General features: G+C 33.0%; 9 protein-coding genes and 1 pseudogene across 17 annotated transcripts; 4 read left to right on the plus strand and 6 right to left on the minus strand.

Annotated features, from left to right (window-relative positions):
* Positions 1 to 27800: 27800 nt before the first annotated feature.
* On the minus strand, positions 27801 to 31742 carry LOC114417727. Its single transcript, XM_028382803.1, has 3 exons — positions 31102 to 31742; positions 28364 to 29344; positions 27801 to 28288 (listed from the first exon to the last, which is right to left on the minus strand). The coding sequence occupies exons 1-2, from the start codon at positions 31128 to 31130 to the stop codon at positions 28723 to 28725; spliced, it is 651 nt and encodes a 216-aa protein (XP_028238604.1). The 5' UTR covers positions 31131 to 31742; the 3' UTR covers positions 27801 to 28288; positions 28364 to 28722.
* Positions 31743 to 31847: 105 nt separating this feature from the next.
* On the minus strand, positions 31848 to 32561 carry LOC114417843. Its single transcript, XM_028382874.1, has 2 exons — positions 32359 to 32561; positions 31848 to 32279 (listed from the first exon to the last, which is right to left on the minus strand). Exons 1-2 carry the CDS (start codon positions 32482 to 32484, stop codon positions 31986 to 31988), a joined length of 420 nt encoding a protein of 139 aa, XP_028238675.1. The 5' UTR covers positions 32485 to 32561; the 3' UTR covers positions 31848 to 31985.
* A 346-nt stretch (positions 32562 to 32907) lies between these two features.
* On the minus strand, positions 32908 to 44097 carry LOC114418789 (protein PIN-LIKES 3-like). 7 transcript variants are annotated; one of them, XR_003668096.1, is made up of 12 exons: positions 43354 to 44093; positions 42911 to 43096; positions 40233 to 40312; positions 40026 to 40150; positions 39231 to 39352; positions 38165 to 38410; positions 37501 to 37584; positions 36744 to 36844; positions 35369 to 35421; positions 35091 to 35276; positions 34556 to 34685; positions 33318 to 33448 (listed from the first exon to the last, which is right to left on the minus strand). XR_003668096.1 is itself a non-coding variant. In XM_028384298.1 (11 exons), exons 2-11 carry the CDS (start codon positions 43043 to 43045, stop codon positions 33324 to 33326), a joined length of 1257 nt encoding a protein of 418 aa, XP_028240099.1. In that variant the 5' UTR covers positions 43046 to 43103; positions 43394 to 44094; the 3' UTR covers positions 32916 to 33323. The 7 variants fall into 7 exon arrangements, 6 of the variants coding, with proteins under 6 accessions (XP_028240102.1, XP_028240103.1, XP_028240099.1 ...); XM_028384298.1 differs by lacking the exon at positions 34556 to 34685 and having other exon boundaries at positions 32916 to 33448; positions 42911 to 43103; positions 43394 to 44094; XM_028384296.1 differs by lacking the exon at positions 34556 to 34685 and having other exon boundaries at positions 32916 to 33448; positions 43354 to 44094.
* A 7586-nt stretch (positions 44098 to 51683) lies between these two features.
* LOC114418763 (protein prenyltransferase alpha subunit repeat-containing protein 1-B-like) lies at positions 51684 to 61403 on the plus strand. Of its 3 annotated transcripts, none has more exons than XM_028384267.1 (11): positions 51684 to 51784; positions 52192 to 52307; positions 52689 to 53078; positions 53507 to 53617; positions 53766 to 53856; positions 54330 to 54398; positions 55089 to 55166; positions 55327 to 55416; positions 56583 to 56633; positions 56914 to 57147; positions 61302 to 61403. In XM_028384267.1, the coding sequence occupies exons 2-11, from the start codon at positions 52225 to 52227 to the stop codon at positions 61332 to 61334; spliced, it is 1230 nt and encodes a 409-aa protein (XP_028240068.1). In that variant the 5' UTR covers positions 51684 to 51784; positions 52192 to 52224; the 3' UTR covers positions 61335 to 61403. The 3 variants fall into 3 exon arrangements, with proteins under 3 accessions (XP_028240068.1, XP_028240066.1, XP_028240067.1); XM_028384265.1 differs by lacking the exon at positions 61302 to 61403 and adding an exon at positions 57240 to 58063; XM_028384266.1 differs by lacking the exon at positions 61302 to 61403 and adding an exon at positions 57240 to 58063 and having other exon boundaries at positions 52196 to 52307.
* Positions 58156 to 66023, minus strand: LOC114418762 (plasma membrane ATPase 1-like). Its single transcript, XM_028384263.1, has 21 exons — positions 65970 to 66023; positions 65212 to 65331; positions 65014 to 65112; positions 64185 to 64322; positions 63909 to 64043; positions 63311 to 63490; positions 62979 to 63185; positions 62723 to 62842; positions 62183 to 62302; positions 61821 to 61943; positions 61626 to 61730; positions 61399 to 61543; positions 60557 to 60718; positions 60237 to 60475; positions 60118 to 60150; positions 59810 to 59891; positions 59541 to 59701; positions 59261 to 59461; positions 58971 to 59153; positions 58592 to 58770; positions 58156 to 58489 (listed from the first exon to the last, which is right to left on the minus strand). Exons 1-21 carry the CDS (start codon positions 66021 to 66023, stop codon positions 58393 to 58395), a joined length of 2883 nt encoding a protein of 960 aa, XP_028240064.1. The 3' UTR covers positions 58156 to 58392.
* A 14665-nt stretch (positions 66024 to 80688) lies between these two features.
* Positions 80689 to 83448, minus strand: LOC114420364 (annotated as a pseudogene).
* A 9726-nt stretch (positions 83449 to 93174) lies between these two features.
* LOC114417659 (ethylene-responsive transcription factor 14-like) lies at positions 93175 to 93934 on the minus strand. Its single transcript, XM_028382759.1, has one exon. The coding sequence runs from the start codon at positions 93926 to 93928 to the stop codon at positions 93386 to 93388; it is 543 nt and encodes a 180-aa protein (XP_028238560.1). The 5' UTR covers positions 93929 to 93934; the 3' UTR covers positions 93175 to 93385.
* Positions 93935 to 101776: 7842 nt separating this feature from the next.
* Positions 101777 to 105075, plus strand: LOC114419094 (protein ALP1-like). Its single transcript, XM_028384695.1, has 3 exons — positions 101777 to 104049; positions 104127 to 104352; positions 104440 to 105075. The coding sequence occupies exons 1-3, from the start codon at positions 103513 to 103515 to the stop codon at positions 104931 to 104933; spliced, it is 1257 nt and encodes a 418-aa protein (XP_028240496.1). The 5' UTR covers positions 101777 to 103512; the 3' UTR covers positions 104934 to 105075.
* An 80-nt stretch (positions 105076 to 105155) lies between these two features.
* On the plus strand, positions 105156 to 106220 carry LOC114419095. The gene is made up of 2 exons (XM_028384696.1): positions 105156 to 105523; positions 105602 to 106220. The coding sequence occupies exons 1-2, from the start codon at positions 105200 to 105202 to the stop codon at positions 106115 to 106117; spliced, it is 840 nt and encodes a 279-aa protein (XP_028240497.1). The 5' UTR covers positions 105156 to 105199; the 3' UTR covers positions 106118 to 106220.
* A 2848-nt stretch (positions 106221 to 109068) lies between these two features.
* Positions 109069 to 110054, plus strand: LOC114419396 (ethylene-responsive transcription factor 2-like). Its single transcript, XM_028385045.1, has one exon. It carries the CDS (start codon positions 109281 to 109283, stop codon positions 109896 to 109898), a length of 618 nt encoding a protein of 205 aa, XP_028240846.1. The 5' UTR covers positions 109069 to 109280; the 3' UTR covers positions 109899 to 110054.
* The last annotated feature ends 34125 nt before the right edge of the window (positions 110055 to 144179 follow it).

The raw sequence follows: 144179 nt of genomic DNA on the forward strand, positions 1-144179 counted from the left end.
TTAGAACTCGAGATCCCACCTTTATCCATAGTTTTTGCATAAGGTGCATGTGGTTCAACCACCTTTTTCGATCTTTACAATTTTGTTCCCAGCGATAGCCTCCTTTCCACGTTCCTTTTGTGGATTCCTCCCCTCAATTGTATTACGCACATTCATAACTACCTTATCCTTATTCTCCCTCCTAATCATAGGCATCGTGCTTTGATTTGGATTAAGTGGCTTCCTTTGAAACTGACAACCCTGATCACATAGGCAATCAAATCTTATGCCATTATTATTCTAATCATTACTGATCACACTAGCACCCCACCCCGTCTTCCCCTCATTTCAACCTCCATTTAAAGCCTTCCTTGTATCCCACGCAGTATTCGCTCTATATCTCCCCCATTCGATACCTACCCTCCTTTCTTGCCCTTCTTCACAATCATCCATGGCCTATACAGATCCTCACCCTCCTTGATTCCCACAATATTCTGATTGCATGCAATCTCAGGAATTTATGGAGAATCCTGAGCAGGGATGACATCATCTATTTCCTATGCTTGTTCTCCATCCCCAGCAGCCGCCATGTTGGCCTCTAGTGGAGTGGAAACCTCTATAGCCACAAGTTTTGTAGTGTGATTCTCAATTACCACACATTGATCTTGCTTATGCCCATACTTCCCGCATCTAAAGAAAATTGCATGAAGTCGTTAGTACTCCAACTTGATAACATGCCTAAGACATTGATCTGAGACACTAGCTTCCTCCCATGATTTAGTTCTACACAAATCATTGCAAATTTGCCCTCTTAGTGAATTAAAGTGAGCTTATCAATCTTTAACACAGTGCTTAGTTTGTTTCCTGCCCTCTATAGAAACCTATCATTGTATAACTTGAGAGGTAAACTGTAGGCTTGGTCCAGTCAGCTATGTCGACCTGTTCAATTTTGTGCAATTTTGTTCATTCTGTTTAATTTTGTTACTAACTAACTAATTGTTTGCTATTTCTTAGAAATGTTAGTTAAGTCTAGTTGTCCATAAATAGACTTTATTTTGTATAGATTAAAGTAGATTGTAATGTGGATTTATATTCATGAATAAAGAAACAGTGTTGAAGTGTTGGCTCATAACTAGATATGCGTGTGTTATCCATCATTACTCTGATCTTCATATTCTTCTCTCTCAGAATTCACAACAAATTGGTGCGGTGAACGCAGACCGATCATCCATGGCATCTGCAAAGTATGAAGTCGAGAAATTCACAGGACAAAATGATTTCGGTCTTTGGCGATTAAAAATGAAGGCTCTTCTTATGCATCAAGGTCTAGAAGATGCTCTGAATGGTGAAACCAATCTTGATGTGAAGATGGAAGGTAAAGACAAGAAGATCTAGCTCGACAAAGCACATAGTGCCATCATCTTGAGTCTGGGAGACAATGTGCTTCAACAAGTCTCCAAAGAAAAGATTGAAGCTGGAATTTGGTCAAAGCTTGAAGACTTATACATGACCAAATCTCTGGTAAATTGCCTTAAGCAAGCATTGTATTCATTTAAGATGCAAGACAATAAAATAGTAGAAGAACAAGTATATGTCTTTAATAAATTGATTCTTGATCTTGAAAACATTGATGTTACTATTGAGGATGAAGATCAAGCATTACTGTTATTGCCTGCTCTACCTAAGACCTTTACTCATTTCAAAGAAACACTTCTCTATGGAAGAGATTCTCTCACTCTTGTTGAAGCCCAATCAGCCTTGAACTCTAAGGAATTAAATGAAAGAAATGAACAAAGGCCTTATGTACATGGGGAGGGACTCCTAAACAAAGGCCATACTAGGAGATTTTGTCCTGATAGACAGAAAGAAAACAGGCAAGATCAATCTAAAGAACCTGGAAATGGTGCTCTAGTTGAAGATGGTTATGAGTCAGCTGAGGCTTTAATGGTGTCTCATGAAAACACTATGACAAAATGGATCTTGGACTCTGGGTGTTCATTCCATATGACTCTGAACAAGTCTTAGTTTGAGGAGCTTGATGAACAAGTTGGTGGTTCAATCCTACTTGGAAACAACAAGTCCTGTAAGATCACTTGACTTGGGTCTGTGAGGTTTAAGCTTCATGATGGTGTTGAGAGAGTCATCAAGAATGTAAGGCTTGTCCTAGATTTGAAGAGAAATTTGATTTCTCTGAGTGATTTTGACAAACAAGGTTATGTGTTCAAAGGGGAGAATGGAGTTCTAAAGGGCTCTTTGATATTCATGAAAGGGATACAAAAGAATGGCATGTATTCTCTAATTGGAGAAGTGGTAATGGGATCAGTTGCTGCAGTTTCTGTCAAAAGGTTGTCAAAGACTAAACTATGACACAGAAGGTTGGGACATGTGAATGAGAGGGGGTTGATTGAACTGGAAAAATACAGCTTGCTTTGTGGAGATAAGGTGGAGAAACTTGACTTTTGTGAACACTGTGTTTATGGCAAAGCTTGCAAGGACAAGTTTGGTACTGGACAACAGAGAACTAAAGGTACTCTGGACTACATCCATGCTGATTTATGGGGTCCATCTCGAACTCCATCTCACTCAGGTGTCAGGTATTTTCTATCAATGGTAGATGACTATTCTAGGAAGTTATGGATTTTCATTTTGAAAACTAAAGATGAGGTGCAAGATTATTTTAAAAACTGGAAAACATTGATAGAAAACCAAACATGAAAAAAGATTAAAAGATTCAGGACAGATAATGGACTTGAATTTTGTTCAGATTTTTTCATTAACTATTGTAGGAAGGCTAGAATAGCAAGGCACAAGACAATAGTAAAAAAACCACAACATAATGGTTTGGCTGAGATATTTAACTGAACCATTCTTGAGAAAGTGAGGTGTATATTGTTGAGTGTTAATTTGTCAAAATCTTTCTGGGTTGAAGCAGCCATGACTGGTTGTTACTTAATCAATAGGTGCCCCTCAGCAGCTATAAACATGAAAACACCATAAGAGGTATGGTCAGGGCATCCTCCAAATTATGATAGACTTAGGGTGTTTGGATGTGTTGCTTATGCTCACATAAGGCAAGACACATTGGAACCTAGAGCTATCAAGTGTATGTTTCTAGGATATCCTCAAGGTTTTAAGGGGTACAGATTGTGGTGTCTAGAGCCAGGACACAAAAGATGCATTATAAGTCATGATGTTATTTTTAATGAGTCTGAAATGGTTTATAAAACAAAGGCAACTGCAGAAGATAAGGTGGTCCATGCTAGCTCAGAAAAGGATAGCATTGAGGTGGAGCCCAATGAAGAAAACCAAATAGATCAATCTGAAATTTGGCATAGAGAAGAATCTAATATTCAACCTCATACTGATGATGATGATGGGGAAGAAGGTGAGGAGGGTTATTTGTTGGCTCGAGATTGTAGAAGCAAGCTTCATGATGATGAATCAAGTTGATTCAAGTAGTTTTGATGATGACAAAGATGATGACAAAAAACCCAAAGAATGATTTCAAGATTAAGTCAAAAAGTTCAAGATCAAGTTAAATTTCAAGTTTCATGAGAAGAAATCAAGAAGATTCAAGAATCAAGAGAAGCTTGATATCAAGATTCAAGAGAAGATGAATTCAAGATTCAAGAGAAGAAATCAAGAAGACTTCACAGGGGAAGTATTGAAAAGATTTTTCAAAAAACAAACATAGCACAATTTTGTTTTTCAAAAGAGTTTTTCTCAAAATTTTCTAAGTTACCAAAGTTTTTACTCTCTGGTAATCGATTACCAGTTTCCTGTAATCGATTACCAGTAGCAAAGTTTGATTTCAAAAGCTTTTAACTGAATTTGCAACATTCCAATTGATTTTTAAATGGTGTAATCGATTACAATATATTGGTAATCGATTACTAGTGTATTTGAACGTTGAAATTCAAATTCAATTGTGAAGAGTTACATCTTTTCATAAAATGCTTTGTGTAATCGATTACATGGTTTTGGTAATCGATTACCAGTGACAAGTTTTGAATAAAAATCAAGAGATGTAACTCTTCCAATGGTTTTCAGGTTTTTCTCAAGGTTATAACTCTTCCAATGGTTTTTCTTGACCAGACATGAAGAGTCTATAAAAGCAAGCCCTTGACTTGCATTTCAATAACTTTTAAGATATACTTTTACAACCTTTGAATCTCTTTGAAAATCTTTTTGAACTTCTTCTTCTTCTTCTTTTGCCAAAAGCTTTCTAAGTTTTCTGGTTTCCGAACCTTGTTCTTTCACAGAAAACAAAAGTATGCTATTCATCTTTTTATTCTCTTCTCCCTTTGCCAAAAATAATTCGACAAGAACTAACCACCTGAATTCTTTTTGTGTCTCTCTTCTCCCTTTTCCAAAAGAACAAAGGACTAACCGCCTGAATTCTTTTGTGTCTCCCTTCTCCCTTTTCAAAGAATTCAAAACGACATAGTCTGAGAATTCTTTTGATTCTTCCCTTTCCCTTAAACAAAAGATTTCAAAGGATTAACCGCCTGAGATATCTTTTGTTTCCCTTTCACAAAGTTTCAAAGGACTAACCGCCTGAGAACTTTGTCTTAACACATTGGAGGGTACATCCTTTGTGGTACAAGTAGAGGGTACATCTACTTGGGTTGTTGTAATTGAGAACAAGAGAGGGTACATCTCTTGTCGATCAGTTCAAGTGGAGGGTACATCCACTTGGTTGTTCAAAGAGAACAAGGGAGGGTACATCCCTTATGGATCTTTGCTTATAAAGGCTTTTACAAGGTGGAAAAGAAATCTCAAGGATAGCAGGTCGCTTGGGGATTGGATGTAGGCACGGGTTGTTGCTGAACCAGTATAAAATTCTTGTGTTTGTCTTCTTCTTCCCTACACTCTTTAATTTCCGCTGTGCACTTTAATTATCGCTTTTACTTTTGGTTAAGTTTCTATTTTTGTTCTTTACTTTCTTAACATTATAGTAAAAGCCTAATTGAATTCAGTAACATTAAGAAGGATATATTTTTAATTAGTAAAGGTTCATTAATAATTAATTCAACCCCCCTTCTTAATTATTCCGAGGTCACTTGATCCAACAAAGATAGAACCAGAAGGCAAGGCAAACCCCCTGAGAAGTATGGTTATGCAAATTTGATGGCATTCTCTCTTGTTGCAACTAGTGTGGTTATGAATGATGAACCAAACTGTTACAAAGTTGTCATTGATTGCAAAGAGAAGGATAAATGGCTTATGGTCATGGATGAAGAGATGAAGTCTCTCCATGATAACCATACTTGGGACCTGACAAAGAGACCTGCAGGGTCAAAGTTAGTCAACTGTAAGTGGATTTTCAAGAGGAAACAATGCATTCCTAGAGTTGAACAAGGAAGATTCAAAGCTAGGTTAGTAGCTCGAGGCTTCACTCAGAGGGAAGGAATTGATTACAATGATGTATTCTCTCCAGTGGTGAAGCACAGGTCCATAAGAATTCTTCTATCAATGGTTACCAAGTTTGATCTAGAATTGGAGCAAATGAATGTTAAAATTGCCTTCTGTCGCAACCTATCCTTCAGCGGGAGGGCAACGCGTGACTCGCGGGTGCGTGTTCCAAGAAAGGAATACGCGCGGAGTTGCCACCAACGTTTATTTGAGGAAAACGTCAGAAAAACTGGAAAAGACGTGATCTATGAACTTTAAGTGAAAGGTTCGGGAGTTGTATTTACGCACGGTGAAGGTATTAGCACCCCTCGCGTCCGTCACAAGAGATGACAACCTTTAATTAAATGTGCAAACATGACTTCAATTTTTATGTTCCCTTTTACGTCTTTATTTCTTTTTGTACTTTTTATACTTTTTATCTTTTTGCGATCGACGAGGGGGTTTCCCTTGCTCCTACGTATTCCTTAATTGCGATAAGGAAATCAGACCTACGTAGTTCTTTGTGAATAAAGTGTTTGGTTAAGTTGTCTTTATCCTTTTTGCAAGACATGTTTTTATTGAATGAAAGGTCATTTAAGGCGTCGGACCATTAAACAAACTTTCGATTCTTTTGAAAAGAGAGAAGACATTAAGACATTGGACCATTTAATGTTCTCTTTATTTTTGAAAGAGGTAATATAGCTACATGTTGATTTTAGCCCTTTTTGAAATTTACACTTAACTAATAAAAGCGGGAAAGACCATTTCAAGGCGTTGGACCTTTGAAAATGGCTTTTTCAGGTGATAAGAAAAGTTTTGGTTTTTGATTTTAGCCTTAGTTTCACTTTGGTTATTAGCCGGTTCGATTAAGAAAGAAAAATCCCAAAGAGAAACGTCCGATTGATTTTTTTTGCTTATTTTACTAAAAGATATTTTTTATTATTATATTATTATTTTACCTCTTTTTGGTTTCCAACGTGGTTACGGCATGACCGAACGATCGGATTTCATTTTAAACGAAATTAACGGATATTACAATTCAAAAGATCGGTGGAAATTTTTTTTTTTTATTTAGGCGAGAAAATGACTTAAGCAAATGACTTAAGCACGTCAAAAGGGGGTACGGAAAGTAAATAAAACGAAAATAAAAAGCACGTAAAAACAAATGGGGACCACCACGGGTACATAGAATGAATTGAAAAGCTCGATTTGGAAACTTACCCGTTGAAGACCGAAGAACGATGACGAACGAACGAAGAATGTTGAATAACGGCTGAAGATCTTCGCGAAAATCCCCACGGAAACGTTATGAAAACCTTACGGAAGCGCCTCGACTCGAATTTTCTTCACGGAACCAATTTTTTTCACTAATTTCAAGTGATTCTTGAATTACCAGGAGGGCTGAACAAAATTCTTCTTCATTTCTCCCCCTATTTATAGCAAAATGGGGGAGATTCTTGCCACCCAGCTCGCCCAGGCGAGCAAGGTGACTTCCTCTAGAAGCAACTGCCTTCTGGAGGAATCTTCTGGAGGGCCCAAGTGGGCCTGGTTGCTATTTGCACCCCCATTTATGCTAAATACACCCCTGCCTTTTTTTGGTGATTCTTTTTTCGTAAAGTTACGGAAACTTACGAATTTCGTAACGATACCTGTTTTCTTTCCGTAATGTCATGGAACCTTGCGGATTACATAATCATCCCCTTTTTGACTTACGAAATGTTACGGAACCTCACGAATTGTGCAACGATGCTTCCTTTTGAGTTCCGGCATGTCACGGAACTTCACGAATTGTGCAATGATACTTCCTTTTGAGTTCCGGCATGTCACAAAACTTCACAAATTGTCTGACGATGGGTGCCAAGTACCTCAAAATGGTTAAATGAAAGTTGCATGCCACCAAGCAAAGGTCCCCAGACGAAATTAGGGTATGACACCTTCCTGTATGGAGAACTGGAAGAAATTATTTACATGAGACAACCTGAGGGATTTATAATAGAAGGAAAGGAAGACTTTGTGTGTAAATTGAACAAATCCCTATATGGTCTAAAACAATCTCCCAGACAATGGAATAAGAGATTTGATGATTTCATGTCAAGAATTAAGTTCAACAGAAGTAAGTATGATAGTTGTGTTTACTTCAAATTCATCACACCTAATACCTTTGTTTTCTTACTATTGTATGTTGATGATATCTTGCTAACAAGCAATGATAAGAGTGAGTTAACAAAGCTAAAGGTTGAACTTAAAAGGGAGTTTGAAATGAAAGATTTAGGTGCTACCAGTAAGATTTTGGGAATTGAGATCAAAAGGGACAGAACAAGAAGTACTTGTTCCTATCTCAAGAGTCATACTTAAAGAAAGTATTGGATAGGTTTGGAATGTCTGGAGCTAAGCCAGTAACCTTACCTATATCCCAACAATTCAAACTGAGCAATGATCAAGCACCTAGCTCAGAAAGAGACAAGGAATTTATGGCTAAAATTCCTTATGCAAATGCAATAGGCTCTTTGATGTATGCCATGGTGTATACTCTACCTGATATAGCATACTCAGTGAGTTTGGTGAGTATATTCATGTCAAATCCAAGGAAGGTGCATTGGCAATCCTTGAAGTGGATTCTGAGATACATCAAAGGTTCACTTGGGAAGGGTCTGGCTTATGGCAGAGCTGATAAGAACAGTTACAGTTCAGCTGCCATAGAAGGGCTTGTGGACTTTGATTATGTTGGCTGCCTTGACACTAGGAAATCACTCACTGGATATAACTTTAATGCATTCGGTACAGCTATCAGCTAGAAAGTAAGCCTGCAAAAGGTGGTGGCTTTATCCACTACAGAGGGAGAGTATATTGCACTGATAGAGGCTATAAAGGAAGCTCTTTGGCTGAGAGGAATAGCTCAAGAACTCAAGCTTTAAGATCAAATCATTACAATACATTGCGATAATCAAAGTGCAATACACTTGTCCAAAAATAAAGTCTATCATGAGAGAACCAAGCATGTGGACATCAAGCTACATTTTGTTAGAGAAGTCATCTCAGAATGAGCTGTAACTATTCATAAAGTTGCTACCGAAGATAACCCATCTAACATGATCACTAAAGTGTTACCAAGCAACAAGTTCTATTACTATTTGGATCTAATTCAACTCAAGTGATCTTTGTCCATTGTTCTTTCAAAAATTAGCAGCCACGCTGTTGATCCTTCAAAAATTCATAGCTACTGAACCAAGGTGGAGATTTGTAGGCTTGGTCCAATCAGTTATGCTGACCTGTTCAATTTTGTGCAATTCTGTTCATTCTGTTTAATACTGTTACTAACTAACTAATTGTTTGCTATTTCTTAGCAATTTTATGTAAGTCCAGTTGTCTATAAATAGACTTTATTTTGTATAGATTAAAGCAAATTGTAATGTGGATTTATATTCATCATTAAAAAAGCAGTGTTAAAGTGTTAGCTCATAACTAGATCTGTGTGCGTTATCCATCATTACTCTGATCTTCATATTCTTCTCTCTCATAATTCACAACATAAACCTAGAATATGAATCCACGTAGCAATCCTCCTTACCTTTATGGTCGTAACCGTAAAGAATGAATGCCAACGCTAAACCACAATGTACTGGCTAGCGATCAAATAAGGCATGTTTATAATCTTCCTTCCACTGCATACTGGAGCAGGAAAAAATCGTGAGGCATATCCACTATTTTAACTACTCCCACTCTCACCAATTCACATTGGATCTTATTCTCAATCATTCTAAAACTTATTTGTTTCCCCAACACATTAATAACTAGTGAGTTCTTCCATGATTCACACCACTGCTCAAACTCCACCTGAGTCACGAGGTATAGTTGGGCATGGGTCAAGCTCCCCTTCATCCTCCACCCTAGCTTCCAACGATTTTGCATATTTCTCCTCCAATACTTCCATCTTCTTCAAGAGACTCTGATAATAAGTGAATACTCTATCCCCTTCTGTCATCAGAAGGTTCTCCACATATGACTTTACATTATTAATTTCATCCCCTTTTGGTGTCTTGTCTACTTTCTCCTCAATAGTCCCTTCATTCTCCACACCATGGGAATCCTCCATACTCCCATCCACGACTATGTCATTGTCCTTTGTTTTGACCTTCTTAGAACTACGTTTCAGATGGTCATCCTCCTCTGACATAATCCTTCCAAAAAATAGTTATTTTTTAAAAAAACTAGTTTCTTTTAGCAGCTTTTGTTATTATGAAGTTCATTTAAAAGTTGAAAATGCTATCATCTCTATTTCAATTATCATTGTTTATTGGATTTCATGCTTAATCAAATCATAAAAAGATTTATCTTATATCTTTCTTTTTTAAGAAAAAAATGATTTATCTTATGTAAATATTATGCTCTATTAAATTTTAATTATTATATAATCAGTGTTTATTTCTAACCTTTTCTAAATTATAAAATTAATAATAATCTTATTTTTTAGTAAATTACATTGGCTTTTCTTGATATTTTTTCATATTTCACATAATTCCTTTTTTTAACTGTACAACAAACTCTCTTATATATAAGAGTACACAATGTAACATTTTTTTAATGAAGGGATTCGAGTAATGTATAAGGGACATTGGCGTGATATTTTTCAAACAATTAAGGCGGTTAATGTATGGATAAAAAATAATATTGTGTGCAATATGGAAACATTTCAAGTAGCACCGGTGTAATTTATTTTATCTTTTTTGAAACAAATTTTGTCTAAATATTATATTTTTTTTATCAAATTTTATTTATTATTCAATCAGTTTTTATTTTCCTTGGGCTTTGTTAAACGCTACTAGTGAACCTCCTTTATTGTCATTAACTTAAAATTTAAAAACACAATGAGATGAGTCAGTGTAATCACAGATCATTATATTAGCAACATGCAAAGGTATCAAACGCATAAAAGAAGGGAATTTTTTTATATTCCATATATGACATTTTGGTATTTTACTTTTATAAATAAAATCTCGAATCATTTATATATGTATATATGGTTGGGCCCCCTTTTGGTTTGAGTCTTAGTCTGCCCTTGTCTATACATGAAACTAAAACCCCAAAAAAGAAAAAGAAGAATGCAGCTTTAAGTTTGATGCTTGCTCTATCTACTATTTGTTTAAGAAGAAGATCCACCCTAGAAGTCATTTGCTCCCCACTTACATCGAGTATGGGATCATCACAAGCATGAACCACACGTGCAACATGCATGGGTAAGTTTACCAAAACAAACATGCAAATACAAATAATCCAAAACAATTTATTGAAGAAAAAGAGAATACTAAATTTAAGTTATATGCTTTGGAAATACTTTTCTAACCAGTTAGAAATTTATAATAAAACTCAATTCATACGCTTATCTCAAAACCCAATTCATTTAATAGACATTTTATTGTTCATCAATAAATGTCAATATACATCCACATTAGATCATTCATCTCAATTAATATATCTAATATAACCTTAAAACATATTCCTCAAACCATCAACAACAATATAGTTCCATCACCATTCATCATCATGAGTCATAAACATCGTAGATCACATAAAATTACAATTGACATCAACTAACACAAATTCTCATCATACTTAATCATCACAACTAACAAACATTGATAGCTAACCAAACCAAGGTCGCCACTACTAACATACACCAGCAGCCAACTAGGTCGCACCAGACATAAACATTGATTATATTCCATAGAGTTTCAACATAATATGAGCGGTCCCCCATGAGCCTCATCCCCTAACTTAGTATTCACACTCTGGCTATTCAAGGAGTCTCTTGGGTTAACCCTACGAAGAAAGTGTAGTTTTATCAAATATAGACAAGTGTGAGTATTGACTTACCTTTATAGGTTTGCAAGATCATACATTTATAGGGATTCACCCATTTGTCTATTCTGTAGGCCCCTTTTTGTTAGCCACCATGAAAACCTCCAACACTAGGTTGAGAGTGTTGAATTCACATCCCTGATTATTTTAATTATGACAAACCATTAGCAATGTAAATATATTCATTCTGATATACTCAAAAAGGTTCAAAACAACTGTTAGAGTTGACAACTCAAAAGAATTCTTAAAGCTCATCAGAATGATGAAGTTTTCTTTCCTTTGAGTAATTAGTTCTTGGCAAGATATTGAACAATAAGGCCTCACATAGAAGATTCGCCAAAGGCTACATGAAGAACATCTTGAATCAGAATTAAGTTATGGTAAAGTCTACATCGAAATGGTGAAGACTTGACTCTGACTTTTTGAACACCAGAATGTTTCATAATGACTTAGAAAGCATCACTTGGACAACATCCGAATCACTTTCCATATGTTGCCACATTCACTTAAGGCACATAAAAAAGGGAAAGCTATATGCATAAAAAGATGCAAATTTGTTGAATGTTGAACATGTCCATGAGAAGCATTGATGTGAAGCATTAGAATGAAAGACTAAGGTATACCACTCAACCTGACCTTGGATAGAACACTAACACACCAATAACTAAATTTCTACTAAGTCTTTCTAAAGTAATTAACTTTAGAATATTTGAAGCTATGAATAAGTGTTAAGAGTGACAAAGCTGAACTACACCAGGATGAGATATCAATTTGAACTTCATCAAAAGAATTCATTGAGTATGGATTCATTCTCAGTAAACATGAGAATGAATATTCTGATGGTTCTCAAAATGCTCATAAAAAAGGTCCCCCAGAATGGTACTGCATGTTGTCATTTTATGGCATTTGTAAAGCGCACCTACTTACTCTAGAAGCTTGCCAGTTGTGTGGAGCCCACCTCAATAGTCTTCTTGGGATATATTTGAAGCATTTTCGAAAGGCATGTAGAACAAGTTTAAGCATTACCAAAATAGTATAGCAAAAAAAAATATCTTTGAGTGAGAAATCTGTATTTTAGCTTCAACCCTCTCTTTGAGAGTAAACTGCTTTTGAATTGAACTTGAAAAGTCTATAATATCTTAGATAGAAATGTGAAATTAAATTCATGAGTAGAATCCCTCATTATGAGATGAAAATCTATATTCTATGTAGTTAAACAAAAATCCATTTTCCTATAAAAGTCCAATAGTAGTTGGCAAAGGTGAAACCCATTGGTATAGTTGGTCTAGTCGAGGCTAGGATTGAAGTCCAATAGGGAATTGACAATTTGTTGAAACCCAATGGTTGCTAGTCTAGTTGTTAGTGAAATCTTATCTTTAAGGGTGAGGGTTACTCGTAGCCCAAGGTTAAGGTGAATCAATATAAAAACCTATATGCACTCCTCCTTCTTCTTACTCTTTACTCGTAGCCCAAGTTTACACAGATCTAAAAACTACTTTTGATCAAAATACAAAATCGGTTAACCTTTCATCTTAACAACTAAACTAAACTTTTTTTAATCAAAAGGTGTTAAGTAAACAACTGCCTTTGAAACAAAATTTTTAATCTGCAAAAGAACTTTTTCCAGAACCGTTTGCATTTTCATTCTAAGCAACTTGAATTTCCATTCTAAGTTCAGAACAATTCTTTACTTTGAACTAGTTCATTCTAAACTATCATCAAAAACCTTTTTGTTTCAAAGGAAGCTTTAAAAATTTTCAGCATTCCAATTCAACCCTTTTTCTTGTGATATTTTTGTCACTTCAGAAAGTCCACTTAACACCCTCAACTTACGTGCCTACTCATATGTTTGTGCATAAATTGTGCACCCACCATGTACTAACAACAATAACAATACATTTTAGTGCACACACCATGTACCAACAACAACAACACAATAACAACTCATTCCTTATACACCAAAAGAGTCAATTAAACTTGTTGGGAAATAGTTTCAATCTCTCTTACATGACTTTAGAAGTTAAAACATAGGGGTGGTACTTGGAAAGATACCCACTAGGCGAGACCCCCAGGTTGCTTTAATGAGATAGAGTTTTGCCATGAAACTCATCCTCCCATGTATATCATTCTCAACAACAAAAATCTTTCCAATGCTTATAGTTAGCTCATCTCCACACATAGGAACAATTCCCATACAAGAATAACAAGTATCACCATCATCTCAAGAACATAGACATCTCAACCACAACATAATATATTTAATCAATAACATGTTGCATTTAGATAATTCATTTACATAATTTTCAATTCATTCAAATTTGCCTTCTCAAGATATGACATTTCAACAATCACCCAATCATTTCAACAATAAAATACTTATCTTATAGATAAAACTATCACATTTATTTCAACATTTATAAGATTCATAAATTTTCTACATTCATCTTTTTAAGGTAATATCTCAAACAAGAGAGTAATCCACATAAAAGTAACTTTATTTCTTCTATACAATTCATAAAATATTTATATACACATTTGAAATTGATTTGGAAACTCTTGAGAAAACATTCAAGGTAAAATGAAACATGATGTCTTAATTTAGCTTAAGCTAGAAAATTTAGCTCAGCCATAAATTAGCTAAGCTAAAAATTTTAGCTCAACCATAATTTAGCTTAGCAAAAAATTTTAGCTTGAGCTAAATTCATGCAGACCCAAATCTAACGAAAATTAGCTGAAGCTAAAAATTTTAGCTTAGCCAAAACTGCGAAATCTACAACATTCTTTTTCTACGAATCTAAGCTTTTGACTCCATTAATGACTACCCAAGCATCCAAACTCGTAATAAACATATCAATACTCACCAACAAAAGAAGAACATAAAACCACCATAAGGAAAGAAAAAGGGTTAAGTTTCCCTTACCTAAAACTTTGAGATTTCCATGAGAAGGAGATGAAAGAAAGAAACTTTGTGGATTTTTTAGTGATCTTGCTTCAACTATAGGAGGCACCTAAACCAACATCATAATAAGCTTCAGAAATAACAATAATCAGACTAGAAATGAGGTTGAATAGTATATATGTTAATCAAAGATAATGAGTTTTCAAACGTTTATCACAGGTTCATATGTGTGTGTGTGTGTGTGTGTGTGTGTGTGAGTTAAGTCATCCAGTAAAAAGAAATGAGTTCTGATAAAAAAAGTTTAACCATCCACTAATTATGTAAAATAAGGTTCTAGAATGGTTTTTCAAGCGAACATTTGGTTTGAAAACAATGACAGAAAGCACTGAGGGAATGTTTAGTAAAATCGTTAAGAAGAAACTTCGAAACACTTGATTTAATTATAAAGGTTCACTCAAACAAAACTATGTCCAATTCTTCTTTACACAATCATAAAGGGGTCTACTAATCAAAACTTGATTACAAAGCAAGTATTTTGTCCTGCAACTTTTGGCTATACAAGTATTCTTCTAGCCACTTCTAGCACTAACTTAGACTTCTTCTGAATTTTTTTTAAAAAGGTATTGTTTAACACTGAGTCTCTCCTTGTTTTCACAAACAATAGTTTGAATGAATACAAGTATACAATAATACTCAATGAGTGGATAAGCAATAAAGAACAAATACAAGATAACTTTGCTTAGCAAAGAATAAACAATAAAAGCTTAAATGAATCGTCCAATAATTTCTGCACAGTTTTGCTTCAAAGTTATTCTCGTTTTCTCGTAATTTTTCGCTAACATGTTTTTGGGTAGAGTCTCCCTTTTATAGACTTTAGTGAAGGATCTGTTATGAGATTAGTGTTGAGTCCTTGAAATGACCATTGTCTCACACTTAGGTATAAGGCTACATGCCATGCTTTGATTTAAGAGGCAAAGAATAAAAGTATAGACAACTGCATGTGCTAATCGTACTCAATGAAAGCGACCCTTAAGGAATATTCTGTGTAGACCTTCTATTCTCTTCTATTTTGTCCTTTTCTTAAATTTGAATGTTAACAATTCAAATAAAGAAAAGCAAACTGAAATTTCAAGAGAGAGAATACATGTACTTCCTTTTTCAATTGGCATAACTTTTCTGTACTACATTGGATGCAAATTATGTATGAAACTTATACCAATTGGATGTGAGTGTTGTGCATACTCATTGTATAACATTGGTTGGTGTAAAAGGGTGGATGTCGATTAATAATTTACAAAGTATTTTTGTTTTGGGAGTGACGATATATGTGAATAATAGTTAATTTCTTTAATAACATTGATCTTGTCCACTTATCATAAACCTATTAATATATCAACAATTTATACTCTTTGTTAATCATCAAAATCTATGGTAGGTATGAATGGTCTTCCGTACCTAACAGCTTCAATCAAGATTTCATCCACCCACCAATAAGTTAGTCAAAACTATTAGAGAGCTTCTTGAGAGGGAAAGAAAGAGACCAAGGGAGAAGAGAAGTGTCGCTTACCCACTAGGAATATAATAAAGAAATTATGAAGAAGGAAAAAGGGTTTCTAGTGGTGTAAAAATCCCAAACTCCCTTATGGTATGAAGGTGGTTTTCTTGAGAAGAAAAAGAATGAAGGGGATGAGAGGAAGATTGAGCTTCTAATGATTTTGAAGCTTGGAGTTGTCTTGGAATTTTCTTTTTGCACGTATGTTTTCTCCTAACTACACCCCTTTCTACAATTAAAGCTCACTTACAAAACCCAACACCATCTCAACCCACAAATTAAGCCAATGATGAAAATATATTAATAACACTATGGCACATAGCAAAAACAAACTATTTATTAATTCTTTTATAATTATCATGAATTAAAATTTAATATTCTCTTACGGTACTGTTAGGGGTGTTAGAGTGTTTTTCTAAGTACAAGAATCAAAAGAAGCAAAAAAACATAATATTAAGGTTATGTTAAAATGACAATCCTAACATAAAGACTTACAAGATGGAAACTACACCAGAATGTAGCTTGTTGAAGTTAGATGTTCCACAAAAATATGAAGAGAAAATCATCGAAGGCACGTTGTTTTGATCAAAAGTGCAAAAGTAATTATGAACGGTTTTGTGATGGAAAGCACGAAGATGTAGGTGGCAGAATCTAGGATAACTAATTCAAAGTATGTTGTACACTTGTATAGATCTTATAATTTGACCGTTGGATTGAAATAGGCACATTGGTCGACATTTTTCCTTGGTTGCGAAGATCATAGAAACCTTTACACCAACACGCCACACAAGGAAAATAGCTACCGGTTACTAGGACAATGTGTATGTCCAAACCCATTTCTTAATGCAATTTATTGTTCATGTAATTTCTCTCTTTGGTTAATTTACGGGTTTCATGCAATCTCTTCTCCCTTCATTTCTTCTCCAAACTTTTATACTTTTTCCAATCTTTATTTCTTCTCTAAACTCAAACTTACTTATTTCTTGTTCTTTACTTTTCTGCAACTTTTATTTTATTTTGTACTTTCAATTTTCATTTCAAGTACCTTACATTTATGTTATTTTAATTATTGATTGTGTTTCAATTTAATTTACTTTCAAAAGCCTTTTGCATTACAAATTTGTTACTTTCCTTACTTTTACAATTTTACTTACCAGCCAATTTATACATTTCTATTTGTCTAAGAATATTCGTATTATCCAAAACTATAGAATTGTTTGGAAATCACTTTTATAACTATACTTAAAACCAGTATCTTTTGATTATTAAAAACAACTTTGGTTACAAAGACTAACCATCAAAATGAATACTTTCGAATGTGGTACAATAATATATGATTATGTTAAAATCTTATATGTATTAGATTGGTCTTATGATTTCTTTAATTGAAAGTTATATCAACTGCTAGTTTGAATAAAAAGAACTTACAGTTATGATTCTACCACACTAAATAAAATAAGTTGTTTGAGATTGATAAGAATCAAGTGTGGAAACAATGATAAATTACATTTCGATCATTTAACAAATTATCATCATAAACAAGTATATATTGAGCACTTAATCATGCATTACGAAAATCATAGTGTTACAAAAAATATATTTTAGTTTTTTTTTATATGAGGAGTGATCAAATTACATCAGTGTAACTTAGTCAACTGTTACACTATTTATATAACTTGATATAAAATGTGATTTTATAGATCTAGCCATTGAATTATATCTACATACTACCAAAATTGTCTATGTCAAATTTTGTCAGAATCAAACAACAACAAGAAGGTAATCAAATTATCCATATTTTAGTATATTTTAAAATATTTATATTACGCTGATTTTAATTTATGTGGACAATGTAGCAAGTGATTTTGGATTAATATAAAATTTTGTATATGTAATCTACAAGAAATGAACTTTCAACCCAATGGTGAGTTTTAAGAAAACATTATCTAGTTCAAAGTTATAAAATGATGTAATAATTGTCAACTTTACACCGGTATATCTTGATTCCTCCTCTTTTTATATTATAAATAATTAAATATTTATGAACTTTATTATTATTGTTGTTGTTGTTGTTGTTATTTAAAAAAATGTTAGAAACACACTCTCATTGATGAAAATTTATTGAAATGACAAAATTTGGTGAGTCTCACATCATATATAATGACACTCTTTCTCTCTCTTGATTTTATAGTTTTTAATAAATTTTAACCAAATAGAGAGAAAGTGTTTGAAAAAGTGTGCCAAAAGTGTGTTCCCAATACTCCTCTTACTATAATCATAATAAATTTTAAATGTGTTTATGATATTTTGAATATTTATTATAATAATATTTAACTATTGTTAAGATATACTCCATTTCGAAATAAGGATAGCAAATGTTTGATGGTTACTGTATATTTTTTGAAAATAATTTTTTGAAACATATATCCAAATATTAATTATCATATGGGAATATTTTTGGGGAAAAAATATAAAATAAAGGTATACTTAGTAATGGAGGAGGAATATTTATTAATTTCCTTTTGCTTAGTTTTTTTTTAATTGATTAGGCTTTAGAATACAATTCAAAATAGATGCATGAGACATGAAAAAAAAAATCAAACATTTAGTATTTGATCCTAAGCCTTTTACTTAAGTAGTATGTGCATTGTGTAACACAGTACTATGAACACCCAATTTTGGGTTTGACTTTTTTAATTTAAATTAATTTATCTTTTATTTTGTAAAATTTAAAATAAAAAGAACACACTAAAAGATATATTGAATAGAGTTTTTGTACAAACTTAAAAACTTTTTTGAAAAGGATTTTGCGAATGTGAGTTTAAAAACTAGTTCATAAATCTTGTGTTTTAAAATAAAAACATGAGAGGACAAAAAATGTTAGAACAATTATAAAAACACTTGTTTAATTTTTATATTCATTTACTCAATCTGAATTATGTCTAATTTTTCTTCAACCTAAGAAAGGTCTACTAATCAATAGATGATTATGATAAGTATTCTATCACTGTCACTTTTATCTTATAACAAGTATTCTCTAGTCCACTTTTAACACATTCACAATCTCACCTTAAGATTGCTAAACCCCCAAATAATCTCATTTCATTAAGTCACTTTTGTAATTCTCAAACAACAAAGTTTGAAATATTTATACAAAAGTCAACTCTCAAAAAGAGAAAAAAGAAAATACAATGCAATACAAAATAACTTTGCTAAGCACGGGATTAAACCTTTAGGATTAGAGTTAATTGTTCAAAGATGAGATTAAACCTTTAGGATTAGAGTTAATTGTTCAAAGATGAGAGTTGTGTATATCAAAAAACTGTTCAGGACTTGGTTTTCTCATAATTGTTCTATATCTTCAAAGCTTCAATATTTTATGTATAGGTTTCTATGGATATAACCATTGTAGGGATCAAAGCCTTGAAATATTCTTGTCTAGACAGCTTTTCTGCTTGCTACGTCGGCATGTAATAAGAGAGAGAAAGACAAAAGGTACAATCCTTTTTTTAGTAGCGTTTACCTTATCCCACTACTACAAAAATAGTTTGCACATAAAATATTTTGATTATGCCTTTGGCTTACCTTAAAAACAAATACTTGAAATCCAAATGAAGACATATTTTCAAAAAGGCGACAAACATTTTAACAGAATCATCCTCGATCAGAACACATGTGTATATTCATTTTGTCATACGAAATAAAACTTAGCGTAAGTATAAATTAGAGCTTTAAGTTTTCTTTATCTTTTTGGACTAAAAGCAACATAGCACATTGGATACTAGTTTTCATAAAATATTTTGGACGCAATTCACTTAATAGCGTGTTGGACGCTATATTTGTTTTAGAAAATATTGTACTAAGTCCAATTTTATCACATTGGACACATGCTCATATAAAATTGCTTTTGCATTGAAGTTAAAAAGTACAATATATACCTTCATCTGTATTGGATTGATTATTTGCGCACCCTTGTATTTGATAGTCCCAAAATAATCAATTATTAATAGCGTGTGGTCAAGTAATCAATTATTTTTTTCCATAATTGATTATTGTGTTCTTCAAGTTAATTTTCACATTTTCTTAAGTTTTTGAAATTTACTATTTAGGCCTTTTAAGACATGTTTTAGTTTCGAAAACTTGGATCACTGAATTTGGTACCTTGTCGTCATTCAAGAGTTATTCTACCCATATAAGCACACACATCACTCGAATAGAATGGGGAAATGAGCATAAGCATATTTTGTCTACCATCCCACAAGGCAAATTAGTGTTCATCGCAGGCTCTACTGGGACTAGTAAAATCTTATTGCTTGAGGAAATTCAAAAATTGCTAAAACAAATTACCAATATGTGGTTTTGTCATACAATAAGATCCAATTTGTTTGGACTGGTTAGGTTTGGCCCATTACCTTGAGGCCAAACCTGCACCTCTACAATTTATGGCCTCATATTCTGGGCTTGTCATGGGGGAATTTTCTGCTATAATGGAATGAGTGCTGCTAGGTGCACCCAACATTTTTGCTGGTGCACCCAGCACTTAAGGGGAAAAGACATTTGTACCCCTGGCTTAATTATTTAAAAATAAACGATTCATTCTCGTCTCTCCCCCTCCCTCCCGTGTTCTGCTTCTTCTTCCTCACCATTTTTTCTTCTTCTTTCTTACTGAAGCTTTTGGTCTCCTTCCTCACCCCTCACCTCACATCACCTTCGTTCTTCTTCCTTTTAGTCTAGGCTGGTCTCAAAAAAGCTTAACCCACGGTCCTCATCATCCACAGCGCATTTGTTCCCGACATTCCTACATCGTCGTTGTCTTCTTCGTCGGCGTTTCATTTTGCGACCACGCCACCGTGGGTGTTGACTATCCCAACCAAGTTGACGGTGGTGTTGCTGCCTCCGCGCGTTGGCATTGGCGAGGTAAGCATCGTTGCGCTGAGGTCGTCGGCGTCATTTGCAGCAATGGAAGTTATGGATCAAGTTGATCCGTAAACTCAACTTGATCCGTAAGCTTCTTTCGGATCATGTCGGATCAACTTGATCCGTAAACTTTGTTTAGACACTTTATGGATCAACTTGATCCATAAAATTGAAATTTATATATTAATTTATATTAACAGTCAATATTAATTTTTTAAAATGCTAAATATTAGATAAATTGTGAGAAAATTGAAATTTATATATTAAATTTTAAATGAGGACAATTTTAAAAAACCTTGGATCATTTTAAAATTGAAATTTAATTAGTAGTTAGAAAAAATCATTAAGAAAAGCCTTGACTCATTCGAGGACACTGGTGAGTAGTTAGAATGGTTAAGAAAATCCTTGGCTCATTTTGGTAATGCATCCACCTCCTGATTATAGACATTTGATAAAATTGTTATTTGATAAATTTTAATTAATTATTTTTAAAAATAATTACATATCATAAACAATAATATGTTAGCCCTTTTAATTATGAAGTTATACCAAGCAATTTCGTGCATTTCACTCCCCTCCCTTCGTACCATATAGCATGGCACTTAAGATTTTATAGAATTTTAAAAGACAACTCTTTTTAAGGATAAAGTTAAGGGTGTATTTGGTTTACAGGAGAAAAATAAATAAGACAGAAATAGAAGAAATTGTTTTGAATTAAAGTAGAGAGATGTGCATCCCACAAAACAAAGTACAAACTTTCCCTTGTACATTATTTCTTTCCTTTCAAACAAATGCACCCTAAACTATCCTATCTTGAAACAAAATATTATTGGTTAGAGTAGTAGTGGACTGAATCTATTAAGTAAGGTTTATATTATGGTTTTTTGCTCCATGCCTTGGAAAGACAATTTAAGATTTTTATATAGTTTTGAGCTTTCGTAAACACACGCCTAAGAGCTTGAAGTTGGTCTTCTTAGAGTATACTTAACTTTGTTATTTATGTAATATTTAGCATTTAAAAAAAATAAGATTGAACGTGAACGTTACGGATCAAGTTGATCCGTAAGGTTCTTTCGGATCATGTTGATCTGAAAGAACCTTACGGATCAAGAGTGTGTAGCACAGTTTACGGATCAACTTGATCCGTAAACTGTCTAAACAACGTTTACGGATCAAGTTGATCCATAAGCTGTCTGCATATGCATTTTAAAAATTGTTAAATCTGAATTTGGTGTGTTTTTGTTTCTGAAATTTGCAACTTACTTCATCAAGGCTATTTCTTTGTCACAAGGTATTCGTTTGAACTCTGAACAACGTGAGTACTTTATATATTCGATGAATTTTTTTTTCAACGTTTAGTATTACTTTGGTAGAAGAGTAAATATTACCTATAATTTGGATCATTATTATTAGATTGTTGTCACAATTTGTTTTGACCTTAGTCACAATTTGGTTGTAAATAATGAGATATTGACATATAGATAAATAATATATATTGATTAGCATGAATTATGATTATATATAGATATATCTTCTTTCAGGGAAATGAATGAATGAGAAATTAATAAAATATTGTTTTCCTTTTATTTTTTTTTATAGTTTTTAATAGTGTTTTTCTTAGGAGTAGATTAGCATAGTTTTTTGCTCTCTATCAAGTCACTAATACTAAATGTTGCATTTTGCTTTGTTCTTCACGCATGTACATTATTTATGGTATTATACAGGGGATAATCTGACCAAATTAAGGTGGTAATTGTGAGCATTCCACTAGCCACAATAATCGAATCTTCGGATTCCTAGATAATTATTGATTTCTTGCACCCTTGGGAACAAAGTTACAACTATTGGTTTACGTAATTGATGATTAGAGATATTTTCCAAACATATAATGATGACAATTTTCTTGATTTAAAAAATTCCAAAAGATACCTAGTGCTTGTCTGAAATTATCCAAATATTGGCATAACTATTGGCTCACATTTGTTGCAATTGCTCATCACTATTGGTTCCTTTTGTGTTCCCATTTGCCCATCCTTTGTTTTTCACCCTGTCATTCCTTATGCATGCCACCCCATGACACCTCTGCCTTGCTGCACTTAAAAAACTCCTCCCCATGACACCCTCTCATTCCATCTTTCTCATATTCAGTCACTCAACCATGCTTTCAATGATTTTAATCATTCTCATTTGTCATCTGACTTTGGTGGGTTTGTGAGACTCACGCATGTCAACTTGTATGATTCTAACTTTGAAGGGAATATTCCTTCCCAAATCTCTCACCTTTCCAAATCAGTGTCACTTATAAGCAATGCATATATCTTAATTTCAAAGTGAATATCCTTTTTCTACCAAGTAGTGCCTGAAAAGATAATGCCTATATGCGTTAGACCAATGAAATTTGAGAGAATGAAATCAGTGATGGAATTTGCGGTACTCATTTGCAGATCATGGTTAGGACTAGAGGATTAGGTCATGCCTTAGGTCACGTTACTGGCAGAGGTGTGGGCAGAGGAGATCATGATGATTCTGATGATGCTCCGTAGCGTCGACGGTCTACCGCATCCGCATGGAGGCAACGAGTACCTATGATTACGGTGCACGATGAGTCAGTACTTCCTGCGCCAGATGTAGAGGCTGACGTATTTTCGGATGACCCGATGGCACCAGCTGATGTAAAGGACACTGGGGCAGACATTCCTACAGACACGGGCGCTCAGGCTACTAACGATGAGCATGAGGGATTTCCGGGTGGTCCGGGCGACCCATCCGTGCTGACCCAGTATGCGGATCACATTGCTTGCAGCGTATAGACGGGAGAGGTATTTATAATATTTATTTTTAGTTACTTGTTAATTATACTTTATGATTGAAATTAGTTTTCCTTTAAATGATGATTTTAACGAATTTTGTGTTACTTTATACTTCAATTCAGGAGCGTCCTGAGTTGAAGTTATCCTCTCACGGGAGGAAGGTCCATAGTTTAGGCAGGCCTGTCCTTGCCATTGAGGGACTAGTTGCTGGGATAGGACTAAGTCCTCTGATCGCATGTTCGATAGACACTGGCGATCGGGGACTTTTGTCCTCGTTTGTCGAGCGGTGACACCGGGAGACGTCTAGTTTCCATCTCCCTGTGGGAGAGGTGACGATCACGCTAGACAACGTCTCATCACTTCTGCATTTGCCCGTGGTTGGCGACTTGCACGCCTTTCAACCCTTGCACGTGGATGATGCGATTCAGATGTTGGTGGACTTATTGATGGTCTCTGCAGAGGCTACCAGGGTTGAGACAGGGTAGTGTCATGGACCGTACGTACTCTTGCAATGGGTACGTCATATCTACGAGCGTCGATGCCAGGCAGGTCACTGGACAGCTGCGGCTCGCACGTATCTTCTTCATCTTCTGGGTTGTACTCTGTTAGCAAACAGAGTGCAACCAATTTTCATGTTGTGTATTTGGAGGCCCTTCGTGACCTCAGTCAGACCGGGAGGTACGCCTGGGGAGTAGCTGCACTGGTGCATATATACGTCCAGCTGAACGATGCCTCTATCAGCAGCAGCCGACAACTTGGCGGTTACATCACACTGCTGCAGGTAACAAACATGTTTTTCATTTGTTGAGGTTCAACAATGTTTAACTTTAAATTTTGTTAGACTTTCATTATTAATGTTTATCATTTTGATGTTACCTCTGTAGTGCTGGATATACAAGCACTTTCCCTCAATCGTGGAGTCCACTGCTGATCAGGACAACGACAAGGATTCACCGCGTGCCTGTAGGTGGATTGCAACAAAGAAGACCGTGAAGAGCATACGTACATCGGCGTACAGGGAGCGCCTGAACCGACTCTGGATTCCGAATGTCTGTTGGATCCCATATAGGGAGCATCAACCAGTCTGGGACTTCCATTTGATTTCAAGCTATTCCGGTCTCCTGCGCTGGGGGCCCGTTGCTGTGTATTACCGACCAGAGAGGGTCATGCGGCAGTTTGGATACACCCAGACCATTCTTGCTCTGCCTGTCAATTCATGGGTGTCGTATGATGATATACACGACAGGTGGATGCACTACTCGGATCATATGGTTCCAACAGGTGAGGTGTGCGTTATGCCAGGTTAGTGTGTCAACGACTACATGGACTGGTTCTTCCGCATCTCGCATCCTTTCATAACACCAGACCAGGCATCAGATCCTCTGCCAGATGGTCATGCTCCGCAGCCCTGAGTCGTCCCTCAGGCCCCACAGACAGATATCCCACACGTGCCGGAGCCAGGAGCACCGTCGACATCTGTGAGACCCGCTGTGGAGGAGCCTAGACATGCAGTGGTAAGTAATACTAATAATTTACATCATTTACGTCAATATTTTCATAATAATTTGTGTGATCTATTTGTTTTGTATTTAACAAGAAGTTTGCCATGGGATTGCTGAGAGAGGTTGGAGCGTCATCTGAGCCTAAGGGTGGTCACGCCAGGCTCATCGACACATGAGCTGATCGAAGAATGCCTCAGGATGGCCAAGAGTGTCACACAAGACTAGCTAGTATATGTTAGGTCTCGACGCAGGCGGTGCACGGATCAGACGTAGTTTATTTACATATTTTATATTGATATTCGATGTATATACAGATATTGTACTTGAACCCATTTCATTAGTAATGTTGGTTTTATTTATTTCCATTAGTAATGTTAGTTTTATTTATTTTCATTGATTGTGTATTCCCTTTGCCTAATCTAGCTTATAAAATTTTATAATCTTATTCTATCAAATTAAAAAAAATGTTTTTTTTTTTTAATTTATCTCCTCAGATAAAAATCCGTATTTATATTTTATAATTTTATAATTAGGCGTAAGATTTATATTTTATTTTAAGAGACTAAAAAATATTTTCTTTTAATAAAATATGTGGTGCTGAGAGAGAATGTTTAATTAGAGTGCAGGAAGCATGATGTAGTTATCTAAGTATCAATGCTTAAATATTTTATGTGGGTCAATATATTTGTACCTTTAAGAAATGCTAGGATATCAAAACATAAGGTTGAAAGATTATGTGTGGGGTTTGTATTAATAACTTTTTTAAAAATTATTGGCTAAGAGTGATAATTTGTTCAAGTTGTCAAGAGTAAAAATAATGACGGGTTATAGTGAGATTTATTTAAGATGTTTAAAGAGTAAAAAGTAGATATTTCTAGTTAAAAAATGTTATAACACACACTTTTGAACACAACTTTTTCATTGGATTAAATTTATTAAGAACCACAAAATCTTGAGTCTTACAACTAATTTAATGAATCTAATTTTGAATTATTTGTGGAAAGGGTGTAGAAAAGAAAAAATTAAACAAAAAATGGAAATTGAAATAAAGAAGTTGAAAACATGGAAACACATGCTTAAAAAACTTCCAATTAAAAAAAATTATAATTTTATTCTACCAAATTAAAAAACTGTATTTTTTAATTTCTCTCCTCAGATAAAAATCCGTATTTGTATTTTATAATTTTATAATTAGGCATAACATTTATATTTTATTTTAAGAGACTAAAAAATAAAACCTTCTAATTTGAGAGACTAAAAAATAAAACCTTCTCATTTGAAGCATTATACAACATATTAAATTAATAATTGACTCATATAATTTATTTATTTTCTTCATTTCCATATTTTGCATCAGAGTTAAATGTAATTTGTTAAATATTTTTAATTAGTTCAACATTAAATTATTTTTAATTGATGACAAAATGTATTTTAATTAAATTTTAATTTTATAGTAGTTTCTTTAAAAAGAATGAACTACTCGAGTTTAAATAATTAATTGTTATTTTTCGGTTGTTGTAGTTGTTTTTTTTATATTTAAAATAAAATTGCAAGACCGACAAAAAAGTAAAAGTAGTAGAAATCAAATTTAACAGAGAACGACAAGTCATCTTCCATTTCCAGAAAAAAAAATGATTATACGATACATGAATTCAAACAATACATTAACTTCAACATAGTCGAACGAAATTAAATTTGCATCAAATACTACAACTAACTCACGCTAATTTTGCGACAAGGACAACTCGTTTTCCATTTCCGGTACAGGTTTACTGAAAACAGCTAAAATTTCTATTGGCCCAATCTTTTTCCAGTAGTTAGACTCAATCAACACCTTCATCACATCATCGTTGGTTTTGAGTTCAATTATTTCGAATTTTATAACTTTTTTTGAATACTCATGGTGACTTAGTTTTCGAAATAACTATCGCCTTACCATTTGTGTTTCATGAATACCATAAGGGGAAATCCCAGTAGGCGCAACTTGCTTGATCAAATCCTTCAATTCATCCATGGTACATCCAGTGGGAATGTCAAACTTTTTGAGATTTTTTCCTGTGAACGAGGTAACCAACAAACTCATTTTGGCATGATATGATCCACCTCCCATTGTAATATAGCAAGGCATCATGAGTAGGGGTCATAGTAGCTTGAAGTAAGTTTAAAATATCACCTGGGGTTCTAGCAATGCTACATAATAACTCAATCGGACCAACAAATGAAAATTCATGATTACACATTAACATTGTGTTAACATCAGCATCATCTTTCAGTTGCATACACTGAAACGGAAATTGATTACCTACATATGTGAAAGGCTGCTGGTAGTAAATTTTATCCAAAAATTGCTTGTCGGTTAGCTTAAGGGTATTGTGTATTCTGATTTTTAACGTTTGAAAATCTCACCCATTAGGTACTCGAATGGGAACTGGAGTGGAAGCTTGAAAGGAAACACCATTCTTGTTATGAACAATGGATCCATTTGGAAAAATAAAACCTAATGTGGAGTTCACAATTGTCTGACTGCTTGTCTCTCCCAAGAATGCCATAGTTTTTTGTAAGAGTTGGGTTACGACTGAAACTTGTGGTTTTTTATAGTGTTAGGTTGTGTCATATATATAGATGAGTTTTAATATCAATGTTGCATTTTATAAAGATTAAAAATACGCATGCACATGCTTTCTGTATGTGTTGTCAACTACACCAATGGCGTGACATGCTTTAGCTTGCATTAAATCTGCATGTGTAGTCATGTTGTGCAAGGTCCTTTCACGCGCTTTATGTTAATGCAGACAACAATTTATCATACACATTGTTTCACAATGTGTTGTCAACTCAGACAACAATATATCATACATGCTTTTTTAGAATTAAGTAATAATTTTGTTGTGGACGAAACAAGTAAATGGGAATATCCAATTCAAAATGATCAGCCATTATAAATTACATGTTCAATCATCATTTATGTAAATATAGTCTCTCTTGAACATCACGAAGCTCTTGTAATGTTGCATTCTGCTAATATATGGATTTGGCCACGGCTTCGCCTGAGGATGACAATTGCTAGACCATAACAATGCTACAGGCGGTAAGGGACAATGTTCTTTTAAATAAAAAATGTTAACTCAATCCTACAAAACTCATTGCATAAATATATAAAAAAAAACACTTCATATCTACAATGTACCTCAACAAGATGATTGGCATACACATGACCGATACAAATTATATGATGCAATGAAGAATTTGCTAGCGGTTGACTTCTAAGAGGAAAGAACGTCGTGCTTTGTTGTTTACACAAGGATACAACGATTACGTTATACCTTGATGCAATGACATGTCACATGTCCGTTATATCCATCCACTTATTTGTAGTCACCTGAATGAAACAAATATACACATCAAAATTAATTTCAAAGATAACTCTTAAAAATCAAATACATAAATTACATACCTTGGTTAACCCATCAACAAGTAGTGGCATCCTTAATTCCTCAAAATTCCTAAAATCTCTCCATGCCACCAAAGAGCTTGATATAGTCTTCTGAGAATTTGGCAAGTTTTTTTAAGCAGATGGTTGCAGACCATCGACCAAGAGTCTTGACCCATACCTAATAAACCGGCAACCGACTGATATCCACAGTTACCATCAACTTTGACATCAACAATCTTATCAATGAAGTCGTGCATAAATGGTTGAAACTGGTCCAACATGGGCATTATCGTTCTTCGATTCGGTTGCTCAGAGGATGATGCAGTACGCCTCACCGACGAATTGCTATTTTGCATAGATTCAAAGGCATCTACATACTCCTAGTAAGATGGATCACGCTTTGTTGACCTTGGGTTCCTGCTCATAGCTTTCTTCGGTGCCCCCTTTGTGTAAACCTTTGCTGGAGGAGGACACATTGAATTCTGATCAGGGTATGCAATATCCCAAAGTTTAGTCTTCTGAGTAAACTTGCCACAAACATCAAGTTCTTCGAATCTTTTGGATATTGCTTCCATTACTTCATTGATGCTCACCTCGGGCTCAAATAACCCTTGGTCTGAAAAACTGAGTCTCCTCCAGAACATATGGATTGAATCCAGTGGGATGCAGCCACTAATATATTTGGATAGCTCACAAGCACAAGGAAGACTAAGCATTGTTCTCACCACACAACCACAACTTGAGGGATTCTTGCCAGCATAGTCAACACGCTCTAATTTAGCAGTAATCTGATTTAAAGCATACCTTGAAACCATTCCAAGAAGCCTCCTGTATAAGGTTTTTTTGAACACACGTCCAACGACATGTGTACTTGTTTCAAATGATGTTTTAATCTCCGTGTGCTGCAACGTAATCATGTTGTTCATGGCATCCCACACACTGCATAAGTTTCCAAGGCTATTTTGTAACAATCTTTTTAAAGACGAGTGAGCAGATTCAACCCTACATTTCAAATACACAAATAAAAATAAACATATACAATAATACAATTCCATCTATTCATCAATGTAGAAGCAAGCTTCATGATGAATCAAGATTGATTCAAGGAGTTTGGATGATAACAAAGATGATGACAAAAAGCTCAAAAGTCAAGATCACTTCATGATAACAAAGATGACAACATTCAAGAATGAGTTCAAGATTGAGTCAAGAACACTTCAAGGATCAAGAGCAAATTTGATTTCAAGAATCAAGATTCAAGATTCAAGAATCAAGAATAATCAAGATCAAGATTCAAGACTCAAGAATCAAGAGAAGACTTAATCAAGATAAGTATGAAAAGGTTTTTTCAAAAACTGAGTAGCACATGGATTTTTCTCAAAACATGTTTACCAAAGAGTTTTTACTCTCTGGTAATCGATTACCATATTATTGTAATCGATTACCAGTAGCAAAATGGATTTGAAAAAGTTTTCAAATGAATTTACAACGTTCCAATTGATTTCAAAAAGTTGTAATCGATTACAATGTTTTGGTAATCGATTATCAGTGCCTTTGAACGTTGAAATTCAAATTCAAATGTGAAGAGTCACATCCTTTCACATAAAAGCTTTGTGTAATCAATTACACTGATTTGGTAATCGATTACCAGTGATTGTTTCTGAATAAATCAAAAGATGTAACTCTTCAAATGGTTTTTTATTTTTTCAAATTGGTTTTAAGTTCTTCTAAAAGTCATAACTCTTCTAAATGATTCTCTTGACCAGACATGAAGAGTCTATAAAAGCAAGGCTTTGTTTTGCATTTTCAATCAATCTTTCTATCAATCCAATTAATCTTATACAATCTTTTACAAGCCTTGAATCTCTTTGAACTTCTTCTTCTTCTTTGTGCCAAAATCTTTCCAAAGTTTTCTGGTTTCCTAAACCTTGAAAACTTGTGCTATTCATTCTTTTTCATCTCTTCTCCCTTTGCCAAAAAGAATTCGCCAAAGACTAACCGCCTGAATTCTTTTTGTGTCTCTCTTCTCCCTTTTCCAAAAGAACAAAGGACTAACCGCCTGAATTCTTTTGTGTCTCCCTTCTCCCTTGTCAAAGAATTCAAAACAACACAGTCTGAGAATTCTTTTGATTCTTCCCTTTCCCTTATACAAAAGTTTTCAAAGGACTAACCACCTGAGAATTCTTTTGTATCCCCATTCACAAAGTATCAAAGGTTTAACCGCCTGAGATATTTGTCTTAATACATTGGAGGGTACATCCTTTGTGGTACAAGCAGAGGGTACATCTACTTGGGTTGTTGACTGAGAACAAGAGAGGGTACATCTCTTGTGGATCAATTTTAGTGGAGGGTACATCCACTAGGTTGAAAGAGAACCAGGGAGGGTACATCCCTTGTGGATCTTTGCTTGTAAAATGATTTTTACAAGGTTGAAAGAAATCTCAAGGACCGCAGGTCGCTTGAGGACTGGATGTAGGCACGAGTATTGTCGAACCAGTATAAAAACTCTTGTGTGTTTGTCTCCTTCTTCCCTACTCTTTTACTTTCCGCTGTGTATTTTAATTCATGCTTTTACTTTTGGTTAAGTTTCTTTTCTGTTCTTCATTTGCTTAACAACATAGTAAAAGCCTTAGAAGAGTAAACTTTTAATTAGTAAAGATTTAGGAATAATTAATTCAACCCCCCCCCCCTTCTTAATTATTCTGAGGCCACTTGATCCAACAATCAACATTAATAGAAATAGTTCAACAGTTTCATACCTGTTTGTTGTTGTGTTTCCTAAGTGCATCACCTTATTAGTCTAGGCGGAAACAAATTTTTCCTTGTGTGGCATTATCCATGTTTCCTTGACATAGTCAACAAACATTGGCCAAGGTGCGCAAGCCATTTTGAACTTCTTCAGGCATTCATTAAACTACTGTTCTGAAGGACAATCAGCCAGACATCCCCAGCAATCCATGACATAATCCCAAGCATTTTTTTGGGCAATTAGTGATTTACATTTGGCCTTCACATTCTTGTTTATGTGAAAGCTGCACAACAAATTTCTACATTCATGGAATACATCCTTCACTACATTCATCAATGTTTGGTCTCTATCAGTGACAATAACTCCAGGGAGGGCATGACGCTTTAAAAAAAGGCCTCGGAAGAGTTGTAAAGCCCATACCAAATTATTAACGCGTTCACCCTCCACATATGCAAAACTGGCAGAGAATGTCATCCCAGTCGGTGTCACCCCAACAAAATCGAGCAGTGGGAGTCTGTACCGGTTTGTTTTGTAAGTGCTGTCTATCAAAAATACCAAATTACATGCGCTGACTAACTTCACTACATCAGGGTGACACCAAAAGATATCACGAACCACGTCTTCATCCTTTATTCTGTGCCAATGAATATACTGATCACGTTCAAGAAGTTTCATCAGATGTTGCATTTCAAGATCGCTTCCTCTTATGGAAGAACGAAATGCACTTCTTGCATTGTATATTTGTTTAATGGTCTTACAGCTACTGGCATTGTGTTCCTTCAGAGTTAGCAGAATGTTTCTTGGCTTCACCATGGACTTCGTCATATCAGCAATAAGTGTTTTTTTAGCTTTAGTCAATCGCCCCACATATGAATGTCCAACTAATGACTTGGCCTATTCATGATTATGCACTCCATAAATCAACTTCACCATCCAGCTTTCTCCTCCAACCACTGGCTTGCAATGAAGCTTGAAGGGACACCCACATTTCTTAGTCTCAGTGTCTCTTCTGATAAATTCTTTTTTCCTACACCTATACTCGCCACTCCTTTCACAGTCAATTAACATAAACGTAGTCCTTCCTCTACTACCTGTGTTGGTGTCCGACCTTAAAATCACCTCCACAAATCCGTTTTCATGAGCAACGAATCGAGCCCACCACAAAACATCATCTCGGCACTCAAACACCTACAAAGAAATCCACATAAGTTAAGTTTTCTACCAGTATTCATTTTATTAAATCTGTGACAAACATTAACATTATAACCTGAGAAGTATTGAACGCATCGAAACAATCAACATGTGGTTCATTCGCACCACATGCTTCTTCATTTTCATAATCCATATCCGCTTGTTCAGACATTATTTCATACATCCACTCATCTTCGTCCATCTAACCAACTCAAACAAAAAATGGTCATACAAACAAATTAATAAGTTTTAAAAAATGGAAACTGAATTCAAAAAACATCACATTTTAAAAATAGTTACTCTTCTTACGGATCAAGTTGATCAGTAAGTCACTTACGGATCAAGTTGATCCGTAAGTCTCTTACAGATCAACTTGATTCGTAAGTAATCTGTACGCCCACGACACAGCCACCACCTTTTGTGTATCTCATTTGTCGTCGCCGACCACCGCAACGCACCTTCACCTTCACCGCACCTAATCGTTCACAACAAACCAACGAACCCGAGACAATGCCGCACGAAAACCACAAAAATAGAGAAAAGCAACGAAAAAAAATGGTAGATGTGTGAAGCGTAGGAAAAAAAAAGCTTTTATAAGGAAAAAAAACCAAGGGCATTTTTTGCCATTTATAATTTTTGTTGGGTGCACCAGCAAAAATGCTGGTGCACCTAGTAGCACTCTAATGGAATGCACACATTAATAATATATGATGATCTTAGTAAACAAGTTGTGGCATATCAACAAATGTCATTATTGTTACCCAACCACCAGGCGATATTTTCTATTTACATTCCCGTCTCTCAGAAAGAGCCACAAAATGATAGGACTAGACGGGTGCAGGTAGCTTGACCGCCTTGTCAGTCATATGCACACAATTAAGCAACATAAACAACTTAAAATTGTCACCTCATCAAGGGAGACTCTTATCAAAACCAAAATATTAAACATAATAAAATCTTAAGTCAAAACAACTTATTCATCTTGTCTAGCTCTTCATAAGCAAGTCAAAGGAAAAATATAAGGCAATAAAATTTAGGTAACTATAGTACAAGCCATATGAAGAATGTACACCAAAGAGTAAGAGACACTGCAGCACAAGAATAAGTTGCCAGCATAATAATTGAGCATTCACCCCTTCCGTTTCCAAACAATTGAGTAGATGTGCCTGACACAACCATATATCATTCCAGTTAAATAAATTATACAATACAAGTGGTTCAAAATTTATTTGTAAGACAGTGAACTGAAATTTGAATATTAAGTGGACCATAATTATCATAATGCAAAAAGGTTCAATTGAGATCATGGTTGACATTGTATTTTAGGCCTCTCTTGATTAGGTTAATCATGATTTAAAGAGGTTTTGAGAAATAAAAAGAAATTCCACACAGGAAAATTAAAAGTAAAAAAAAAATCTGCAAAAGTTAATTAGAAGAATTTCTACTTTTACCAAAAGATAACAAAAAAAACTGTCAAACACTATGTAAGAATAAATTTTATTTTGTATATGATTAATATTGTATGATAATGTCATCATTCATACAAAAATACATGTGTACTCATGAAATTTAAGTGCATGAATACTATTAATGGATGTGTGTGTGGACAAATACAGGTATATGTAGAAGGCATCATTCACGTAAAAAAACGTGTACACTATTTTTTTTTCTCTCATGAAATGTCAAATTAAGAAGTGTTAGTAATACACTTTATTATGGGCAGCAAAAAAATTTCTAAGTATTTAATATAATTATATACTCAAGACTCAAATTCAAACTATTAGTTAAACTGAAACAATCTTATATTAGTTGATCCATGTGTTTGGTAATTCATTAATATTTATGAAAAACTATAAAATCACCAGGGAAGTTCATTAAATAAGAAGTGGAAGTTATAAAATTTTATGATTTTTTGAAAACCTTTTGTTATGCAAAACTTCTCTTTACGATTTTTAATTTCATGAAAAGTAGATATACCTTAGGATGTCACCATCATCTAATATTCGTACATTTTCTTTCGTATTCATTTCAGGAGGTAATTATATATATTATATATACTTTCTCCAAATAATCAATTTGATGAATGTATTTTTTTTCTTGGTTAGAAATCATGGGTATTTTTTAGTGTCATTGACCTAAGAAAATTTTTCGCATAATAGAAATCGAACACAAATTCTCCTGTTAAATAGATTATTTTCATACATTTAAACGCAATAGGAATCAATTTGATGTAGGCATGACAACGGGACAAGTTGGGGCCGGTTTTTACTTACCTTGCCCTCAACCTCGCCCCCAACTCTCCATTTTCACCCCGCCCCTGCTCCTGAAACCCGATGAGACTATAGATTTATCCTCATTCCCGCTCCCGATGGGGTCGAGTTTTTCCCGCCTCGTCTCCCACCCCTAACATGGTTATAAAATCTTACAAAAAATATAATTTTTCATAGAATGAAAAATACAATTTTGAATAGCAACCGCAACATATTTGTAAATCATACATGACAACATAAAAGCTAATTCAATAGTAGAATAAAATTCAATCCAATAGTTTCAGATTTTAGTGTGATATATATGCAAGGATATTTTTGTAAATTAATTATTAGTGGGACGGGTATTAATAATCTTATCCCCGAACTCGACTTTGGCCGTCAGGAAAAATCCAACCCCAACCTTGACCTCCGTCAATTCAAATTTTTTCTATCAAAATCGGGGTAGGCCCTGCAGATTCGGGTCACATTCTCATGCCTAATTTGATAAATATGACCAGAAATGATAAATACTAATTTTTAAATTTAACAAACAACTTACTTATAGCTACTGCAGGTGGAAGGGCGAATTGAAGGAGTAAAACAAACTCATATAATGGATCATGATGGATCAAGCCAAAATGGACAGCACCTTTAACAATGCCTACACCTATAGCCGGCAAGACAATATTTCTAACTATAATAATGCCTACAATAATTGGAAGTTGCGCTCCTTGCCCTTTTAAACCTGAGGAGCATCCAAATGACATCATTTTCAAATGAAACTAATAGATTATCTCATTGAAGAAATGAATTAGACAAATTTATGTTATTGATTACCTTCAAGAAGATTTGCCCCAACCAACATAGTCATTGCTGGAAGGCATGCATCCCTATAAAGGAAAATAAAGAGAAAGTATAGTAAAATAAGGTATCTAGTTTCATTTTTAACTAAAGTGAAATTACAATTTTAATCTCCAAAATTAGATGAATTCATTAATTTTGTTCCCTCGAAAATTTAATTAAAATATTTAATTTCCTAATTTTAAAAATTCATAATTTTGGTTAGTTTGTCATATTGTATTTTCTTAGTACAGTTATGTTTTTATTATTAACGAATAATTTTTTCATTAGTAAAGTTATTAATTAAATTCTAAATTAATTAAAAATTAATAAATATTAAAAATATTGAACCTAGCTAACCAAACACATCAGAAAAATCCACTAAATGGTTCTTTGTCGGTGCTCGATGTTCTACAATTTGAGAACCAAACACAACACAAGGAGGAGAAGAGAGACCAAATCTCATCTCATCTCCATTTCTCCAACACAACTTTCTCTCATGTATTGCGTTAGATTGGGTGGAATATGGGCTGGGATTTTCATCGAACACTTAAGGATAGCTACTTCGGAAATCAGGTATGGTGTATGAGAAGTATTGTCTCTCATTACTGTCATAAACAACAGTAAACATACAATTTTTTATTCTCAAATGTTATACGAGGTGGACATAAGAAGCTTATCTATGACACGCTTGGTAGAAGTCAGATTCGGATTCGGGTCTATAGTTAGGTTTTATTTGGTGTCATTTTCTTTTTTGTTAGATAGTGTTGCTTTTGTGATTTTTTATTTGTAGACATTAATTAGCCCTCGCCAACCTCTTCTAAAACATCATATTCTTCCTCTTCAACAACCTCAGCCTCTCCGACTTCCTCAAATATGAGATCACCTGGTTGGACCCTCACCCCTCCGACGCGATGGAAAGGCTGCCCTCCGTGTCAGTGCTCCTGATCCGAGACCTCTTCCAGGTTTCCAAGTTCGAAGACTCCAATGTGACCAACAAAACAGGTGTGCTTATGCGGTGTGTCTTTTTGAATTCTCCGAGGAGGAAGAAACTTGGTACATGCACAACTGCAAGCACATTTTCTATTGCACCTGCGTCGATCGCTATCGATGACAACGAGGAGCTCGTCGAGGGATTTGAAGTTGCCTTCATTTGCTATCAAGATTTATGAATTATGATTGGGTGAGGGGAATAGGGATCGGGGAAAAATAAACCTTAGTGTGTTAGGTTAGGGTCAGGTAAGTATAATCTGATGGATTAACAAAAAATGAGAATTTTTAGAACCAAGAAACAAATGTCTCAATTAAATCCAAGGGCCCAAAATTATGAATTCATGAAACCAGATATGCTCAAATAAGAGTGATAACTCACCCTATCATAATGAGAGAGTCTTGAATCACAAGAAGAGGAGCACTTTCACCAACTAACAATTTTCGAAATTGAGGGACTATACCGATTATCAAACCAACAATCTGTGTACAATATGAAAAAGATTAAGTAATATTTTGTGGGCAAGAAGTATAAAGTAATTTTTATATAAATAAATAAATAAAATGTGTGCTAGTAATACTCTATGACACATTTCTTCTAACACATTTTCAACCATTGTTTAAAAAAAAATACTAACAATACACTTTTTTAACACACTTTTTATGGATTTTTTTTTTAAAAATCCCAAAATTTATAGATTTCACTTTTTGTTTAATGAGTCTCACGTGATTATATAATTTTTAATAAAATTTAATTAATAATAAAGAGAATGCTAGAAAGATGTGTTAGAAAGAGTGTTATTGGCACTTCTGGTACTTAAGATATTAACATTGAGCGTTGTAGTTTGAATTTGAGTCGCACTATAATGCTTGTTATAGTATTTCAAGTAAGAACTTACCACTAGGATGAAAGTTATAGGATTTTTGTTAAGGTTCAACTTCTTTATTTTATTCCATTGGTAAGTGCAACAGTTCAATTTGAGACTAATTTTTTAGGCTTTTAAACATAAGATATTGCCCAAATAACCAAACTATGTTTTGTGATTTTCTTATATAGTATAACCGCATTCCCCCGCTTATGCTTAAATAATTGATGGACAATAATTTTACTCAGGAAAATAAGAGAATTATTGTCATACCGCTCCAATCAATGTAGGTGGAAATAATAGCTTCAAGTTGCTCCATATAGCTAATGTTTGTGGGCATTGCATTAACTTTTCCTTCTGTAAAACATTGAAACATAACCATTTGCAAATAAGCAGACACCAATCATTATTGATTTTTATTTCATTCCACTATAAACTATATAAATAATACATATTTTTAGGCTTAATTATATTTTTAATCCTTTTATATATTAATAATTGAAATTTGTATTTGGTCCTTCTAGTTTTTTTTCTTCTGAATTTGATACCTTATCATTTAATTAAGTGTGCAATTTTGGCCTATTTATTAACTTGATGTTCAATGTTTAACACATAGACCGAAATTGCCAAATTAAAATAGTGGAAGAATCAATCTTGCAAAAAGAAAAAGATGTGAGATGACCAAATTCAAATTTTGAGGATAGAAGACCAAAAATAGAAATAAGTAGCTCGTGTTGATGACATAAGAAAGTGATGGTAAAGACTTCTAAGGGACAAGAGTTTTGCAGCAAAGAATGTAAACTCACTAATTATATTAGAAACATAGATAAATGTTGGTGAGTAACCTAGCTTAAAGCTTTTTAAGTGTTCCACATATTAAATTCTGTAATTTTTCCAAATGTACCTTTAAAATCCGAATATAAATGCAACGTCATACCTTTTCTTGTCCATTTGGCACCACAATTTCAATTTCAAGTTGATTCACACAATTCTTAGTATGGTATCTATCTTCAGTTGTAACCAATGTTTGTGTGGAGCATTTTGAATGGTTTTCTGGATCAGTTTCTGTTGTAGATGTTGGATTTACAGTGAATTGATCAACTTCGACAACATTGGAAATCTCTTGAGTTGAATATATGCGCACAATGTTAAATGCATAAGACCACACTAAAATGGATGCTAGCTGAAAGACAGGAATATGGTAAAAAAAATTAAAAAAATCCTAATGTTAATTACTATATGATTTGATGCTTTATGTCAAAAACACCTTCTTTTTTACTACAATACAAAAAAAAAAAAAAAAAAAAAAAAAAAAAAAACACATTCTTTCATGCAAGTCTCACAAAATAAGGTAACCATTTGTAATCAATCACTTCCTATTTAACAGGTCTCTCGTGTGAAGTTCACTTAATAATAATAATTAATATACTCAAGAAAAAAAGTGTTCATGTAATATTTTAGGAGACAAATTATTTGGCAGACAGCAGTCAATATATACATGTCCATCATCTCCCTACTACAAAAGTGATATTTAATAATATTTTTTTATCTAACACTTAATAAAAATATTATTAAAAACTTTTGATGACATTTAAAAAATTCACAAAATTATGAATAAATATTACTAATATATTTTTATAATATTTTTTAAATATTGTGTAAAATTCATGTTGTTAAATCCTTTTTGTGATATTTTTAAATTTTAATAACATAAATTATATATATAACATTTGATAAAATATTACAAATATATTAGTAATATTTATTCATAATTTTATAATAATCAAAAGTTTCTAACAATATTTTTATTAAGCATTAGACTGAGAAAATGTTACTAAAAATCATATATGTAGTAGTGTCTCAAGTAATATTTATATAACATATTTAAACTTTATAGTTTACGAAAAATAATTAACAATTGATTAAATATCATATAAAGATTAGTAAAGACCATTTCTCATTTCACAGACTTAATTTTCAAATCCTCTAAGTTAGTATCATACTGCCAATGACAGAGAAGTATATGCCAGTCCATTTTTGTAACAAATATCCACATCTCCAAATGGATTGCTTCTTTCCTTACAGATAGCTGGAACTATAATAAGAGGCAAATTTCCCAGATTTCCTGTAGACGTCAAACCCCAAAGACACGCACATTAAAGGATATGGAACAAGAATTTAAAAAAATATAATTAATTTTTTAATTTTCATCAAAATTGTAAATTAATTTCTTGTAGCTTTCCTTATCTCTCATATTAATTAATTTCTTTAAAATCACACATTAATTAATCATTAAGGATGGAATTGAAAAAAAAAATCATTAGAACTGGAAAACAAAAAATAAAAGATTGTTAAAATGTCAAAAAAAATGGAGGAAGTATATATGAAGTATGTTGGTTTACGTTATTTTTTATTAAAAAATAAAATCATCTTTATTAATAAAATCATATTTTTTTAAGTGTTTGTCTAAATTATTTTGTTTTTTTAAATGATTTTATGCTTTTTTAAAAAGCATCTCCTATCCGCTTATTAAAAAATCACTTATTTTAGAATTATTTAAATTTAAACAAATTGACCGTTAAAATGATATACGACTATAATTCTGCAATAGTTTTTTTTATTCGTAGTTACATCGTATTGCCTACAATGTCCTACAATTCATATCAAATTTTTTAGATCTCTAGATATGGAATAATGATCACAAGTACATTTTTTTTTTGTATGGAATACATCACATATATTTTCCAAAACAATCATCCTATTCATTTTAAAAAAAAATCTATAAGCTATATACGTACCTACAGCACAACACCCCAACACAAGACCTCGAAGATGACGAGGAACTCTAGCTATTTTAACAAGTAACCATCCTAGAGCTGTCCCAATAATAATTGTGAGAAGAATACTCAGTGGCATGAACCACCTACAGATAAGTCATCGAAGAATCTTTATTGAACCAACAAAACGGAGAAATTTTAATTTTGAAGACCAATGTGAAGACTTACAATGTAATCATACTCCTTAAAGTTATGGTTTTAGCCAGGCTGCTACAAGCAAGAGCAGGAGAAAAGACAAAATATACCATCTGTAAAGAAATTCAAGTATGAGATATATATAAAATTTTTCTTTTACCGAAGATTTATGTAAAAATTGTATTGCTATGCACATCACGTATTTTTTTCCCCTTCCGTTCTTAATACAATATTAGCACAAGCTTTTATGGATATAATGAATATCTTAATGTTGGCAGTATTTTCATTGTTGAATCTAATTCCTTGTTGGTGATTGATAATTGTAGAAAATACTTATGGAGATATGTAAATTTAGGTAATTATTTCATTTTTTTCCTTTTATTTAAGACTTTGTTTGTACCTTTTTGGTGTTAAATTTATGAATTTGTAACTTTCTCTTTAGTTTATCATTTTGATAGGTTGCATATGTTTATGGATGAATTATTTTGTAAGAATGAATATTGGTTTGGAAAGGAAACTTAGAACAAGAAATGAGAAAGTTTAAAGTCAAAAAAATTAAGTTGCTGAGCAAAAACCGCTTAAGCCTGAATTTTTTTGCCTCAAGCTAAAATCACACAGGTAAAGTTTTCAAATATGCTTAAGTCAAAATTTTTGGCTTAAGCACATTTTCATTAAAGTGTTGCTATTTTGGGGATTTAAAGGAACTAACTCACCATTTCCAAAAAGGGGGCTTCATTTGCACGACCCAAGCACTGGTTATTGAAGGAAAAGTTTCCTCATTTCTCCTTTTCTTCAATCTTCTTCCTCCATCATTGTATTTTGGTGCCACCCATGACAATGGGTAGCTAAATCTTTTTGTTGTTGGGCTTAGATTATAATTAAACCTTATTTTCAAGTATTTTTTGAAATAGTTATAGATATTTTTCTTGTTCTTCAATATTAATGTTTTACTTTTACTCTTAATGTTTATTATGATTTGTTATTGAAAATACTTTTGTAACTTGATTTTAGGACGAGATTGTGATTGGAAAATGCTTTCATAGACTAATATTAACATTAAATCTCAAGTTGGGTGTTGTTCTTTATTTTAAAAGAGTTTGGTTCAGTGAGATCTAACTTGACAACCTTCATTATTTGATTTTCACATCGTTGTATCGTGTGTTTTTTTATTATCTAAAAATAAAAAAACTTTCAAGTTTATAGCTTTGATTTGTTTTATCCTTATTGTTGAATGCTAAGTTCATGTTCTTATTGTTTCATTTGTTAGTTTAAATGGTAAAAATTTGTGAAATTTGTCAAGTATTACTTGAGTCTATGAGGGAATGATACTCTTAATTATTTACCGAATACTACTTGACGACCTAGTACATCCGCTTGTCAATGAGTAAACAGTGATCAAATTTCTTATGGAAGGGTGCATGGGGTCTCACTCGTGTTATCCTTTGGTCCAAAGTATAGATAGTTTCAAGAGGTTAGGGGAAAGATTTGTGTGGAAGCATGTGCTTCGAGAAGGGAATCAAGTTGTAAATAATCTGGTCGCTACTCTCATTTTAAGATCTTTGAGCTTGTTTTATGTCATTTTTGTGGATGTAACCTTAACCATATTTCCTCGCGATTTTTAGTTTTTGTTTTGGGGTCTCCCATTACTTCACAAAAAAGAGAGATAAAAAACAAGAAATAATACATGTGCCTTGATTGTCATCTTTCTTATAAAGAACTTCTTATTTAATTTCAAAAACGTGCTAGCAACAAGAAATAATACATGTGTCTTAATTTTAACTTCTTTTAAATAGTCAAATTTATCCCCGAAAGTGTGGTAGAGTGACAAATTGGTATCTGAAAGATGAAAAATATAAATTTAGTCTTTGAATGTGTAAAAAATAGGACAAATTAGTCATGCCTTTAAATTTGTGAAATCATTTTATCATTAAGCTATAATGTTTAAAAATCAATTTGACAATAAATTATATTTTTAAAGACCAATTTGACATTAAGTTGTAATGTTTAGGGATCAATTTGTCATTAAAGTGTCTATAAGACTAATTTATTGCACATTTTAAATATTCAGAGATTAAATTTAAATTTTTCATCTTTCAGAAGGGATAAATTTAGTTATTTGTCTTTTTTATTATACACACTTGATCTTCTAATATATTTTTTATTATTGGCTAAAAATTTATTAAAAACTAGATAATGTGAGTAAGACCTATTGAATAAGAAGTTAAAGTGCCAAATCCACAAAATTTTATAATTTTTAATAAGACTTAAATAAACTCTTTTGTAAAAAAAAAATTGTCTCTATAAAATATAGTTATTTTTTATTTTAATTTAGTCCTAATTTTTTTTAGTTCATGTGTTCAAGTAATAACGTAAACTACTTAACTATTAACGTATCAATCATATTAGTAGTTCATTAATTTATCATGTCATCAAAAATATTCACATGTAATTTTTTTTTTATAAATTGTGTTTTTATATCTCGCATTAATTAATCTAGTGTCATAAACTATTAGAATAGATGAAAGAATATTTAAAAGAATGTGTTGATAATATTTCTCATAATTTAATAAGATAAGAATTAAATACTTTTTTATTTTAATATTTATAAGGAACATTTACTCATTACCAATGGAATTTGTAATTTTGGAACATTAATGTATATTATATATTTAGGTTGAAAAAGAGGGTGCGTTGAAGGAGATGAAACTTACAGTATTCATGTTCTTCCTTGCTGTTTCAGTAAGTATGTCAAGGCGATTAATTGCAAGGAAGGTGCCAAGAACAGTAATCAACAATACTTTCAGATTTGGCATCAATGCAATGACAAAAAGCTTCCAGATGTCCATTTTGATTGTGTCTTCCTTCTTTTTCTCTTGTATATAACTATAAATCAAGTCCTGATATGTGTAACCGGTTTAAAAAAATTAAACATTATTTAATTATAATGCTAACAATATTATTATATACTTATAGTATCAAACAAAAATAACTAAACACAACGAATCAATCACAAATTACATATATAATAAATTTGTTAATTTTATATTAATTGACAGTGGAAATTTTTTTTACTTATAATGCATGTATTATGAATCTCTTTAAACGAAAAAAATGTATGAAAATTCTACTTCATAAACAAATAAATAAAACTTACTGAGTAAAAGTTTTGGAAAATAAACTCATTTTTTTCTTATCTGTGATCTCGAAAATCCGCCACAACCCACTAGTCTCTTCTCCTTTTTGCTTCGATTCACATGTGACGATGTGCTTTCTGTCTTTCTTTTGACTCGTGCATGTGCCTTGTATATATATAATATATGCTTCTTTGATTCCCTTATCTATGTATGATGTGTTTTCAATCTAATTCAATCCTGGCTTTCCCTTTTGTCACTGAAATACAAATTCAATTTTCCTCTCCGTGCATGCATGCATGCCACCACTATACTACCTTCAAGTGCCCAGGTGTCACGGATATACATTAGGTGTCTTAATCTCTAAGAACATTAAACTTCACACCATGGAGTGGTGTTACACATTCTCCTCCTCTCTAGACACTAATTATACCAAGGAGACTTGGGCCATTTGATTTAAAGAGTACACAGGGCGAAAAAATCTTTTATAAAAATTATTTTTAATTATATATTAAGGATAAGAAGATGCGTGTTTAAATTATACTAAATTGTGGATTTTTTTCTTGCACTGTGAGTTGTGAATTATGATGAAAAAGAATTGGTTGTGTCATGTGTGTGTTGAAACTTTGTCTTATGGTAGCATCATGTAAAATCGATTTTGTAACATGAATGTCTATAGAAGAAATATAAAATTAAATATGGACAGATTAAACAACTTTTCAATGAAGCAAAAGGTTAACTTGAAGCTAGCTAGAATGCTCAAACGTGGACGCAATATACCTTGGGAAAAGAAGATAAGTTTTATAACGGGTGTGTACAGCTGTAATATATATATATATATATATATATATATATAATATTAAAGTTAAAAAATACATCTTAAAATGTAATCGAAAAGGTTAAATAAAATATTTTTCAATAGGAAGGAAAAAGAAACATGTTGAAGAATATTTCATAAAAAAGTATTATTATTTATAAAAAAAAAAAAGAGATTATGATTATGTTTGGTATAAAAAAGTAGCTAATAAATTAATTGAAAAGTTAATTTTTAGTTGAAAGTTAAAAACTGTTAAATTAATTTATTAAATTATAAATATTTATAATAAAATTTGTTGTTAAACTAGCTAATAACTATATAATCATATAAAAGGACATATTTATACAATTTATATATTTTTATTTTTATAAATTATATAGTTAAGTAATTATAATTTATTTTTTAGTTAATTTAAGTACTTGTTCTTTTTATGCAACTCTTATAATTAATTACTTAAAGATACAAAAAAATATAATTAAAATTTAAATAAATTAAATAGTGAAAATACTGTGATAATTTAAACAAATAGTATAATATTAAAGGAATTTTTTTAAAACAATATTGAAATATTAAAGGAGTTGATAAATGATAAGTTTTATCAAAGTATTGCAAGTATTTATAAGATATCGGCTGCTTTCATTTATTGTTGAAACATTTGCTTAATGTATAAATTCTACTAATTAATAGGGTTAGAATTTAAATTACTTCTGGAAAGTAAAACATCTTTTTCACCGTGCGAAATAATATCTTTCACGGTGGCACCGTTCGATTAAAATTGGTAGTTGAGATACCATGAAAGTGTCTATATCAGATCAAATATTTTTTTTTTCTTTTCACCACCCACCACTGCAACTTCCGCTTCACCGTCGGCTCCTACTGCCTCCTCCTCCACTCGCTCTTCGCCTCGAGTTTCATGCCGCACGCGAGGCTCCTGCTCACCCGCCTTATCAATGGCATCGTTCCGACATTGTCATTGTTGTTTCGTGACCACGAGAGCCGCCATCGTGCTGCTCCACGTTCTCTGCTCCCAGTTCAAGAGCTTCGATTCTCGTTGCACTTTCTCATTGGCCCTTCTTTGTCACACCCTCTACCCCACACATATATGTACTAATAATAAAAGAAATAATTAAAAAAATAAAATAAACTTAATTCAAGTTTTTAAAACATATTTAAATACAAGCCTTTCAAGAGGGTAGCAGGCTCACATTCACCTTTCTAACATCATCATAAAACTTTTTTAAATAAATAATAAATTCACTTCGGCTCAAACAAGGCCGTCTATAAAACCCTATACCACAATGTCACATCCTATCAGAGCGTTGTGTCCCGACGTCCTTTAGCACATGGTTTCTTAAAGCAATTCACCTAATCATCTGCTCCCCCGAACACAAAGTTCAAGATCATCACAGGATCCAAACACAAACAACACACGGGGAGTGAGTAATCACATTCCTAACTAATATAGAAACAAGACAACTAGATATACATATCATATAAACCAAATAAAACTTAGTTACACGTAATTCACGTAATTTCACCACTTTGTCATTCAAAGTTCACTTTTCAATCATCAATCACAATACACAAGAATCACATGCTCTGATCAAGACATAATAACACATCAATTTCATAATAAACAATTAGCAAGCGCATGAGATAGTTATGCTAAGACTCAAGCCTATATGCAATGTGGTACCATGTCAGTGAAAAACCACCCTGGGGCGCTTAGGAGTACATAACAAGACACATCACACAATGGATTTGTCGGGTCACTCTCACTAAGTAAGATCATAGGGAGACCAGTTAGGGTCACGATGTTTTGCGAGAATGCTCCAACCATATGGGACAAGCATAGGCTTAAAGGAGCACTCAAACCCGGTGACCCCCAAGGCCTACACTCGAAAGAGTCCGTCAGGGCCTCTCCCTCCTGATTCAGGTCCAACCCCTAAAATCATTTTGCATGCAGACACTGTTCATGAATTATACAATACCCACGACCTCACACTCGTGTTTTAAACACGTTCAACACAATTGCACTACGATTTAACACTGGTTCCTAAATAGGAAACCTACACTTTCTCTTTAACATTGGTTCCTAATTGGGAACCTACACTTTCTCTTTAACACTGCGCATCAATGCTTTTCTCAAGATAACACTGGTCGGGTTATTGTACAATTCATAGCTTACAACACAAGTAATGTCACATCAAGTGTTAACTACACACTTATCCACAACCAAAACACATTCACAATTTCACATCTCATAATGTCACAATCCACCATCACATGTTTACACATATCTCACAAATTAACACATGTTCAACTTTACACTTATACTCAATCTCAATAACAATATTATAATCTCAAAGAAACATGTTATTTCACAATTTATCACATATTCTATTTATAAACACTGCTAGTGAATTACACAATACCACGACCTCACACTCATGTTTCAACACATTTAACACATTACGCTACAATTTAACACTGGTTCCTAAATAGGAGACCTCCACATTCTCTTTAACATTGCGCATAAACAATTTTTTCAATATCAACACTGGTCGGATTATTGTATAATTCACAGCTCATAACTCAATACACACATCTCAATACACATGTATCTCAAATCTAAACATAGTATTCTCAAACTCCAACACTTGAATAATTTTTGGAATCACACGATAACAACACTACAACATTATTTACATAAAATATTAATATAAATAAATATATAACTATATATATATATATATATATATATATATATATATATATATATATAAATCCAACAACGTATATCATATTTGATCATGAATTTAAAGAAAGTTTTCAATGTACCAATTCTAAATAATTATATAAACATTTTCTCATATATATAAGTATACATGAATTCATATATATATTATCTAAGAATACAACACATAGTCTATTAGAATTCTTTTCTCAATTTCAAATATAATATCAATTTTAAACTATAAAAAAACTAAAAAGCATGAAAAAGGAAAAAATACAAACTCAATATCTCCTTACTTAATTTCATCAACTACGGTTCACACTCAACACAAGAGCATATTAATTTCACAAAAATTTCTCATTGGGACATCAAATGATTCATCAAACATATATAATTTATATATAACTCATAGTTATAATTATAAGGATAAAGTAAAAATTGTAGAAACACCCCAAAACTCATTCCAATTGATACTTTAAGGATCCATGTACATGCTCTCACTAATCCCCAATCGTGAATAACTCATCCCTTATCTCTGAGTGGACTCACGTGTCTTCAGCCAGCGATAGCAGCATCTCTAGCGGTTCCCTGAGATTCCTTCAGTTATTCCTCCGACTACTCCGATAGAATTCCCAAATGTTAGAGAGACGGAGAAGAGATTGAAACCTCTACTTGTACTGTCTTCATGCGATTCCTTTCTCCTTCCACGAATATTATCTCACAAATCCCAACGGTAGAAGTGTGCGCAATTGAATTTTAAACAACATATCCAAATTTAATGAAAATCCAACGGTTAACGAAACCGGTATCATAGTTTTACCGAGACAGTTTTGGGTTTCTGCGGGAAATTAAAAGGCTACAATGCGAAGGGTTTTCCTTTAAGCTCAGATATGATTTTGAAATTCCCAACGGTAAGAATTCTTGGAATTGGATTGTGAACCTGGTGTTTAAATTTCACGACGATCAAATGGTGAATAAGTCCGAGATCGTCATTTTTCTGAGACAAGTTTAGTAAGCTGCGGGAAAAAGAAAGGGTTTTGAGAGGAGAAGGGAAAAAACGAAAATGAGAGGCAGAGGAGGTTGAGGAAAAACCTAGCATGTTTCTATTTATAGCTAGGGTCATTTACGACCTATTATTTACTATTTATTTATTTTTATTATTTTTACTAAAAAACTTTTTAAATTTATTTATGAAAAAATGGGATGTTACATTCTTCCTCTACAGTCTCCAACCACCCCTATTTCTCTCTGACACCACCCTCGTAGTCACCATCACAAAACCCTCCAGTGCCGCAGCCTAAAGGACCGTCGTCGTTGTCATTGAAGAGGAACCATTTGTTCCTAGTGTCGTTGGTACCGAATTCGGACAACCTGTGTTAGGTTCGTTTTCAAATCTAATGGTTGTTTCATTTTCAATCTCAAATATGAGATTTTGTCGATCTCTTTGTTTTCGATCACAAATCTAGTGATGGTGCTTGATGTTCGATGGTAAAAAAGAAGGAAGCTTTGTCTTCCTCCGTTGGGTAGTGACAGCGACAACGGTCCTTTAGACGGCGGTAGAGGATTATGCGATGGCGATGGTGTGGGTGGTGTCAGAAAAAGAGGGCTGATTGGAGACCAAAGGGAGAAGCTCTGAGGAGAGAAAAATGAAAATCTCATGTTTTATTTTATTTTATTTGGTGTGAACAATTCCAATGTAGTTTATATTTATCTTAACTGTTGATTTTAATGCCAAGATATCTAACGGCCAAAATATTATTTCGCATAGTGGAAAAGATGTTTTACTTTCCCACCCTAGACTTCGTCGCAGAACATATCCATAAAAGAATATATTTCGAACTATATTCATAAAGAAAATTTTCATTTACCAAATATATCAAAAATCTTTTAAAGGGTAAATAGGTATTAAGAAGAATTAAATATAAATAGCACAAGCACATATATAGATATACAAATTAAATTTCATTAATAACCCAATTAAAAGATCTAGAAACTACTACATCGAAATTTACCTAATCTCAATATAAAGGAGTTTATTTTTAACTAAACATGAAAAAGTAAAAAAAAAATATAGAAAGAAGAGAAAAAGAAAAACTTCATAGATCACTGAAAAATGTGAACCTCCACCGTTTTTATTCTTCTCATACTCAACTCCTTGAAGAAAAAGAACAAAAATAATATCATAGAGTCTATTGTTTGAGATATTAAGGCGCGACCCATGTTGCACTGGTAAGGATGGGATGACAAATTTTAGAGACTGGTTAGGGCTTTGGCATTCACACCCAACAGGATGACTTTAAGACATTAGCTTCCAGAAATTAGTTTCTAGAATATATTTAATATATTATAGAAATTAATTTTTGAGAAGAATAATGATTTTTTAAAATAAAAAACACAAAAAAGAAGTGCAAAAGCTATTTCCAAGGAATAAATATGGAATGAAACTTCTTGCACCTCCATATTTTTGCTTCTTGCGTCCATTACGTTATAGAAAATACAATCTATTATGTAATTTTACATTACCGATTGGACTTTTGGTATTGCAATGGAGTGCGGAAAACAAAGTATGGAGGTGCATGAAGTAATACTCATTAACATGTTAGGACAAATTGAAGATTGCATGACAGATGTGAGGGAGTGTTGCCTTGTTTTTCTTCATTTTTATTTTCTGTTTTTTTATGAACCTAAATGAGCCAATTTGAGCCCATAAACCTCTTTTAATTTTGTTTAATTTTTTTATTCGAAATGGGCTTAAGGCAACCCGAAAAGAAAATCAACAAAAAAAGTAAGAAAAAGACATTATGGTTATTGAGCTAGATTGGCCCAATGAAATAGTGATTTTTGTTTTGATTTCTTTTTTCCATTTTCCATTTTGTTTTCGGCTACAAACTGGTACTATATAGCATAAAATTGCAAGTCAATTACAACAAATATGCTCGATTTACCTTAAACATCTCCTATGGTTTTGGCTACAAACTAGTACTATAGCATAAAATTACAAGTCAATTACAACAAATATGCTGGAAAATGGCCAAAGCTTTTCTTATTTATTAATTAATTATATTCGCGTATTGATTTGAGCTACAGGTTCCCAAATTCTTGTTAGCCACATTCAAAACTAGATATTTTTTATATAGATATATTTATATATTTCTTATAGATTTGGGATTCTAATTAATTTGTATTATATATATTATATATGATTTAGTTATTATATGTAAAAGTATGAAAATTGTGATTACTACCTTTATGAATCACAAACCAGAAGTTGCCTTGCGCCTATACCATATTAGCTTATACACTAAAATATAAATCGTTTAATTATCTTATTGTTTAATTTTGATAAAATTTGACATGATCTTGATAATATGTAACGTGTGCACACATTGCGATTTGAGTTGGTCCATATGTGTATGTGTTGTGCTATGTAAATAGTGTTATGAATGTTATGATGATGTATATATGCACATGAGATGGAAGAAATGATATCATGTTAATGTGTTGTGATGTTAGGGTTGTGGCCTTAGTCTATGTGGAGACCACCATGTTCTTATAATTGTAAAAATCTCATAATTGTCTTATATGTCTCTTGTATCATATTATATGTGTTTTTGAGGGATATTGTTGAGCTAACTGTGGAGGACATAAATTAGTTGAAGTATGACTTTATCCTTGAGAGTTGTTCGGTTTGAAATTTTCATGTGACTCATGCTGATCCTATGAGTTAGAGTATCCTTCTAAGATAGAGTAAGCATGATGCATCGTCAACAATCTCATCATAGTAAGAGTGTGCTGTCATGTTTTCCATAGTGTGGAAATATGACAATTGCATATTCTTATGGGCTTATTTTAAGAGTGTTTTTATTGGTACCACATGCATATAGAGTCTTAAGTGGAATCTGCATCATAATGCATGTGTGTCTATGAGAACGTAAATGATTGTATGACTATGTACAAGTGTTTACAAGTGTGATAATACATTATTTTTAATTGTTTTAAATACTTACTATGTTATATATGATGAAATGTATTGTACTCCCTCATCTTTCGGTGTTGTTTGTGTTTGGGCTGATTGTCACTTACATGTGAGATTCAGTATGATGCTGAAAATGGTTCTTGAGGAGGATCTTAAATTTTAATTCAGAATTTGTTTATTTTATGTTTTCTTATGTGTTGTAATGTTATGATAGATTGTAACTTGTAACATTGAGACTAGACCTATATTTATTTTCTCTTTGAACTTATGTTTTTAATTGTAATAATTTAGTTATAGATTTTAAATCATCTCTGGGAGGGCCAATATGTTAAAATTATTAATATCTATATATGCGTTTACATATTAAAATTTTGTGATACCTTTAAACTTATAAAAATTGTTTTTTTTAATCTTAATAATTATATTCCACTTGCTTTATTTTTATAAATAAATTTTGTATGAGACAAAAATTAATGATCCAGATTTGTCCTTATAATTACAATTTTAAACATTAAATTTTAATTTTTTAAATCAAAATAATTTATTTAAAAAAACAACAAAATCATGGTTGAGACTTAAAAAATATATACAACAAAATCATGATTTATTGATGCTCTTCAACAAAAATTTGTTTCCATTGGAAAAGTATTTTTGGAATAACCAATAAATTTACCCACTTGATCATAAGTAAATAATACTATCGGTAGTGCGAATAGTAGCTCCCAAATCAATAGCAATGAACAGTCTAGATCATTACACATCATTTAAAATTGCTATGTCATGTGGTTTTAATAATAAAATAAAATATACGTATCATAAAATAGAAAGACAAAAAAAAATCGACAACACCATCACCGTCCTCTTCAGCCCTCCGGCGGCGTCACCGTTGTCCGAGAAAAGAACCCATAGCAGGAGCGAATGCTGGTAATTGCGTTCTCTCTCTTCTATTGTTTCGTGCTCCTTCTCTCTATTCTGGTCGTTGTCTCTCACCGTCGCCATCATTTGATTCTATTCTTGGTCTTACAAATATGTCTGAATTGGTAGTGCCCATTACCTATTTGTGAAAATGTCTGAGAGATACCTTGCTGCATTGAACTATGAAAATTGGGGGATTTGCGGGTCTTGTGAGCTTTATTTGCCTTCTAACTTTTAAAAGTTTGTTATGGACTTTGTGATTGATACCTTGGCTAAATGAAATGGATTGATTGATTCATGGTTATTGATTTTTCCTTATTATTATATGTTGTGGTGAAATGACTTGGTTCCTCGTGCATTGCTTAATAAGATTGTTTTGGCAATGATCCCATTCTTTTCTGTTTTTTTGTTTCAAGTCAGCAACTTTGACTTGATACAGGTTAGCAAATATGAGTGAAGAGTCTCATTCTAAAGTAGAGGCTATGGATCTCTTACGTCAGTTGGAGGATATCCTCGAATCCGATGCTCTAATGTAAGGTTTAATGATATCATGCAAGCAAACTCATATCATACGTGCCCTGATGGCTGCTTCAGAAACTTGTGAATTTTCTAGCATTCCCATTAATCAATATGCTGTCTTCTAATAGCTTTAACCTTTTCATCATGGATGCTTAATAGTAAGATTTTTAGTTTTTTTATAAAACTATTACTAATTTATTTAAGTAAATCTTGTAAACTTCACTTGTATCAAGTCTCTGGATGATATAAAATATTGCAAGATATAACCTTGATTGGTAGAATAACAACTTGTAAGCAATGTCTTGGTTAAGGTCAATCTTGATTCTTTGTTGCTTGATTTAACTATATTGTGTTCCCCCTTTTAATATGTTTTTCCTTATGCTTTTGGATTCAGTGATGAGCTGGGTTTTATTCATCCATCCCAATTTTCCTTGCTAAAGGAAGAATCGGACATTTCGTCTAATTTATCTGACGAAGCTATCCATCAATCAGCAGACAGGGTAGTAATCTCTGAGGAATCTTCCAAACAAAACAACCTATATTTTTGGAACAGAGATCATAAATTGGGAATTTCAACTCATGTTCTTCTACCATTATATAGAGCTGCTAAACATGCGTTTATGACTACATTTAAACAATACAGGATGTGTGACAATCAATCTGACAAAGATGGAATGTGTTTACCTGCTTTTTCTTCTTGTGATCATCTTGAAAGTATACTTATGAGACACAGCAAGTCTCTTCTGCTGCTAAGCTGTGATTTTATGACAGCTTGGAATTGCAGGTTCTTCTCTTATCTTTTAATAATTTTTTATACTTTTTTTTGCGGACATCTATTAGTCAAAATCATAAGTTGACAGATTTCAATAAATTGTTTTCAACTGCTGATGACAACATATTTATTTGATAGCATTTTCCTTGTGTTCAAATGTACAAATGATGCCATGTTCATTTAACTAAAAGGAAAATTTTACTGCACAGTTATAACTCATAATAACTGCGATACTGTATGTTACTAAATGTTACGTGCTAAAGAGTCAACAGAAGCATAAGCTTAGTGTTGCACAAAATGTTGCGATGCGTGAGGGAATGTATAAGGTAGGATTTGTGAGGAATGCATTAAAGAGAAAGTAGGGATAACATCCATTGAGGAAATTTGCTAGGAATTTGTTACCAACTTGAGATTCTCAAGTTTTTCTGTGCATGTTGCAGAAAGTTAATAGTGTCCAAGAAGAAGAAGCTCTCAATGTTTGTAGATGAACTTCTCCTGTCAGAACTTGTGCTCTCATATTCACCCAAAAGTGAACAAGCTTGGAATCATAGGTATTAAACGTGAAGCTTCTTATGGCTTTGTTCCCATCACTAAAAGGATAATTTTTTAGTATTATATAGATCTGAATGTTGAATTTTAATTGATCCTGAGGCTTTGGAATGTGAATTCCAATCTAACATATAGAAGTATTTTATTTAGGCGGTGGGTGATCAAATCAATCTCTGCAAACTGTTCAAATTTCAAAGAGATTTTGGGAAAAGAATCTGAGCTGGTGGAAAAAATAGCTGAGGTCTAATTTCAATACAGGAACATCATACTGTTTAAATTGGAAACATTTTATTTTATGTTTTTATGATTGATGGGCTTGCATACATGAGAGAAGGATAATTGTTTCTTTTATTAAACCTTTGTTCTGACCTTTACTCAATACAAGGATATATACAAGATTGTATTGTAACATTTGGCATGTGTATCATGTTACATTTTCTTGTTGGCACCTTTGATATTTCAATCCATTTTGTGTTGTAAATATGAAATAATCTCCAAAACATCTTCCTAAAGAAGTAAACAAAGATTGGAGGGGTGGGGGGACAAGAGATCCACTGATGTTTTTATTTTTTTAAAAGCTATCTGCTGATTATTTTAATTGATTTATATAATGCTTCACCTTTTTGTCATGGAGATTAGAGACTTCTTGTCAGATGAAATATCATTTTGAATGAAATATCCATTTATTCCTTTTATGAACCCTGTCATTTACAGAGTTCAAAAATGAATTATCGTGCGTGGAATCATCGTTGCTGGTTAATCTCATACATGACTAACAAACAGGTATTGATTCTATGATATATATTTTTATTTGTTGCTAGTGTAGGACGTGAGTTCTAGATCAAATTGCATGGTAGAATAATGAAATGCACTAGCAATTAGTCATGAAAGGTTGTACATGTAGTCTTAAACTCCCAAAAGATTATACACTGTAGTAGCAGTAGCATAGTTTTTTTCTCTTTTGGAAATGTCTTGTCACATGTGCTTATATGTAGTTTTACTTTAACCTGCTGTTGGAGCTAAGGGATATATTAACCCTATTATTCCATGTTTAGTTGGATAGAATGGGCCCATTCCCATGTTTGGTTAGCTCTTCTGACAGGGATTGGACATTCCAAAAACTAAAGCAATAGGTATTCCATAAAAAAAGTGATGTAATCCCTATTATGTTTCATCAAAATATGTATAAAAAATGGCCCATCTAGGTGGACCACTTGTTCCGTCCCAAAATCTTTTTGGGACCAAATTTTGTTTTCTTAAGCAGTTAATATTTGACTAAAAAAACATTATTTTTTATTGCATTTTTATTTTAAATATAGTATATCAAATATAAAAATGGAATGGAGTCAACAATTCAACATTCAATTACATTCCTACTCCCTCCCATTGCCATTCCTTAAAAAATCTTTTCATCTAATGAAATTACTTGTCATCGACTTAGTGAATTGTTCTCATGAAGCTTTACCTATTTAGGTTCTATACGAATTAAAGAAATCCAGAAGTTGGGCTGCACTGCATGTTGCTGATAATTGTTGTTTTCATTATCGCAGAGTAAGTTCTGATATACTTGCTTGAACCTGATGCTGAATGTTTATAATTTCCAAATTATAAACACTTTTTGAGTTTTGAGTAAGAAACCATAGTTTTGTATGTCCTTCGATGAGCTTAGTTTTCTGCAATCTTGACAATAATAGTTTCCATTACATTGCAGCGACTATTACTGAAATTTATGGAGAACCAAAATTCTGTTGAAGAAACTATATCTTGTGGTCATAATGCTGATATTGTCCAAGCCTTGAAGGTAATAATTGTACATGATCTGATAGACTTTTTATTTTCAGTCTGTCATACTATGTTTGGATTGATATAGAGGGATGGAATGAAGTAGAATGACATGAAAGGCCAATTGATAGTGGTTTGCTGCAGTTGGATTGCTGCTACTGAGATGTTGTAGTGGGCCAGTAGCATCATTTGATGCGATCTGCAATTTGAATCTCTAGCTTCAAAATAGGATGGATTGGAACCTGGTGGATTGTATTCCTTTCCCTTCCCTTGCATTTCCATCCAATACTTTTATTTTTCTTAACCTTCAATTTCAAAGAATGGTATATGGTGATTTTCTTCCATTTCATTTAATCACACCAATCATTACTCATTAGATATGAACGTATAGTCTCAATCTCTCATCTTAAGGGCTTAGGATTGTACCCAGACCTTTGATTGTTATCTAATTGTCATAAAAGTAGTGCATGTTGCAGGCTCTTATGGGGGCCTTTTGATTTTTGTATTCTCTTCCTATTGCTAGAAATGGTAGCAGAATGAGTGAATTAAGACATTAGAATTTATAATTGGCCTTTCAGGTTTCTAAGAGCCATGAGTTCCAAATGTTCAAGAAATTTGACACAAAGCATTAGAACTTTTTTAAAACAAACTCAGGAAACAATGTATGTGAGATATTAAACTTTTACAGACAATGACTGATTTGGTATTTTTTATTCTAAAATTCATCAATGCTTATCAAAAACTTAGTTGAAAAATGAAAGGCAAAATACAGTTAGAAAATAATGCTTGTAAAATTTGCAAACTAGTGAGTTGCTCCAAACAAGCAAAGCTCAATTTAAGCACCCTCCAAAATATGCTGAATTGCTGATACTGATCATGTTTTTGAATTTGAATAATTCTGTTATTGCTTACTTGCTTTACTACTTTAAACGATGATCTTGATAGTTGTAATCTATGTCAGAACTTGGTTTTGACAACACTTTATCATTGAAATATTCACTGTACTACATACTGAACAAAAAGATTGGGCAGCATGTGTTTCCTTCATAGAAATATAGAAGGGAAAAGCAAGAACTGGAGATTGACTAATGGAATTGGCATTGCTGTATCATCTTGACCTCTTATGGCTATTACTATCAGTACACAAATCTAGTTTTTAATAATGTGGCAATTCTGATTTGACAGGATGAACTTGATTGGAATGAAGCATTGATAAAACGTTATGTTGGAAGAGAGGTAGGTGACCTTTGTTATTAAGTTGTCGTTTCTTATTGGTCAATGGTCATCATCATTTGTCACTAAAGTGATTCCTGGATCAGCTGGAGCTTCATAAAAAATCTCTTCATTCGTTATTTACAGGATTTTTGGATTCTTGAAATCTGAGAATATCATTTTCTTGTCTTGTAACATCAAATTGTCATCTTTTAGTTATTTATGGTGCCTGAATGCAAGTGGCTATTCTACTTCAGTAGTTTTCTTACCAGTTTAGACATTCAACATCACTCCTTTTTAACAGGCTCTATGGCTTCATCGTCGCTTTCTTTCCATGTGTTGGATAAATAATTTTCTACTTGATTCTGGTGATGCATCCTACCATTCCAAGGAGGCAATCAGCATGCATCATGACTTTGGCACCTTTCTGCGGAATGAATTATGTCTTCTCCACTCCTCAACTTTTGTTGATGATGATTTTGTGGATGTCCAAGCACAAGCTGTATATTCTGCTAGTTACATACTGTGGTTAAAAGTGGTATGTGGATTAGTTTTCCTTAGACTATTATATTTAAAGACTGATTAGCTGAACTGCTTTCTCGGGTGTCTTACATGTATTGTGTGCATCAGCAAGTTCCTAAGTCTCTGGAGAATAAGCTCCTTCAGAAGATAAAAGATGTTGATCTGAAGATCTTGCTGGATAAATCATGCCCAGAGAGATCCTCACTGTTTAATTACTTTATGAACTAGATGGAAGCATATGAGCTATGTGGGATGGAGAGATCCTCTGATGTGCACTCTTCTCTTTAGAGGGTTAAGTGCCAAATTGTTATAACTCCACACATTGTATTTGAAAGAAAAAAAACATCCATAGAAAGTTGTTTTCATAGGAAGTGTTTTTTGTGTTTCTTATGAAACTATTTCCAGTAACAAGGTTAGTTCAAGGTCATATTTCATTCATTATGTGTGATTAAACTCGCCTACAACAACTCAACTGCACCTCAGATACTCAAGTCCAGCTTGAATAAAAAAAAAAAGATACTCAAGGCAAAGACTCCTATATGTGTAAGGGTAAAAGAGGGATTATGCAGGCTATAAGTAACTCACATACCTGGCAACAAGTGTGGGAAGCATGGTGGTAAAGTTAGAGGCTGCATGGGATATAAAGGAAAAGGTCGGGGATAGAGAGACAATCATTTGGGTAGTTTTGGGTGGTTGTTACCACAGGGCAGAGAAGTTTTCCTTCTCTGAATTCTTTCTTTCATTATCAGAAAATCAAGTTCCTATCACAAACAGTTAAGGTTTCGTAGAAGAGTTAAAATGTATTAACTACTACTGATAAATTTTGGGTTAGCTGTAAATCTCTGAAATTGAGCTGATCTCATGTCATGAAACAGAAAATTTGACCATTTTACGGCTGAGGGAAAAGAACATGACATCCATTTATTTGTTTATTACTTCAATGTCCTGTTCAGAAGTTTTTCCATACACATTTTCTTGCAACACTAAGAAAAGTTTACAAATAAAATATTTTACTTTCCCAATAGAGGTGTAAATAACATTATTGTAACACAATAGGTACAATTTTCCCAAAGAAGAAAGACAAAATGGAAAAGAGCAAACAAGTGAACAACAACCAATGATTTGAATGAAAAGTACAAGAAAATTCAGCAGATACATTGTTGAAGTAAAACCTGTAGTCTGACACGAGACAAAGCCATAGTACAAGAAATTTAAAGAGTTACATGACATCATAATGATGATAGATAGCAGTCATAAAGTCTTAAACAGTGTAGTGTCCGTTCATGGCATCAATGTCCAGACCCCTTAGCTTGGCAAATGATTCCACTCTACCTTTCAGAGTGTGAAGCTCTCTCAACCTGCATCTCAAGGAAGAAAAATAACGATTAGGGGGAAAAGAAAAATCATGGAAAGGTAAAATAAAACCATGAAACATTTCGAAGATGATCAAAGACACTGACCTTGCTATCTCTGCACGCCTCCTAGCCTCTTCTGCCAATGTATTAATTTCTCTGAAGGTGTGCTTGTCTGTAAACCCTTTTGACTCAGCAGATTGGAGGCCATGTAAGGTTCTCTGCTCGGTTGCCCATGCAGCCTCACGAGCTTCTTTACCAAAGTCATTTTTGTTGATGAATGCAGTCTGTTAATTTGCACCAACAAGAAGTCATATAACTATATAAATACACTAAGCATTGTGAGTCTTAGAGATTGATAAGTCTATAAAAAACCATCTGGCATACTTCTCAAGTTTTGAACCTATTTCTTGTTGGACATAAGTTCATTTATTCTCTACATAAATTTTTGCTGAAGTTTTATCACAGGATCTGCCATAGTACTCACCCTTTGGTTTATCACTGTATTCCAAGCCCTTCCACTTAATGCGTAACGAACAGCAAACTTTAAAGGATCTAGAAATAGATAAGTTATAGTATTGTATAACCAAATGACTCCTGTCCAGCCCCAACCAATACTTTTGATCCCAGCAAGTTGCCAGGTGACAGTGGCAGATACAACTGTTGCAATCTGTTGAGAGCATAGTGAAATGAAACAGTGAAGCTTCCCGCTGAGAAAGTTCAAAAGGTTTTAGAGGTCAGAATAATTAATGCAGGAAGGTTGAGAAAACCATGTACCGCTTGAGCAATGATGAAGGCAGTGACAAGCAAAAGACCAGGTCTTTCTGTGTAGGACCAACCCCTTGAGCGTGTCACGAAAATTAAGGCTTGACTAATTGTACTGACTTGAAGATAGACAGCAGATCCCAACATTCTTTTGGTTGGATCTTTTATATCAGCATCTGGATTATAGGAAAAGTGTTTCACACCAAAATGGTCCTGGGGCAGAATACTTCATTATCATCTCATTGCATGAATGAATAACAAAGTAATGGACAACTGGAAAGAAGATACTTACAGGAAAGAAGTTTGTTTCAACAACTATATAGAAGAAGATCACAGTCATTAGAGCTAGATAGCTGCCAAGAACAATCCCAGTTGTAAAAATTTCACTAAGCTTCCAACTATCAGGAAGTGGAGAAGGCTTAACCCTATCTTTAGATATTGTCATGATGGTACCTACAAGGATGCTAACAAGTCAGGGGACAAGAAATAAAGAATTTCAGGTAATGACCATCAAATTATAATGAGACTTTAGATTAAGATACTAGAAGTAGCTAATATTACCATCATTGAGAATGGCAATGACAAGAACCATAAAGGGAGGAAAGTCAAATTTCCAAAAGCTGTTCAGTAACATGAAACCAAGCTGAAATGATAAAACAAAAAAAAAACTGAAAATGAGAAGAAGGTTGATGATCAGGTTCATTCTTATTGGGAAGAATCCAAGTTTCACATCGACTAAAAATAAAACCAAGTTAGAATATATAAGTGAGGGGCTACTCTCACCCCTGGAGTTAGCTTTTGGGGTTGAGTTAGGCCTAAACTCACATTCTAAGAATTCTGAATATATTCTTTATGTACAAAAAGCTTACCACAATACGAATAGTGATAGATATAGCATATATCTGCAAAGGAAAAGGAATAAAAATCATTATTTGTTGTCACACTAAGGTAGTATTTCATTTTCATATGTTGATATTTGAGGGATTACTGTGTAATTTTTCATTCTCTGGAAAATAGCACGGCTAGTTAAAACTGCACTTATGATCACACTCAACCCAGGTTCTGTTAGGACTATGTCAGAAGCACTTCTGGCAGCATCTGTAGCATCTGCTACAGCAATACCTATGTCTGCTATCTTTAGGGCAGGGGCATCATTCACCCCATCACCAGTCATCCCACAAATGTGCTTTCTAGCTTGTAACCTCTTCACAATCTCATACTTGTGCTCTGAGGGGAAATACATATTATCAGAAATTGAACAACAAATTATATTAGAGCTCCCTTTTGATCACTGCTTTCTTGGCTTACCGGGAAAAACTCCAGCAAAACCATCAGCATTCTCAATGAGATCATCAACTGCGACAGCACCCAATCCATCTTTATTTTCACCAAGCAGTGATGAAGAAGGATACATGTTAGTTCCCATCCCTAGACGCCTTCCTGTTTCCTTACCTATTGCAAGTTGATCACCTGAAATGTTTTTTGTTGCATCATAACATGAGCATCTCTGATCATAGTCTTCTTATGCACACTAGAATTATATCAGTGACACAAAGAACACAAGGACAATTCTATTATAGAGGTAGAATCTCTCACTACTAGACAGAAACTATCAGAAACTTTTTCCTGTGTTCACTGTAATACCCAATCAGATAGGTTTCACTTTAGAATTAGAAAATTTCAACGTGTTGGAAAGGTAGCTAGATGTCATGTTAAGCCACCAATTTTAATTTGATTCTTTTAAAGGCACTTCATTGTTTTGTAAGAATAGTCTAAATAACAGAAATTAAAAAATTAATGAAATCAAGGTTGTCAATTATCTATCAGTGTGGAAACAATTAGGATTATTCTAACAGTCCTTCTATGCACGGATAAAATTTCTTTAAATGAAAACTAACACTAAGAAGAATACTGAACAGTAGTAATACAAGAATAAGGTTTGAAAATAGATGGTGACAATTATAATGTTTTTTCCACTCAACACAAATTATGAATTCACTTGAATCATGCTTAGGTTTTTGTCTAATTGTCTTGAACTGGTTTTTTTTCACAGAGAAACATTTCCACAAGAAAATTCATATTGTAAATGCAACCAAGATATTTGCAATTGCAATATTCTTAAACGAACATCAAGTAATGGTGACACATACCAGTGATCATTTTTACACTCACGCCAAGATCAAGAGCTCTTCTAATTGTTTCTGCACTATCATGGCGAGGAGGATCAAAAAGAGGGAGAAGGCCAACAAACTCCCATGGTCCTCCTGGACTGTCTTTAGTTCCCTCAGGTACTTCCTAAATTGAGAAATTTTTCATTGCTATAAAAAATGTACACTGGTATATTAATGAGATGATGGAGAACTCATAGGACATGAACCTGGCGGGCAACTGCAAGAGAACGAAGTCCACGTTCTGCAAACTTGTCAATAATTGCATGAACCCTCTGTTGGATTTCTGATTTGTTATGTGCAAGATTGAGAATCTACACAGTAGAAGAGTTAAATAATGATCAAACAAATGTTACTCTAGTAGGTAGTATGGTTCTTTAGAGTTATAATGGATTATGTTCTACCTGCTCTGGTGCACCTTTGCTAACCCTGTGCATTTTACCAGCAGCATCAAGGTATGTAAGTGCAGTTCTTTTATCAGTTGGATTGAATGGAAGGAAGTGAACTTCTTTTATTCCAGCTCGTGCCTTGCAAAATTTAATGAACATTAGTAGACCAACCTAATTTCAACTAAAGAAGATGGTGGAAACTTGCTTTGCTGAATGCTACAATTTGAATGATGAAAATTTCTTGTCTGTTAATGTATGATACTATTAATAAAGCTATCATCTATATTTTTTTTTACAAAAATCTGGAATTCACTGCAAAATGAGATGGCAAAGGCCTTCAGTGTTGTTAATCTAATAAGGCATCATTGAACTTGTACCTCCTTTGGGTCTGCCAACATTGAAACTATAGCACAATCAATTGCGTCTTGGTTCTCTAGCCTTGATGCTCTTGCAGCCATAAGTACAACCATATCATTATCAACCCCTTTAGCAAAAACCTGCCAGATATTGATAATTGTTGGGAGAAAGAAAGTTAGCATTTGAGAATATGGATCCATATATAGACAAATACATAAACACCATCACTCATATTTATTTATATCTATTTATATATGCAGAATTTAAAGGTTCCATGTATGAAAGGGATTTTTTTCAGTGCTTTATGATAAATTGTAAATTGATTGTCAATTATTAGCATTGCTCATCATTTCCCATAATATGTTTCTTTAAGAAATTGAGTACTCTAGTTTCAGAAGTGAAATGTAATGTTTGTGCTTGAAGGAATCTCCCATGTCATGTACAATACATGACACTGAACATTATGATATACCGGTTTACATACATTTAGCATATATGAAATTTATATCAAATAAATTGTTATGCTCAGTTTTAGCAGGAACTAAGAGTAAAATTAAGACCTCAATGATATTCTTGTCCACTGAAAGCTTGTTAAGAGTTAATGTGCCTGTTTTGTCACTACATAACACATCCATTCCAGCCATCTCTTCAATGGCAGTCATTCTCTTTGTTATGGCACCCTGCAAAGAATACATCCAACATAGCCATTAGCTCAACTGCACAAAGATATCAAAAGCATAAAAATACTAAATTCTTATGGTCTTATAAAAGCCACTAAAATGTTTGAATCACTGTACTAAGTGTTGCATCACAAACCTGTTGAGCCAACTTGTGTGAACCAATAGCCATTGTAACAGAAAGGACAGTTGGCATTGCAATAGGGATGCCACCAATTAATAGCACAAGCAGGTTATCAACACCATTTCGGTATTTCTTTTTATGGATTCCATATATCACAATGATTTCAAAAATCATACCAACAGCAATTGAACAGATGCAGAAATTCCCAATAGATGTTAGAACCTGTAACAATTATGTGATGTCACTGAGCATTATCCTGACAATATTTCACATGGAGATGACTGTACTCGAGACAAAAAACATTCACTCGCACAACATTAAGGACACTACAAGTCCTATATATGAACCTTTTGAAAATGTCCAACATGGGTTGTGTTTTCCACAAGATGAGCTGCCTTTCCAAAAAAGGTGTGAACTCCAGTTGCAATAACTACTGCCTCAATTTCTCCTTGCTTGCAAGTTGAACCGGAATATACTCCATCTCCAGGATGTTTGGAGACAGGAAGTGACTCTCCAGTAAGAGCAGACTGAAACACACAGAAACATATATCTCAATGCAAGAGGTTCATGTATGAGATGATATGATAATGAACCATAGTATTAGTTAGGATGTCACATGTCATCTATCTATGTGTCAACATCAACAACAACAACAAAAGCCTTTTTCTATTAGGTGATTAGGTGAGATTGGTTGCATGGATCACAGCCATTCGGCTCAGTTAAAGACCGGATTTTGGAGATATTAATTAGCATGTGATCTTTCTTAACGACTTCCCTCATCTATCTATGCATCAAATGATTAATTTCTTATTCATCTAAAATTGATATTTCCCTTTTCTTAAGGAATATCAGGACCAGCTCCGAAGGTTCCTATGTAGTTCACATCTCCTTTTGGTTTATCTTAGTTGATATGGAGCAACCTCAGCCATCAACAGCCAATTTTACCTGATCAATCTTCAAAGGATCACCTTCAAGGAGGCGTGCATCAGCAGGAATGATGTCACCAAGCTTGATGCTAATTATGTCTCCTGGAACCAACACTGAAGCGTCTTCTTCACTCCATTTTCCATCGCGAAGTACCTGTACATGTAAATTAGATTAGATGTCAAAGGAAATGGAAACAAGACAGTATAACAAAGTCGTTGGAAATCTGAAAGGAAAACAAAAACATGCAATAGTGATGTTGGAAGCCACTGTTAAATCAGTTAAGAGGGGAATAACCTTTGCTTTGGGAGCTAATCTGGCCATAAGGGCAGCAGCTGCATTGCCAGCATTGTTTTCTTCTATGAAACTGATGGTGGAGTTTATAAGTAGCAAAAGAACTATGCCAACAAAATCTTGATAATCTCCACCTTCGCCCTGCAGAATTAAGGAGCTATTATATTGAATTTCATGGATAATGGATTGTAAATTGTAACCACCACGTTCTCAGACAGTAAAAATTGACTGATTGATAATGAAACTTGACATTTAAATTTAAACCTATGGCAATATCTAGAATTCTTACCACCAAAAACTTAATTTGTATTCCACAATCCTTTGTAAAATTAATAATATTTGTAATTTCCAAGTTAAAGGTAAAGAAAGGAATAGAATGAAAATAGTTCCATATTTTCTACCTGGAAAAGTGTAAACATAAAATTTGTCCTTATAATTATATTATTGGTCATTTTATTCTTTGAAATTACAAAATAAAACATTTAGTCCCTGAAATTGGCAACTTTTAGTCTCTCACATAATTAATTCTAGACTTTGGCAATTATTAGTCAATTTGATTCTTGACTTTACTAAGCATTAGTCAGTTTGGTCCTTAATGTCAGAGACCAAATTGGCTAATTGATTCGATAATGTTAAAGGGACAAATGTACTAGAGTTGCCAATGTCATTAACCAAATTGATTGAAAATTACCAAAGATTAACTATATTTGTTTTTTTTTTAATATCAAGGATCAAATCAATTGAAGGATGTCAAATTATTGTTTTGTTTCATTAAATAAACTTTGTAAAACCATGGAAAAAATTAAAAACTCAAAGAATGGTGAAGATTTACCCCTCCATGTGCCATGCCTATGGCCATGAGAGCGGCAGCTTCCATAACCCATGACAGAGGATTCCACATAAAGCCCAAAAACTTCAGTATCTTACTTTCCTGTACAAGCATTAAAGTATAGAAGCTATCCATGAGAAACTTAAGCAACAATTTAGAGAGAAAATAATAAACTAAAAGCATTAGAATTTGACTTTTAACCTTTTTTTCTTCAAGCTTATTGTATCCAAACAAGTCAAGCCTCTGTTGTACTTGCTCAGAGCTTAAACCTTCTCTTGTGCATTTGAGATTATCAAAAACTTCCTCAAGAGGAATGTTCTCCTACATAGCACGAATTCCAAGTTAACAAATGTCTAATACTGATAGTGTTTTTCATCTCCTATGTCCTAATAAATATCATAGAAGTAAATTAAAAAAAAAATCGTCCTACTTTTCCATTTCTTCATATTTTGGGTTTGAACTTGAAAAATACATAAAAATGACACATAATACAACCACAAAAGTCTTATCTCATCTGGTGAAGTTGGATACATGAATCATACATGGACTTGGTTAAAGACCAAATCCTTAAAAATATTATTCATCATGAGATTCCTTTTAATATCTTTCTCTAAAGTTCTTCTCGGTCTTCCTCCTCCTTTTCACATAACAAAAAACTATGCAATCTACTCTTCTCATCTGTGCTTTCATGTAGATAGATTATTTTCTTTTCCAAGTTAGCAACAAGAAATTCAAACACTATTTTTCTAACAAGAGCAAAATAACTTCTGAGTAATTTCCCAACTGATTAATCAACAAAATTCGAAATTGAAGTAATCATTGAGAATTTGCATGTAAGAAACTAGAATATGTTTTCAGCTCCAAATGGAGGAGGAATAAATAAATTCTAGATTGACAGACTATGCCAAAAATAAATAAAACTCAGGACATTTTAATTTTCAATTATTTGTTTCACATACCAGATCAACAGCTTCCTTTACAATAGCCTCAAGTTCCACGGACCCCTCTCCCATTTTCTGAAATTGCTTAATCTTCTACTGTCTTCCCAGCAAAACAATATACACTTTGGAGCTGAGTCACAATTAGAATCGTTTAAATGTAGAATGATGAACTATAGCAACAAAATATAAGATGTGCCAATGCCCCAAAACAAATTGTAGTTAAGATAACAAAACAATTTCTGAAACTAAAGATAGAGATACAAATTTACAACTTTCCTAGTTCACATGGTGATTCCTAAACCATCGGATGATGTGTATGAACCCAAAAGACTTTATGCAATGTATAACTAAAATTTTGGTTCTATGTGACCCCCCATCAAAGTTGTGAGCATTACCAGAAATTACCTCTCAGAGAGGTCTGATAATCTCTCCAAATCCTCAAAACACTCTTTCAAACTCAATTGGAAGGTATGAGATTGCAAGAATGACACAAATATATGTATACATACATAGAAAGAGAGAGAAATTGCACCAATGTGCTTAGAATAACAAGAATGACAAAAACTAGAAAAATATAATGTTACAAAAAGTGGCATATGTGCATGAAAGACTCCGCCGGCCAGCTTCTATACTTGTATTATACAAAGCTAGTTACATTCAAACATTAACTATTTTTGCCGCCATGTTAATTTATTTACCCTTGAATCCAAAGTTCAATATATATCATGCAAGTGAAATAAAATATTGATTCAACCGTACATCTTATTCTGCCATATGTACTTTATGAGTGACATATTTTTATATATCAAGTAAAATACCATTTGATCCAATCACACCAAACATTGACCGGCTTTTATTGAATTGAAGTGTTTCATCATCATGTTCTAGCAAAGAAACTCTATAAAGAACAAAATGCTGTGCCAGCAACGATTAAACCAGCTCCTAATATACACAAGATATTGCAAATAATAATAGTGTTACAACATGTAAAATTTCATTGTTGTTACAAAATGTGGGAATAACCAAAATACTACAAAACTCTTTAAAAAAAATAGTTGTAATCACTTTCAGTATTAGTTAATGAAGTAAAAAAGAATATTTAAAGTACGCTGTAAAGATAACCTAATTTATATATAATGAGAAATAAAAAAAAAAACTAAGGTGTGCCTTTAGTTACCTACGTTTGGAGTGGTTAAAAAAACAAATTATGTTAAAAAATACCATGCCCTCATTGAGAAAAAGAAATGTTTAGTTGCTAGCTTTAATTTATTTCGAGTAAAATAAACTTTATCTAAAAGAAATTAAATCATTAATATAAATATTATGTTTTTACATTATTAATAATATAAACTTTATCTAACATACCATCTATTACATTTCTTTTGTTTTTCTTCTTCTTTATCATTCTCTTCTTATCTCTTTTTTTCATCCCTCTCATACACTCATATAGATGTGAGACAAACATTATTTTTTTTTTGTATTATTGGTTAGATTACTTAATTTTTATACTCTATTTCTTCTACCTATATCAGTGTAAGACATGTCAATCAATTTCGTTACTGAGGTGCCACGACAGTAGAGCCTCAAGAGATCGTGGGACCCTCTGATGAATTCAATTTTTGAAGCCTTTTATTAGTTTCATATTTCTTCGTGTTGACCTCACTCTTTTTAGCTATGCTCATTTTATGCTAATTGCTAAAGAAACATTGTTATGTCTAAAACAAAACGTCACTATTAAATATAATACAACCTTTTTTTTTAACATATTAAAACTAATACAAAGACTTTATTTGCTTGGTACTATTTATGTCAGCAACCTGTCAAGCAAAATAAATATTTAAGGCAGAACTTGTTGTTTAGCAAAATATATATAATGGAATACTGTTTTTAATACATTTTTTGCTATTAGTTAAAATTATGTTAGTCCCATAAAATAAGGTAAATCTCACTTCTTATTCAATAAGTTCATTTAATAGATTTCACAAGAGTTTCTATAAATAATAAAGAGTAGGTTAAAAATAATTTTAAAATACATATTTTTCTTAGTCTTCAATCCATAAGCTACAGGGCCGTGTAAACACATTTTGGAGTCTAAGGCAAAAATGTTAAAGAAGTCTTTTAAATATCATGTTTTTCTTCATTTGACAGTGTTCGATGATAACATGATGAATAAAAATATCTATTATTTTCATCTTTTGGATATTGAAAATTGTCATGTCTGATAAGACCCTTTTCTATCATTAAATCTCTAAATTTTTCATCAATATTTTTCCATAGTCCTGGGTCATAAATATTTGTAGGTACTTCACTAGAAGTGTTATTATGCTCAACATTCCCTTCTACTCCTATTTCTAAAATATTATATTCTAGTTCTTGATTGAAATTATGACTATTTGTGTTGTCAGTATTATTTATAAGTGGTTGTTCTATCACGTTTTCATCATTGTCAGTATCATCTCTAGGTGGTTGTTCTAAACCGTTGTCAGTATTATCTATAGGTAGTTGTTCTATAACATTTTCCTCGTTGTCAGTATGATCTATCAGTGGTTGTTCTATCACATTTTCACCTATTAAACTTGCTTCTGCGTCATTTTTATGAATAATAACAAATTTATCAAGGGCACCACATTGAGATTCAATTAGCTTTTCAACTTTTCGTTTTTTCTTCAATTTTTCATAACCAAATTCATACTTTCTATTTGACATTTTCTTTTGTAAATAATCAAAATAAAAAAATTAACTAAATATTAAAGAAATCTAAATAAACTAAACTCTAAAATAAATATAGAAAATGATGATCGATAAACAGAACGATAGAACCTGAAATTGGAAACAAACAGAGATTTTGTTGTTTAGATGTTGTGTTAGGCGCAAGGGTGCTACGTGATACGTGTTGTATTGCTGTGCACCCAGAGTCATTCCCGTGAAATGAATCGTTCTACCAAACTTTTTTTCATGGATCCCAGAGTCTGGATTCTGAAAGGCTCAACTTCTCTGGATTTGACATGTCTATGCGGTTTATAGGCGTTCAAAATTTAGACGATGTCAAATCTAGAGAGGTTGAGCCGCAGAGATAAAATTTGATCAATAGACAATAGGTTTCATTCAAGGGAAGGAGAAGAATAGATTTTTTTTATGAACAGAAGATGAGGAGATGAAAAAACATGAAGAATGGAGTCTGAAGAGTAAGATAGGTTAGTTAGGGAATTGGGATGGGTTAAAGGAAAGTTAATAGGAATTTACTTTTTTGGGATAAATAAAATATTTTAAATGACATTTATTGTGATATTGGTTAATTTTTAAAAAGATAATATTGATTGACTAATTTTTAGGAAAGAAAGAGATTCTAAATTATTTTATTTTAATCAGTTAAAATTTATTAATAGTTAATAATAAAAAAAATTTAGGGGCCTAAAATATTTTTTTTTAACCCTTAGACTGATGTCTAATTTATCTTACATCTTGCACGATCCTGATAAATTGTGTATATTTTTGCTTTGTTAGCTAAGGATGAAAGTTCTATTGCGCTGAAAATTCTGTTGGTAAAGTAGTTGAATTCTAATACAGTATCGTTTAATTAACAGTAAAAAAAAGGAGATATTAGTAGATTCATTTTTGTGTACGGATAAAAAAGATTCATTTTTGTGTAATTAATTGTACGTGTTTTGCCATGTACTTTTGACTGTACGGGTTCAGCTAGCTTTGTTGTAGTTTTCTTTCTTTCGGCTTATTGGACATTCATCGAAAAACAATACATTTTTGGTGGATTTTTTTTCCATACTAATAGGAAAAAATGTTTAACTGTTAATTTTGTTTCCACTAATATACTTTTTTTATTTAATGAAAATTGATCTGTTAGTAGATGCACATTATGAGTTTAAGAGTATGTGGTGATATAAGAAATTGTTCGTGTGGTTAAGGGTTTCACTGTTCGGGAATGTGATGAGACCAAGTTTTTCAAACTTGTCGAAAATAACAGACAGACAAACGTCGATTAATAAAAATATTACTAATTTTTTTATCAACATTTAAAATGTTGTTAAATATAAATAAATACTATTAATATATTTTTTGACATTTATTCACATTTGACGATAATTTTTAAATATTATCAAAAAAATTACGAAATATTAGAAAAAAAATATTGTTAAAGACCATATATACGTAATAATGTGACATGTAGCCGTTATTAAAAAAAAAAGACTCATAAGATATAACTTTTATATATAATTAGGACTCCTAAAAAAATGTAAGGTTAGTACTATAGGTTTCTACCACATATAAAATACTTTTTTTGTCATCCACTAATTAAATAAAAATTTGTAACACTTTGTTATCACTTTGATTGATTAGATCTGTCTCTCTCTTCTCACAATTATTTTTTATATATAATCTTGTTCGAAAAGCAATTAAATACTAAATATGAGCAATGAGTATATGTTTTAATAGAGATTTAAATGTTAAGTTATCATGTTACAGAAGATTAACTTCTTATTCAATATAGTATCTTTCATTGAATGTGACAAAATCCAAGTGTATAGCTAGGTCTCCAAATTAATGGATAGATGAAGTTTCAAGCATCGAGCAAGCCGTTACGACCATACCAAGATGTTCCGTTTTAAGGTGTTCATACTAAAGAAGAGAGTAAAAAATGAACAAAAAGCTAACTTGTGTCTGATTGGTCTTGAATCCAATATAGAAACTCACGCAATGATATACGATCATATTTTTTTGTCCCACCTAAGAATTTATCCATTATTTTTTGTAGAACTATAGTACGGTATACTAATTTGTTTTCTTCAAGAAACTTGCAAAAAGTAGACAACACTAACAAGAATTTATTCGCCATCAAGATCATAAGTCCCATTATTAACCCACCAAAAATGAGAAAAGACGAGAAAAAGAAACTCACTTTTGAACTCGAAAACAAAATGTTTCCCCTTAAGTGTAGTGTTAATTAATAGTTATTAATAAATATCATTTAAATATTAAGAAAACGCTATAAGAGTTGATTCCAAAATAACCTAGAACTTATCTAAGGCCAACATTAATCAGACGGACAAGTATCCCTCTATGAAAAGTTGAAAACAGCAATAATCAAGCAATTTTCATCATTTTACTTATGTAACTAGCAAGTAACTTGTTAATAACATAAATTTTACCCATTCAAAAGTTAGCATTAATATAACATAACAACCACTAATAACTAGTTATGTATAAAATTGATACTAGGATCGAAAAAAAAATACTGAAGAATAAATACATAATTCCATCCTCAAAAAGTAACTTGTGCTGATTTAATCCTGAAAATTCACACATATATAATTTAGTCCCTGAATTTGTTAACTTCATGACAAATTAATCTTTAGGAACCAAGTTGACCAAATTTGAAAAGTTAGTAAAGAAATTGATAATCCATGGATTATATTGTCACAAAATTGATTTTTTTTAAATTACATTGCTAGATAAAGATAACAACTAATTTATCATAAATAAGTTAACAGATTCGAAAATAAATTATATATACACAAACTTTCAAAAAACCAAATAACACAAGTAGACGCTTGATGGATGAATTTGCTCAACACAACGGTTTTTTTTTTATCAACTCTCAAAACAAAGGTTAAATGTGGAGTAATATATAAAGTAGTAAAGTATTATACCGCATTTTACTTGAAAAATCAGTTCATGTGTTAAAATTTATGGTAGAGAGATAGAAAAGAGAGAAAAGAGAAACTCAATATTAATTTGGATAATGTTCAAAATGAGCAAAATCAATTTTTACACGAGTACATTGAGTCTTATATAGCTAAACTTGTAACTGTGACACCTTCTACCCATCACATATATATGTACTAATAATAAAAGAAATAAGAAATCAAATTTAATTAAAATTTTTAAAACACATTTAAATATAAGCCTTTTAAAAGGGTAAAAGGCTCACATTCACTTTTCTAACATCATAATAAAACTTGTCCAAGTAAATAATAAATCATCTCGGCTCATGATGCAAGCTCCATTGGAGCTTGTAGGCCTAGGATCTTCTTTATCAATGGATTCCTTTGCTTCTTGGAAGATAAATGGCAGCGGAATGGAGAAGGAAGAGAGAGAGGAGACGCCACTTCAAGGAGAAGATGAGTCTAGAAGAAGCTCACCACCATAGGAGGCCATGGATAAGAGCTTGGAGGAAGAAGGAGATGAATGAAGGGAGAGGGAGAGAAGAGCACGAAATTTTGTGCTCAAAAGGAGCTCTGAAATCTGAAGTTAATATTCAAATGATCAAAGTTGAAAAAAATGCACACACATGACCTCTATTTATAGCCTAAGTGTCACACAAAATTGGAGGGAAATTCAAATTTCACTTGAATTTGAAATTGAATTTGTGGAGCCAAACTTTGGAGCCAAAATTTCACTAATTATGATTAGTGAATTTTAGTTATGGTTCAGCCCACTAATCCAAGATCAATTCCAAGATTCTCCACTAAGTGTGCTTAGGTGTCATGAGGCATGAAAAGCATGAAGGACATGCACAAAGTGTGACTATATGATGTGGCAATGGGGTGTAGTAAGCAAATGCTCACCTCCCCCTCTAAAATTTAATTGGATTGGGCTTCTACCAATTCAATTAAATTTATTTCCAACCACACACATCAAATATCCACTTAGTGCATGTGAAATTACAAAACTACCCCTAATACAAAAACTAGTCTAGGCGCCCCAAAATACAAGGGCTGAAAAATCCTATATTTCTAGGGTACCCTACCTACATTATGGAGCCCTAAACACAAGGCCCAAAAATAATGAAACCTTAATCTAATATTTACAAAGATAAGTGGGCTCGTACTTAGCCCATGGGCCCGAAATCTACCCTAAGGCTCATAAGAACCCTAGGGCCTTCTCTTGCATCTCTGGCCCAATCTACTTGGAGTTTTTCTATCCAATGCCCTTGCGGGGTAGGATTGCATCATTCCCTCCCCCTTGAAAAGGATTTGACCTCAAATCCCGAGGTTCTTGAAACTCTGGGCTTTTTTCCTCAACACCTAGATGAAGATGCTCTGATACCACATGATGCAAGCTCCATTGGAGCTTGTAGGCCTAGGATCTTCTTCATCAATGGATTCCTTTGCTTCTTGGAAGATAAATGGCAGCGGAATGGAGAAGGAAGAGAGAGAGGAGACGCCACTTCAAGGAGAAGATGAGTCTAGAAGAAGCTCACCACCATAGGAGGCCATGGATAAGAGCTTGGAGGAAGAAGGAGATGAATGAAGGGAGAGGGAGAGAAGAGCACGAAATTTTGTGCTCAAAAGGAGCTCTGAAATCTGAAGTTAATATTCAAATGATCAAAGTTGAAAAAAATGCACACACATGACCTCTATTTATAGCCTAAGTGTCACACAAAATTGGAGGGAAATTCAAATTTCACTTGAATTTGAAATTGAATTTGTGGAGCCAAACTTTGGAGCCAAAATTTCACTAATTATGATTAGTGAATTTTAGTTATGGTTCAGCCCACTAATCCAAGATCAATTCCAAGATTCTCCACTAAGTGTGCTTAGGTGTCATGAGGCATGAAAAGCATGAAGGACATGCACAAAGTGTGACTATATGATGTGGCAATGGGGTGTAGTAAGCAAATGCTCACCTCCCCCTCTAAAATTTAATTGGATTGGGCTTCTACCAATTCAATTAAATTTATTTCCAACCACACACATCAAATATCCACTTAGTGCATGTGAAATTACAAAACTACCCCTAATACAAAAACTAGTCTAGGCGCCCCAAAATACAAGGGCTGAAAAATCCTATATTTCTAGGGTACCCTACCTACATTATGGAGCCCTAAACACAAGGCCCAAAAATAATGAAACCTTAATCTAATATTTACAAAGATAAGTGGGCTCGTACTTAGCCCATGGGCCCGAAATCTACCCTAAGGCTCATAAGAACCCTAGGGCCTTCTCTTGCATCTCTGGCCCAATCTACTTGGAGTTTTTCTATCCAATGCCCTTGCGGGGTAGGATTGCATCATTCCCTCCCCCTTGAAAAGGATTTGACCTCAAATCCCGAGGTTCTTGAAACTCTGGGCTTTTTTCCTCAACACCTAGATGAAGATGCTCTGATACCACATGATGCAAGCTCCATTGGAGCTTGTAGGCCTAGGATCTTCTTCATCAATGGATTCCTTTGCTTCTTGGAAGATAAATGGCAGCGGAATGGAGAAGGAAGAGAGAGAGGAGACGCCACTTCAAGGAGAAGATGAGTCTAGAAGAAGCTCACCACCATAGGAGGCCATGGATAAGAGCTTGGAGGAAGAAGGAGATGAATGAAGGGAGAGGGAGAGAAGAGCACGAAATTTTGTGCTCAAAAGGAGCTCTGAAATCTGAAGTTAATATTCAAATGATCAAAGTTGAAAAAAATGCACACACATGACCTCTATTTATAGCCTAAGTGTCACACAAAATTGGAGGGAAATTCAAATTTCACTTGAATTTGAAATTGAATTTGTGGAGCCAAACTTTGGAGCCAAAATTTCACTAATTATGATTAGTGAATTTTAGTTATGGTTCAGCCCACTAATCCAAGATCAATTCCAAGATTCTCCACTAAGTGTGCTTAGGTGTCATGAGGCATGAAAAGCATGAAGGACATGCACAAAGTGTGACTATATGATGTGGCAATGGGGTGTAGTAAGCAAATGCTCACCTCCCCCTCTAAAATTTAATTGGATTGGGCTTCTACCAATTCAATTAAATTTATTTCCAACCACACACATCAAATATCCACTTAGTGCATGTGAAATTACAAAACTACCCCTAATACAAAAACTAGTCTAGGCGCCCCAAAATACAAGGGCTGAAAAATCCTATATTTCTAGGGTACCCTACCTACATTATGGAGCCCTAAACACAAGGCCCAAAAATAATGAAACCTTAATCTAATATTTACAAAGATAAGTGGGCTCGTACTTAGCCCATGGGCCCGAAATCTACCCTAAGGCTCATAAGAACCCTAGGGCCTTCTCTTGCATCTCTGGCCCAATCTACTTGGAGTTTTTCTATCCAATGCCCTTGCGGGGTAGGATTGCATCATTCCCTCCCCCTTGAAAAGGATTTGACCTCAAATCCCGAGGTTCTTGAAACTCTGGGCTTTTTTCCTCAACACCTAGATGAAGATGCTCTGATACCACATGATGCAAGCTCCATTGGAGCTTGTAGGCCTAGGATCTTCTTCATCAATGGATTCCTTTGCTTCTTGGAAGATAAATGGCAGCGGAATGGAGAAGGAAGAGAGAGAGGAGACGCCACTTCAAGGAGAAGATGAGTCTAGAAGAAGCTCACCACCATAGGAGGCCATGGATAAGAGCTTGGAGGAAGAAGGAGATGAATGAAGGGAGAGGGAGAGAAGAGCACGAAATTTTGTGCTCAAAAGGAGCTCTGAAATCTGAAGTTAATATTCAAATGATCAAAGTTGAAAAAAATGCACACACATGACCTCTATTTATAGCCTAAGTGTCACACAAAATTGGAGGGAAATTCAAATTTCACTTGAATTTGAAATTGAATTTGTGGAGCCAAACTTTGGAGCCAAAATTTCACTAATTATGATTAGTGAATTTTAGTTATGGTTCAGCCCACTAATCCAAGATCAATTCCAAGATTCTCCACTAAGTGTGCTTAGGTGTCATGAGGCATGAAAAGCATGAAGGACATGCACAAAGTGTGACTATATGATGTGGCAATGGGGTGTAGTAAGCAAATGCTCACCTCCCCCTCTAAAATTTAATTGGATTGGGCTTCTACCAATTCAATTAAATTTATTTCCAACCACACACATCAAATATCCACTTAGTGCATGTGAAATTACAAAACTACCCCTAATACAAAAACTAGTCTAGGCGCCCCAAAATACAAGGGCTGAAAAATCCTATATTTCTAGGGTACCCTACCTACATTATGGAGCCCTAAACACAAGGCCCAAAAATAATGAAACCTTAATCTAATATTTACAAAGATAAGTGGGCTCGTACTTAGCCCATGGGCCCGAAATCTACCCTAAGGCTCATAAGAACCCTAGGGCCTTCTCTTGCATCTCTGGCCCAATCTACTTGGAGTTTTTCTATCCAATGCCCTTGCGGGGTAGGATTGCATCATTCCCTCCCCCTTGAAAAGGATTTGACCTCAAATCCCGAGGTTCTTGAAACTCTGGGCTTTTTTCCTCAACACCTAGATGAAGATGCTCTGATACCACATGATGCAAGCTCCATTGGAGCTTGTAGGCCTAGGATCTTCTTCATCAATGGATTCCTTTGCTTCTTGGAAGATAAATGGCAGCGGAATGGAGAAGGAAGAGAGAGAGGAGACGCCACTTCAAGGAGAAGATGAGTCTAGAAGAAGCTCACCACCATAGGAGGCCATGGATAAGAGCTTGGAGGAAGAAGGAGATGAATGAAGGGAGAGGGAGAGAAGAGCACGAAATTTTGTGCTCAAAAGGAGCTCTGAAATCTGAAGTTAATATTCAAATGATCAAAGTTGAAAAAAATGCACACACATGACCTCTATTTATAGCCTAAGTGTCACACAAAATTGGAGGGAAATTCAAATTTCACTTGAATTTGAAATTGAATTTGTGGAGCCAAACTTTGGAGCCAAAATTTCACTAATTATGATTAGTGAATTTTAGTTATGGTTCAGCCCACTAATCCAAGATCAATTCCAAGATTCTCCACTAAGTGTGCTTAGGTGTCATGAGGCATGAAAAGCATGAAGGACATGCACAAAGTGTGACTATATGATGTGGCAATGGGGTGTAGTAAGCAAATGCTCACCTCCCCCTCTAAAATTTAATTGGATTGGGCTTCTACCAATTCAATTAAATTTATTTCCAACCACACACATCAAATATCCACTTAGTGCATGTGAAATTACAAAACTACCCCTAATACAAAAACTAGTCTAGGCGCCCCAAAATACAAGGGCTGAAAAATCCTATATTTCTAGGGTACCCTACCTACATTATGGAGCCCTAAACACAAGGCCCAAAAATAATGAAACCTTAATCTAATATTTACAAAGATAAGTGGGCTCGTACTTAGCCCATGGGCCCGAAATCTACCCTAAGGCTCATAAGAACCCTAGGGCCTTCTCTTGCATCTCTGGCCCAATCTACTTGGAGTTTTTCTATCCAATGCCCTTGCGGGGTAGGATTGCATCAGCTCAAAATAAGGTCGTCCGAGACTTCATGCAATTAATATAGAAACTTATACGATAATGTCACATCCTATCAGAGCATTGTGTTTACGTGTCCTCTAGCATGAGGTTCTTCGTATTCATCCACCTATTTATCTGCTCCCACGAACACAAGGTTCGAGATCATCACAGGATCCAAACACAAATAACACACAGGGAGTGAGTTATCACATTCCTAACTAATGGAGAGAAATAAGACATCATGTAGATATAAATATCATATAAACAAAATAAAACTTACTTAAACATAACTTACGTCATTTCATCATTTTGTCGCCCAACATCACATCACAACACAACACGTCTCATTCATTTTCACAACATTCACGTACTCAAGGATCAAAACACAATATCACCAAGTCAATCAATATCGATCAATACACAAGCGTTATGCAACATATACACTAAGACTCAATCCTATATGCAATGTGGTACCATGTCAGTGAAAAACCTCGTCGGGCGCCTAGGAGTACATGACAAGACAAACCATACACTAGCAAATCAGGTCACTCTCACTAGGTAAAATCATAGGGAGACCAGTCAGGGTCACGCTGTTTTGCGAGAATGCTCCAACCATATGGTATCAACATAGGCTTAAAGGAGCACTCAAACCGGGTGTATTTACACCCAAGGCCTACACTCCGAAGAGTCCGTTAGGGCCTCTTCCTCCCGATTCAGGTCCAACCCAGAAAACATTTTAGCACACAGACTCTTTCTATGAACTGTACAAAACACACGACACCTCAATTGTTCTCAAAATATTTTATCTCGTCGCGCTTGTGATTAAACTCGTCGGGTCCCCACAGTGGTTCCCATCACAATACTCGTCGTGCATTAACTCGTCGCCCTTAAAAGGTCTTATAGTCGTGTGATTGTACAATTCATAGCTCACAACTCAGTGCACACAATATCTCAATGCACACATATATTACGAGTCAATACATACTCAATTTATCACATATATTCAGTCTCAATCACAATGGTATAATTATAAAGTATCATGCTATCACACCCCATGAATCATATACACTTTACCTATGAACTATGCAATACACACAACTATTCAATTGTTTTCAAAATAATTTTAACTCGTTGAGTTCCCATAGCGGATCCCATCACAATACTCGTCGCCCTTAAAGGGTCTTACAATTGTGTGATTGCACAGTTCATAAAAATATAAAAATACAAAACCATTCAACACTAACAATTAACAAGTTCTAAGAGCCAAAATCACAGTCAATACTTAAAAGATATCAGTCCAGTAAAAAAAAGGTCATGTAGAGAGGCATCAAGATATCAGTCCCATGAAAGAAAGGTCATGTAGACAGGCATAAGTTACAAATATACCAGTAATGCATACAACAAAAATTTCAAATTAGTTTTCGAATGAAACATATAAATACATGAGTTCGAGGCTTCAGCACAATTGACTTTCTAGCAATGACCGCAGGACCAGTTTGAATTTCGAAACAGCAATGACCGATGTTACTATGGAGTAGTTAACATCGGTTTTAGAAAAACCGATGTTAACTAAGTCTACTTATTTATAAAAATGTCACCGCACTTTCGTTAACATCGGTTTTAGCTATAACCGATGTTAATTGGGCGATGTAGAAAGCTTTTTTTTTAGTAGTGTACTTCTGCTACTACGCTTCTTTTTTTCTTCTTCTGCCATAGCCATAGCCTACTCTCTATCGTCTATCTTCACTCTCCACTCCACACACTCTTTTCCTTACCAACACTTTGCACCCTATCAACTTTTTTGCTTTTAAAATATATTGAATAAAAAATATGCTTAATTTTGTTTTCAAATATAATAATAGATACATCAATTTTCATAATATAATAAATTTTATATGAAATTTTATTTAAAAGTTTAATTTCTGTAAAAGTTTTTATATCATTAATCAATCATAAAATTTGTCAACATGTGTGTGTGTGTGTATCAAAATTTATAAGTAATTTTCATTGACTTTAAAAGAATACATATATATATATATATATATATATATATATATATATATATATATATATATATATATATATATATATAAGTGTAAGTGTGTGTGTGTGTGTGTGTGTGTGTTCATTCATCTTACAAGAATATATAAATATATTAAAGAGTATAGTTTGCTGAGACCTTCTAATTTTCGAGCCCTTCCACCACCATGCGATGACCTCCTTATCCATGCGAAATATAATAATAGATACAACAGTTTTTAGTAGTATAACAGATTTTATATAATAGATACAACAATTTAAGTAGTATAAGAAATTTTATATCAAAGTTTATTCAAAAGTTTGATTTCTTATCAAAGTTTTAGTATAACCTATAACATAATTATTATAAAAATTATTAAATTTATCATATATGATAATTTTGTGATTAAATAACAATATAATTTGTGCCCAATATATTCATTTATTCAATTATAGTTGAGAAGAGTAAAATTATCAAAGTTTATAAGTCATTTCCATTCATTTTTTTAATAAATAAATTGTTGGTCCTAGTATATGACTCCAATAATCCTATATTGTTGACACATCGCTTAAACAAGGACAAAATGAGAGTTTTATAAAACTTGAAAAGAAAAAGATAACTAGAAATAAATACATGCAAGAGGATGTAACACTAATAATGTATTATGTAAAGGAAAGAAAGTAGAAATGGAGATGTGTTTTTTTAGTGATGGAGAAGATCGTACTCCTTTTATTCACCAAAAAATAGTTGTGATTTTTTATACTTTTTCTTATCATTTTTATAATTTTTGACATATTTTACTTTTTAATCCAATTGCAATTTCATTATATATATAAAAGGCATAGCAAAACGGAGCGAGCCGTGCGTATGGTAGCCATCTAAATTTTCATTGACTTCTTTTTAGTACACACTCAAATAATATAAAAAAGACATCCTACATTTGGTAACCATCTAAATTTTGATTGACTTCTTTTTCATCATATTAATTCCCATTTTAACAAATAATAATGTACTATATGTTTAACTATACCAACGTTCGTATAGGTTCCAACATGCTCACTTTTTGAAGAAGTATCAATGTACATCTATCCCTTTTATCAAACATACAAACCATTACCTATATTGTTTGTAATTCAAACTTATTTTTGTGCTAACCATATATGGCATACCATATATAATAATATGCCATCATAATATGTATATGGGATATCATATTTTGTTCAAATGTTTGTTTGGTTAATGTTATTTGCATACATACATGTGTATATGTTTTATTATTCATTCACCAGGTACGTGTCGCCCCCTGAGGCATGTCGGAAGATTTTTGCATTCCCAATGCATGGACGTGCACCAGCAGTTGAATGTCTTTATTTCCACCTTGAAAATCAACAATCTATTTACTAGAAAGATAGTTAGCAAATTGGTTCAGTGCTATCTAAGAGTACAATCAAAGAATCAATGTTTACAACTTGGATGGATTCTAATAAAATGTACCATCATGGACGGGATCTTACTCAATAGGATATGCTGCCAACTCGCACGAAAATTTCCCTTCAATGTCATACCCAATAGGATATGCTGCCAACCCACACGAAAATAAGCTCATATACAATGAACTTGCTTTTGACAAGGACATTTTGGCCGCTTAATTTAGTAGATGTTATCACTCACTGATAGGTATTTACATCATATTTTAGTTTTTCTTAAAACAATATTCATTCCCAACAATCCATACTACTAATACTTAATGTATACATTACTAAATGCAGATGAGTAGACTTCTATTTTTTATAAGATTATGCATATGATTGCAACTCAATCAAGCGAAGTTTATTTTCTCTATGGATATGGTGGCACTAGCAAGACCTTTGTCTGGAAAACTTTATCATCTGCCATACGCTCTAATGGCAGCATTGTTTTAGCAGTGGCTTCAAGTGTGATTGTTTCAATATTGCAGCCCAAGCATTCTACAAATACAATATACTACGTTTTTTACTTTACCATTACTTACACTGCTTTGAACAACACCACTCTAATGCAATTTGATTATGCTGCAATCTACTATTAACTTCATTTAATACCTTTATTTCTTTATGTTGCAGCATATCAAAACCAAGACAATTATTGCAAATTTGCCATTACATCACTCCCACTAAAGTATATTCATTTAAATTTACCCCTTATTAGGTGCATACTGTTATATATACTACCAATGTTGTTCTTATGATTATTAAATCATCAATAAACTTATCCACAAATGTAATCAACCGATTCATCTCTTTTAATTGTTCAGTCTCTCTTTCATTACAACAACATCACACTAATGGGATTCACAACAACAACATCCAACAATCTACCATACAATTAGGTTAGTTAAAAATTCATACTTTATACAATTTTACTTTTTTTTCTACAAATACCTCAACATTATGATCATACAAATAAACATCATTATTAAACTTTACACATGTATTAATAATTCCAATTTATCAATATTCAAATAGTAGTATTAGCTCGTGCATCGGAGCGGGCGTCTGTCTAGTTTCCTATCAAATGAATACCCTTTTTATTTTCTCTCAAACCATTATTTTAATTAATAAAGTTATTTCTCCTTATTTATTTAATTATAAAAACCTCATTATTTTTTCTAAAACTCTATTTATTTACAAATAACAATCATTTTTAAATTAGTTTACAGAAAATGGGATGTTATAATAACTAACTTGTAACTAACTAAACTAAATTGTAACAAACTAAACTAATAACTAATTTGTAACCAACTAAATTAATCTTTAACTAACTTGTAACCAACTAAACTAATTTTTATCTCTAATACCCCCCGCAAGCTGGAAGGTGTTGAAAACACTTCTAGCTTGGAGAAGACAATACATCAACATCAAAGGAAAAAAAAATTGAAAACTTAGAATATAGCTAAACGTGCCGGAAATACATAAGCCAAAAACAAAAACTTCTAAAAATCTTCGACCAATTTTGACTTTCTCAATCTTCTTCCAAGAGTCCAAAGGTAGTATCAAAGTTTAACCATTAAGCAAAATCAGCAACAAGGCCATTTGACAAAAGCTCAAATCATCAATCCAGGAAACTATCAAAGCTTAACTGCCAAGCATAAACTATACCTCAAAGTTTAACCACTTGGAAAAAGCAACGAGGCTTAACCATCAAGAGCAGAAGCAAAAAAATGATTCAATGCTTAACCATCCATGGCAAAAGCTTAAACAATGTTTAATCACCACAGACAAAAGCTTACATCAACAAAATAGAAGAATCACAAAATTTGTCTTCTACAAGGACTTTTCACAAGCACTTTGTGAACCAACAATAACCAAGGCTTAACCACTCATGACAGAAGCTAACAAATGAACAATGCTTAACCACCACACATGGCAGAAGCTAAAATCATCAAAACAAGCCTAACAATAAGCCGAAATCTTCAGAAGCATTTAATCAAACACCTTGTTGGCAGAAATTGGACAATGCTAAACATGGAGAAACTTACACAAACTTCATTTGGAGTCAAGAACTATCAATTCTGAGAACACATCCTTACTAGATGAAAAAGCTATTGTTGTTATCAAATTTCAACTAGTCAATATTGTTGAGGAAGGGTACTCACTTCTTTTTAGGGTGAAAGAGCAAGGAGGTTTAATCTGAGAAAGAAGAGGTAAAATTGTGATTCCAGCATGTCCCCCAATGATTGGGACATCCACATACCTTAGATCAACACCCAAAACTTCTGCCACAAACATATTGGCTCTAACAACATCGAGCATAGTGACTCCCAAAAGTCTCTTGGGATCGTAAGTACCAACTCTTTTGAAAACTTCGGCTGTAATCAGGACCGTGGAGTTAACTGGATTGCTTAGCACGTTGACAATGGCTTTAGGACAACACTTGGCAATTGCTTCACACAATGTTTTAACAATTCCAACATTTATATTGAAGAGATCATCTTTTGTCAGCCCATGTTTATGAGGAACACCTGCAGGGATGATCACCAAGTCCATGCCTATAAGTGCATCCTTAAGCTATTGCTGCCCCAAAAAAAAATCCCTAGAACAATAGTGCCAGTGTCGATGTGACTTATATCAGAAGTGATGCCAGGGGTGTTAACAACATCGTAGAGGTGGAGAAGGTGAAGAGGAGGAAACAAGAATGGTGTGAGGAATAAGTACGGAGGAGATGATGGGACTGTGATAATTGTCCGTCGATGAGCGACAACTGATTGATGGGTGTGGCCACGTGGAGGCATGACACGTGTGCAGATAGAAGTTGTTCATAGAGTGGGTGGTTGGCTATTCCGCCTTGCTTGCGTGAGTGGAAATGCAAGAAGCAGGGCTGGGAATGGGGATGAAGCAGCAGCGGAAAGAAATATGGGTGGAGGTTGATATTGCTCTGATACCATGTTAAAATTCATGGTAGAGAGATAAAAAAGAGAGAAAAGAGAAACTCAATATTAATTTGGATAATGCTCAAAATGAGTGAAATCAATTTTTACATGAGTACATTGAGTCTTATATAGCTAAACTTGTAACTAATTTGTAACTAACTAAACTAATTCGTAACTAACTAAACTAAATTGTAACAAACTAAACTAATAACTAACTTGCAACCAACTAAACTAATTTTTATCTCTAATAATATGGAATCAAAAGGCATATGAATTACCAATCATATATAACAAAACAGCCTAGTAATGATTGCCATGAAAATCCAACTCGTGACCATGCACATTAAATGATTTATCTTAATTCTCAGTATTTTTCAAGTAAAATATCACAAATAAACTAAAATAATTTTTTGTTAATACTTTAGACAACTAGAGAAAATATGTCTAAATACTCATTGTTGTGATGTTAATTGTGGCAGAGGCTGTTTTCTCACATTTTCTAAAGAGATAGTTGAGATTCTCACATTTTCTACAAGTCCAACTATATATAGAAAAAACTTAGGTCCAATTCTTTATGTATTTTCAAATTAAATTATTTTTAATTAAAGTTTAGATTTTACTTCAATAATTCATGAAATAAAAATTTACATTAAAGTTTAACATAAATTATCAAAACAAAACTTTAATTCTAATAAAAGAACAATACCAAAAAAACCTAAACAAGTATATCTAAGTTTTGTCCACTATATACTTTCAGGAATACCAGTATTTGGTTGGCTTAACTGGGCCCTTGGTTAGTCTAGTAAAAACAAAAATCAGTATATGCTGATAAGTAGATCACAATATGTTAAAACAATGAAACTATATATTTATAATACAATTGCATCCTCAACTTCCATTGGGGGAAAGTGCTTTTTTAAAAATTATTAAGCTTTTATATGAACTGTTATTTACTAAACTAATAAAATGGTATACCAACCTCTTTAACTAGCCAATAGTTGCAACTTAGATCTACCATCTCCATCCTCTACAGAACTAAAGTTTGTAACAGAAACACGATAAGATTTTACATTTTTCTTTATCCAAAATTCAGTCTCAAAACAATATTTTTCATGTTATATGTGTTAAATTCAAATATCTATCTTTAGTGTGAACATCTCTAATTTTAGGTCGAGAATTTTTTTTTTATTTAAATAGGAGGAGTTTAGGGGTTTTTCTTCCTTCACTCGTGCTGCTTGATTTTTATGGGGCAAAAAAAGCTTTAATGACAATTCAGATGTCTGAATTTCTACTCCAATTGGGCTTGGCAGTGCTCTATATTGTATATAGGAAGTTACTATTTGTCCCATTAAAATTGCTTTTGGCTCCTATCAAGGAGCTGAAACCATTTTTCTTCCAAAAGTTTCCTTTACACAAAATTGTGATTCTGTTGAACAAAATGCACAATAGAATCATGATTCCGTTGTGCACCAATTTTTAGCCCCTCCTCCTCCCCACCTTAGTTTTTCTCACCCCAAACATAACATCAAAATTGTGATTCTGTTGTTATATTTTGTGACACCCCCTTAAGTGGGGGTGAAAAATATATACAACAAAAACACAATTTCATTATACAATTAATCACAACTATGTGCAGTCAAATATCCATGCGAAAATGCAATTTCGTTATGGCAGAGGAGTGCACAACGGTGAATGTGCACGATGACACGGTGATGGTGGAGAGGAGTTGCGCTTGTAGAGCCTCAAAGGTGGAGATTATGCACGGGTGGAGATTGCGTGCAAGCAGGGGCTTTGCGTGGCAGGGATGATGGGGACTGGTGGTGGCATAGCATGAAGGAGATGGGATAGGGTGGTGGTGCAGGATAGAGGTGCAAAAGGACTTTTTCGCAGAGAGGTTGGGGTCAATAGGAAAGCATGCTAGGGCTAATAACAACTCCCTTGTATATATACTTTGGGATAATTTAGTTTGTCTGCCATAAAGGTGCATGCCTTGGGTGAGTTGGGTCTCACTTGAATCTAAATTGGGCTTTACAAAGTGCAGGTCCAAAATTTGTTTGACTTCGGCTTTAATAATTGACTTTTGGTATATCTTTTACCCTTTTGTATATGCTAAGTACACTCTCATTATTTTTTTTCTTCTAATTTTTATTATCATATATACCCTTTATACCCATAACGTCAATACATAACTATTATTTTGGAAAGTACTTTTTGGAACACAATTTTATTTTTAACATTATGGAAAATACTTTCTATAATATTATTTTTGTATTCTAGAAAGTACATTCCAAAGTGTTAAAAAATAAAATTATGATTTAGAAAGTACTTTTCAAATGATTGTTTTGTATTTTGGAAAGTACTTTCTAAATGTTAAAAAAATTGAAAAAATTCAAGTAGGACACTAAAACCATTAAAAGCTCTATATAAAGGGAAAAAATTGCACAATAATGAAGCAATTGAAGTGGATAAAGCATATAATTGATATCAATCCTTCAATCTGGATAACTCTAAGAAGCATTCCGCTATAACAACTTGGAAAATTTTAAAATCTAGCCATACATTGTTGCATATATAAAATGAGAAACATTAATGGTGTTATGCGAGTGAAAAAATAAAATAAGGAATAAAGAGATTGAGTAAGAGAGGAATAAAGAGAGACTGGAGTACGAGATCAAATGAGGATGAAAGAAGTGAAATAGAAGAGAGAGTGTGATGAAAGAGGAAGGATGTGTTGTTACTATGAAATTAAGAGGGAGTGTGCAAGAGAGAGAATAAGGTTTGAAAAAAGAAAGGTTATTTAAATAATTCAAATTTAGAAAAGGCAAAGAGAGTGTACTTAGCCAAAAAAAGAGTAAATATAGCAATAACCTAATATTTTTATTACCTATAATACTTCTTTTTATTTGAAAAAAAAACCTTTAACCTTATTCTTCACACCCCACTTTCCTTGTTCTCCAAATCGTTCTCACCTCTTTTCTCTGTTGAATTCCCACCTTTTTTTCTAGGATGAGCCTAACATACTTTTAAGCTTAAAATAATTTTATATTGTTATTCAATCACAAATCATCGTTGATATGATTTTTAGGTTTTAGGATAATTATCATAAAAGTCAACAAACTTATCATATATAGTGGATTGTGATTAGATGACTGTTAGTGCATAATATTTTTTCTCATTTTCAAGAACATGAGCATATATTTGGTGAAAACTAATATATTAAGAGACAATTTGTTTAATTTAAAGTTAATGAGTAAGGATTCTAAATTTGGAAAGAATTGATATATTAAAAGACAATTTATTAATTGAAGTAGAGTAATACAGAAAATTTAAAATCTTACACACAAAAAATACCTATAATAAAAAAACTAGTTTTGGGAGCCCTAAAGCAAGGGCTTACCCAACCTTATATTTGGGTCAGCATCTTCTTCCTATCAAAGGTATTAGAATTCTAATTTAATCTTATATCACCGTAATCTTATCTTATAAGTACAATTGTGTTATTTAGGAATTATTTTACTAAATTCTAGATTTTTTTTTATTTCTAAAGTTTTGTGAGTTTAAAACTATGTAATATTAGTATAAAAAATTTTAAGTAGTTTTTTTAAAAAATTTAATGTTAATTGTTAATATGTTAGTTTTTGTTTGTGAGAGAGATTCGAATGTATAGTCTCTTTCTCTCCTTTCTCCCTTCAACCACCATTTTAACTAATTATTGTAAAAGTCAATATTAAATTTACAATACATGATATAGTTTGGGACTGAATAAAAAATGTAAAACTATTTTACATTTCAATGTCTAAACTATTTTCTCAAATTTTATCATATTTACGTATTTGTTTTCTCTTCAAAAATTATATTCTAGACAAGAGTCACTCGAGTTTGATAACATGGGCCATGACCCTTACATTGATTTAGCTTATGGACGCATTGTTCAATGGACTCGGGAAGAAACAAAGGGATTGTTATTGTCATTGCCAAATTTGCTATTGGTATTACCAGTTATAGCAGTTTAACCATTTTACCCTTCTCCCCTTTTTACTATAACTCCAATCCTTCTCCCTTCCTCTTTCACTTTTCTCTTCCTCTTTCACAACACCCGCAACCTTTCTCCCTTCCTCTCATTTCTCCACCTCTTCTCTTCTTTCTCATCAAACCATTCAACGTAGGTAATTTTTTTACACAGCAGAATCATGATTCTGTTGTCTTAAAGACACAGTGGAATCACAATTTCATATTTTTTTTTTAATTTCCACACACAACAAAATCATGATTATGTTTAGTATTTTTTTTCCTTTCTCCAATATTTTTGTGTCTTTTTTATGATTTTTCATGAATGGTTCTTTGCAGTGAACGCATGGATTGGAATACATTTTTTCTTATGAAGTTACAACTCCTCATGGTTTTGGAAACATCTATGATGATGCCTAAAATGATTTTGATCATTCCAATCAATTAGGTGAAATGTTTTCAAATCATGATGGTTTGGGAAATCAACATGAAGATCCTGACAATGGATTGGACATTGACCCCCCAAATTGATTACCCTTGACTTTTCCAATCATTTCACGACTAATGAGGTATGCTGATTAGTTGGCAATTTATTTTATATTTGTGTATGTGTATGTTGCTTAAGTGAAGGAAAATATTTTGTTTTTTAGGTTTTTGAAAATCGAGATGATTTGTTGTGTTGGGTTCGAGATTTAGGGAAGAGTCTTGGATTTGTTCTTGCCATTCATAGGTTAGATAATGGGATGAAAATCTATGTTGTAGTGAGTTATGAAAATGGAGAACCATATATGAGAATTTCATCTCATACAACTCAAACAAAAATACCCAAATACCGGTTGTAACAAAAACAAATATGTGTAATAGAAAGTTTGAAATTTCTTTATTTAATCCTATGATTCTAATTTTCTTTTACGATAATAAAAAATAGAGATCTGCAAGCTATTCTTTTTGCTTATAATGCATACCATTCGACCAATCCAATTAAATTGTTTACTTATTCAATTTCAATGATTAAACTCTTAAGTTTATAACGTACAAGCAATACAAGGATAAGTAAGTCTGCAAGAGTACTGGAACCAGAAAATGCGGATGTCAGTTTAAATTAAAGGGGAAGTTTGTCAAAGAGGTAGGTTGTAAAATTTTTGTTATTTGTGGTGTTCATAACAACAAAGTTAGTGAAACATTATTGGGACATGCATATGCCGGTTGTTTAAGTAGTGAAGAAAAGCTATGCTTAATTAAACGACAAAAAATGTGGTGAAGTTTGGTCAAATTTTGTTGATAATCAAAGATCAAGATGCGAAAAATGTAACCACCATCAAAACCATATACAATAAACAACAAAGATATTGGTGCAGACAAAAGGGTCCAAGAACGAAGGTACAACATCTATTGAAGTTGATAGAACATGATCAATATGTATGTTAATTCAGAAGAGTGGACACTCAAGATGTTGTCATAGATATAATGTGGCATCATTCAGATTCCATCAAGCTATTAAATTCATTCTCAACATTGTTGATTTATGATACTACTTACAAGACGAACAAATATCATCTTCTGTTGTTGGAGATTGTTAGTGTGACTTCAATATAAATGGTTTTTTTGTTGCATTTTCTTATTTACAATCTGAGAGGACGAACAATTTTGAATAAGCTTTAAATATGGTCAAAGGATTGTTTGTGAATGATGATGTGTTGCCTCAGGTGATTGTCACTAACAGAGATCTTGCTTTGATGAATACATTGGAGGTTGTCTTCTCTTTTTAAACCAACTTGTTATGTTAATTTCACATTTCTAAGAATGTTAGAGCAAAATGCAAGATGCTTATGAATAAGGCAGAAGATTGGGAGGTTGTGATGGATGTAGGCTTGGTGAATTATATTGATGAACAAATATATGAGCAACCGTTATAAAGCTTTACAAACATGTGCACATGTTATTCGATATTTTAAGAGTCTGTTTATTGTACATGATTATTGCATCATAAGGAGAGATTTGTAAAAACATGGACTGATCGTGTTATGCATCTTGGAAACACAACAACTAATACACACATTTTTTAATTACTTGTTTCACATTTTTTTTGTTATGTATCTTTTGTTGTCATTATACTAAATTGCTTTACAGGATTGAAGCACATGCAAGACTGAAGAGGTTGCTTCATGATAGCATTGGAGATTTATGTACTTCTTGGGATGCAATGAATAACATGCTTATACTGCAACACACTAAACTTAAGGCATTGTCTCAGAAAAAGCATCAACATGGTTAACCATAGGTTCAATACACCATTTTACAAGAGATTGTGAAACTTTTTTTCAACACAAGCACAAAGTTTAATCTTTGATAAGTTGAAGTGCATTACAACCATTGGTGTTGACAGTTGCTTGTGGATGAACACTTAGAACTACTCATGGTCTATCGTGTGCCTTTGAACATGCTAGGTATAGCTATATCAGTGGCTTAATATCATTATTGTCCATTCATATGCATCGAAAAATGTTATCCATTAGGGGTATAGATGACACAAGTGATTCTTGGGGGACTTAACTCTCACAAATTGGGTTGATGCATTGTTAAAGAGATTTTCATAGCTTGATGTGAGCGGGAAAATGACATTGAAGAATAAGGTTCGTGAACTTGCATTTTCAAATACCAAAGAAAGTAAAAATAAATGGTGCACTAAAGTACGTGAAAATTTACTAAATGTGCACCTTCAATGTGGGAGTGAGTCAATGAAATGAACACGATAATTGGTAGTTTGGAAATTCCAAGTGTGGCTCGCAAAGATGTTAGTAACAAAAAGCAGAAAAAACCATCCCTTATATGGATAAATTTTCCAATACATTGCAATAATACATCCTAAAAATTATTGATGTGAGACCTGGTAGAAATTGTGGTTACAGGACAATTACAACTTTACTAAGTCAAGGTGAGGAATCATAGGCTCTAGTTTGACAAGATTTGATTTGGGAACTTCAAACATGAAATTGGTTTCTTTATCTATGATCCAAAGTTGAACTTTCTTTTCACCCCGGAGTTTGACACCATTTGTTGCACAACAACTCCTTATTGTAATTGAATTTGTTAACGAGAATCACTTTGTGCAAGTATACAACATTTACTTGAGAAAAATTTTAGTATTGTAAACATTAATTGATTTGTTAACTAACATAACTATACTATTTTTTTGTGATAATAAAAATGTATTTGAAGGATAGTTGTCCCTTGTTTCCTATTGCACCACAATGGAGACATACTAGTGACACACACAAGAATTCAACTCATTGATGTTTCATTCAACTATAGGTTCTCAATATGTAGTAAATATCACTGAGGATTAATTGTTCAATTAACTCTCCTTATATTAAGTATTGTTATTTGTATTCATTTGACACTTAGTAAAACTCTAGCTAATGTTTTATTCATTTAATGTGGTATATAAAGTTTTTTAAATTGCTAATTATTGTAAGCCATGCATATTATGTTGCAAGTCATTTTTAATGAGGTCCTTAAAAATTCAATTATTATGGTTAACCCACAAAAATAAAAACAAAAACATGTTTCCATAATTATTTTTTTTGCAACACAACTTATAAAATGGAAACATGTTTTTGTTTGCAGGTATACAATGGAAACATGTTCTCATTTCACACAATGCATTAGAAAAAAATATAACAAGGAATGTTTTCATTGTACATTGCTAGTTACACAATAAAAACATATTTCCATTGCAGAAATGGGGGTGGAAAAAAAAAATAGCATAATGGAAACACACTTTCTTTGTGTAACTAGCAATAATGTGTTTTCATTTTACAAATGAGAGTGAAAAAATTAACAATAAAATCATGATTTCATTTTACACTTACACAATGGAATCATGATTCTATTTTTAATTTTTTTTACTCTTAAATGGAAACACATTTTCTATTTTGTTTCATGTGAGGAGACAATTTGAAAATATCATGAAAAGATATTCACGTGGATAGTGCTAATAATAATTTTGATAGTGCCAATAGTAATCCCCAACTTGGTTGGGAGACATTCGGTTGTGCATATATCCCGTATGAACTGAAGAAAGTCAAGAAACCACCAAATTAACGTGTTATATAGCTAAACATATTCTTAAAATGTAATTTATATTTCATGCTGATCATGACACGCGTATTTTTGTGTCTTAATTTAAAGGACAGAGAAGCTTTGCTTCAGGGGCAAGGGCAATGATTTGACCACTGCCAACCAATATGGAAGCATGACAAAACCCAATAATATTATAGAGAGCGTATTAGAAAATTAATGGGAATGAAGAGCTTAGTATTAGAAAACAAAAAGCTAATCAATTAAAGAGGGAAAGATAATGATAAAAAAAAATTAAAGAGGGAAAGAAAAAAAATAAAAAAAATTGAAAGATGTAATAATGAGAAAGAGCGAAAAAAAAAAAGAAACTAACATATTTAAATAGGTAAAAGGAGAAAGAAAAGAAAAGAAAAGAAAAAACTATTAAAAAAGAGTAAAATATGTTTTTCTTAACTTTTTTAACTTTTATGATTTTATTCTTTTAATTTTTCAAAAATTAATCTTTTTTTATTTTTTTTCAAATCCACCGTTAATGGATTAAGTAGGGCTATTTGTAATAATATTTATTTTTTTGGCGATTATAAATCATCAGAAAATTACATGAAGTATTTTTTAAAGATGAACTTGTTGTGGCAGCTATAAGCCGCCACAAATGGTAGAACATAAAAAAGTAAAATTGTTGATTCATGAACAACAGACCCATGCGTAATGCCCCCAATCCAGACGACACATCGGAACCATTCATTCTTGTTCTCACGCCAACCCACCATTTCCCCCATAAAGCAAAGCCACCACATTCAGCCTCACAAATTTCAGGTCTGGTTTCAGAAGTACAAGCTCTTCGGCTGTACGGCCCAAAGCGACGAGACCGGCGACGTTGGTGGAGATGCGAACAAGAGGGCTTTGAATCGTAGCCAAAGATCTGGCCGCCATGGGAGATCTAGACGGTGCCGGAGACAATGATGACGGTGGTTGACGCCGCTGCGGGTGTTAGTTCCGCCATTGAAACCCCTCTCTCTACCTCATTCATTGGTCCAAGTCATGAACTTGGTGACCGTGTAAAGAGCACATCATAGAGTCGTAGGAGATTCGCGATGAATTCGGGTTGACAACTTTGGCGCCGCGGGTTTGATGGAAAGTGACAGATAAATAATCATCAAAGAAAATGAGGAGGAGAGACAGAGGGTTTCTTCTTTAATTCAAAATAAATCATGCTACACTCTCGTAATGAAGGACGCACAAAGAATTCATTTATTTTTTACTTTCGTTAATTGAAGGATATGATGGTTTTTAATTGATAAAAAGAAAAAAAATATTAATATAAATAGTATCAAGTAGATAGTTAATGATGGATTTAAACAAAAAATAAAAATAAAATACCAGACAAAAAAATTTAGGAACAAAGACAATTGAAAAGTTAAAAGATGAAAATCATGAAATTTAAATAATTAGGTGATCAAAAACATAATTTACTCGTTAAGTAAAAAGAAAACGCTTTAATTTTACATTTTTTTTCATTAATACTTTCTTTATGAAATATTAGAATAATTTATAATATAATTTACAAGAGATATAACATTCCTTAAAACAAATCAACCAATGACCAATAAAATGATTGCTTATAGCATCATAAAACATCATGAAGACATGGACTCTATATTCCACTGTAGTGGCTCAGCTCGTCTTCATTTTTGGCTCCATCAAATCCAGCTTAGCCATTACTTCTTCGGCTCGGCTCAGCATCACTGCACCCAATTAAATGAGGAAAATTGAGCTTAGCTTTCGAGCCACGCATTTCAAAAGCGGCTCGATCGTAAGCCAAAGCTGCATCCTCAGCCGAATTGTAAGTCCCAAGCCACACTCTCGCGCCGTTCCTACTTGGGTCCCTTATCTCAGCCGCAAACTTGCCCCAAGGCCTGCGTCTCACTCCTTTGTAATTTTGGTTACGCACGTGGCCACCACGCGCCTCTGCAGACGAAGCCCCACGCCCCTCTGTAGCAGCCGTTGTTGCATGCCCCAACGAAGATAATGGAGAGTTAACGGCATTGACGTTATTATTAGGTGTTGCCAAAACCTCCGTTATAGAGTTGAAGTCTTCGTTGTCGTCGAGGAGGTAACGTTGAATGGATTCTAGAAGAGCAAAATCATCGGACTCAAGAGTGGTGTTGAAATTGTTCATTTGGCTTTGGTCTTTTGGAACTTGGAAAGTGAAATGTTGTATTAGTGTTATATGTGATGTGAGGGTATTAGACATAGGAATATGTGATTCATAATGTGAATTTATATGAGTGAAAGATGTTGTTGAGAAGTGGTTTGGTTTTTTTTTTTTGTGCCATTTTGTTGGGGACATTTCGTTGAAGCATCCTTGGTTTCTTGATTGATTTTTTGAAGCAGGTGCTGAAATTGGTTTTTAGGTATTGTGAATTAAACAAAAGTTTTAAATCACGTGGTGTAATAATGTGTTGGATAGTATTATAATAATAGCATTAATGAATCTGAGTAATTAAACAATTCCTTTTTATGTTAAGAAATTAAAAGGAGTGGGTAATGTACTTTTTCTTTGGTTTGATTTTGTCACGCGCTTACGTAAACTACATTTCTAATGAGGAAATTATACATTCACACATAGGTAACTGTATAGCGGTCAAAATTTACTTATATTTGTGTAAAAAAAAACTGATTTCTCTAAAATGAATAATCTGCACCATTGAATACATCTGTAAAAGATTATGTAGAATTAATTTAACTATTAGTAGTCTTGAATTTGAGTCATAAAATATGTTGAAATATTTATTGATTTTTTTTATCATATATAATAGTTTTATTTAATTTGAACCAAATTTTTAATTGTAAAAAATAGTTGTAATCTGTAGAATAAATTGTATAAACCGTTTTACATGACAAAGTATATATATATATATATATATAAAGAATATTTGATTACGTGATAATTTCATATATTTTTTTAAATATTAAGTCAATATTATGCTATTATGTAAATAAATTCTATTTTATTATATATTCTATTATAAGGATTGTATTCAATTATTATTTTATTAAATGTAAATAATTATATTTTTAGAATTTATAGAGCAAAGATAAACCCATGTTTTTTATCATGTAATTAAAAATTATAAGAATAAAATATAAAAAATTGTAAATTCGTGAATTATATTTAAACATTAATTGATAAAAATATGTTCAAATGTTAAAAAATATTTGAAGATTCAATAATAACTTTCACCTATTTGAAATAAGTTTTAAGTTGAAATCAATATTTTTATAATTTATTCAATTAAATATGATATTTATATTTTAAATTAACCTATTTGATTAATGTTCAAATTTCGTCTATTAACAATATATAAATTTAATTATTAATATAAAAATATAGAAAACATATTAAATATAAAATAAAATTTATGAAGATATCTTTTTTATGAAGCACAAAATTTTATAAAAATAAAAACTTGATGCATGTATATAAAATATAATATACATCATACAAAATTTTGGCATAATTTTTATAACAGTAATATTTTATTATATTAATATTGTTAACTATTATATATATACTAATATATATTTTTATTAATATATTTTTAATAATTAAAATACATAGATAAATATATTAAAAATTATAATATATAAAAATAATATAGTATAAAATTAATATCCGTATAAGACACGCATAAAATTTTATGTGCATTAATTGGTTATATGTGTGTGCGCGCAATAAACTATAGATATGTTGAAATATTAACGAAGTTTATTTAATTTAAAGGAGCAGAGTCCTTTGAAAAAAAATGATTTAGCTATATATGCACTAAATTGATATGCACTGTCCTCCAGTAAAATTCGGAAAATAAATAGATATGTGGTCTTGAAAATTATATACAAGTAAGTGAGCTATTTGTTTTTTTGGTCAACTACGCACGGCTCTCCACGGTGGAGAGTGGAGACAAAAATCTAAGTGAGATATTTTCTGCATTTACCTCATTAAGACATATATAAAATTATAAACATCATTATAAACACAATCCGAGCCATAGAATTTTGCATATAATTAAAAACTTTGTGTAGCCCAAAATAGAAGAAATTTATGCTTACACAGTTACACATATTTAATTAGTAACAATTATCAAAGTTAGCAATTTATTAACAAAGTATAACTATTGGTGTATAAAAAGTTTATCTATCTACAAAATAGTGTTATATGAATACCAGACGGCGCTTAGTCAGTCTTAGACTACTATTTTATTGTTCAAACATGGTGGGCAACATTTTAATCCCTCAGATGAGAAAGGATATATGTCCCTTCTACACTTTATTTGGAGTTATATGGAACATTAGATTTCAAAGGTCAAAAATTAATATTATGGGTCATACATACACTCGATCTAGTTGACTACTTTGTACGGGGATGTTTGGTTACATTACATGTTCACATTGTGTAAAACATGAAAAATAACTTGTTTCCTACTTACAATATATTATTTATCAGGGAATAAGGTTTTGATTTTATTTTGGATTGGATTTCTTAATCTTTTATTTACTTTATAACCGGTGAAGATAATTGTTTGTCTTCAATTACATACAGGCAATTTAAAAACTTGAGAGATCTAAAGTAAATTTAAGAACAAAATCTTTTATTTATTCATAAAATAGTTTATTAAAATTATCATTATTTTATTTAAAATTAATTAATTTTTTGGGCTTTTTGTGATGTAAAATTATTGATTAAATTGTCGTAATTAATTTCATTTAACATTTCTTTTTCAATAGACAATAACATCAATTTGTTCTATCTTTGTTGAGACATTGTTGATCTTAAGTGAGTTTTTATTATTTTTTAGCTTTGAAAAACTCTTTTCTATTGAAGCAAATACTGATATCGTTAACATTATTCTATAAGCTATATGCGTATTTGTTTCCTCTACCCTCCAAATAGAGACACATGCACATAAAAGATGAGAATAAACAAATAGGTATTGAGAAACTATTGGCTAATGTGTTAAAGTGAAACAATAATCAAATAAACTTAAGAAACAACTGAGAAGACAAAGAAGTATGAAAAATAATGAGAAAAGAAAACAGAATTAGAATTGAATATGAAGAAAATAAAGAGAATAGAAATAAAAGAAAAACTTTTGGATTTCTTTAGTTATTAACTATTAAATATTTTTTTCTAAACAAAGCTATAATATTGATGAAGAGTTGTCGTTCATTAATTACTTATGGTACCAATAAAAAATTAACAATTACTTATAATATTTTAATTAAAATTTATTTTCAAATATAATTTTACAATAATTCTTTTTAGGTATATTAGTACTAAAAAAAATTTGAGACCTTTTTTTTTGGGACCTAAAGTCCTTATTTGGGCTGCTTAGGCCTTAAGTCGACCTAACTACACATGTACACTTTGATTTAGGACAACTAATGCACACAAAATTTGTTCCCTTCGTTTTCTAATGCTAAATTTATATATTTGAATGAATTAATTTTAAGCTTAAAAGTATTTTTAAGAAAAATCTTAATTAAAATATATTGATTATCAATATGTGTATGTCCAACGGGAAAGGAGCTAAGCTAATCAAGTCCTTAAACTTGTGATGCACGATTTTATTTCAGAATGCGTGTGAAGATACGCTTGCAGTATTTAAATATTAAAAAAAACGCATGACTGCATGTGATATTATATACAATATTCAAATACATGAAATTGTATTTGTGTGCTTTTAATTATTTATTTATTTCTATAAGCAGCACTTGTGTGCTTTTATTTATGCATAATTAATATTACATATGACATTTATGGAATTTAAATATTTGGGTAACTTTCCTACATGTACTTGAAATGCATTTGGTTATTAAATATAGATGTGTCTCTTAAGGCATTTGGTTATTAAATATAGATGTCTGACTCTCCGTACTCAGCCACAAACTTTGCCTTCTCCCACTCATTTGCTCCGTTGTGCTTCCACTACATAAGGTTCTCAAAATTCTCATCCTTCCCTCTCCGTTCAAGAATCTCCTCCACCTCTGCATACTCAAATAGCGTCCCTTCCAAAACCCTAATCACTCCTTCGAGTCTAATCCTACGCCCGAACTACATCGGATTCCCCTTTGGCGTCACCTCTAGAATCTCCCTCGCTAGATCTAATGTCGTTCTCCCACGGTTGTCCGCCACCTCGGGATCTGCACTGGGATCTAGAAGAACCTTCGCTACCTTGAGCCTCACGTATCTTGTCACCATGTGCAGCACCTCGAGGCTACCACTTCGATCGCAATGGTTCAGATTCGCGCCGACCTCTGCTAGCAACTTCATGCAGGGCTTTGAGCCGAGTCCTGCGACAAAGAAGAGCATGGTGCAACCATCGGTATCGATGTTGTGGCCATCGTTGACTCCGAGATGAGTCCAACAACAAAGAGGTACTCCATTCTGGTGGCACTGTCCAAGGCTCTGCTTCCGGTGATGCCTTTGACTTCGCCGTAGGACTCATCTTCGATGTCTTTGGAAGTTGTTGTTGCTTCCTGCTGTTGTTGGTTTTGGAAAATGGCGGTGATGACACGAAAGCGTGTGGGTTTGTGGCTAGTGGTGAGAAATGGTCGATGGTGGGGAGGGAAGAGGTGTTTGGGATTTGGAGAGAGTTTAGTTAAGAGGTGTTTGGGGTTGGACTTTGGCACATCCGGTGCCAAGTTTGCCATCATTGACAAAGATGGGACAATTCAAGCTGAGGCTAAAAGAAAGTGCCCTTTCTACTTGATAAGTAATATAATTTTATTTTCCTTTTTTAATAAAAGATGTGTGCAATTAGTAATTTAACGCTACTATTGCTATTAGTTTAGTAAGCTAAGGTTTCTGTTTTTCTTGTCTTAGAAAGAGGGGACAATGACATGATTGGGTACGCTCGTGGAAGGAGACAATGTTTTCTCTACTTCAAGATGTCCAACTTCACCTTTCCAAACACGTTGTCTCCATTTCTATTGATGAGACTTTTGCAACTACTATCATTGTCGATAGGTGGATCAATTTTTTGTTTCATATTTTAATCTTTCTATTAATTAAAAATTAAGATTATTGTGTATTTGAATTCTGAAGTAGGAATATGAATCTGATGTTGTAGTGACATGGGAGAACCGTTGTGGAGACCTTTACTTCACCATTGTGTTTTTCAGTGCTAGGAGGTTTATGTGTTTGTGTTGCAATTTTGACCTTTGTTTTATGTTTTGTTGCAGGTTGGCTATGATCCTAAGGTGGACTCACATCCTTCATCGCTAGTCTCTCAACTCATATCCTGAGGTTGTTGCTCCTGGAACTCCAATTGCTTGTTTAAAGGAGGAAATTGGAAATAAATATGGTATGTTCTGCTTTCTTAATACTTGTTTGCAATTGTAATGAGAATCTGTATACTTGAAATTACAAATTTTTAATATTGGGAATTTGTTTCATTCAGACACATGTACACACACGTGTGATCAATTGCACATGGGATAGTTTTGTGCAGACTCAACAGTCAACAAACATGCTAGTAACCTATACATTTTATTGATGAAATTGGAATGAAATTTTAGTTAATAATTGACAAAATTTAGAAAATGAAGTGTAAAAAAAACTATGCTTGCAATTCACTATACTTAAAACACGTTGTACTTTCCATAAATTATGTACTATTTTAAGTTAATTTGGTTTCTGTTAATATATCAATTTTTAAAAAGCTGAGTGACTTTGATCCAACATGATAAGTGGACTCTGGAAATCAAATTTTTGTATTATATATGGAATTTTAGTGGGAGAATCCTATGTAGTTTAAAATTAGCTAAGAGTGTGTTTGGATGGGGGAATTTAATAGGGTAATTCAATTTTTTAAAGGATTTTAATTACTTTCCAATCAAATAAGATGTTTGGATAAAAATTTTAAAAAAAATTGAAATTTGAGGATTTTGATAAGGGATTTTAGTTAACTTAAATATTAGCATTTTAAATTCTTTCCATTTATGAAAGAATTTGAAATTCTTTTCTGAGGTAGCTTCTCCCGAAACCCTTCATTCTGTGGCTCCTTCATTCTCTGGCTCTTTCATTCTCTTGCAACAACTTCTTTCAAAATCCTTCGTTCTCTCTCTTGCAACAGCTTCTGCCGGAAACCTCCACACTTGTTCAGCTGCCGGCGGTGGTTTCTGGTGACTGCATCGGTGGTTTCTGGTGACTGCATCGGAAAGGAAGAAGAAAAATAAGGTGATTGTGTTAGGATTTTGATAGGTTCTCTCTCGATCCTTCATTCTTGCTAAGTTTTTCACTCTTCTCTTTCTCTTGCAACAGTTTCGTTTCTCCCTCTGCATTATTCCGAAAAAGGTGCCGATCACAAGGAAGGTCAGTTCTCGCCTCCATCAATGCATTTTTCAAATAGATGGTTCATTTTTCATTATTCCTACGATTATTATTTCTATCTCTATTTTTATTGTTCAATCTAAGCGTAATAAGGCGTAGATCTAGAAATCACGGTGTTCATCTATTTCTTGTCTATTTTCATATGATATGTAGTTTGTGCTGGAATTTCTAATTCTTATTGTGCCTTGTTCGTGCAACAGATTCTATTTTCAAGATTTATTTACTAGTTGTTTATGATCTTCCTGTTGTTTTTGTCTTGTTCTTCTTTAGAGTGAGAAAATCTTATCAATTTAAGAATTTAGTTGCTGTTAAAACAAATATTGGTCACTAATTTATACATTGCTTCAAGATGTATTCTATATGACTTAACTTGAAAGCTCCTTCAAACTCTTTCAAGTGCGTGTTCCTCAGATCATCTGAAAACCAAACCAAAATAAAATTCATGCATGTCCCCACTACACTTCATATAACTTAACTTTACTTCCTGTGAGATTGTAAGTTTTGCCAGATTGGAATGAACCAATAATCTCAACAGCTTAAAATATATTTCAAAAGAAATTGGAATAAAACCAAACAAATCTTACCTGAGAGCCCTGTCATGTTCTTTACAGTGAAGCCTGTAAATTTGTTACAAGTTACAGGAATTTCTTTCAAAATTGAAGGTGAATAACTTTCTCATCATGCTGATCAATTCCTTCTTGAGTAGCTTTTTATACTCGTGTTAACAGAGGATTATCAATTCAGAATTTAAGAATGAAGTTCTCTAGTATATTAATAAAAGAACCAGTTTTTTTGTTTTTTTGTATGCTTATACTTTAAAATATACAGTATTGATATCCAACATATGTTAACTTCGATTCATGTCCCATGTCCTAGACGAACAATTTGAATGTAACAAGTTAAAACACTAGGATATATACTCTGATGAACCTTATAGAAATAGAGAAAAAAGAGACTTTTTGCTATGGTTTTCAAAATGCAGTAATGATGAAGCTGGATTGACAATGATAGCATAGCATTAGCATATATTCTGCTGGTTTAAACTTTAAAGTGATATCCTTGCTCTTATTGAATACAAGAATTTTGGTATCTCCAATAATCTGATATGTCTCTGCCTTTTCCATTACACTATATGATACGGTTTCCAAACTTTCTAGGGATAACTCACAGTACACCAGATTTGCCATTTATCTTGACATAATTTCCCTTTCCTAATTGAGCTATTTCAGCTAGGTTTCACTTAATTTAGTTTGCTATAGTTTACTCCTATATCGAACAGAAATGTCCAAAGCTGAACTTAATGAGAAGAGGTCTTCTTATTGCAGGATTTCAGACTTTAAGGTGCTCATGACACTTTTAAAATCCTTGTACCACTATTAAAGACTATATATATTAGCAATGTTAGTAATTGGAAATTTGTTGATACAATACTAAATAGAATATGGACCATGGTATTCAATCCTTGATGGGGTTTAAGTTCATAAACGCCTTCTAATTTTAGGCTTCTAGGAATTTAAGTTCACCCCCGCTTTCTTATTTTAGGCTGCCTTTAGGTATGATAAAATTAAAATATATAAGTCAAGAAAAACTAATTTTGTAATATTGAACTACGCCTAAACTAGAGTGCAGAATACTACACTACCACTACTCCTAAGAAAACACAATAAAAGACTATAGAAAAAATATGAAGAAGATAAAATAGAAACTCATTTTTCATTTATTGATTTCCTCATAGAGGAATATATTTATATAATAATCCTAATTGACCATGTATGAATAAACCATATATTTATGAGTACACCAGATATGTGCAAATTACTTAAAGCATGTATGAATAAACCATATGTATGAATAATATATTTTTTTTGCAGATGTAGGGTGTCCTAGCATTGTGTCATACATGAATGTTGGTTAGAAACTAAAAGCATGTATGTATTAAGTTTGTGTTACAATCGTATATGAATAAACCATATGGAGTTCAACTGATAAAGAAAAAAATGAATATAATCAGATCCAGTCCAGAAACACTAAATCAGAAGTAAAAAAAAAAAAATCCAATCTTCTCCTTAAAGAAAAGAATAATGTAGAACTTAAATAACCCAACTTGCATTTCCTGTTTACAGAAAATGAATAAACCAATATTCTACCAGAAATGCCAACTGGGTTAGCTCAATAATCCAATAAAAGAATCAATTATTGTTGGATGTGATGAATCCTTATATTTAATACATAGCAATGATATAACAGTAAACAAATTGAAATAATTAATTACATGAATGACTTAATTAACTGACCTTGAAAGGATTGAGTAAAGATCAATATTATCTATCCAAAGTCTCAAACTCAGAAGAACCTCCCATGAATCAAAACCTCAGGCAAACAAAAATCAAAACCTTCTACAAGAGCTCCCGAATCCTTGTCAGATATGCTTTTATCCATTCTCAAGCCGACAACAACCCTGCCATGTGCCTCCATAAAAAATTGATCAAGCAAAGTTTCAGGATTCTTCATATATTACGTAGCTAGATTTTTTTTCAGAGTTTTTTGGTCGTCAAACAAAACATTAGTTATAGTATTTTTAATGAGTAAAGTTTCAGATATTTAGCATAAGTTTCCACTAGTATATATGCATGTATGTAAATAAATATACTGCCCCTCCTCGTATTCGTACATCTCTGCAACTGTGAACATTAGTTCATTGATCTCAGCTTTTCCAGCCATATGGAGTTACTTAAAGCATGTATGAATAAACCAGCATGATATGAGCGTAAAAAATTACTTATGTCTGAAACAATATATATTATAGCTAGGACACCCTACATCTGCAACTCTATTTATTGTAATGATGTATTTTCATTATAGTAGTAATTTTAAATACATGTTTTCTATTTATTAATTCTTTATAATTTTTTGAGCACACGTCAGTAGGACTGAATTTTAAATTATTTTATACTCCTTTAATTTATTTCTTTTTATTATATGTACGATTTTGAAAGCAAAATTTATTTTTATGCAATTGATATATTGGTCCTGGGTCTTATAGTAGAGCCTTAAACCTGAACCAGATGTTAAATTGTTAATACATGGCTTCTTAGCTAGGATAAAGAGTACACTGGTGCTACCAAGTTAAACAGTATAATTAAGATGGATATATCCTGGCATTGATTAGTGTTTCAATATATAAACATAAAAAAGAGAGGACTACATACGAAGGAAGAAAGTGCATATACGTGGTCCTTTTCTGCCTTCACATCTTGCTTTGTCTTTTTTTTTTCTTGAGTATGACACATGTTTGATAAGAGATGTTAATGATGTATTTGAATTTCTATTGATTGTTCAATTGAATTTTTATCATTATTCTTGATAAGCATATGCATCAGCTTCTTAATTAATCCTTTGTTATTATATTATTTTTCTTTTAGTTATATAGTGTGGATAGTCAAGAAATGGAAAGTAGTATAGTTAATGCTTCGGCTACTTCAAGAAAACGTAGAAGAGATGAAGAGGAGGAAGAAGAACTTGAACAAATATTTTTCATTATTGTTAGTGTTGTCACTATGCTTTTGGGTGCACTGACTTGGTATCATGACAAGTATTTTGTTAAGGAACCTGCCCGAAATTTGGAATTAGAAAGGCATAGTTTCCTCAATCGTCTATACAGGGGAACAGAAACTGATTGCATTGAACAATTAAGGGTCAGTAAAAAGGCATTTTTTAAGCTTTGTAGAATTTTACAAGAGAAAGGGCAATTGGTAAAAACAAAAAATGTTCCTATAGATGAAGCTGTGGCAATGTTTTTGCATATCCTTGCTCACAACCTAAAGTATAGAGTTGTGCACTTTAGTTATTGTAGATCCATGGAAACAATTAGTAGGCAATTCAAGAATGTCCTGCGAGCTATAATGAAAGTAAGCAAAGAATATTTGAAGTTCTATGAGTATAATCTAGAGGGCTCGGTGGAAAACAAATGGAGATGGTTTAAGGTAAGTTTGTCATTTGTTAGTAATTATAAGGTACTTTAAGTGATTATGACTTATTTTTTATTTTGGAATGTTTTTAGAATTCGATTGGAGCACTTGATGGGATACATATTCCAGTAACAGTTTCTGCAGAAGATAGACCTAGATATCGTAATAGAAAGGGTGATATCTCTACAAATGTTTTAGGAGTTTGTGGTCCAGATTTAAGGTTTATATATGTGTTGCCCGGGTGGGAAGGGTCAGCAGGAGATTCTCGAGTATTGCGAGATGCTTTGCGTCGTCAAAATTGTCTCCATATACCAAATGGTAATATCATGAAATGATGAAACTTTATTTAACATATAAAAGAAATATGCATATTTTTATATATAATATTTTTTTTAACCATTGTAGGTAAATATTTTCTTGTGGATGCGGGGTATACAAATGGCCCTGGATTTTTAGCACCTTATCGAGGGACTAGATATCATCTTAATGAGTGGATCGGAAACACTCCTCAAAACTACAAGGAGTTATTTAATCTTCGTCATGCAAGTGCAAGGAATGTTATTGAAAGGTCATTTGGGGTATTGAAGAAAAGATGGAGTATATTAAGAACTCCTTCTTTTTTTGATATAAAAACACAAATAAGAATTATTAATGCTTGTTTCATGCTACATAATTTCATAAGAGATGAACAACATAGTGATCCAATTTTGGAAGCCCAAGACTTGGAACTTTTATCTATTGTTGATAATGAGTTAATCAATCAACAAATGGAAAGAGTCACAAATAATATTGGAGATGAAGTCACAACTATCCAAGCAACTGAGGAATGGACAAGATTCCGTGATACTTTAGCAATGAATATGTTTGCCACCTATCAAATAAGAAGAAACTTTGATTAGAGAGATGTTTTTAGTGGATTTGGATTTTGTTTCTTATGTGTAATTGACTCTATACTCATGTATGTGTGATACTTTGGATTTTTGTATTTCATAATACTTTGGATTTTGTTTTCTTTCTATGTGTAGTTAATTTTATACTTTCGTAGAATGCTAATTTGGCATGTCTCACCTTTATATATATGTAATTATATATGTGAGATTATTTTTTTTTGTCTAGAGAAATGGAATCAAGCAATGTGAAGAACAAGTCAGGTGGAAAAAGAAAGATGTCTAGTGAGGACACAAGAAGTTACTTCGCATGGAACTTGGAAATGGAACGTGTGCTAGCTGATGTGCTTAGAGATCAAAGAAATTTGGGCAATAAAGGTGATGGAAATTGGAAAGCAGTAGCATACAGTACTGCAGCTCAAATTTTGTCCAAGCGTTTTGGAGTTCACCTCATGGCAGATAATGTTAAGAATCGTTTTAAGCTTTGGAGAACATGGTATGGAATTGTGAGTGACATTCTTAGTCAAAGTGGATTTGACTGGGATAGCACAAAGTACATGATTACCGTTGAAAATGAAATTGCATGGAATGAATATGTTAAGGTAGCCAATTATCTTTTAATTTTATTCAATAGTAGTTATTATTTGTGTTGTTATTAACATGTTTCTATTTTTTTCAAGTCACATGAAGAGGCCAAACGATTTCGATTCAAAGTCATTCCTAATTGGGATGATATTGTTGACCTATGTGCAAAGGATAGAGCTACTGGACTCGGAGCAGAAAATGCATTAGATGCAGATGATATCATGAGCAAAGAAACAAATGAAGAGGAAGCAATTCATAGTGTGAGTTTTGACTTAGAGGGATCAAGTTCTGCCACGAGAAAAAACATTCGCCCAAGTAAGAGTGGAGAGAAAGAAGGGATGATTTCCTCAATGAAAGAAGTAGCCGAGTCATTGAAAGAATTTGTTGAAGTGACTAAGAAGAAGATGGAGAACAAAAAAAAGATGGAGATAAAAGAAGCTCAAGAAGTGGTACATGAAGTGGTGAGTGAGCTAGATAATATACCTAATTTTAATGGTGCACTTAGACATAGAGCAATTGATTGGTTGACAGAAAATCCCATTAAGTTTGCGATTATAAAAGCTCTTCCATTGGATGAGAAAGAGGATTACATCTTATCTTTTATGCCTTGATGTCAAATTACAGGTACGTTTGATATCATGACAAGTATGTTGATGTTGTATAATTATGTTTTACATTTATATCTTTCATTTTATATAACAAATTATGTTTTAATAAATATGATTTATTTAGTGACACTTAACATTATGTCTTCTTTTGCAGAAAATATGTGAAGGAATTCCTGTGTTGAAGCAAATGCAATTAGAAAATTCAAAATTATTTTGGAAGTTGGACTTATTTTGTGACTAGATTTTATTTCCGTCTAAGTTTTTTTGGTGTAATTGCATTACTGACCAATGACTTTGGCAAAAAAATAAGTTTCATCTATAGACTTCTAAATAACATTCTAAGGTGAAATGATACTAAATATTGTTTATGTTGTGAGTGGTGTAGTGTGTCGTAAATGAAATAATAATTTAAATAGTTAAATTATATATTTTTAATTGAAATAGATTAAAATAGTATATATTTATTGGAATATCACACTCGACAAATAGTACATAGAATTTATTAATGAAAAAAATAATTATTTTATTAAAAATTGTTTTATTAAAATATAAAATTTTAAAAGAGAATGCATTTGATTATTTTATCAAAATAAGAAATTTTAAAAATAAAGAAATTCAATTTCCTTATCCAAACACAAAATTTTGAAAATGAAGAAATTTAATTTCATCATCCAAACACAAAATTTTAAAAATGAAGAAATCTAATTTCTTATCCAAACACAAAATTTTAGAAATGAAGGAATTTAAATTGAAGAATTTGAAATTCTCAAAATTTAAAATTCTCTAGAATTTTAAATTTCCTCATCCAAACACACTCTAAAGGAATAGGTACTTGTTGTCTTTCTCCTTGGCCTACTTTGGAGTGTCTACTGAATGGAATACTGAACCTACATCTTTGGAAAAACATTTTTCTCAACCCATGTGTAACTTTAATATAGAAATTGAAAATTTGAAACTTCTCTCACCATTATAAATCTATGCCTACTAAATATAATTGAAATATGCTACAAGTTTGAGAGTAACCAAGGCTGCAAGAGCATGTTAGCCAATTTGAAGGTCACTTCAAAAATAGGAACCAACTTGAAACTGTTCCCCCTTTCTTCCAGACATAAAAAACCATGTAATTGGATTCACTGAGTTTTAAAATTGGATTTCCTCCTCTTTTCCATTTGCTATTTCAGTGAATATGGGATTCCTAATTTATATAGCTAGAATTTATAACCAAGTGACTATTATTATATTTTTGTTTTCTGGATATGGGTGGAGCTTGTTGCAAATACTAAATGCTTTACTTCCCAATTAGCTTATTGATAGTTGGTTCTATTAAAAGACATAGGCAAGAGAACGTTTAATATACCCTATGAAACATTTAGTTACTTGAAAAATATGTATTAAATGTTTTTTGTATTAATATATATGGATTCTTGACATTGTTATTAATATATTTGTTCAAAAATGGGGATTATCAAGTAGAAAATTCTCATCTGGAGCCTTTTGTGCGTCTTCAATTTCAAGTTTGTTGTATCATTGCTGTTGTTTCTAGTTTTATTTCTATATATACTACTTTGTATAGAAGTTATATTAACATGTGTTATTTTACCATGCAGTTTCTGAATATTCACTTGCTACAAAATTTTCTTGATTATGTCATTATTGGTAAGTTAAAAAATGGCATAAATCTTTTTATTATAATTTTCCTTTTTATTAATTATTTTATTAGTATTTTCTATCTCCAATCCTTATTAACGTATATATTGACTAGGTACAATTAAATTATTTAAACAAAGAAATAAGCATAAATGTACCTCCAAATATGTTTAGAATTCTAAATTTTAATTTTTTAAAAAAGGAAGTTCTAAGATAGTTATTGGAAAACTGTTTTAGAAAGTTTACAATCTAAGATGTGGAATTCTCAATTTTTTTAAAAACAAATACATTCCTTAATTTTTCTAATAAAAAAAACATTCTAAGTCGATTTTGACTTAAAACTTGTCATTCTAAGATGACTTTAACTTGAAAATCGTCTGAGGATGATAGTTTTTCTAAGATAATTTTTTAGGAACCGTCGTAGCAAATCTTCACTTTCCACATCGTTACCTAAAAGACGATTCAAAACTGTCATTGAATGTGTCATTAAACCGTTGCGAAATATGTTTTTTTTTTCTTCGTAGTGTCAGTTTAAAGTTATAAAATATTATAATAATTATCAAAATTATACCAATATAATTTGATCATTTGCTCATATATATATATATATATATATATATATATATATATATATATATATATAACATTCTATCAACACTTATAATTTTTTTTTCTATTTATCTCTTTCTATTTCATCATATCATCAACCATACATATAATTTTTTTTCTTCTTTAAGTACTTTTTTATGTATATAGACTAGAGATATTTTTTATACAATATATATATATATATATATATATATATATATAACCAAATTAAAATATATAATTAGAAAATAAATTTTATCTAACAAGTCAGTTTTAAAATGATACTTTAACAATTATTATTGGGTTTATAAAATCATCTACTATCTGACTATTATTAGATTATACACAAATATATTCAATGTTACAAACTTCACATTTAATATTTATAATCTTTAAAGTAAGAATTAATATTAAAGATTCTAATCAAATAAAAATAATAATAACATGACCAAATTAATTAAAGCATATAAGTAGGTTTCCTTACCTCATAAATTGATTTTATAATATTGAATTTAATTAAGCTAAATAATAACTTTTGGTCTCCACCAAAATTTTCCTTTTATAATATATATGACTATCTAAATATTCGTGTTAAAGGTTTTTATGACTTTTTTATTTAAAAAAGCAAAGATAACGTCATATCAACTAACCACACGTGGGGAAGAATCTTCCACTTCAACATTCAATGCTATTTTCAAATACTCTTGTAGCTTCAAAGAAACATCACACAAACGAAAACAATATTAAAGAAATAATTAGCATCACGTTGTTCAAACTATGTTTCTATAGTTACAACGAATACATAAAAAAATATACAACTCCAGAACCAGTGGTATAAATACACAACGCATTATTCTTCATAGTGCTTCAAGAATAAAAAAAGATAACCCCAAAATCAGAAAAAACCATCGTCTTCATCACCATTCAAAACATGGCCACCACAATATCTTGTGATTTCTCTTCAATGGAATCTATTCAACACTATCTTCTTGAGCCTGAACACGATTCCAACGCTCTCATGAACATTTCCAACCACGAAGTTTGCTATTCTGCAACGTACAATGCATTCCCAAGCCCTACGTTCAGCTTGGAGGGTGTCGTCCATGATGCAAAAGATTCCTTAGCATGCAAAAGAGAACACCCTAGGGAGGAGCGTGAAGTTCACGCGCCACCGGTATGGAAGCATTACCGGGGTGTGAGGCGTAGGACTTGGGGCAAGTTCGCGGCAGAGATAAGGGATCCAAAGAAGAATGGTGCAAGGATTTGGCTAGGCACTTATGAAACTGAAGAAGCAGCGGGTTTAGCTTATGATAGAGCTGCTTTCAAAATGCGTGGCAGCAAAGCTAAGTTAAATTTTCCTCATCTCATTGGCTCTCACGCGCCTCCGCAGCCAGTGAGAGTGACAAAGGCTTTGAAGCGAAACTCGCCAGGGAAGAGGAAAAATTTGGCTGACTTGTTAAACAGGTTGGCCAAGAATAGAAGCCAAATACTTATACAGGTGCTTGAAATGGGTTTACATGCAAATTATGTCAATGTTGAACAATGGTAGAGTAAGTTGAATGTGTTATGTTGTGGTGCCATTAATATAAGGTTCTAGGTGTTTTTTTTTTTTTTTTCAAGAACTGTATACAGTTGTTTGTTTCCGTAGTTTGGATTTTTTCAATGATTTTTGCTTACACTCCTTGATGAAATTCTGGGGGTGAAATATACGTTTGCTTCTACTCATCAAATATCAAAATCGTAATATATATAGGGGTATATATCATGTCATAAAAACAATAGTAGGAAAAAATATTATGCCAGTTTCTTAGGTGAGATATGGCATAATTCCTTTTAATAGGTTCCATAAATTATTAAACTAGAAATAATATTTTTTTTGAGAAGTTGACATATATATATATATATATATATAAGGCTGTGATAAAAAAATTAAATAAGTAAATTCTTTTTGAGAAGTTATTAATTATTTGATTTTTAAAAATAGATAGTTCTATTAAATTAAATATGATTAAAAAATCGAAACCGATTCACAATAATTCTTAAGCATCCAAGCCTAGGATGGTTAATTATCTCAAAATGTTAATTTAATTTGCACATTACCATAACCTAAACATATTAAATTAGCTATCATCATAAAAACATATCAAATTATCTTATAAAAACAATGATAAAATGAATAAATAAAATCAAAATATTAAAATATTCTAAATAATAATAAATTGAAAATTTACGATCACAAGTCCCATAGCTCGTGGGACTTGAGTCACAATAACAAACCTTCGTGCAAACTCGAGTTTGCACTAGTCAGATTCAAGTCTAGCAATAAAACTTGAGTGCCTTAATTCTGAACTCTGAGTCACACAACTCATTTTCCCTAATTTCTCTTGTTTTATGATCCTAAGCCTATGTTTATTAATGTGGTTCACTAAACACTTAGACTCTCTAATTCAATTTTGAAACCCTAGAATGAATCATGTGGCTTAGCTTAAAACAGACGAGCAGGGACCAGAGTTTGCAAAAATACTAAGTTCTTGGACATATTTCTTCAAGTGTCTTTATTTTTTCATTCCTTTTGCCTTTGGCTTTGGCTTTACTTATGATAGAGAGTGTTTTGATAGTTGGCATTGTCATTATCAAAACTCTTCATTAAGCTTCTTTATCAACTGATATACAAAGCTAGGGATCGGAGTTTAGGGTTGCTCTTGTGTTTACAATTGAAACATCACTCTATATATAACAAAATTAATGCTAAAAAATCATTTAGGTTCGCAACCAAACTCACCATTGTTAGGCTCACAATACAAATCATATCTAGAAATGAAATCATAAAAAATAATTAAAAATACACTCAAACTTGAACGCATAGGAGAGAGTTGATTTGCCCTAGAAAGGCTTAATCTGTGACAGAAAGGCTCAATTTGCGCCAAAGAGGTTCAATTTGTGTTGGACAAGCTCTATTTGTGCCCGAGAGACATAATTTAATTTGCTACAGGGAGGCATCAAATCATACCACCAAATCCCATCTTGGTTGGAGATGTGGCAGAGTGTTTGTGAACACGCCAGAGTCTTGGTCATGGTTGTGGCAGAGATCGTTCTACGAAGTAGAGAGAGCGTTTTTTTCCTTTCGCGCATGAGAGAGAACATAAGATTGATCTTTGAGGTTGAATCTCTAAGTGGATGTATGATTGAGTAGCTATTGCGAATAAATTTGTATGCTTACGATTCAAGTCATCATGTAATCAATTCTAATTTTAATAATAAAGTATTATTTTATTTTCGTTGTCATATTTCACTATTTGATTAAACAGTGCATTTGATAATATCCTTGATTAAAATTAAAGACTTGTTATTATAATAGAGATTATGATAGAGAAATAAGTCTGTTCTAATTTTAATCTAAACTGTTCTTGATCATGATTATTGTAAATAGGATATCAATAATCTGAATAGATTAATATATATGTGATAGTATTTATTGGATAAATATTAATGGATCTCATTTATTAATTTGCATATATAGATGAGTCACATGTTGATGTGATCATTGAACGAACTCAATTGAAATTTTCTAATGGTTAAAATTTACCATAAACTGTTAATAGAAAATTCTCAAGAAGAGGTATAATAGTTTTCTTTGACCTGGGATTGTCATAGTAATTAACAGGTTATTTGTTGTATTTTGATTCTAGACACCTAATGCTTTAGAGCATTTGTTGAATGGATATTGGATATGATTAAATACCTGTAGAATTAATGATTGATCAAGAAGGAATCCATCAACTCTTGGTAATGAGTTTGAGCTCTATGAATAAAAATTATATCCTAGTCAGGAAAATTAAATGAAAGAAAAAATGAGTTTCTTAAGTCATTATGAGTTAACTCAAAAGCGTTTGATAGTAATACCATGCTCTAGAGTTAACCTAGAGCGGTAAAGATGGAAGAAATTATTACAGTACTCTTCTAATGATTCTTGAAAGTAAAATGCTACTTCATGCTATTCGGACGTTAAGGAGTGTTGCTAGACGCCTACCTTGATTAGTATATTAATTTGATTAATATATTACCGGCTTAGTATTGAACCTACGAGGTCACACACAAACGAGTGTTCTAATCTCTGTTAAAGAAATTATTTTAATATTTGATGATTAATTAAATTAGAGAATTTAATATGATCAAATGATTAATTGATTTCAAAAGGTGGAATATTATTATACTTTTGTTAGCACTAAAAATATAAACAATATGAAAGATTTGATGAAAGAAGAAAAACAAACATGTATAATTTTGTATTTGGAATTTGGGTTTAAAAGGCGATTAGATACAAGTTTGACTTGATCAATTATTATTTCAATTTTAATTGCTAAATGGTTAACAATAAAAGGTAACAAGAAATAATATAGCTTAGAAAAAGATATATCAATAATGATTTTGATTTGATCAGAAATTTGATATCCTTAGCGTGCTATAAATAAAGCCTTGGACTGCATGTTGAAACGCTGCTGAAAACGTCACTTCTCTATTCTTATTTTTCCACCTGTCAAAGTTGTTGACGAATCGAGGTTAGTCTTGGTGTGTATACACGTAGAGTCTTCACACTATTGAAGATTTTTTTTTTTTTGCTTCAAGAGCTCATCAACGGGTACGTTCTTTGTATGTCATCTATTTATAATATAATTTTAAATACAAAACAGATCCTTTTATTTTGCAATGTGTGTTTTTGAGCACCTATTTTCCTTCAATTGGTATCAGAGCAAGGTTCTTTTGTATTTAAATTATATTTAACAAAAATTTGAAAAAGTTTCAATTTTTCTTTACTTACACGTAATGTTGCCTGTTATAATTGTTATATATCTAAATGATAAATAGGTTTGTCATATGATTTATCTTACATATTAAATTGTTTAATCATAAGGAATGACCTGATTACCAGGGGACTTATGGGAAAAAGATAAATTGAGACATATGATGTAATTGTGCGTAATTATATAATTGTTATATATTTAAATGATAAATAGGTTTGTCATCTGATTTATCTTACATAAATTGTTTAATCATAAGGAACGATCTGATTACCAGGGGACTTATGGGAAAAAGATAAATTGAGACATATGATGTAATTGTGCACAATTATATAATTGTTATATATCTAAATGATAAATAGGTTTGTCACCTGATTTATCTTACATATTAAATTGTTTAATCATAAGGAATGACCTGATTACTAGGAGACTTATAGGAAAAAGATAAATTGAGACATGTGATGTAATTTTTTTAATGATTAATAATAAGGAATGACCTGACGAACAAAAGACTTATAATTAATAATTACTTTTCTTCTCGCATAAGATGCATATTTTTTTTTAGAAATTAATTTTATACTGAGTGCCTAGACAACTTAGGGAAGTATTACAATTAATTTATTGATATCAATAGGATTGTCCTGACAACCAGGAACTTATGTGATATGATATTTCTTATTTTGATTTGAAAAATGTATATGATACATTGTTTTAGTATGTGTATGAGAAACGATTTGATAACCAAGTGGCTCACTCATAATTTTTGAGAGGCCCTGTTTAGATCCTCATTTGCTAAAAATGAAAAGGTTGGACCCCATGTTCTTAAGATGATTGATCTCATAGAACAACTTGAGAAGTTGGGGTGCACTCTTGGGAAAGAGCTTTCTCAAGATTTGATTCTGCAATCATTTTCTTATTCATTTTCACAATTTAGTGTGAATTTCAACATGAATAAGATGAGTTGTGATTTGCATGAGATGCTTAATTTGCTAATTGATTATGAGAATCAAATTGCTTCTGAGAATAAGAAAGGAACTGTCATGGTAGTTGGCAAGAGCTCCAAGAAGAAAGGCAAAGTACCAAAAGGGAAGCATCTTGGACCTAAGGGTGGTATGACCAAACCCAAGAACAAAAGGAACAAGATTGACCAAACTGATGCTGAATGTTTCTTCTATAAGGAGAAAGGTCACTGGAAGAGAAATTGCAAGAAGTATCTTGATTCTTTGAAAAACAAGAAACAAGATAAGACATTAATGAAAAATGTTTTCATGATTTCTTTAATTGTCACTGATTCTTCAATGTGGGTATTAGATACAAGCAGTAGTTTTAATATTTGTAATACGTTGCAAGGGACTATAGATAACTAGATGGTTGAAGAAAGGAGAAATAAATCTACAAGTAGGGAATGGAGCAAATGTTGCCGCCTTAGCTTTAGGATCAGTTTCTTTAATAATGCATACTGACAAAGTACCAGTATTGGAAGATTGTTATTATGTTCCGAAATTTATTACTTCAATTTTCATGTTGGACAAGCGAGGTTTTCACATTATCTTTAATGATAACATTTGCTCATTTTATCATGACGATGATTTATATGTGAATAGTTATCTCCAACGCGACATCTATGTCTTACTCGATGTGAATCATAACTCGATTATGCAGGTTTCTTCTAGTTTCAAAAGAAAAGGAGATAATATAGTAAATAAAACATATCTTTGGCATTGTAGGCTAGGTCACATTGGCGAGAAAAGAATTAACAAGTTGGACAAGGAAGGTTACCTTGATAATTATGATTATGAATCACATGAAACTTGTGAATCTTGTCTCAAAGGAAAAATGACTAAATCTCCATTTATTGGAAGTGGAGAAAGAGCTTCTGAATTATTGGGACTAATTCATGCATATGTTTGTGGGCCCATGAAGATTCAAGCCAAAGGAGGATATTCTTATTTTATCACCTTCACTAATGATATGTCTAGATATGGATTTTTGTATCTTATGAAACATAAATCTAAATCAATTGAAATGTTTAAAAGATTTCGTAGTGAAGTTGAAACACAAACTGGTAAGAGTATCAAAATGCTTAGATCTGATAGAGGAGGAGAATATCTTAGTGATAAATTTATTGACTATCTAAAGGAGAATGTGATTCTCTCTCAGTGGACATCTCCGGGAACACCACAACACAATGGTGTATATGAAAGAAGAAATCGAACCTTACTAGATATGGTTAGATCCATGATGGGGTTCACCGATCTTCCATTAAACTTATGGGGATATGCTTTAGAAGCAACAACCTACTTGCTAAATAAAGTTCCTACAAAAGCAGTTTCCAACTCCATATGAGATATGGAAAGGAAAGAAACCAAGTCTTAAACACATCAAGGTCTGGGGTTGCCTTGCTTATGTTAAAAGATTGCAAATAGATGAACTTGAGGTAAGGTCTGATAAGTGTAGATTCATTGGTTATCCTAAAGAAACAATGGGATATTATTTCTACCAACCTTCCAACCATAAAGTGTTTGTGGCAAGAGGAGCAACTTTTTTTTGGAAAGAGAGTTTCTTGTAGAAGGAAACCATGGTACAAAAATTGAACTTGATGAGACTCAAGTCACCAATGATAACATAACTCAAGAACATGAGATGGAAACCGAGAGGCCTTTCTTTGATATTTTGAAATTAGGACAAAGCTCTTTAACTCAAACGATTATGGCTCAAGAACTAGCTATTGTTCAAGAACAAGTCGTTGTTCAAGAAGAAGTTGGAACATTCATTTTAATAAGACAATCGAAAAGTTCGAGTTTGTTAAATGTGAGGAAGAGCCATGTGTTTACAAAAAGGTCAGTGGGAGTGCAATTATTTTCTTAGTGTTATATGTAGATGACATATTACTAATTGGAAATGACATACCAACATTGCAAGGCACAAAGATTTGGCTATTAGAACAATTCTCCATGAAGGATTTGGGAGAAACAACCTATATTCTAGGTATAAAAATTTATAGAGATAGATCTAATAGGTTGCTTGGACTCTCCCAATCTATGTACGTTGATACTATCTTAAAGAGATATAACATGGATAATTCCAAACAAGGCTATTTGCCTGTAGGTGTTGGAATTACTCTTAGTAGGGAGAACTGTCCAACAACTCCTGAAGAAAGAGAACACACGAGTAGAGTACCATATGCTAGTGCAGCGGGAGCTATCATGTACACCATGACTTATACACGTCATGATGTCGCTTATGCACTAGGTGTAACTAGTTGATATCAAGCAAACCTTGGTGAGGAACATTGAAAAGTGGTTAAGACCATACTTAAGTACTTAAGAAGAACTAAAGACCAATTCCTCATTTATGGAGACTCTGAATTGAAACTGAGGGGTTATACTAATGCAAGCTTTGCATCTGACAAAGATGATAGCAAATCCATTTCAGGATATGTTTTCACTTTAATGGTGGTGTAGTAAGTTGGAAAAGTTCCAAGCAAGCTACGATAGCATATTCAACTACTGAAGCATAATATATAGTGACAAGTGAAGCCGGTAAAGAAGCTGTTTGGATGAAAAGGTTCATATTTGAACTTGGTGTGGTTCCTTCAATAGAAGAGTCGGTCCCATTATTGTGCGACAATAATGGGGCTATTGCTCAAGCAAAGGAACCAAGATCACACCAAAAGTCCAAACATATTTTGCGAAAGTATCACTTGATTAGAGAGATAAAAGAACGTGGTGACGTTAAGATTGAAAAGGTAGATGGAAAGGAGAATGTAGCAGATCTCTTCATCAAGGCGCTTGGCATAAAAGAGTTTGACAAGCACAAATGGGAGTTAGGATTGAAGTTCATGAATGATTGGCTCTAGGAAAGTGGGAGATTGTTGGGAATAAATTTGTATGCCTATGATCCAAGTCATCATGTAATCAATTCTAATTTTAATAATAAAGTATTATTTTATTTTCATTGTCATATTTCACTATTTGATTAAATGGTGCATTTGATAATGTCCTTGATTAAAATTATAGACTTGTTATTATAATAGAGATTATGATAATGAGAAACAAGTTTGTTCTAATTTTAATCTAAACCGTTCTTGATCATAGGATTATTGTAAATAGGATATCAATAATCTGGATAGATTAATATATATGTGATAGTATTTATTGGATAAATATTAATAGATCTCATTTATTAATTTGCATATATAGATGAGACACATGTTGATGTGATCATTGAACTCACTCAATTGAAATTTTCTAATGGTTGAAATTTACCATAAACTGTGAATAGAAAATTCTCAAGAAGAGGTATAATAGCTTTCTTTAACCTGGAATTGTCATAGTAATTAACAGGTTATTTATTGTATTTTGATTTCGAACACCTAATGCTTCAGAGCATTTGTTGAATGGATATTGGATATGATATGATTAAATACCTGTAGAATTAATAATTAATCAAGAAGGAATCCATCAACTCTTGGTAATGAGCTTGAGCTCTATGAATAAAAATTATATCCTGGCCAGGAAAATTAAATGAAAGAAGAAATGAGTTTATTAAGTCATTATGAGTTAACTCAAAAGCGTTTGACAGTAATATCATACTCTAGAGTTAACCTAGAGCTGTAAAGATGAAAGAAATTATTACACTACTCTTCTAATGGTTCTTGAAAGTAAAATGCTACTTCATGCTATTCGAATGTTAAGGAGTGTTGCTAGATGCCTACCTTGATTAGTATATTAATTTGATTAATATATTATCGACTTAGTATTGAACCTATGGGATTACAGAAAAATGTGTTCTAATCTCAGTTAAAGAAATTATTTTAATATTTGATGATTAATTAAATTAGAGAATTTAATATGATCAAATGATTAATTGATTTCAAAAGGTGGAACATTATTATACTTTTGCTAGCACTAAAAATATAAACAATATGAAAGATTTGATGAAAAATGAGAAATAAACATGTATGATTTTGTATTTGGAATTTGGGTTGAAAAGGCGGCTAGATACAAGTTTGACTTGGTCAATTATCATTTCAATTTTAATTTCTAAATGGTTAGCAATAAAAGGTAACAAGAAATAATATAGCTTAAAAAAGGATAGTATCAATAATGATTTTGATTTGATCAGAGATTTGGTATCCTTAGTGTGCTATAAATAGAGCCTTGGACAACACGTTGATATGTTGCTGAAAACATCACTTCTCTATTCTTATTTTTCCACCTATCAAAGTTGTTGACGAATAGAGGTCAATCTCAGTGTGGATACATGTAGAGTCTTCACGCTATTGAAGAATTTTTTTTTTTTTTTTGCTTCAAGAGCTCATCAACAAGTACGCTCTTTATATGTCATCTGTTTATAATATAATTTTAAATACAAAACATATTCTTTTATTCCACAATGTGTATTTTTGAACACCTATTTTCCTTCAGTAGCAAGAGGGATCTCTAGAGTAGAGAGAACGTCATGTATGTGCAGTGACAGGATCCAAGAATTTTAAGTTGTAAGGGGATACACTTATATAAATTTGCAATGTTAATAATATATTATCATGTAACTTTTATTTTATTTATGTTTTTTTATTGGAATGGAATCTATAATTTTTATATAGATAAATATAATAGAGATAAGTTTTATGTTTTAAATAAATAAAAAAAGTTTAAAATTATGTCCCAAAATTATAAAAGATCAATATTTCTAAAGGACAACATGGATTTAAATTTAATAGCTAAAATATTAAAATAAAACCATCAAACTAGAACCAAAATATAAGACCAAAATTATATTTTAACTCAAAAATTACTAAACAAGACTCCACATAAATGACTCATTTGAAAGACCAAAATGATCTCAAGTTAAAATGAAAACGAAAAAACATCTTTTAAAAAGTAAATTATGCTATCTTTAATGAACACAAAAGTAATGGATTTTCACTCAATAAATATAACATTAAAATAGAAAAATTTAAAGAATATTTTGTAAAAAATTAAGGACAATTATTCAAAACTGCGAGTAAAAATACTAATATGTAATATATTACATATAGTTAATGAGATGAGTAAAGTATAATAATAATAATATATAAAATAACGAGAAATCAGTAAAACTTATTGGAGGCAATTGTCCCCATTATTGTGAGTGTAGATCCGTCCTTGGTCATGTTTAATAACTGAGGTTGGAACACTGAGCAAAAATAAATAGAGGTGTTAAAGGGAAAGCATTGAACAAATGAAAGGTTACAGAAGGTTGAACATGAAGAATACTTTGGAACATGAAAGAGATGAGAGATTCTTCATTGTTGGAGAAAAAAAAGAATAAAAGTTCTAAGTGCGATGAAATGTTTACACTACTAATTTTTTTTTTTAGAAAAGTTAAAAAAAATATTTAAGATTAGTTGTATAGAAGTTTTAAAATGTCACATTATAAAAAGTCATGATTTTTTTAGATCGATTATATCCGTTCTAAAAAGTTCTATTTTTAGAATGACTATTTTGCAACCATTCTAAAAGATAACATTTTAAAATAATTCTTTCTTGCAATCGATCTAAAATGTTAACCTTTGAGATTCGTTGTAGGAAAGAATCATTGTAAAAAGTTATACTTTAAATAACAGTCTTTTTAGAAACCGTTCTAAAAAAGTGAACGAGATATATTGATTATGACTATAACTGATCTAAAAAGTTTTTATTTTTTTATATATGTCTTATATTTCTTTTTTTTTCTTGTAAACAAAATCACAACCAAACATATATACCATAACACAAACAAGTTGATCCACAACTTATGTTTCATTGACATATAAAAACAAAATGTAGTATACACTACTACTACTAATTAATAGCAAATAAACTATAGTCAAACTTTCTAAACAAATTCTTCTACTTATTACACCTTAATATATACAAAAAATAGATTTATCACAACCTTATATATGTGTTAGCATATAACAACATAAGTACTCATTGGGTTCTAACTACATAAATAAGTTTACATATTGACAACCTTGAGAAAATAATTTTCCCAACAATATCAAATGTCAGCAATACTGTCAATAGGCATTGGAGCCCGATTGATGAGCACCTATAATTTCAAAAAAAAAAAAAACAATAAAATATTAGTTCAAGAAATAAAAACAAAGCATAACTAATCCGACTTGTTGAAAATTTCCTTACGTCTTTCAATGAATCAACAAGATGTGTAGTGACAATGGTGAGCATATGGTGCATGATATAATAGCCACACTCATAACCCCCCAGATTGTGTTTCACACTACAAATGAACATCAAATTTGAATATAATTAGTAACTATTTAAGTATTATATATTTTTAATTGATAGTCGGTTTGAAAACTACTTACGCAGGGAAAAATCCATTTAGACTTCCTTCTACTTGTTTACTGTAAACCCACCAACCTTTGATATCCATCCATAGCACTAAATAACATAAGAAAAAAATCATGTGAATTACATTATAGTTTTTTTTTTGGAGTTATAGATACATGAGAAAAGAAATGTTTTAGAAATAAAAACATACGATTCAACGTTGATGTCCTTCTTGCTTAATGAACACAATAACACCACAACATTTTCCTTAGGACAAAGAATCAACAATTGCCAATGGCTCCTACATTACAGATAATTTGAAATAACTTATAAATTAGCTAGAACTTACGAATGAAAGTAAGGTGCTAAGTAACACTGCATTTTGCCTTCATGTAGCCTATTTTGCAAATAGCTTTGAATGTCCTCTATCTTATTCCCAACATTCTAAATGGATTGTGGGTCCATGAATCCATAAACATGTGCATCCTCTATATTAGTACATAAGTAATGAAGATATCTAAGATATACATAAATGTTAATTATAAAATTGATTCTTTATTAATTATCATATTTACAAATGAAATATACTTACATCAACCAGAATTGTGTAACCAAGATGTTAAGCATCTGTTCACCCATATATACTTCCAAGAGATCCTTTTGTGCAATATAAAATGGGATGCCAGAGGGGAGGCCTAATACATTAGGATCCCAAGGTAGATCTATAGAATTTTTAATTTTAGTTGTTACCATGAATAAATGTTCAAGTGAATCAACTTGAGGTTCCAACCTTTTTTTTTGGAACATCTTTGCTACATCCCTCCCTAGTCTAAATAATAAAGGTAAAAAATATTAGTAATCATGATTAAGTCATTACAACTATAATATGAAAAAGACATAACTAAATAATTGATTACGAATACCTTAGCTGAAATAGAATTGACGAGTCTTCTTGGCCACTGAATGAAATTATTGGGGGCGTACCCCACTGTTTGAAATCACAGGGTTGCTATAAATGAAAAACCAATTATAAATCAAGTTCATTTTTTTAAAATTGAATTTCACACCTCCTAGTTTATAGAAGAAATATTGAATGAAAAAAGCACCATTGTTAGGGTGCTAGTGTACAATCTAGTCGTGGCTTCTCTGTAATTTTGTTCCTTATTGATTTATCTACATGTTAGCTAGACATCTTAAAATCAATTTACAATGTTGAATGCTAAGTCTTCTAGTACTTGAGTAACTTTCTAATATTGTTTTCCCTACATCTTGCAAAAGATATTTGGTGTAAGATCCCAATTTTCTTAGGTTGGAAAGTCCTATGTAGAAATTGTATGTGTTTGTTGATATGGAGCGTAGTAGTATTATTCTTAGTGTAATCATACATATAAGACATAAAATCATCATTAGACAGTTAGGTGACCTAGATTTAAGTCCCGAATCTAAGGAATAATGGTTTAGATATAAAGAACCCTTAGTCAAACTATCAATCAACTATAGTTTAGAAAGTCAAACTAAGGATATCCTTCATGAATGATAGTTTAGTAATTAAAGATTTTTAGGCTAAGCAGAAAGATTTAGACAGATTAATGGAAGTTTAAAACATGTATGTGTCTAGATGTGGGAAACCATTAATTCAAATGATTAAGGAAAAAGAGAATTACTTTCTCATTATCTTTAATTATTTTTAGTCAAGACTAATAGAAGAGATTAATAAATGAAATTATCACTCTAGAATTAATTTAGAAGTGAGAATTAATTAAGGACTAATTGAGAGCTTAAGTCCTTAAGTGTGATTAGTTTGAATAGGAAAAATAGAGGAAAAAACCTATGTGGATCCACATGCGGGCCCCCCACTTAACCTAACCCTTCCCTCTATAAAAGAGAAACAAACCTCCCCCCTTTGTTTGTGTTGGTTGTCCAAGGAGAGAGGATAGAGAGTTCTTTGCTTTTTCTTCTTCTTCTCATCCTCCATCGTTGAGGGCTTAAGTTCTTGGAGGTCTAGGTGAGTTTTCTCAACCTCTTCCTTTGCTCATGAACATTTTCTTATTCTCTTGAAGCTGGAATGCTCATCTCCTTCTCTTTCTCTTTCATTCTCCATTTTCATGATTAGGAAGGATTGATCCAAGTTTCTAGCTCAGCTCAAACTCTCTTCTTTGCTTCATTGAGTCAACAAAGATTTAAGGGAGGAGTATTTCATTTCTTAGGACCCATACTATGTTTCTAGGTCCTTGAACTTCACTTATATGATGAATTTGCATGTTTAACACAAGTCCTGTATCTTTGTAACTATGGTACCGTGAATGCTACAAATTAAATTTCTGAATTTTGGGTTCAAATTTGAGTTCCCTAACTCCAAAAGCCTAGTAAAGCACATATGATATGTCTCATTTTGATTTGTTTAGACTTGGGAAATTAATTTTCAAGTTAGGGCAATATATATCATTTTCATGCTCTATTTTCGTAGGTTTTGAATTTGGAGTTGGAATATGTTGATATAGATCACAAAATTGAACTTTTTAGGTCCAAGAACCCAAGGTTAGACATAAAATACATCCCATTTGAGTTAGTATAGCCTATGGAACCATAATTTCAAGTTTTGTGCTCTTTTGGTAAATCCTGCACTGTTTTGAACGGTGTGCATATGGTCTTGTTTTTTTGTAGATTTTACCATGGAATTGATTTTCTCATATTTAAAAACAGGGTTTGATATAAAATTTGCATGAAATGGATTTCTACAACTCTTGGAATTTAGGAAACAAGTTTGTAAGCTTTAGAGGCCAAGTGCAGGACATTTTCATAATTTGACCAAATGGGAGTGGAATTGAAGGATTTTGAGTCCAAAAATGAATTCCTTAGATCCAAAAACCTTGAGAAACACATATGGTATGTCTCAATTGGATTTCTACATCAATGAGAATCTTGTTTTTAAAAGCGGGTGATTAGACGCAATTCCAAATAAGAAAGTGTTTGTATGTGTAGAATTGTATGGAAATTGGGATATAGCTTATGGAATTAATTGCTTGCTTTGATTGATTATTATTATATGGAATTTCTATGATTAAATGTGTAAAACCAAGTGAGTGTGACCACTTGGCAAGGCATGTTGCATGATTTGGATTGTTATGATTAAATCACTACTAGAAAAAGTGTTTTTTTACATCGGTTTTATCAAAACCAAAATATGGTGACATATTCCTAAATAAATAGAGATCATTAACATCAGTTTTTTTTTTTTAAAAAAAATAGGTGTTATGTTTTAAGGTTAACATTGGTTTTTATTAAAATCGATGTTGTTTGATGGTTAATAACATTGGTTTTTCAAAAACCAATGTTAACCTCAAAACATAACATTGGTTTTAATAAAAACCAATGTTGGTGTGTGTGCTAGATATTTCACTGTGCTCTTTCTTTTTGTTCACACTCATATAGAAGACCCTTCAAAATCCTTATGAGGTTCTTCCAATGCTCTCCTCACACTCTCTGGACTCCTATAAGCAAACAAACGCAAGAAGCCCCAACAACCCTTCCTCAATCTCCTTGAATTGCGAGAAAAACTCGAGAAGTTTCTACGGTCCAGATCCGCACCGATGTTTCTCATGTAGATCTTCTTTTGTGTGTAGTTTCAAATTGACAAGGACAGAGCCGCCGTCGCTAGTGCCATCTACGGCAGATTGCTAACCAGACCGATGGATGCCAACTGACATGCCGTCATGCGATTGTTGTTCTGCTTCTACGGCTCCTTGAGGGTGTTGCGCTTGCCACAATGCATCTTGTAGATATGAAGCCATAGCCGCATTGTTGTGCTTGGATTTAATTAGAAGATTTGGTCGTGTACTTCAGAGATCAGATTCCCACGTACCAGCTGATCTTATGAGATGACTCAAGATAACAACCTCAAAGAAATATGTCAAAAATCTATAAACTGCCTTTTGTAAGTATTCTTGTAGTGTTTCTCTGTAAGGTGTTCTCTACACACTACTAGAAAATAAGGTTTTTACATCGGTTATTTAAGACTTTCAACATCGATTATTAACTGATGTTGAAAGTACCGATGTGGAAAGTATTATCGTTAACATCGGTTTTTCAAAACCGATGTTAACTAATAAATACAACATCGGTTATTTAAATAGCCGATGTTATATGATAAGAATTATAAAAAAAGTTATAAATCTAGATATCAACATTGGTTTATAGATTAAAAATTACACTAATCATATAGAATAAAATTATTTAACTCTATTTTCTTTTGAAATAAGTTAAATATCTTCTTCTTTATACATCTAAAATATGGTAAGGGCGTAATCGCAGTAATAATTAACTTGTTAATTCATTTATATTATTGGTTTCAAGTATTTTTATAAAAACATTCCTACTGCTGTTGGAGTAATTTAAAATGGGAAATTAAAGATGTTAATAATATACTTAATTATTAATAATTACGTACCTCTTGTTCTGTGCTCTTAGTGCGTTGGTTTTGTTGCTGTAATTATTAATAATTAATGTAATTATTAATACTTGGTTTTGTTGTTGTTGCAGTACTGCTGCAAGAACCATGTGTCAATAATGGTGCTTTCATAGAGCCATGCTGATCGAGTTATGTCTCTCGCACGATGAATACTCCCTCCCCTGTTCCTGCTACCACAACCATTGATGCAGTCTTCTGAAACACAGAGGTAAGTTCCCTTATTCTCCTTCCCTTCTCACCTATTAATACAAAATAACAAAAAAAAAAAATTCAAATATTCAATTCCAAAAGGGTAAAAAAAGAAAAATAGAAGATTCCAGAACAGAACGCGGGCACACGAAGCGAGAACAACTTGGGTTTTGGTGGCTTTAATTATGATTTTGGTGCGCATCGGCGTAACCCTAACTTCCACACCGGAGTAACCGTCCTTGGCCAACTCTCTTGTTAGAACCTCGTTCAGTTCAACAAAGAACACTCCATCAGCTACGAATTGCGCACACAGAAACACACGATAAAAATTGAAATTATAGTTATTAATTGATGAGGTTTAATTTCAATTGGTGAAGGTTGATTGAGGTATGAATGAGTGAGTCACCTTTCTCTTCTTGCTCATTTGGGTCGCCATTGTCGGAGATCGAAGACGGCGCAGAAAACATAGAGTGCGACAGCTACGATTGGGGTGTGGCACTAAACCCTAGTTTTTGGGTAGTGAGTGGAATATATATATAGGTTGAGGCCGACACACTGCAAAGACGATAGAAAAATATAAATTAAACTGAATATTGATTACGAATTATTAAATATTAATTAACCCTTTCATTGGTTTTAAGAAGAAAAAAAACTATAGTTGGTTGTACGGGGTAAAAATATTTTTTAAAAAATTAACTTACTCGATATTATTATAATTTTATGTGAAATATCTGGATAGTTTTATTTTTATGTTAAATTAGTAACCCATAGTATATATAATTTAATTACTTTTATATGTTAATATTAATATTAAAAATATATAATAAGGTAAAATTATTAATATTTATCTTCTTTATTTTAACATTATAATGATTTTTTTAATAATTATATGGTTGTTGAATGATGATTTCGCTTTAATATTTGTAATAATTATTAAACGTGACAACTTTGCCTATTATATAATAATATATGTAATATTATATATTTGAATAGTATAGTTTTTATCCATATGATATAAAATATCTATCAATTTTTTAATAATTAAATTTTAATAAATTTTATATTTTTAATCACATTTTTTCTCTCGTATTATTTATATATTATATAGATATAAGGTCTAATATTTTATATTTGATCTATATGTATAATTATTAATTAATATTAGTAATAAGTTTTATGAGAAAAATAAAATCAAATTACAATGACATCCCTTATGTTTATCGAAATTACACATATGTTTTTTCATTTTTTCAGCCTATAGAAAATCCCATAATTTTTCCTTTCTCGTTACAGCCACATCCCTCTTAGTTGAACCAATGTTAATTCCGTTTTTAAAATATAAAGCAGAGACATAGGAGAACTATGATAAGTATTGAAAACTATGACCTTTTTAAGAACAAAAAAAAATGAAAATTTTCATTTTTATAATAATTAATTAAAATATAGTAATAATAAATTTTAATTTTTTTACAATATAATTGTTTTTACCAACATTCTATAAAAGTTAAACTCTATTATTAAAAATAGTTTTTAATTTTATTTTCAAATGAACTAACATGCAATAATTTATACAAATGTGTGTTATATTTAAATGATAATCATGAAATAATAAAATTAAAATTACAGAATTTATTTTAAAAATTTAGTTTAATTTTTAAATGCTTACCCTTTGAATTTGTTATTGTTTATTAATTATTATATTTTTTAATTAAAATATAATTAATAACTCAATATATGATTTTTAAAAAAAATATATAAATAATTAAAGAAAAAGAGTTTATATTAACATCGGTTATTTTAAAATCGATGTTGTAAGTGCTTAACAATATCGATTTTCAAATAACCGATGTTGAAACTAAATTTAGTGTGATTTTAACATCGGTTATTTGAAAACCGATGTTGTAAGTACTTAACGACATCGGTTTTCAAATAACTGATGTTAATAGGACGATGTTAAAACTCATATTTTTATTAGTGACAACTCATAGATTATCCATTAACTACCAAGCTTTGTTGAATTAAAATTGTCTGAATCACCTGGAAAGAGCTATCACTACCCCTACGTATGGTATTGTAGTAAATACTTGAAATAATTATATTCATATTCGATGCTTTTGCAATGAAAAACATATGACCCTTCCAAAAACATTTGTCCTAAATCTTATACCAGCTGTTGGAGAATGTCTTTCAATCATAGACATAGTTTTTCTGTGGAAGAAAAACCATAATAGTGACTTTGTAGGATATCATAAATGGTTCTATTGCTGTTCTGAGTTGATGGTGTGGGTAAGTTTCCTGATTTTTAGCTATCAGATACAATGTTATGTAGAGTTTAATGCATTTAATTGCTTGCAATCTAAATATTTCCTCTTGCCTATGTTTAGATAAATATCATTCTTTTCACAATGTGTGCCAACAGTCATTACATTGTCTTCAATTATGTGTTATGTTTCTGGTGGATTCTAAAAGCAATATTGGCAGTTTTCTATTTGATGACAAAATTTTCATCATTGAAGGTGCTATTGTTTTCTGGCTTAGATTTTTTTTAATTTGGCATGTCAAGTCTACCTTTATTGCTAATAATGTTTATTCATTTTCAAATAAGTTGTAAATCAGTCAGTTAAAAGTGAAAGATTGACATAATTTTCATTATAGGTTGTAGTCTGTAACACGGAAAGTGTAGTTGTTCACTTGAATATCTTATTTAGCATAGCTATCAATGTGATTAGGATAAAGATACCATTTTTCAGAAGCAGGTATATACTGACATGTCATTCTCTCACTACCCTAAAACATCTATTTGTCAATCTTTGTAGGTATGCTAGCACATCATTTATTATTTGCTCTAGGCTCAATTGGCTGTTGTAGGATCACTCTTGCAAAGTCTAAGTTTTATGGAACCCGGGATGGATCTAGAGGGGGGCAGTTAGGAGGGAGAAAACAAACCAATAGCAAAGCACTACTGAGGGCACAACCACTAACCCAAATGGAAGATCGTACCACCAAAACGCTTAGGGAATTTCACATAACTAATTCTGTTAGAGCTTCTGAGCTGGTAGGATATTAGTGGCTAGGAAAAGATGTTGTTTGTTGCTTGTCTAAGGAATATCCGATACTGTTATTCCATTCTGTTTCTTATTTTTGTTTTGGCAGTACCTTGTGCGAGGTTTATATATATATATATATATATATATATATATATATATATATATATATATATATATATATACACACACACGCACACATATATCATGTAAGGGCAGCAGAGAAATAATAGAATTCCTTTCTTCTCTTCATTTCTTCTTTGGAGGGTCCTAGACCTCGAATGCTAGGAATCACTGAGTTGTTTTTCAGTTCATAATAGGCTTAGTGTAAAATTGTGTAAAACTAATTTTGTCTGTTGTGATAATGATAGTGGTTAAGGTTAACTAGTGTAAAATTAGTTGTGTTTGTTGTTATTGTGATAACAAAAATATACATTTCTTTCCACTTTTTTCTTTCTCTTTCCCAATTTGCCATAGATTAAGACTTATTTATTTATTATAAGCAAGGAATTTGAATAAAATTAACTCGGTTGTTCAACAATCTTTACTGCTCCAAACCTAAAGGAAATTAGACAATCTTTTTGTTTGATCATGTGTTGCAAGCAAGTCCCTTTTTCCATGTTCATAAGGTCCAAGCTAGCCTTTGTGGTTAGGATTTTTGAAATTAGGTCATATTGTTGTATATCACTTTCAACATCGACTTTTTTCGTAACCGATGTAGAAATTTCTACTCCATACATAATTTTTGGCCATATTTCTACATTTGTTTTAGCCAGAATCGATGTAGATAATAATTTTGACATCGGTTTTTAAAATCGATGTTGAAAGTGCCTACTTTCAATGACGACCGTTTCAACATCAGTTCTGGAACCAATATTGAATGTCCGAAATATCTGATGTTAGAAACTCTTTTTCTAGTAGTGAATGTGTAAGACCAAGTGAGTGTGACCACTTGGAAAAACATGTTGCATGACATGGATTATTATGATATTGATCTTTAATTGTTGCGCTTTGGGATTGGGTTTGGGGGTGTCCGACTCTTGACAAATTTTACTAGGATGTCTTGTGATGGATTAACTATTGGTTTGATAGTGATGGAGATGCAAGTGGTAATGTCCACTTAAGGGGTACTTGCAATCAAGAATTACATAAGGATCAACACACATTACAAGGAAATGACGGAAAATGAGTAGCATAATTGTGTTAGAATTGGAGTGAATGTTGTGTCGGGAGTAGGGCATGACCTTTAACTTAGTGGGAATACATCCTCTAATGTCTAGTCACAGGTACCAACGCAACAGTCGTTCACATTGTTCATCATGAAGAATGAGTGAGGATTCATTAAGTGAGGATGGATGACACACAGTAGGGAATAGTCCGAACGATTCAAAGGAACCTGGGGAAATGTTGAGTGGTGATAACCCAACTACGGGTCTTATTCCTGGTTAGTGCAGTGGAATCATAGGCCACACTTGCCATTCCTAACTAGAGAGAAGTTGTATCAATGGTTGGTGAGAGTGATATGTCCTGTACCAGCATGTGACATGTCCTCCCAATCGTCATCCATATGTTTCATAAGACCATGAAGTCCTGAGAGACTTAGTGGCAATGTTGGGCCTAAGATAGTAACAATGTGAGAGTAGAATATGGAATAAGATGTTGTGAGTTATGTTTGCTAGTCAACCACACATGGTGGTTGTTAGGTTATGTGTGGGACATGATGTTCGTGTTTATGGTTTTGAAAGGGATAGATAGAGTATGCACCCCTTACACCAACATTTTCAATTTTGGATGATGAGCATTAGGAAAAATCTTCAGTCGTGGGTTAGCATCTTTGAGTGTAGAAGGATCACTCTGAGAGTTTTTCATCGAGTTCTTGTTGGTGGGTTCACTTTCGCTTGGTATGTACCTTCTTGATGGCGTGACTATCATCTAGGGCATGGATAGATGACTACTCTAAGACTTTGGTTTTCCACTTTGGTGTATTGATTTGAATAGACCTAGGTTTCAAGAACTTTTATGTGTTCAGTCATCTTACTCACTTACTATTTACCTTTGATACTTATTTACTTATGTTTAGTGGCCATGGAGGCTCATCTCAGATCTTTACACACACACACAGACACACACACACACACACACACACACACACACACACAATGTTATTTTAAAGACTTAAGGTGTTATACTTGAAGTTTAACTATTTATTATGTGAATCAACTTGTGGCTTTAAATGAAGCAACATTTTGTAAATATGTACTTTGCATTGATTTTGAAAATAAACCTCTTTCTCTTCAAGTTTTTAGCTTTCATTAAAAAGAAAAGGATTAAGGAGCCTTCATGAAAAGTTTTATTTCACTGGAAAATTTATCCTATCTTTTTTGTTTTCTATTACAACATTCATGAAAAAGACTTTTAACTCACTTGTTTATAAAGATATATAAAAGGTACTTGAAATGTATTTGTAAACCTAGATTTTAGGGTGTTACATCTGGTCTAAATTGTAGATAAGAGGATATTTGGTACTTTATCTCTTTTTATTTTATTTACTTCCCACAATAGATATCTATACGATGATGTCCTAATATGTTATGCATTTATTAAAATGCCCATGTAAATGTCTTTTTGGTATTTCTTAACTTGATTTTTCTATATGATGTAAATCTGTTCTATTTTCCTTCTTTTGACCCTATTTTGAGATTTGTATATATTGACTACATATATTTGAATTATGATGGGTTGATTCAAGTATGAGATTTTGTTGACTTAACATAATGATATCATTTGCATTCATTATACATGATTTGTTAGTTTGATTTTTAAACTTCATTTTCATTAGAATGAGTATGAAAGACGCATTTTAGAGAAAGACTCACAAGAGATATCTCAGGATGGTGTGGCTAGTCGCTAGTCTGACGATGATGTCTTCTATGATGTTGTGGAAAAGGATGGGTATTTGGTCTAGGTTCAGAGGTTGGGCAATAGAAACCTTCTTCCTCATCCAAATCATTTGATGGCTTCTCACCATATGAATATGAGAAAATGAAAGACATGTTTCTTGCATCACAAGGAGAGGCATGATTTTTTTGTGAGCAAATGACTTGACTTATGGAAAGTTTTTCTCTTGGTCAAACATCTCAACTAGTTTAATGTGATACACAACTTCCCACAAATAATGGAGGACTAGGTGTGTTAAATGTTGTTTGTGATGGAAACAATTCTTCACATTTGTGAGAGACAATGCATCCATCACAAATAGAGAAGGAAAAATTGTGATGAACTAATCATTTCTTGCTATCTGTGACAACAAAAATCATTCACAATTTGCGAGGGATTTGCATCTGCAACATTTAGTGAAGAAAATTCATAAACAAAGTTGTTCATTTATTTTCATAAAATACGACATTTTTTTAATTTTGTGCCATAATAAATTCTATCATTGTTTGTGGTGGGAGAAAAAAAATCTCCCACTAAAGTGTTTGTGATGCCAAAATTTGTGAGAACATTTAATCCGTGCTGTATTTCATTTTCATTAATATTTAGCATACTGATTCATGTAGATTTTCATCATTTGGAACTCTTGATGCAGTTTTTTTGTGTGTTTCTAGATTTTTGGTAGGTGTTGAACTTGGTGATTTAGCATTGAAATTTGAAGGATGAGGGATTGAAGTGATTTGAGTCAAGAGAAAAGCAATTGAGCACCTTGTACAACTTTAATATAGCAAAAGAATGGCTACTACCTTGCAAATGTGAAGGAAAACTTAAGAAAACTTATCATAGGTGTGGGAGTCCCCATTAGCTCCAAGAATACTTTTAGCAGATTCCACACCCTAGGTGTGGCACTCGCCATAGGTGTGGGCATCCCAGTTGAGTTTCGATATTTCTTTGACAGAGTCCACACCCTGGGTGTGGCACTAGCCACAGGTGTGGCATGCAAACAAATGTTCTTTTGTTATTTTTAATTATGTTTTGTAATTGGGAATTGGAGACTTTTTGGCCCATGACTTTAAATAAGTTTTTAGACTTTAGTTGAGTATTTGAGAATATGCATTGACGGCATGATATAGAGCGAGAGTATAGGATTGTTCATTTCTTTCTCTTTGTCAGGTTTGATGTTTTTCTTTTATCTTTTTGATTTTGTCCTCACAAACATGTATGAGTAGTTTCCTTTTTTTGGGATTAGGACAAAGCCCTTGACAATTGTTCATGCTAATTTAATTTAATTTGAGGTTTTCTTTAAATTATTCTTTTAATCTTCACCGTTTGTATGATTTTAGAAGCTTAGGGAAGAACTGAAAGGTGAACTTGATGCATCAGAACCATAAGAGGAAAGCTTAGTTTTTGGTTCAGGACAGTAGAATTAATCCTAGGTGGACAAAACAAATTAGTAAACAACGTAAATGGTTTAATTGAACATAACATCACGATAATAGGGATTAATTCAATTAGGCACATCTTTGTTTCTTGAAAGAGAAAGGAGATTACCATAGATTCATTTGCCATTGAAAGAGATTTAGAAATAACCTTGAATTATTAGATTAGTTGAACAAGAGTCTTGGTGTGAAACTTTGATCCCAGAACTTCTCAAATCTGAATCTTATCCAAATATTTTCACTTATTTCTTATCTTTATCTTTTATCTACATTTTATCTTTTGATTAAATTTTCTAATTAAATCTTTTCCAAATAAATTTTAATCTTTTCCCAATTATTTAGTTTATATTTTTAATTGTGATAGTTACTAAGTTCAAAAACACGATTCATATGGATTCGATATTATTAGTTGACGACTACCATGCACTTGCATAACAAAAGATTAGACAATTGAGCAAGTATAGTACTGAGTTTGTTGGAGCTAAATCATTTGTTCACCAACAATCATCAATGACCAATGATCAAATTCACAATTTTTCTTTTAGAAATTACCTGACTTTTTTTTATTAGAGACCATCTTGATAAAGTTAGACATAATTACTTATGTATAACAAAATTGTCCTTTCAAATATTTAAACAATTGTGTATTCAATACTCAAACTCAAAATTACTTGCTAAAATAAAACAATTTAATACTAATTAATGACGTGTTTGGTGGGGGAGTAATTGGATTCACATTGAACCTGTCTTATTTGATAAATAAATCATACTATTTTTCTAAAAGTTTAAAATCCCAGAATTAAAGGCAATAAAAAATAGCTTACCTTTGGTAAAAACAATGGCTTACCTTTTTTTTTTAAAGGAAAATCATCAATTGATTGAAACATTCATCAAACATGATTGATTTGCCTCATTTAAGACATATACTTAATTTGGCTTTTGTTCTTGGCTGGCTTATTAAGCAAATCAGCCTGGTTATTCTTCGTTTTTTCTTTGAATCTTGTGGCTGTGAGCTATCTCCCGTCACCGGCAAAGGTGGCCAATAAGCTATATTTATAGTTGATATAAAATCTCAACAAGTTTATTTAATTTAATATATGATTCAGTTGCTTGAAGTTTTGATTAGTTTTTGTTTTTGTTTTTTTATATACAGCCCAATTTCTTACCTTAAAAATCGACAAAAATTTAAATTATATTTTCGGCAAAATTTGATGGTGAAGGCAAAATATCTACTTCAATGACAATTACAGACTAACCACTGTTGCAATTTTATAAAAGTGGAGTTAACAATTAAGGGCAAGATTGAGCACCTTAATTTAATTAGATTCGTTTCAGATATTTGCTCAAACTAAAAGATATAGAGAATTTAGTAAGTGAACCCAAATATAGTACTAAGCTCGTTTGAACTATATCAATTAATGTGTTCGTCAATAATCATCAATGACCAATGATCAGACTCACACTGAATTACCAATCTTTTTTTCCCTAGACATTTAATTTAGGAAGAGGGAAAAATAGTGCTCCAATGTTTAGGTAGAAAAAACTACCAGACACTTATAGAAATATTTATATTTATCTCATTTTAAAATATAAGTGTAAGATCAAACTGCGCTGAATCAACAGTCTTGTTTAATAAATAAATCTTACTAATATTATTCTGAAAGTTTAGAAACCCAAAGATAAGGGCAATGAAAAATGGATTGTAAAATAGCAAAAATGGAAAAAATTAATTAAATTATTTTTTCTACAAAATTTGAGGAAATTATTCACATTTCATGTCCACGCCAAAATATCTAGTTCAATGACAATTAAATACTAACCACTGATGTAAGTTAAAAAAAGAAAAAAGAAAAAAAAAAGTGGAGTTAACAGTTAAGGGCATGATGGAGCTCTTTCAGATTCGTTTCACTTATTCGCTCAACCAAAAGACCAGATAATTGAGTAAGTTAACCCAAATATATTACAAAGCTAGTTTGAACTAATAATATCAATTTATTCATCAATAAGGCAATGATAATTATAATAATATTTTTGTAAAAGTTAAGAACAAATCCCTGAATTAAAGGCAATATATTTAAAATTGTTCATTTTTTATTTATGTTGTCTGTTAACCACATTGAAACAAGATTAATTTGCCTCATTTCAATTTAAACCCATTCTTTGGCTTCTGTTCTTGGCTAACCTATTAAGCAAATCAGCTAGGTTTCTCCTTTTCTTCGACCCTTGTGGCTTTGAGCTATCCTCCATTACCGTCAAACAAGGCTCCGACGAGTTTGACTTCAGAGCTACCACCACACTCAATCTCTCTAACGGCACGTGAGATCCAATTAGGTGTGGAAAATTCAACTTTGCTTTACATTCATTCACAATCCGTGTCTACATCCAGTCCCCAAGCAACCAACGGTTCTTGAGATTTTTTTCAACCTTGTAAAATCCTTTACAAGTCAAAGATCCACAAGGGATGTACCCTCCCTTGTTCTCTTTGAACAACCAAGTGGATGTACACTCTACTTGAACTGATCCACAAGAGATGTATCCTCTCTTGTTCTCAATATAACAACCCAAGTAGATGTACCTTCTACTTGTGCTACAAAGGATGTACCCTCCAATGTGTTAAGACAAAGAATTCTCAGACGGTTAGTTCTTTGAATCTTTGTAAGGGGAAACAAAAGATATCTCAGGCGGTTAGTCCTTTGAAATCTTTTATTTAAGGGGAAGGAAAGAATCAAAAGAATTCTTAGGCGGTTAGTCCTTTGAATTCTCTTGGAAGAGAGAAGGAAGACACAAAAGAATTCAGGCGGTTAGTCCTTCTATTCTTTTGGCAAAGGGATAAGGGATGAAGAAGAAGAGTAGCACAAGTTTTTTATCAATGAACTTTCTTGAAGGAGAAAGTATTAAACAAAAACTCTTAGAAAGATGAAAAGAAATGAATCAGAAAGTTCTATAAAAATGTTATTGAAATTCATGCCATGGTCACATATTTATAATCATTTGATGACTCAAGTTAAAGTTTGTGACTCTTGGCAATTTCTTTAAGACTAGCCACTGTCGCAACATGCCCTTTCGCAGGCGAGCGAGGCGAGGCTCACGGGTGCGCTTTCCAAAGGAGGAAAGATGCGCGGAGTCGCCACCAACGTTTATTTGTGGAAAACGTCGGAAAAATCGAAGGAAATCGGTCAAAACGAAAATTCTAAGTTCGGGAGTTGTATTTACGTTTGAGGAAGGTATTAGCACCTCTCACGTTTGTCTCAAAGGACAACAACCTATTTTTTAGAATTGTGAAATTGTGTTATCTTACCTTTATTTTTTTTATTTTTGAGGTCGACAAAAGCGGGGCTCTTGCTCTTACGTACCCTCCATCGAAGAGGAAATAAGACCTACATAGTTCTTTTTTAAGGGTGAATCAAGCGATTCTTTTTATTTGGAAGGTGGTCATTTTAAGGCGTTGAACCTTAAAAATGATCCATTTACTTGGTAAGAAAAACTGAGATATTGAACTTTTCAAATCCTTTTTTAGTGACTTTTTTGTGGACGAGCTTGACTTTGCGGGTTGATTTTAGCCTTAATTTCACTTTAGTTATTAGTCAATTCAATTAAGAACGAGAAATCCCAAAGAGAAACGTCCGATTGATTTTTCCGCTTTATTTTACTAAAAGGTATTTTTTTATTATTATATTATTATTTTACCTCTTTTTTGATTTCCAACGTGGTTACGGCACGACCGAACGGTCGGAATTCATTTTAACAAAAATTAACGGATATTACAAATCAAATGATCGGTGGAAATTTATTTTATTTTTTTTATTAGGCGAGAAATGACTTAAATAAATGACTGAAGCACGTCAAAAGGGGGTACGGAAAGTAAATGAAATCGAGAATAAAAGTACACGAAACAAATGGGGACCACCATGGGTACATAGAATGAATTGAAAAACTCGGTTTGAGGTACTTACCGGTTGAAGATCGAAGAAAACGAAGAATGAACTATGAATGTCGAAGAACGGTTGAAAATCTTCGCGTAATTACCCACGGAAACGTTACGGAAGCGCCTCGGCTTGGATTTTCTTCACGGAAACAATTTTCCTCAGCAATTTCAAGAGAATACGAAGTGCCAAGAAGGCTGAACCCCTTCCTTCTTCACTCCTCCCCCTATTTATAGCAAAATAGGGCAGGAGCTTGCCACCCAACTCGCCCAGGCGAGCCAGGTTGCTTCCTCCAGAAGCAATCGCCTTCTGGAGGAAGAATCTGGAAGGCCCAAGTGGGCCTGGTTGCTATTTACACCTTTTTTTTTACTAAATACACCCCCTTTACTTTTTTTTGGTGATTCTTTTTTCGTAACGTTACGAAACTTTACGAATTTCGTAAAGCCACTTATTTTCTTTCTGTAAGGTTACGGAACCTTACGGATCATGTATTTACTCTTTTTTAACTTTCGAAAAAGTTACGGAAACTCACGGATTGCGTAACAATACTTCCTTTTGGTTTCCGTCACATTACGAAATTTTACTGATTGCGTAACCACGCTTCCTTTTGATTTCCAGCGCGTCTCGGGACTTCACATATTGTGCAAAAAAGGGTGCCAAGTATCTCGAAGCGGCCAATCAAAGGTTGCATGCCATCAAGCAATAGTCCCCGGACGAAATTAGGGTATGACAGTTGCCCCTCTTTACTTACCTTTTATCGGAGATAAGAGGAAAGCAAAGATAAGACACTGATTTCGTCCGTCTTTGCCCTTCCCGTGATTAGTCTATGACGACTCCCGTCTCTCCTTCTTCTTTCTCTGCACAACACAAAACAAACACAAACCACAAAAAACACCAATAACATAATATACATATATACACATGTTTGGCGAAGGAACCGATCCGGAAAATAACAAAAACCACATTTCCCAATCACCGGAGGCTCCGCACTTGATGGTGGAGGACACATGAACAGCGCTAGGCAATCAATTCGCGGGGCTCCAGACTCGTTGGTGGAGTATGCATGAATGACAATCAATTCATGGGGCTCCGAATAAAGGTGGAGAATGGAGAATTGGCGAACAGCGCTAGACAATCAATTCGCGGGGCTCCAAACTCGTTGGTGGAGGATGCATGAATGACAATCAATTCATGGGGCTCCGAATAAAAGTGGAGAATGGAGAATTGGCGAACAGCGCTAGGCAATCAATTCGCGGTGCTCCAGACTCGTTGGTGGAGGATGCATGAATGACAATCAATTCATGGGGCTCCGAATAAAAGTGGAGAATGGAGAATTGGCGAACAGCGCTAGGCAATCAATTTGCGGGGCTCCAGACTTATTGGTAGAGGATGCATGAATGACAATCAATTCATGGGGCTCCGAATAAAAGTGGAGAATGGAGAATTGGCGAACAGCGCTAGGCAATCAATTCGCGGGGCTCCAGACTCGTTGGTGGAGGACACATGAACAGTGCTAGACAATCAATTCATGGGTCTGCGAACAAGATTTGTTGGCAAGATCGAATGGTCCACCGGGTTTTTTCAACCTAAAAAGGAAAACATGCTTTTTGCAAAGAAAAATAAATCATTCGCGAGAGCACCATATCTTAGAGAAACAATATACTCATGCCAAGGGTAATCTTCCTTGTAACCAAAAATGAAGGGCAGGATGTCAACATTTAGCTTTTAAATGAACATTCAGGGGAAACATCGGGTTAAGCTGAAACTGGGAATAAATCACTCATAGTGTATAAAAACTCACACAGGCAAGTGTTTTACCCTAATCCCAAACCATAACTGCACCATGACTTTATTTTGCACACGATTTCCTATCGAATCAAAGATCACACGTACGATCACAGATCAATAGGATTTTCTTGAGGGTAGTGTTTTTGGAGGGGAAACTGGGTGTTTCGGTCTTTTTCCTCTTTGTTTAAGTGGGACGGGATATCGCTAGTCGAGAATGACTTTGAATGGAAATCCCAAAGGAAAAACCACTTAAAAATGGGTTTTCCTTTGCTAGCAGTCATTTACTCTGCCGAAAATTTATCTGGTCTGAAGATCTTCTGTTCTCTTTCTTTCATTGATCGGGAATTACTCTGTTTTCCTCCGATTTTTTCCTTTTTACTTCCTTCCGATATTCGATCGGGAATCCTTCTTTTCCTTTCTTTTCATTCTTTCCTTTTCTTTCTTTTCATTTTTTTCTTTTCTTTCTTTTCATTTCTCCTTCTCCATTCCCTTCCTTGGGAAATCGGGTTTTAGCATTCTATTTGCTCTCCCTTGAGGAGATTCCGCTGTCCTTTGCTTCGGGGGAAAGGATGAGGATTCTTTTTATAGGCCAAGGTTCAAAGTAGTCTAAGGTTGGGTCTCAACGGGGTCTTTTATCGTGGAAGCCCAATCTTGATATCTGGGGCAAAACAAATTCGTGGGTCAAGGTGTTGGTCTCGGGTTGAACTTCCATATTATTCCACAAGGCACGCACAACAATGATGATTTGGAAACAATGTGCAAAATTAGTCATGGTCACAGCCAGGTGGGCACTCAAGCATCCCGTTTATGGCATTGTGATACTACGGTTGGGGATTTACACAAACAAACCTAACGTTTCCGAATTATGTTCTTTCATCGGTTCAATGAATCCATCCATTCTTATCTCGGTTATTCAGGAAAATAAACTCTTAGCATCAGTCCCTTGTTTCCAAAAGATATGTTTGCTCTCTACGAATGATTTATGCTTCCTAACTATAACATGCCGACCTTCGAGGTCTTTCTTTCTTTTTCCTTTTTGTTTCATCTTTTATGTTCACAAAAACTATACATCCATTGCCCTCTATGAGAAAAACTTTTCTTTGTACACCTACATTCCTATACATGACGAACTTTTTCTGTACACACACGCATTAAAACTCTTTCTCTTTACGTCAACACGGTCTATATACAAACCCTATTCATGTTCAAAGATTTCTTTTTTCGTTTTTTCAAACACACACCCGTAGTTTATACAAAAGTTTCTTTATATAGACTCGTCGCTCACACACACAAGAATTTCTTTTCACACATTATTTACACACACAAAATCCTTCTATACACATTTTCTTTTACATATATAAAAAACTCTTTTCTTTTCTTTGTATACATAGACACGACATTCGTTCACAACGCTTTATTTTTGGCGTTATCATGATTTTTTGTTCATTTTATTTTTAGGACGACGTTCCTAAATGAAAAACTCTACATGGTTCCGGAATTTCAACAAACACTATTGACAACAACGAAGTAAGCACTAACGCAATAGTCCAAACAAAATACATGCACAAAACAAATGACAATCGCAACAACAAAAAACAAACGTTAGTCCCTCAAGTCATAGAAATAAAATAACATGTAAATGATAAAGGATGAAACATGAATTTGGGGATCCCACGGTCATGTGGCTCCGCATGCCATCAGACTCTTGGGTCACGGTAAAAGCAGGGCTTTTGCTCCTACGTATCCTCAATTTGCGATGAGGAACTCAGACCTACGTAGTTCTTGATAACTGTGAGACTAAAAATAGTCTCGGTGTTTTCTTCACTAAAATGCGAACATGCTTTAGTAAAGAGACAAAACTTTCAACTGATCAGAGCAACATATGCTTTTTTTTTTGAAAAATGATGTGTCTATCGGGGAAGGAGAGTATGCTGATGAAATTTTCTCATAACCATAAATGAGATTTTGGATGTTAGCATTTCGTTTCTAAAAGACCATATAGAGGAAACACTGGGTCCAACAAAGATAGGAGAAAATCACTCAAAGTGTATCAATCTCACACAGGTAAGTGTTTTATCCTAATTCCGAACCATAGATATGTCATGACTTGATTTTGCAAATCATTTCCTATCAAATCAAAGATTACATGCGTGATCATGGATCAATAGGACTTATTTTGGGAACGGTTTTTAGGTGGGGAATTTGGCTTTGACTGTTTTTTCCTTTTCCTCTTTTGTTTTTGTTTAGTGCGTGGCGAGAAAGTCGCTAGCACACAAGATTTTGTCGGCAATCAAAGGGAGAAGACCACTTTAGGTTGTGGTTTCCTTTTTCTTGTTTACTTGGTGACAATTCTGTATTGTTCAGATATTGTCTGGTCCAAAGACCTTTCTGGATGTTTCTTCTGTTTTCTTCCGATCCTTGATTGGGAATTTTTCTTTTCTCTTTTTTTTGTTGTTTCCGAGGGCAAGGATTGACATTCTCACCCTGGGTCAAGGTTTATGATAAGTTGGGATTTTGGCTCAATGCTTGTAGAATGGCTGGTCATGATATATGTCAGGGTTTGGCCAGTGGTTCGGGGATATAGGGGATGTCCTACATTATTTCCATGATACACATGCAGCAATGACGATTAGGAATTTTTATGCAAAACTGGTTATGCATGCACCCATGTGGACACTCAAGCATCAAGTTTTTATGGTCATGTGACACTAGGGCTCAGGATTCATTTTCCCTATTTTAAGTCAACCCAGTGTTTCCAAAATACGTTTTGTTATCAAATCATGCATTCATCCGAGTCCATTTTGGGCGTTCGGAAAATTTTCACAGCATTCACTCTTCAGGTGTATACACATTTTTTCAAAAACTGGTTAAGATCAGTAAAATCTTTCAAAGGAAAGTTGGAAATTATCTCTTTTCACAAGCATGTTGTTTTTTAGCTAGACAACTTTTTATTTTTTTTCTATTTATTATTTTTTTTCTTCTTTTTCTTTTCTTGCTCACTCTTTTTTTTTTATGAGATATTTTACTACCTAAACATATGTATATTTTTGTGAGGTATTTTGTTATATACATGTGTGTCCAAGGTATCTTGCTACCTAAACATACATATATATGTTTTGTGAGATATTTTTGCTATATACATGCATATCCAAGGTATCTTGCTACCTAAACATACATATATATATTTTGTGAAGTATTTTTTCTACATACATGCATATCCAAGGTATCCTTCTACCTAAACATACATATATATATATTTTGTGAAGTATTTTTTGCTACATACATGCATATCCAAGGTATCTTTCTACCTAAACATACTTATATATATTTTTTTGTGAGGTATGACTACCTTCCGAGCTTGTGCTTGTTTTATTTAAATTCCTAGGATCATGAGCAACTAGGTGTGTCCTGCTATGACTTGAGAAACAAAAGTGATCAAATAGCAAGCAGAGATTTAAAAGGTACTAGGTTGCCTCCTAGTAGTGCTTCTTTAACGTCTTGAGCTGGACGCGTGATGGCTTGTCGGTCACGGACCTAGTACTTTGCTTACCTTTGGCTTTGGACTTGGTCGCCTATTGGTCGGCCATGGGTCGTAAGCAACGCTCTAACCTTTTTGTGGATGAGCAGAGGTGAACTCTAGAGGTGATGGCGGTGCGTCTGTTGCCCGCTGACGGCCATCCCCAGGCTGTTGTGGTGTTTCACCCTGCGCCTGCCTGGGGACGCAATACTTCTTGATGAAAGCTCGATTAGTAGGGGGCTTGATGACCTTGCTGAGGGCGACAGGCACTCCGTAGAACTGACAGAGGCCGGTAATTAGAGCTTGGCAACTCCAAGACCCTGTTGGACTTCTTCGGGTCCACTGGGTGTCTTGCGGGCACGATCAATGCAAACAATAAATGACATCAGAAATCAGTTGAGCGATGTGCATACTTACTTATGTCATGATGACATGACCTTGCCAGGGGGAACGGGCACCCTGTAGGACTACAGAGGCCCGTAATTAGAGCTTGGCAACTCCAAGACCCTGTTGGACTTCTTCGGGTCCACTGGGTGTCTTACGAGCGCGATCCCTGCAAACAATAGATGACATCAGAAATCAGTTGAGCGATGTGCATACTTACTTATGTCATGATGAAGTGACCTTGCCGGGGGGAACGGGCACCCTGTAGGACTACAGAGGCCCGTAACCAGAGCTGGAAACCCCAGGGCCCTGTTGGACTTCTCCGGGTCCACTGGGTGTCTTTGTGGGTGCGATTCCTGCAAACAATAGATGGTATCAGAAATCAGTTGAACCATATGTACACTTACCTATGTCACGATGGCATGACCTCGCTGGGGAAACGGGCACCCTGTAGGACTGACAGAGGCCCGTAACCAGAGCTAGAAACACCAGGGCCCTGTGGGACTTCTTCGGGTCCACTGGGTGTCTTGTGGGTGCGATCCCTGCAAATAATAGATGACATCAGAAATCAATTGAGTCACGTGCATACTTACCTATGTCACGATGGCATGACCTCGTTGGGGGAACGGGCACCCTATAGGACTGACAGAGGCCCGTAACCAGAGCTGGAAACCCCAGGGCCCTATTGGACTTCTTCAGGTCCACTGGGCATCTTGTGGGCGCGATCCCTGCAAACAATAGGTGACATCAGAAATCAATTGAGCCATGTGCATACTTACCTATGTCATGATGGCACAGACCAACTAATACATCTGTAGGGGGAGATTGGCATTGTGGTCGCTGGGCAGAATGTTGCAAAATAGCAACGTCATCCATATCCATGTAAGAGTGGTCATGTTGGTGCGCATGATCCGCACTCGTCTTTTTATAGCAGCACGGGTGAAATCTTGCCCCGGTATGCATAGTAGATGCATGATAGTCTCCCTCTCTTATATTCTCTTAAGGTGTGGATATGGAGCACACTGAAAATGAGGACGCGTAGCCCTCTAAAGGCGAGGGCGTGCAGCCCTCTGCAAGCGAGGATGTGCAGTCTTCTGATGGCGAGGACATATAGTCCTCTAAAGGTGATAGGTACTAGTACCCAAGGGTCCACCTTTATGAGAAAGCAAGAGATCGACTCATTGAGAGGGCCGGTCATTCAAAAATATTGGACACGAGATGTAGGAAATCTATGTAGTTAACATGATTTTTAGGGATGCAGACGCATGTAACCTTTGTCGTGAAATTTGGTAATGCTGACCTCATATGAAACAATGCAATGCAATGGAAAGTTTATACAATGTTCATGACATTCTTTCCCTATTTTGTGATTTTGATTTCGATTTAATTTTTTTGGAAAACACAGATTAACTGTCCTTTTGAAAAAGGTGATAATTCATGCGACCTTATCCTATCTTTTGCAAATCTCTCCGGGAACTCCCTCAGAGTGTATGTTCTGTTTGATTTAGTCACTTGACCATTTTGGAGTGGCGGCAATGGATTCGTTTGACATTTAATCAATCTATTGAAATTCCAGGGTTTGTCCCCCCTCTTTTTCGTTTAAAAACATCGACGGGTGATAACTTTTGATCTGCCCCTATGTTCACTTGAGGCTCATGCATGATGCCCCTCATTGCCCCAGTGTAAGTCTTTGAGGTGCCAATTGTTATCTTTCATCATGACCTTGTAGCTGGGAACCTATTGGGTGAGAACTTCTAATCTGCCCCTAGGTTCGCTTGAGGTTTTTGCATGGTGGCTTTCATTGCCCCAGTATAAGGCTTTGAGGTACCAATCATTGTCTTTCGTCATGACCTTGTAGCAAGGAACCTATTGGGTGAGAACTTCTAATCTGCCCCTAGGTTCGTTTGAGGTTTATGCATGGTGCCTTTCATTGCCCCAGTATAAGGCTTTGAGGTACCAATCGTTGTCTTTCGTCATGACCTTGTAGCAAGGAACCTATTGGGTGAGAACTTCTAATCTGTGCCTA

The sequence above is a fragment of the Glycine soja genome, chromosome 7 (genome assembly GCF_004193775.1).
Source record: "Glycine soja cultivar W05 chromosome 7, ASM419377v2, whole genome shotgun sequence".
Taxonomy (NCBI): Eukaryota; Viridiplantae; Streptophyta; class Magnoliopsida; order Fabales; family Fabaceae; genus Glycine; species Glycine soja.

Coding starts and splice junctions, on each gene's coding strand:
- LOC114419095 (XM_028384696.1), top strand. CDS start 105,200: ATGTCTAGTGAGGACACAAGAAGTTACTTCGCATGGAACTTGGAAATG. Junction 105,524..105,601: donor CATGGAATGAATATGTTAAG/GTAGCCAATTAT, acceptor ATTTTTTTCAAG/TCACATGAAGAGGCCAAACG.
- LOC114418763 (XM_028384265.1), top strand. CDS start 52,225: ATGAGTGAAGAGTCTCATTCTAAAGTAGAGGCTATGGATCTCTTACGT. Junction 53,857..54,329: donor TGGTGGAAAAAATAGCTGAG/GTCTAATTTCAA, acceptor TGTCATTTACAG/AGTTCAAAAATGAATTATCG. Junction 56,634..56,913: donor AACGTTATGTTGGAAGAGAG/GTAGGTGACCTT, acceptor CCTTTTTAACAG/GCTCTATGGCTTCATCGTCG.
- LOC114418789 (XM_028384298.1), bottom strand. CDS start 43,045: ATGGACATCTGGAAGCTTTTTGTCATTGCATTGATGCCAAATCTGAAA. Junction 38,411..39,230: donor ATACTTCTCTGTCATTGGCA/GTATGATACTAA, acceptor CCTGTCTTTCAG/CTAGCATCCATTTTAGTGTG. Junction 37,585..38,164: donor TGCCAAATGGACAAGAAAAG/GTATGACGTTGC, acceptor AATGTTTTACAG/AAGGAAAAGTTAATGCAATG.
- LOC114417659 (XM_028382759.1), bottom strand. CDS start 93,928: ATGTCTAATACCCTCACATCACATATAACACTAATACAACATTTCACT.
- LOC114419094 (XM_028384695.1), top strand. CDS start 103,513: ATGGAAAGTAGTATAGTTAATGCTTCGGCTACTTCAAGAAAACGTAGA. Junction 104,050..104,126: donor ACAAATGGAGATGGTTTAAG/GTAAGTTTGTCA, acceptor GAATGTTTTTAG/AATTCGATTGGAGCACTTGA. Junction 104,353..104,439: donor TTGTCTCCATATACCAAATG/GTAATATCATGA, acceptor TAACCATTGTAG/GTAAATATTTTCTTGTGGAT.
- LOC114417843 (XM_028382874.1), bottom strand. CDS start 32,484: ATGGACGAAGATGAGTGGATGTATGAAATAATGTCTGAACAAGCGGAT. Junction 32,280..32,358: donor ATGCGTTCAATACTTCTCAG/GTTATAATGTTA, acceptor ATTTCTTTGTAG/GTGTTTGAGTGCCGAGATGA.
- LOC114418762 (XM_028384263.1), bottom strand. CDS start 66,023: ATGGGAGAGGGGTCCGTGGAACTTGAGGCTATTGTAAAGGAAGCTGTT. Junction 65,113..65,211: donor ATAAGCTTGAAGAAAAAAAG/GTTAAAAGTCAA, acceptor ATGCTTGTACAG/GAAAGTAAGATACTGAAGTT. Junction 64,323..65,013: donor TAGGCATGGCACATGGAGGG/GTAAATCTTCAC, acceptor TTAATTCTGCAG/GGCGAAGGTGGAGATTATCA.
- LOC114419396 (XM_028385045.1), top strand. CDS start 109,281: ATGGCCACCACAATATCTTGTGATTTCTCTTCAATGGAATCTATTCAA.
- LOC114417727 (XM_028382803.1), bottom strand. CDS start 31,130: ATGCACTTAGGAAACACAACAACAAACAG. Junction 29,345..31,101: donor GGAAACACAACAACAAACAG/GTATGAAACTGT, acceptor TTTGAAATGTAG/GGTTGAATCTGCTCACTCGT.